General features: G+C 38.5%; 5 protein-coding genes across 10 annotated transcripts; 2 read left to right on the top strand and 3 right to left on the bottom strand.

Moving 5' to 3' along the window:
• The first annotated feature begins 45567 nt into the window (after positions 1-45567).
• On the top strand, positions 45568-46478 carry LOC139959778 (craniofacial development protein 2-like). The gene is made up of 2 exons (XM_071957622.1): positions 45568-45640; positions 45982-46478. The coding sequence occupies exons 1-2, from the start codon at positions 45568-45570 to the stop codon at positions 46476-46478; spliced, it is 570 nt and encodes a 189-aa protein (XP_071813723.1).
• Positions 46479-50763: 4285 nt separating this feature from the next.
• LOC139959645 (uncharacterized) lies at positions 50764-58454 on the bottom strand. The gene is made up of 4 exons (XM_071957435.1): positions 58304-58454; positions 57839-58180; positions 57170-57487; positions 50764-55136 (listed from the first exon to the last, which is right to left on the bottom strand). The coding sequence occupies exons 1-4, from the start codon at positions 58380-58382 to the stop codon at positions 54970-54972; spliced, it is 906 nt and encodes a 301-aa protein (XP_071813536.1). The 5' UTR covers positions 58383-58454; the 3' UTR covers positions 50764-54969.
• A 4918-nt stretch (positions 58455-63372) lies between these two features.
• On the bottom strand, positions 63373-69808 carry LOC139959642 (major facilitator superfamily domain-containing protein 6-like). 3 transcript variants are annotated; one of them, XM_071957431.1, is made up of 2 exons: positions 69428-69808; positions 63373-68118 (listed from the first exon to the last, which is right to left on the bottom strand). In XM_071957431.1, the coding sequence occupies exon 2, from the start codon at positions 68064-68066 to the stop codon at positions 66498-66500; it is 1569 nt and encodes a 522-aa protein (XP_071813532.1). In that variant the 5' UTR covers positions 68067-68118; positions 69428-69808; the 3' UTR covers positions 63373-66497. The 3 variants fall into 3 exon arrangements, with proteins under 3 accessions (XP_071813532.1, XP_071813533.1, XP_071813534.1); XM_071957432.1 differs by having other exon boundaries at positions 69613-69808; XM_071957433.1 differs by lacking the exon at positions 69428-69808 and adding an exon at positions 69293-69311.
• A 141-nt stretch (positions 69809-69949) lies between these two features.
• LOC139959641 (putative pyridoxal-dependent decarboxylase domain-containing protein 2) lies at positions 69950-113813 on the top strand. Of its 4 annotated transcripts, XM_071957428.1 has the most exons (22): positions 69950-70166; positions 72120-72196; positions 80553-80639; positions 84260-84343; positions 87164-87319; positions 88309-88498; positions 89304-89372; positions 90600-90763; positions 91121-91169; positions 91436-91507; positions 92260-92289; positions 93024-93149; positions 93969-94100; positions 94689-94856; positions 96057-96162; positions 96574-96632; positions 102339-102451; positions 103304-103544; positions 104175-104267; positions 105058-105160; positions 105882-106185; positions 108345-113813. In XM_071957428.1, the coding sequence occupies exons 1-22, from the start codon at positions 70041-70043 to the stop codon at positions 108439-108441; spliced, it is 2646 nt and encodes an 881-aa protein (XP_071813529.1). In that variant the 5' UTR covers positions 69950-70040; the 3' UTR covers positions 108442-113813. The 4 variants fall into 4 exon arrangements, with proteins under 4 accessions (XP_071813529.1, XP_071813531.1, XP_071813528.1 ...); XM_071957430.1 differs by lacking the exon at positions 80553-80639 and having other exon boundaries at positions 69973-70166; XM_071957427.1 differs by lacking the exons at positions 69950-70166; positions 72120-72196 and adding an exon at positions 76549-77807.
• Positions 113304-119957, bottom strand: LOC139959644 (small ribosomal subunit protein uS2-like). The gene is made up of 7 exons (XM_071957434.1): positions 119900-119957; positions 118461-118629; positions 118082-118200; positions 117002-117247; positions 116268-116396; positions 115223-115354; positions 113304-114296 (listed from the first exon to the last, which is right to left on the bottom strand). Exons 2-7 carry the CDS (start codon positions 118591-118593, stop codon positions 114048-114050), a joined length of 1008 nt encoding a protein of 335 aa, XP_071813535.1. The 5' UTR covers positions 118594-118629; positions 119900-119957; the 3' UTR covers positions 113304-114047.
• Positions 119958-129204: the final 9247 nt, after the last annotated feature.

Below are 129204 nucleotides of genomic sequence, written 5' to 3'. Positions count from 1 at the left end.
GGAGGAAATTCACCTAACTGGGAAATTTGGTCATCTTGTTGTGTGTGTTTAAAATGTCAGCGAACAATATGGAGAGTGAACACCTTCAGGAAAGGACTTCTTTGAAAACTTCCAGCAATTACAGCATGCCGTAATTTGGGGCCATTACAGACTACTTATGATGAGTATACGTATTTGAACTCAAAGCCCCTCACCCCACAATCAATTTCCCCTCCCTAAATCTATTACGCCTGATTGACTCTGCGATCAATTTCATATATAGGTCGATGATACCTGTACTTACTTTTAATTTAACATAATATGTTGATTACATATATCAACTGAAAATTATAGTGGGGGATCATAACGAGGAAGAAACTGTACCCATCAGCCTTAGATTAAAATTGTATACGTACGCTTATGAGTACGGAATTTCCGACTGTGGCACTCTATTTTTCATAAATTCTTGCTATTTGTGAGTGACCTACAATTTTCGGTCAAACTTGACCTTTAATCAGTCATATTTACCACGTTTTCCTTGTCATATTAAGAAATTGTATCTCGCGGTTCTTATACTCCACCTTACAAAACTTCGTGTGATTTTGAATACTCTAAAAGAAAAATGCCTAATAAACTCCTGTACAACGTATACAATTAAAACGCTCAATGTTATTCTACGGAAGCTTAAAATGGCCATCAACATAAGAAAAACTTTGCCCATAAAGTGAAATTTTTCAGTAAATTGTTAAAATAACAAGATAAAATCTTATCCAAAAAAAAACAGAAAAATGTTGGATTGCTTAGTTGCTTAAAGTGAGCAATTGAACAATTTTTGAAAAATGTTTTATTGACAACTTATCATATCTCGTGTATTGGACATTTTGCTGCAAATTGTTCACTTGTTCACTTCATTCCATCTGAGCAATGGAAAAATTTTCTGCAAAATGTTCAATTGACAACTTATCTTATCTCGTTAATTGGACATGTTTTTGGCAAAATGTTCAGTTGTTCACTTCATCCCAATTGAGCAATTGTAAAATTTTCTGCAAAATGTTTAATTGGCAACTTATCGTATCTCGTCAACTCAACATTTTTCTGCAAAATGTTTAACTGTTCACTTCATTCCCAATGCTCAGTTGGAATGAATTGAACAATTTAATTTTTTCATGTGAGTGATAAATAGCCCCCCCCCCAAGAAAATAATATTAAGCGCGCTAGGAAAAAGCACTGTATTTTGGGGTAGTTCACTATGTCGTCGAATATAATTTGTTGAAAAAGAAAAGTTTTCCCCTTTGTTACATTAACATAGCTTTTTTAGTTGGCAGTCTATGTAGCCTATCAAGCAGATAACTTATACTCATTGCTTACTCGCTAACCAGAGTGATTAATAAATTTTGTGAAGTGAGGGCCAGTGGTACAAATGTACCGAAAAAACAAAAGTGCAGTCGCGAAAGATGGAGTGTCTGACTGACTGAGAGACACTGACTGTATCGTTGACGAGTAGGGTGTGTGGGGGGGGGCTGCGGGTTACAAGGCAGCAGTCGGAATTTTCTGGCTCCAAATCCCATCCAGTTGGAATTTCAGCCACTACATCTCCCCCCCCCCCCCCTACGTACCCACTCTCAATCATCAGGCCTTAGCTACTTCCCTGTGTATAATACGTAAACGACGTTCATTACTGTTTAGTTTTAACGGAAATGTCGTAAATAATTTATATCGCTTGAGAAAATAAGCATGATGCCAAAAAATTGGCATATTCACGTGTGGTGTTTGTAAAAATCACGCACCTATATGCAAATATATATATAGCCTAGATTGTCCTGTGTCCGTTATATAATTCCATTAAAGAAATGCATACCTGAGACACGGAAGTATTATCCTGTGAGGGTACCGTAATACATTCATGCTTGAGACACATGCAAGTCTTAAATAAACAGAATAGCAAGTCCCAAACATATAGACCTTCCTTACCGGTTTCGAACCTCTGGACATACAATCAGCGTCCATATAGCCTAGTGGTTAGGGTGTCCGCGTACAGAGCGGGAGGCCCGTGGCTCGAATCCTTGTGGAGGCTGAAAGTTTGTTTCACTGTTCTTGATTTACAAACTCATTACGATTTTCATATATATATATATATATATATATATATATATATATATATATATATATATATATATATATATATATATATATATATATATATATATATATATATATATATATATAAATAAATAGTAAATAAACATACATAAGTGCCGTATTAAGGCAAAAATAGAGCGCCTATATTACAATACGTAGTACACACAGCGAAATCCATATGCATGTGCCGGATCAAGGTAATGGTTTTATTCTCCAATAGTTATATATATGAAACGAATTTTCCTGAAAGTTATTGCAAACTCCATCTCGATCAAGTAACGTCAAATACACAAGTGATATTTAATATGTTGAATGTCAAAAATGGAATGTAGCTATATCATTACGCTGTTGATATGGAACTGAATAAAATTAAAAATTAAATACTGCCGCATTTTGAAGAGTGTCAGAATTTCAAACCATTTAAAATGATAACTCGTGGGTCTCTGAAAAATATAGCAAGAATGTGTTTGTGATTACTGTCAAAAAGGCGTGATATACTGAATAACATGTGAATATCAAATGTTATTGTCACTGTGACACGCTTCACATTGTTTAATTGTTTATTGTAAGATTCCAGCTTCTATATGATCACTGAGTCAAAGCATGGTTAAATGATCGACAAACTGCTATATTCAGTTTCCTCCGACTTTAACATAAGTTCACGAGATCGTCAACAAGTTTTAGAAGCGGCAGTTCACGGCTTCCATACAGATTTGAATTTAGCTGCCTATTGTTGCTGGACCGTAGAATTCGGAAATATCAATGTTGGATGCTAACTACGGAGCTACAGAAGCGTAGAAAGGACATTGTACCATTGTATGATGGAGGTTTTTACCTCCATGATTGTACTAACAAATTTATGGACTAGTAGAACATAATGATAATATAATAATTGCAGTTTCCATGAACTGATATTGTGAAAAGAATCGCTTTGCGTTGAAGACTTTTCGAAGACAAGACAAAAAAAAAAAAAAGTATGGCTTGGAGGATTCACACTGAGTATAGCATCGCACAATTTTTGTCACTTGAAATCCAATCGAGTTTTCCCTTTGCTGTTTTCGCCAAGTTAGCTTCCGAGAACCCGCGACGTTTAAATGAGCATTTACAATAATTAGGGTACTTTAATTAGACCTCCTTTAACGCTATATTGGGGACCCAATGCAACCATGTGGTGCACCCCACCCACTCGCCCCCCCCCCCTCGTCGGGTTCCCCAATGTGTGGTAAACTTAACTGTTAATGCAAAGAATCGTTCTTAATTTTATTATGAACCTGTTTAATTGCATATGCCTTTGTTATAGAATGTAATCCGTCTATTTTAATTGGAAAGTTAAGTCGAGGAACACATTGACATCTCATGGATACAACATTTTCCCCGAAACTGATCCAGAATGGTCGTAGAATTCATCTAATTTTACAAATGAGTCATATTTTGGATATTTGTGGATGTCTCCTTCTATCCAACTATATGTACCCCCCGAGTTTAGTCCTGAGATAGAAATTAAAATATAATTAGCCGGTTCTTTGGTGATGCCGTTTTTGCGGCTTTAGAAATGGTCGGGTCCAGAATAGCTATTTAGGGCATTTATTTAAAAACGGGGACAGGGTGGGTGGGTGGGGGGGGGGCACAAGCCTCGGAACTGGGATATCGAACAATCGGTACTCAGTGTCAGGCTTCAAAAACCTCGGCTAAACTTTGTCGGTCATAGCGGCGCAAATCCATATTTGAGATTTAAGTAATTTTTGCTTAAATTTTGTGCGAAACTTTTTCCAACCTCCTACCACATGCCCCCCTGCCCCTCCCCCTCCCCTCCCTTCCTCCCGTTTTAAATGCTCCTCTCACGATTCCCATTGTCCATATCCTTTTTCATAGATTAGTCGAGATAGATTTCAACAGTCCGTTTTTTGCTCTGCCGATTTCTCTCAATATGCCGTCAAGTGATATTCGAAGAAGTATATTCAAGGCCTATATCATGCACGTAAAGCGATGAAACACACAAATACCCACCGCAATATATGTACGAAACAGAAAGTATACTGCTTACTTACTATAAATACCATTTCCAGATAAGCAAGTGAAATTTCCGGTCACATCACAATGATAAAGTTTACTGTCTGTCACTTCTGTTCACTGGTTGGCTACTCCAGTTGGTTAGTAACAATAACGTATTCAGTATAGTTAATTACGTCACAGCCTGGGCTTACTAGAAAGCGGGCAATTTGAAATCAGCAAAAGGCGGTATCACAAGTAGCAACACGTTGGTTTGATTCACACCGCACTTGATCCTCAATCGAGTTTTTGCAAAGAGCATTCAAAATGGACGATTCCGGTTTCCGTGGTTTATTGCAGAAGTAACAGAAAGCTCCGTGGAAGCAAGGTTGCCAGCTTATAAAAGTACACTTTCAATTCGATCCGTCGCTGGTTTTTAATGATGTTCCGCAGGAAAATGTCATACGTGTATAGGAAAAAGAAAAAACATTTAGAAGCAGCGACAGTTGGAACTACCGCGGCAGTATGCACATGTTGTGACAGAAAGCTCGGTGCAAACATTTGAAGGAAGAATTAAAGGCACTCCGAGCACTACTGGCTGAGAAGGAACAACTTCTTTCGAAAAAAAAACGAAAACGAAGTTCTCTGTGCTACTGGATTGTTCGGTACGTAACACTAGGCCAAGACTTATTAATGTAATTTTTCAATCACTAAAAGTCACCGTTATATAAACCCTAGACCTGTACAGGCATTCGCTCCTTTAAAAACGATAAATTAAAAGAGTTAAAATATGACAGTGAGAGAAATAATATAATAATCTCCTTTTAGATATCTGTAAAATGTTTCATGCACAATTTGCCAGGGTATACTGTTATTGATACATTCACGTTCTAACCTTGTGATGGTGAACGTCACCCGACTACGTACCCCCTACCTCCCCCAACCCATAAACAAATCTGCTTTGTAAACCGTTGAAACATACAGTGGCGTAGGAAGGTACATTTGAGTAGGGGGGTTGAAGACTGGCCTTAGATGCAATTTGGTGCTCCAAATGAGATTTTTTTGTTCTCATTTGGAAATGAAAAAGGGGTTTTTCTGACTTGCGAAGCGGGGGGGGGGGGAGGGGGCGGAATGATACTTCCGCACATTTTTCACTGGGGGGGCTGGAGATATTGACAGTTGGAGCTAGTATATTTTTCGACAAAAGTAAACTATATGCCAACTGATCTTTATATATGTCTAATTCATACTTATTCTTGTGTCTTTGTTTACAGAAACTTCAGTGTAGATTGAGCGCAATGAAGAACATAGACTGGTCAGAGGAGAGAAAAGACAGACTGTACAGTGATGTCAACTGAGTATATGTCATCCGAGGAATCTGACATGGAGAGCGAACGAGCTAGGGTACCGTAGTGCAGGAGTTCACTTGGGAGTCGGAAAGACTGAACAAAATGAGGCTGGACTCATTCTATAAGGACGTTCTCCTTAGCGAAAAGTCCAGAAAAAAGGATACCCACCGTTAGGAAAGGAGACGTATCTTTAAAATGCGTACCGACTGACGCCCCAACTTGGGCTGTTAATTAGGCTGAACAATAACAATGAAGGTATGACCCCCTCCAAATGGTGAAAATGGTCATTGTTTGATGTGCCGGATTAAGCTTGTGGGAGGCCCGTGGCAAACAGTTTATTTGAGCTCCCATAGAGATACATTGGTACCGGATAACGCCGGATGTATAGCTCACAAAGGACATCTATTTGCCCACGGTGGTTATGATACGTACATTAAAACATCACATAAAAACAGTCATTGATCAACAGCGTAAAGACTGCATATCGAAGTCCATTTCGTTTGACTTCTTTGAACTTTTTGTACCATATACAGCGTAGAATAATGTAACGTTATAACAATATTTCTTTGAATTTTTTACCGAACGTTTAAACTCGTGCCCCTGTTGCACGTGGATAATCCTGTCCTGAGCGTTTGTTGATTAATGATGCACCAGGAACAAACAGCAAACGCCGTTGTTTCGGATACAAACAAGTTGCAGTGGACGATTTTGTATAATAAAGAAGAGTTTTCTCTAATTTAACATTTGGTGTAATTACATGATACCTTTAAAACGAAATCCTGCCTGAGATAAATGCAACAAGGAAAAAAGAATATGCCAATAATAATAGATGTCAGATTAATTATTATTTTCTTGTTAGTCGTTTGCTTTAATGGAAGCCTTTTTTAAATTTCCCTTCACAGCTAATATATTCCATCAAGGGATTAAATGTTAAGGATTAAGTTATCCTTAAAATATTTTCAGGAAACAAAAGCCAAGAAAAAAGCATAATTCTATTAATTGTTAATGAATCATTTAGTAAATCATATTTTAAAATAAGACATAGCTATTGAGCATAGGCCTAATAACTTGTCGTCGAGATGTTGTTGTACTTGTACGTTTGTCTTTCATTATTCACGCATGGTTAATTCCAGACTTTCAGGGTAAAAAATTTAGAGATCTTGTTTGGGCTATCATTGCATTTTATATCAAAATATATATGTTAATTACAATAAAATTTAAAGCAGCAACAAAATATTAAGCGTGCTACGAAATGAGGCAGGAAGTGGTGTTCTGTGTCAAGTTCGTTCCACATAAAAGAGGCTGGTACCGTTTCCGGGCCTGGGTGGAGGGTGGGGGGGGGGGGGGGTCGAGGGGCCGATAACCATCATGGAAGAAGTGCCTAGGCGTTTATATCATCTGAGGATAAACACACCGAATTTTAAACATAAATTTGTTTGGTTCAATTTAACTGCTGATATGTTAAGTTACTTCAAGTGGCTAGCTGGTTTTCAGAGGTTTGGATTTGCAAACTAGTAACTAAAAATAGAAGCATTCCATATTTACTTGTTTTTTTCCTTCTTTCACCTGGCATTAAAATCGTTGCATGTGTATATAATTGCCACAATGTAAGTAGAGTAATATTTGGGCATCAAAAACATTCTCCGGACAATAATGCATGTTTTGAAATTTGAAAAGGAAAATGGCTTCTCGAGGTTTAAACTTTGTATTAAAAAAGCTGAATATTCAACACTATGATGTAAAGCAATATTGAGTTGCATTTAGATGTATTTACACATTAGAAGTGGTATTTCGTTCATTTACATAATTTTTGTATAAGTGTAAAAATAACAAATAAACGTTTACGATGCGATATGAGGTGCAAATATATAAATAAAAAAGTGGAAAATCAAACGAGTGTGATTTTATGTTTATTATTTTTAATTTTCTTTAAATCAAATGTAATATTTGATAGAGGTGGTCCGTGTATTTCTCAGCCTAATCAACCCGATTAAGACTCCCTAAACGTGGCGAATAAGCCCAGCCCCTGTATTGGTCGTAAGTAATGTGTTTACGATGACCACGTTTCACCGTATATATTGGTGTAATCATGGCGTTTACGATGATCAATGCGAGAAGTTTACTGCTGGATTCAAACGTAAACTACAGATTAACGGTCATGTTTAAAGTAGCGAATCTGTTGTAATTGTGACCGGAAACGTAAAGATTACCCTTCCCTGAAACCGCACGATTAAGTGAGCTTCACCGTATTTGGATGACACTTGGCGTTTACGGTCACCGCGTACTCGGTAAATAAGTCATCGCGAACGCGGAAAACTCACGCGTTTAAGTTGGGTCGTAAGCTAACCTTAATCACTAGTTTCAGGAGTGGAAACGTAACGGAAACAGGCTGGAACTCGGAATTTACGTCGCAATTACAGACTGAAAACGGCGATTTAAACGCGTGTTTTTTTCCCGTGCACATTGTCTACATAGGAATTTTCTCTGTAATAAAATGTATGGAAATGTCTGTAGTAAGTGGACCTGAAGTTTCCCACCAGGATGCTCAGTAGGCCCATAAGTTGAAAGAAACTTTTATTACACACATAGGCATACGTTTCTCATCAGAAACTACAAAGTTGTGCATATTGGTGAACTATGCAAATATTACAGCATGTTGGCATGGCTGAGCTCACAATGGATGATTTTGAGCACCTCTTGTAAAGCCAATGTGTCCATAAGCACCATTAGATGACTGGAAATAAACCCATATTTTCACTTGTAATCCATTTGTGCTTAACTTTGCAACTCACCACCCCAGATAAAGTTATCATGAACAATGTGCATCTTGTATAATGTTCTCCATAATTTCTCCCACTTATTATTTGCTATTCTGTGTTCCCCAGTTTTCCATTAAGGACATGCATTAGTCACTGAATCACATATATTATCTGTCTAATTTTTGTCCATTTTAGGGCACTGTACCACCCCAGAAGTGTTTAATGCTGAAACTGGTAATGGAACAATGGTGGACACAGCATACATAAAGCCTGTGGAGGAACATTACCTCAAAAAGTGCAGGTACTTTATGAATAATTGGATTCATATCCACATACTGTATAGTTTATGTTGTGCATAGTGAGTTTGTCTGTAAAACTTATGTAGAAGGTGAGTATGATGTCACATAGAATGGTATATCAAGGCAGTGTCCAGTAAAAAGGAGACTTCAACTGCAATAGCAATTGTCACTTGATAATTTATTAGAAAATGACAATATGTGTTAAGGGTAGGAATTTGGGACAGCATAATAAACACATAAATTGGTGTCACTGTTCCTGTGGCTATGTAAAGGTCTCTTGGAATTTCTTTAAATTCTTGCAAAGTTGCAAGGAAAATGTTTTGTGCAATACAGAGGCCCGGGTAAGAAAGTAGATATGCATTGAGAGGTTTTCAAGTAAATCACTAATTTCAGGTGGGGTTCCTCTTAAAGGTATGCTATATTGGCCCCAAATATGCTAGATATTCAAATATGGTCACCTTTGGTCAAAATTCTTAAACTGTTTTTATTACAAACTTCAAGGAAATTTCCTAACTGGGACATTTAGTCATCTTGTGTGTTCCTTAACAATTTCTGTGAACAGTTTGGAGAGTAAAGACCTCCAGGAAAGTACTTTTTGAAAACTTCTAGCAGTCATAGCATGCTATAATTTGGGGCCCATACTGACTACCTTTAAAGCCAAAGTTTGACTAATCTCTGTGCCAAAATACACCCAAAAGTATGGACAAGTATTGTTATCCTATAGTGGCTGACACTGGGAACCACCACCTGTCAGTCAGCACTTTGTAGTACTTTAGGGTGGAGATGGAGGGGGTATCTGACTAAAACTGAGAGGTGTTACCAATAAGAAGAATAAATACAGTATGTCTTCTGGGAAACAGTATTCTTGATAGGATTACAAGCAAATCACTTAAAACAAAGAAGAAATGGAAAAATAGAGACTTAACTTTCAACATGAAGGTAACCTATGGGTTTTAATTCCTGACCAATGCAGTAAGTACAAGGCACTTCGCAGTATGTTAAATGATTGTGTTTATGTCATGGTTTTTATTTGTCCTTTTTTAATTGACAACTAGCCAACCATCATAGCATCATCATAGCATATGAGTAAGATTATTAACTTCTAGAAATAATTAAAATTCATTGAATTCAATGCTTCCTACTCATGGTTTCGTGGGCATTGCAATGACTTTGTGTAATTCCCTGTAATACCCAGGACACCTTGAAGGAGGAGACATAACAAAGCATAAACATGAGAAATGATCTGCAGAAAGTTATGAGCAGTTGTTGATTTTTTTTTTTTTTTTTGTAACTTCCTGAAATCTACGAAATATATTGTATTGCTTTCTAACTATTCGTTTATTTTACTACATTTTATTCATGAAGGCACCAATTCAATGCAAAGTGTATAACTTGAAATGCCTCGACGATGGAAACAGTTGCTGACAACATCTGAAGTACAGTGGTTTGGAGCATTCAGTGTTTATGTGGTGGAAGCATGTTGCAGCATTTGCTGAGTGAAATAGAGAACCATGATAACTTGCACACATCCAGAAAAGCACAGGGGTGAGGTGGGGGAGGGTGGGTGGGTCGAGAGTTTCAGGTACACCAATCCATGGGCAACTTAATGTGTAAATGCCTTTTATTATTATTATTATTATTATTATTATTATTATTATTATTATTATTATTATTATTATTATTATTATTATTATTATTATTATTATTATTATTATTATTATTATTATTATTATTATTTATTATTATTATTATTATTATTCATCGTCATTCTTATTATTATTATTCATCGTCATTCTTATTGTTATTATTATTATTGTTGTTGTTGCTATTATTATCGTCATCATCATCATTCTTATTATTATTGTTGTTGTTACTATTATCATCGTCATCCTCATCTTTATCATGATTATTATTATTATTAGAAAGATCATCGTCTTCGTTGTCATCATTTTTACTATTATCAAGTCTTCGGAGAGGGTGGAGTGGTATAGGCAGCTGGGATTGTAATGACTTTTACAGTACATTTCAATCAAGTTTATTTCAAGCTCCTTATCACATCTTTTCTCTTACCCTATATATTCATAGTTTGTGTACCTCGTGTAATTTTTACATTTATACTATATTTTTGGTTTGAAATAAAAAGAATAAGAAAGAAAAGTTGGAGTCATTGTAATTCAGTTGCTGTAGTTTTCTGGGGCATTTCATCCAGAAACAGACCTCTTTTTGATTCCTTGCCAAAGGCTGAAGAAATCAATGCGATGGTGATTGTGTGGGTTTGTATGTGTGTGTGTGTATGTGACATTTTCTTGTAAACAAGATATCTCAATAATTGAAACATGGAATTAACTCATACACTACCTGTGGGTAACCCATATTAGGTAAAAGACTCCTATTGTTTTTGGTGGAGGTCAAAGGTCATTTGAGGTCACCAGAGGTCAAACTAAAACCTTTTAAACTGCTCGTAAACACGATATCTTATAAGAAGGGGTAACTTGGAGGGATTTCATACTTAGTATGTAGATGGCCCATATTGTGTAGAAGATCCCTATTATATTGGACGCGGGTAAACGGTCATTTGAGGTCAGCAGAGGTGAATGTCTAAAAATCTTGTAAAAAAATTACTCTAAAAGTGAAATTACGTTAATTTACAAACAAAGCACGTGAATTGCCTTTGGTGAGAACAAAATCGCTGTGGAATTTCATGCGTGTCAAATTTCCTTTGAAGTCAAGAGAAGTAGTTTTCAGAAAACCCATTCTACGGTACCCAGCATCGACCATACTGTCATCACAAACATGTTTCTGCCCTACGATCATGATGCACAAGCCTATATCATTTCATCGTCCGGATCAGGCATCCGTACAAAACTGTCGCAACGAAACCGGTGTACGCGCAGCATTTCGCGTAAGTTCCTGTATTTCTCTCTGTCCAGTGTCTTTATAGTAAGCGATAATATTTTGATATGTCAGATTTTAGCGTTACCATGACTAAAATTGATAAATTCATGCAAGCCACTGCAAGCACAGTTGTCAGATATGTTGAGCTAAGATCGTAGCTTTAACCGAAATAAGCGATACCCAAATGAACTGATCAAGCAAGTCCAAAGGTTACAGGCGTCTGCACTACTAGCCCGGCAGCCCCGTGCACCTTCATCAAACGAACGAGGTACCAATATCTGAGTATTGGAACATTTGTGGAAAAACCCAGTATATCCAAAAGTGGATGTCTGCCGTGGTCCCTCTGCTGCATGTGGCCCCTGGGGTCGGTTAAAGGGGGCCCAAAAATGCATCTGATCAAACGAATGAGGTAATCATCATGCCAGACAAATTTTCTGCTACAAAGGGCCCGCCAGACGCCTCAAAAGGGCCCCTAAAAATGCATTTGATCAAACGAACGAGGTACCACTTGAAACCAATGTCAACTTAATGCATGAATGCCACAAAGTACTGAATGGTCCATGCCAGACAAATTTTCTGCTGCAAAGGGCCCGCCAGACGCCCCAAAAGGGCCCCTAAAAATGCATCTGATCAAACGAACGAGGTACCACTTGAAACCAATGTCAACTTAATGCAAGAATGCCACAAAGTACTGAATGGCCCATGCCAGACAAATTTTCTGCTGCAAAGGGCCCGCCAGACGCCCCAAATATTGCCCAAATGCCCATTATCGTAGCATTGACCCAGATTAAATATGCAAGGTACCACTCAAAACCGGTTTGGAATGTTCGGGTTGATCTTACAGACTATGGAAATCATCATGCCAGACAAATTTTCTGCTACAAAGGGCCCGCCAGACGCCTCAAAAGGGCCCCTAAAAATGCGTTTGATCAAACGAACGAGGTACCACTTGAAACCAATGTCAACTTAATGCATGAATGCCACAAAGTACTGAATGGCCCATGCCAGACAAATTTTCTGCTGCTAAGGGCCCGCCAGACGCCCCAAATATGGCCCAAATACCCATTATCGTAGCATCGTAGCCCATTTGGGGGCCTTTTTTTAGTGTATCTGTTGGCCCCTTTGTAGCAGAAAATTTGTCTGGCATGATGATTTCCATAGTCTGTAAGATCAACCCGAACATTCCAAACCGGTTTTGAGTGGTACCTTGCATATTTAATTGGGTCAATTCTTCGATAATGGGCATGTACGTACAAACGTTTACTCAGTTTGGTGAAGGTCAAAACTCATTTTAGATCAATACAGCCCAAAATGTGAATGACCTACAAACACGATATATCCAAATCTCTCAAGTTGAAATCAAAGCCTTAACGAAATATCTCCAATGGGCAAGTGTAAATGAGCGATTGTAACGATAGGCGTATTCTTGTGTGGGCGAAAATGTATATAGTGTAGCTATGGTGCGCTTGTATCGACGCATCGCTGTTTAATTACGTAACAGAGGATTCAAACGTATCGGGCGCGGCACGCTGTTTGTGGTGCGTGCGTGTATGGTAGGCCATACGGGAAATAATTGCTGATTTAATGTCCATACGAATTAAAATTTTAACCGGTATTAATTCTATTTAATACCGGCATTAATTCTCAGCCAATCACCATGCAGCTTCATATGCCGGTATTAAATAGAATTAATATGGGCATTAAATAGAATTAATACGGGCATTAAATAGAATTAATACGGGTATTAAATAGAATTAATACGGGCATGTATTAGACCATGTTTGTTTAGTTGGCACTGCAACTTTAGTTGCGCTATACGTGTAATATACAATGTTATTAACAAGATTCCAGCTAGTGTGCCGGGCGGCGAATTTTTTTTCCCAAACAGGTTCTCAATTACGGAGTTTTCAGCCAATCAGATTGCTCGTGACGTCAGCATCAAACGCTTAGTTCGAAGACATACACTGAGTTACACACTGACACTTAATAAAGTCTTGTTACGCGGTTTCCCTGCAAACGCCCTAACTTTTACTTTTAATGCTTGGATAACATGTTGACCTTACTTATGATACATACGCTACATTCTATCGGTTTCGTGTTTACGCCATCCAAGATTCGTCAGCCGTTCTATTGAAATCGGAATTCGTTTCGTGGAATGGGTATAGGCCTACACCAAAATCAACTTCACGACGCGAGTTCAGCCTTGAATGAATATACGCAAAACAGTTTAGTGTATAGTCAAGGCTTCATAATTGACGCACCCTCGTAATTGACGCACCTTCAATTATTACTAGCAACGATAGAGCAGGCCACCTAAACTTTTTGCAGTCAAGCAGAATTACATATTTCATGAGTTTGAATCCATTTCAGCTATTTGATGACCAAATTGTGGAATTTTTAAGCTTTTAACACCCTTCCCCCCGGTTTTGTACGTTCATTTTTTGGGCATTTGGAAATCCCACCCTAAAAATAATCAACATTTCCTCAATATCATGGACAACACTACTCTCTGGGACCTGATCTGTCTAAGCTTAGAGTCTCAAAGTATAGCAAACAGCATCTAAAGTCAATGGATGTATTCTAAAGCCTTCACTACAGTTAGCTTATCGACGAATGTGTCAATTTAGGGGTATGAAAGAACTTGACACGGCAGAAATTTTGTGGTCAAGTTCTTGTCAATTGTACATTGCATATGCACAGAACAATATATATATTGAGATCATTACATTTCTGAGGAACCACACATATGAAAAACACATACAGTTGAGTGATTTTGATTTTTCCTTGATAGAAATCGTTGATCAAATCCTTAAGTGCGTCAATTATGAGCCCACCATGCTACAGTATATGTATTTCCGTCACTGCACTGTGTACACAGTTATAATACATATAGGCCTATATCGCATGTGTTATGTACCCCTGTACGAAACTTTCACTGTGCGATGTTATCGATAAATGCCTTCACAGAAATCTTCGATCAAAGTAGATCATCCAATACTAGTGTGCTCATTATGTCTAAACCAATTCCAAACACATCTACATATATTTACGAAAAGCTGCGGGTAATTTTGAACGGGTATATCTTCGTTGCAATGAATGGATGCAGACATTTTGATAACCTCGAAGTGAAGGGTTTATTGTTATGACGTAACTTTTCCGACCAATCATGAGCGACTATTTATACACAATTGAGAACCTGTTTGGGAAAAAAAAAATCGCTGCCGGGCGTGAAACTTCCCCCGTTAGTTCATCCAGAGACATTGATGCGAAATTGCACTCGTCTTCATTCAGGAGTCTTCCAAGCTTTGCATAGCGTAATGCTCTTCGAAAATTAACAAACCGGTTCAAAGCATTGCGAACTGGTAAAACATCGGATTGTGTGGGATTGGGAGTCAACATTTGTCAATAACCTACAAGTATCGTTCGCTTCTTGACGAAATCACGCAGATATTGTACTTTGTCTGTAATGCGTGCCATTGCGTTGTACTTTGCGATCTACACAGGGGGAGGAAGCTTCCAAAAAGTAGGGGCACTATCTCATTCCACAACCACCACTCGTTATGCTATAAACCGATACACACCGGCCATATCACTTAAATATATATGATGTGTTAGTATGCTTGCCAGTAGGGCACATTTGCTATTTTGGAAAAGAAATGGGGGGGCACGTTTCCCCAGAGGCCTCCGGCTCCCACCCCCTGTTCCTACAGCAGAAATAACTGCGCTGCTTTCACGCTACAGTAAGAGGGATTAACACTAGCTCAGAGCATTATAACAGCTTCAAAATTCGCTAATGTGATTGATCAATTTAATGCCGGTATTAACTCTATTTAATGCCCCTACTGATTTTATTTAATGCCCGTATTAATTCTATATAATGCCCGCATTAATTCTATTTAATGTCCGTATTAATTCTATTTAATACCGGCATATGAAGCTACATGGTGATTGGCTGAAAAATTAATGCCGGTATTAAATAGAATTAATACCGGTAATAATTTTAATTCGTATGGACATTATATCAGCAATTATTTCCCGTATGGCCTACCATATGCGTGCAACTGGTGTGAGTGTGTGCGTGTGGTGTGATAGAACTTTCTTGTGTTTGAAAACGTTTGGCAGAGCTTATGAATGAGGCGGTGAGTACGGATGGTTGACCGGCCAACACTTGTGAGCGAGTGAGTACGTTTGATTCATATATATGTGTAGTGAGATTGTGACTTGTAAGTAACTTATGTTTGATATTTTATATTTAGTTTGCTCCAGTTGAGTTGTTAATTTATTCAAGTAAGCCGTTGCTCCAGTTGAGTTATTAAATTATTCAAGTAAACCGTTAATCTTTTGTTTCTGTGTTATCTTTGCAACTTCTCTCCCATGAGTCATCATACTTTTGGGAGGGCACGCCAGTACGGAAAACCACTAAACTTACACAAGGAATCACTAAATCTTTGACTTTCTGGTTTCTTATTTGCTCATTACTAGGCTGCTCGTTGCCCTTTTGTAAATGATGTACTCATCCTTTAAGAAAAAGTGAATAATAAAGAAAAATACCCCAGCAGCACGGCTAATAAATGAGCAGTGATGTAAGATGTTTGAATAGCTAACTGCCGGACCAAAGTTCAGGAGGCTGATTCGAAATATAGCAATAACAGCTGAGAACAATTTGCGGAAGTAAGGAGTGCTCCCGCATCCAACTATCAACCCATATGAACCAGAGGTGTTCCATTTCTTTACGTGCGATTATGAAGTACTTATTTAACCCGATTTTGCTCTTAAAATCAGATGAAGTTGAAAAAACCTAGTCATTAACATAATACCGAATACCAAATTATACCACAAAAACATGCACACAAAATCTGAAAAGTTAACTTTTTCTGCTATATTTCCTGCATGAATATTAAAATAGCGTTTTTTACATAACGGCAAGAAAGATAGAGTAATATAACCCCCCCCCCCCCTTTTTATTGCCTTCATGGGGGGTGACGACGACGTGTAGATCTACCAGACCAGGTTCACTGTTCCCCCTGTATAATATCCTCCTGTATAATACACGGAATATGATTAGTATAGTATGCCCTTTTCGCACCTTTTGGGAGGTGGAGGTGGATTAGTTGGCGTCTAACGTGAATGATATTATTCGGTGCTGACAGCCCTATGAGAGGTGCGAACAATGCGCTCATTGCTTTTATTATAATTTTTTTTTTTAACTTTGCTTTATCCTATTTAAGTGTTAAAAAATAATAAAATAATAATAATAATAGCTTATTAAACTTCATGATTGTTAAAACAAAACAAAAACGCATGACTCTTGGTTGACCCCTATACACTTGGACATGTGGAAAACCCTATATTTTGAATACAATGTCATTTTAAAATGAAAAGAAAGCAATGTTTTACAGTTTTTTATTTATTTATTTATTTATTATTTTATTTAATGAATTTTTGTGCAACACCCCGTCAACCAATAAAGTACAAATAGTAATGTCTGGGCAGCGTCTGGCGGGCCCTTAGCAGTAGAAAATTTGTCTGGCATAGGCCATTCAGTACTTTGTGGCATTCATGCATTTAGTTGACATTGGTTTCAAGTGGTACCTCGTTCGTTTGATCAAATGAATTTTAGGGGCCCTTTTGGGGCGTCTGGCGGGCCCTTTGTAGCAGAAAATTTGTCTGGCATGATGATTTCCATAGTCTGTAAGATCAACCCGAACATTCCAAACCGGTTTTGAGTGGTACCTTGCATATTTAATCTGGGTCAGTGCTACGCTAATGGGCATTTGGGCCATATTTGGGCAGCGTCTGGCGGGCCCTTTGCAGCAGAAAATTTGTCTGGCATGGGCCATTCAGTACTATGTGGCATTCATGCATTAAGTTGACATTGGTTTCAAGTGGTACCTCGTTCGTTTGATCAGATGCATTTTTGGGCCCCCTTTAACCAGCCCCAGGGGCCACATGCAGCAGAGCGACCACGGCAGACATTCACTTTTGGATATACTGGGTTTTTCCACAAATGTTCCAATACTCAGATATTGGTACCTCGTTCGTTTGATCAAAGTGCACTGGGCTGCCGGGCTATATTGTTCGCACCTCTCATAGGGCTGTCAGCCCCGAATAATATCATTCACGAAGGACGCCCCCAATTAATCCATCTCATTCCACCTCCACTTCCACCTCCCAAAAAGGTGCGAAAAGGGCATACTATGCTACTATTATGATGCACAGTTTGATCAATGGATCTTATAAGGGTCACCTATATCTCACGTGCACAAAATAATTATATTAATTCTTTCGATTGTGATGCCTACATGTCACTATTTCAACTGACCAGTACTGCAGATATGTTCAAGAGTGATAGAAAAGGAATCCTTTAAACTCAGACTCCCGGAAAAGTTTTTAAAAAAGTGTTAGTAAAAAAAGAGGTTAAATGAGACATAATTGTAACTTTTAGGTACATAAAATACAGTAAGGCAATGTTGAGACCCTGTGACAAATGAGGGCCATTTCATGATACACGTACCTTCTATATGAACCTTCACCTGATCAGCTATACACAACAATGCACATGTTTTATAGCCTATATAGTCCAATACGCCTGTTTTCTCAAAGGTATTCGGTAAGAGTGGGGGAGGGGTTTCTTTGAAGGGGGTGGGGGGGTCCGAACTTCTAATTGTATGGCTTAGTGGGTCACTAGTTCCCAAACATATTCGAGACGGAAGCTCATACCACTTCCGGTTTAGAAGTTAAAAAGGGTTAAAGTGCTAAACTGGCCATATTTTTCAACCTGAGGCTAAAAATCGAAAGAAACTTGCAGGACTAATAGTTTCCATGGAAAACTTCCCCAACTTCCAAACGACTGTGATAACGTCACATAATCACAGGAGAATGGCATGTCCAAAATATTAAAGTCTTATTAAGAAAGTCAAAATCTTGTTTGGAACTAAAATTTCTATGTGCGGCATTAAGCGGAAAGGTTTTCTACTTCGATAAGAATTTCCAAACCATTATGGCGGCCGCTGGAAGTTATCCCTAACCCTATAGGTTTATACCATTAGGGTTAGCCTGATTAATTATGGTGTCTAAATGAAAAGGTCTAGGAAGCTGAACCTCCGAATGCATATTATGGCAGACCGTGATATCCATGTATTAGCTCAGTGAAAGTTGCTCTCCGTGTGAGGGCGCTTCATAAGAATACTTTCTAAGGCAACTTCCCCACAGTACAGGCTGGAAAGATCTGTGAACTTGAAACTTATAATTACCTCGAAAGAGCTCATTGCAAAGGTACGTTTTGTAAATTAAATCCCGATTTTCCCGTCTTTTAACTCCAAGCGGATGTGACGTAGTCAAACGCGTTCACGTTGATAAGTCGGAAATACATCATGCAATGGCATAATAATTTGTGGCGTTTATACAGCATGACACTTTCTCTTACTTTTTAAGTTTCATATCTTTCTTTTCTACTTGAATAAAAGGCGGCATGTTAAAAAAGGCATAAAAAAAATGTAAAAAAAAGATAAGAAAGTTACCAGAGGTCGGTGGCAATCGAAATGACATTGAAAGAATGAGCTTTGTCTGTATTATTTAAATATAGAATTTCAAGCCAGTCGGGCAAAGTTTACATTGGCGCCAAATACCGCTCCACAATATAACGTCATAAAAAATACTGTTTATAGTACAATTTGACTCGCTGGGTCCATTGATGCAATTATCAGGAAGATCTAATGTATTATTGTAGAGAGTGAGAAGGAGAATGAAAAGGTGGATAATTATGCATACCGAGTCTATATAGCTAGGGGAGGCCATGCAATGCCCCCACAAAAACAATTGCTTTGTTCTACAGTCTTGCCCCCACCCCCCCAAATGAAATCCGATGATGTATTCAAATACTTCTTTCTTACATTTTTCGAGTTCTAATCACAAGTATTCATACCTCAGGGCTCATGTTCATACTTCATATAAGGTCAGAACTTGGTACTCAGACCGAGATATTATACATTTTGAGCCTTCATCATACCCACATACGGAGACGGTTGATCAATATCGTCCTACAGAATAAGCGCCAATAATTTAGCCGGGTGTATCACCATTACAAACTAACGCTAGCAACCCATGTGCATTTTCAGCGACCAATGATGCCACTCGTGGAGAATGTTTACTGCACGTATAGGCCCAATAGGCCTAGTGAAACTTGTTTGGGTGGAAATCTGGGCATGTTGTAAATTAGAGTAGCTAATTTATTCATTGTATCCTTTTCATAATGTGCGGAATTATGCAGAAACCACGACGACTGTCTCTACAATAGATGTAAATTAAGTGAAAGTGTGTCATGTTCTACTGAACCATTGGATGTGTATTTGTGCAGACGAGGTGCCCATTTATAGATATATTTCTTGGTAATTCCTACCATCAATCATCACTGGTTGCCCCCCCCCCTTAAGCAAAATCTTGGCCCCCTAACAATAGAATGTTGGCTACGCCACTGGGGAGGTCACGTTGTCTTGGAACTTCTGTTGTTGGTACAAGACCACAGATGGGACTCACTATTGCTTATAGTCTTTGCCCGATTTGAGGATCTCAAGTGGATAAAATGGCATGCAAATGTGGCCAACTTACAAATGAATATTAGCAGAGGGCGCTCTTTTTAGCTTACATTTAGAGTTTCTTTATGCTCTACTTACATGCAGAGCCATGTAAGCCTCTTTGTTTGCATTAATGTAAGATACATAACCTGGCATTTTTCAAAGCTCGAAGCCTTAACGTGTTGAGATGTTTCATCCTATCAGACCAACTTATGAGAGGTTATTGAGCCCCCTCCCCCCCCCCCCTTGGCAGTAGTATACTGCATGATGTTGGTGCGAAGAAGAGTTTTGCCGGACCATTGCCTTTTTCCAAACTTAAATGATTGGGCTGTTGTTTAGCATTAGGAGGGCTGTTGTAGGTGAAACTTACCGAGATTTTCCTACGAAAACACTTGGGTATGGGGGATGGGGCAAAGTGGAAATGTTATACATAAATCACCCTCCCTAGAGAGATAGTAATGTTTTTTGTGGTAACATTAAACATGGACCCTTACACTTGCAAAGTCATTCACACCCAGTGTGAGGGTATGACAGAGAGGTTGAGGGGGGGGGGGGAGATATACCCATAATTTTCGGCTCAGTATGTGCAGTAGACACGCTGACGGAGTTACAGTGTGAAGGCTGGTTGCAGTGGAACCCCCCCCCCCCCCTCCCAGTGGTAACACTTCAACGATCAATAGGTAAGTTTTCTTTTCATTCACAAAAATAGTAAAATACAACTTTTCCTGCATCACACCTAGTCTTCGACTTTTCTTGTTTCATGCCGTGGCATCTATCCCCTTAATCCAATTTGTCACTCCAAACAAATCAATCGGGAGTTAAGATTGTAGCAGACTAAATTGTTTGTCACCTTATCTGAATATTCAATGTGACAGCATCATGGGTTGCGAGTGGCCGTGTCCAAAGAATGCAATAGCTTAGTGACATCAAATGATGTTATAGTATCACAGGCAATTGGGTTTATCTAATAATTTTGAAATATTTTATGCTAGAGAGCAGCATGACAAGATTTCAGTCTCTTCTCTAATAATGAAAATGTCAAGAATATGGATTTTCATCCATCTGTCAGTAATAGTTAACGAAATAAACAATCAAATACCATTATTAATTGCGACTTGAGTTTATTGAAAGCACCAAGTACCGTCCTCTTGTTGCAATGTCACCAGATTAAAGTATTGCATTTATTCACCACAAATATACTAATGTGGAGACTCGTACAAAAGGAGACAAAAAATAATTTATCTTCCGTCTCTCTGTTAGGGTTCCAGATCACTGGGTTTAATGGCCAGTGAGTTCAAAGAAATCAGTGTAAAGCATAAACCAGGCGCGTATCCAGGATTTTCTAACCCGGGGGGCGCGAACTACTATCTAAGCGGAGCGCCACCATCGGTTGGCGCGGATCGTACAAGAAATTTTCTGGTTTTGATACCCCCCAGATTACCGGAAAAGGCACTTCTCGGGCTTGAAAATGAGCAACCAGATGTACACTTTTGCCTAAGCACCAAGTATTTCCCAAAAGTTTTTTTTCCATCCATAACCTTTTTGAAGATTGTCACCAGTCACACATCATGTTCGACCTCATTGCATGTCCTATGGATCATTGCTTTTGTAGGTTATTCTACGTCACGGCCCACAATATCCGAAAGCCCCACTTTTCAAGGTTTTAAGCCCATTATTTGTTGAGAATTTGAAAATTCACATTTCTCGTGAATAAAATCACTTAAAAGCATACCCATAATGTTGCACAAAATTCAATCTATGGACAACCAATATAGAAAAACCTCCTGCAACCCCTAACAGACAGGTCAAAATTGCAAGAGTAGAGGAAAGTGTGATGAAGAATGTTGGTGAGGAAATTTTCGAAAATTCAGACACAGTTTATTTATTGGTGTAGAAATATTGCAACCTCTTATAATGGCTATTATAAAACTTCGTTGAAGGAACGGAAATATACCAGATATTTCCTATATCAGGTATATCGAAAGCGAACACTCCACACATAGGCGTAGGTCCCATAGGAGGCGGGGGCTGCATCCCCCCCCCCCCGCAACCAAATTATTTCCCATTTTTTCACGCACCTACTGAAAGAAAAATAAATAGCAACAATAGCTTACAAATGATCTCCTTGGTAATTAAAATAAAGTTCTAAGCTTGGCCGACATTACTACTGTAAAAGAGAGTATTGACATAAATGGATCTGTATGCTTTTTCTACATAAGACATTTGGTTGTTTACATTAGCATCCGGCAGTATACTGTGCAACTTTCACGGACCGTGCGGTACACGATGCCATGCAATATAATGACCGATGCTTGCCTATATGATATTGGCATCGATATGTTGAACGCGCGCAAAGCGCACGAAAAATTTTAACTTTTTTCCGGGCAAGTCATTACAGCCCCCAAATCCAATTTGGCTCTTACGCCTTTGACTACACACATAGACAGTTTTTGAGGCTGTTCATCGTGGAACATGCATTTCAATGCTCACTGATATGATGTTATATCTGCTCTTTGGCCGAAAATGCCTCCCAGATCGCTGGAAATGACACTTCCCAGGCCTTGTAAGTTGCATCTAAGCATTGTCTATTTTGAAATTACTAGCGATGTCATAAAGAAAATTTGTTCGGGGGGGGGGGGGGGGCGGTCGCCCATTCCCGAAATGCGTCATGTTCATCGACGAGTCGGTCGAGTTCAAGACCAGCCACAGTTGGTTCCATATAGCACAATTGTACAATTGTTTAAGGCGTCCACACACACACGCGTTATGATAAACCATACATAGTATTTATATAGATACATTAGTGAGAGAGGAAAAATGGAAACGTCAAAAATGGAGTTGTCGGTGTAAGGGGTAGGGTGAGGCGCACACCCCCTCCGTGATCCTTGATCTGTCACTGGCTACCCTGTGTATATAATAGGGATCAGCGCTTTAACTATGACTGTTCCTCTTTCTCTTCCCGAGGTCTTGGCTATCTTCTACTCCCTCTTATCTCCTTTTTCTCTCTTTTTTTCTTTTTCTTTTCCCTTCCTTCCTCTCCTCCTTTTCCTTTTTCCCCCCTCCTTTTCCCTTTTTTCTTCTCTTTTTTCTTTCCTCTTTTCCTTACCGGGGGGCGCGCGCCCCCAACGCCCCCCCCTGGATACGCACCTGTAAACATAAGGTAAAGGTACAGTAAAGGGCGGTGGGGCAAACAGCAACAGTGTGAAACGATGTTCACTCTAAACGAAAATAGGAAAACATTTATAAATAGGATGCAACATGAAATATGTCAATACATTCAAAAGGATTATCATATCAGGTTTTTAGTAAAATACTGAATGAAACTGAAATTCAAGGAAATATGCAACAAGGTAGAGATATTTAAGAGTTCAAACCAAATCCAAAAAGTTCCTAGAAATAATTCCTCAATGACCGAGTAACATCATCATTCCTCAATGACCGATTAACATCATCATTCCTCAATTATCAAATAACAGTTGCATGGTAGTTACCATTCCAACAAGATTAGTTTATTATAGCCTAGCTTTTACGCGATGAAGGCGGCCATTTCGAGAAGAAGGCGCCCAGACTAAATACTTATATCTCTACTTCATTACGAACCTAATGCAGAAACTGTACTGAGCTAATGGTGTACACATACATAGCATAATAAACACTGTACTAAACTTAGATAGGCCTTACGAGCGATCATGACTGAGAATTAACTTAATGAAATATCAACTTAAAGTTAATTACAAGTTTGCAAAAAGTGATTAAGAATGAAGAGAAATATTCACCTCACATCTCGATGGCTATTTCATCTCGAAACACTACTTAGATCTCAGTTAAAATTGCGATAAAACAGCGAGGATATTCAAATGGACCTTTCCTGTCTGCAGATTTGATAGCAAGTGGCGTGCATTTGTGGTAAAAGTAATGAAAGTTACGCAATAAAGTTACGCAAGAGGTAGAACACTACCACTAGGCATGATTTGTAAACAATGGACACCTTTCATTTACCAAGGCAGTACATGCATGGCAACAAGCTATGAAATCATGAATATGCAAGAAGGGTGAAAGTCAAGACTTTCGTAAAACAAAGGAAATCATTTAAATGATCCATCACACTATGATATCACTAAAATGACAAAACAAATCGCTGCTTTTCCCAGCAACTAGATTGCAAGTAGAAATAAGCAAGCACAAAGCACACATACTTATTTACATATGAAACACAACCAGATATAATATTTCCAAGATACATTTTGGGATGGCAATTAGGTACTGTCAACCAAAATGAAAACATTTCACAGGGTTCTTTGCTGCTGCTCATTGATTAACAAGGAACACTCGTAGTATGTAATGATGAAGCAAGATCAATAATTGCCTTACAAACAAAGCCACACCTCCTCATAAATACACACGTTGTTAATTGCAACACACATCGCCATGTGTAGGCTACCTATCAATAACACGCTCACCTTTGATGAAACTGTGACTTATGATTGTCTACTGTAGTTATTGTAATCTGAAGACTGAGGTTTAACCCTGTGACCTCATTAATATTCATGATATGAGCACCAAAATAAATATGGTTTATCAACTTATTATGGTATGGACCAACCACCCACCCACCAAATATGTCATTGATCAATCATTCCCTTGTTGAGTTATCGTGCATACAAACTTAAGTGTCACACATACACATATACACACCTACCTGACTACAAAGGTTCCTCAGCAAGGAACCAAAACTACAAAATGCCATACACGAAACGCACATAAATTGTAAGTGTGCTGTTGTATTTGATCCAGGCACAATGCAATATGATATTTCTTGTTAATTAAACAAAGAGGTATTAACATACTCACTTGACAGCAAGGAAATGTTAATTGACTGTCAAGACTGACTGAAACCACAGAATGTTTGACATACAATGGGTGAGTTCATTTACTGCAATGTTCAGAAAATAACATAATATGAACCCTACTGAAGGATAACTATTTCATGCCACAACAAATACCTTTGCACAAGCGTGAAGGAGCATAGAAATAGAGAAATGGCGAGCGGTCGATTTAGGCGCTTTGGAAGTGACAAAGAAGTCCGAATTTCGATATAGCATACCTATTACTAGTAGTAGGCCTAATAACTAGTTCTACTACTACTGAGTACTAGTATTACTACACTCACCGTAACTGTATGTTAGGAATGTAACTGTGTTAGCCTTACTTAGGCCTGAAAACTGTACTGCCAGTGTCATGCACGGCCATTCACTCTGGTATTTTAATACTTATTACTACCCTAGGGCCTAGGAGTAATACTTAGTTTTGTACTGTTGGATCCAAGGGGGAGGGGGGTCGTGCTTATCCAAAGGCGATTCACAATATATGTCTAATGCCCCATTGTTTGTCCTATGTACACTGTACAACAATATGTAGCATATTGTCTGCAACTTTGAAAAATATTACCAAATACTCATTCCACATGTTATTCAGCACTTAGGCTACATGTATTTTAAATTGGAAGCCCTTCTAGTTTGTGGCCATTTCAAAATCATAGCTAAAACCTAAAGGTGTATGACACTACAATTGAAAACAGAATTTAGTTAATTAAGGGTGACCAAAGATCATTAATAATGAAGTAGTCAAGATTTGTCAGTCCAATGACTATCCAGTCTGGCCTTAATCTTTCAAAAGATGGTTTACTTACAACACGCCCAGGCAGTAAATTTTAATGATAGTTAACATGCTGATAAAAAAGGATAGTACTGGCAGTAGAAGCACAACCAAAAACATTGGAAAGGAAAGTAAAGCTGCACTCAAAGACACACGAAATATTTTACATGGTCCCATGACTGGTCTATGGAAGTTGCCATCATACTATATAACAGTATGTCCATGATGCATGCCTCGTATGAATGAAGACTCTGGAGCAAAATGTTATTATTCCATATTTAATGGAATGGCACCTGGTCAATGGAGAGCAACCACAGTATATGTCAAATGCCGGTGTAAGTTTGAGCAACTGGATATTCGAAAGACTCCCATATTGGAATGTAACTCTTAGCTCAAACCAGCTATGCCACTTGAACTATTGTGACTCAGAATCTTCACTCTGTCAATCCATCCAGCTGTTATCCATTTGTTATCCATCTTTCTACAGTACCTTTTTGAAGTACAGTAACCACTGAATGGGCGGTGTGAAAAACCCTCATAGCACTGCAACTGTATGACAGCCTTTGGCTTGGCCATCCTTTACCAACTTTAAACCCTGCAGTCCTGTGTTTGAGGCAAGTGGGTTTGCTTGACAAAAGATTGAACTATAAGGTTTATGTAGACAGCTCAAACTTAGCAAATTACATAAAGCTTCCCTACTTATATTAATATGTAATAGATTAACATCAAGGTGGTAAGTTTGTTCACCATACATGTATCCGTGCTAGGAGCCTAGGATGTCATCATTTACAGTTTGTATTAAGGAATTCTATAAAATTATGTCTTTTTCTTTCAGCTTGACACATGATGTGGTTGAGTACTTATTTATGAATAAATTAGAGCCTTGTTTACATGAAACCTGCAGCATTTCATACAACATGCCAGTTTCAGGGTTTTCAAATCACTCAATCTTTTGGTATACTGTATAAGACCAGTTTACAGTGGTAACTTACTGTATCAGTAGTATTAAAAAAGCTATGTAAATTTTTGGGTTAAAATTTCACAACTTGAGTGTGGTTTTAATGGATTAGCTGTATTACATTTATCTATGGTTATTTAAGTGCTCTGGAAACTCTTTTTGTGATGGATTTTTGTGAAAGTTGGATGCAATTTCCTCTGCAAGGTCACAATTGCAACCACAAGCATTTCAAAAAAGCACAACCAAAAACATTGGAAAGGAAAGTAAAGCTGCACTCAAAGACACACAAAATATTTTGCATGGTCAATCTTTTGAAATGTTCAAAAGAATATCTAGAATAAAATTGTTCTAGAAATGTTCATCCTCTCAGTTTAGTCACTGGGCCGGTGTTCATTCAATCATCGGCAAAATTTTCAGACATTATATGAGAAGAAATTCAATTATTCCACCTATGCAGTGAGAAAAACTTTTCCCAAAAGTTTGCAAAACTGGCAAATACTTCACACAAAGTACCCGACATCACACTCATATTTTCATGCATATTGTGTTGAAACTTTTTATCTTTTCATTCTATTTATGTCAAGAGACATGTTCAAGGGCATAAGAAGCCTCATAGAGAAAGTTTCATGAGTGCAGTAGTAGCAGAAAACATGACAGTAATCACATGGGGCTGGACATACCAACTGTGAAAATGATAATTTCCACTAGTTTTATCAATTTTTATGTCTTTCACCAGCCATGATTGCTAATAATAAAGGCATACTGCACATACCTGAAAAGGCAATGGGTTGGGAGGAGGCATATTTCATGGTCTTGCAGGCTTATGTGTATGTAGTTGTTTAAAGCTGCAGTATGGTATATTGCAGTTGAACCAATACTCAAATTGTGATAAATTAATACTGTCCATGGATTCAGTTAGAATTTTACCTATTCAGACAGTCTTAGATGTTTACTCATTTAGGTACTGTAAAACTTCATAGGATCAAGCAAATGATCCCAATAACTATAAATAGCAACTCAATGTTATTATTGATCACAATTCAAGTCAATTGAGAAAGCACTATATGCAAGCAGAATAGCAATTGAAATGGTTGTTCAATGATGATAAAAAAGGGGTGTGGCAGAAAGGTTTGTAGATATATTTGCTCATGTGACTATCATAATTATCATATTTCTGCCACCTTATCATACAGTTAATCAAGAAGAATTTTATACTAGTGACTAATAATTAGTAAATAATGTTAAAATAAATAAAGCTTAACAATAAAACGCTATAGAAATATGCCCTTCGCAAATCACAGGTGCCATATTTTCTGTACATTTAATGACAGATCTATATAGTATAAAAAGGTTTTTTTTTTCACTGTGAAAAGTATTTCTTGTGGCATGAAATTGTTATCCTTCAGCAGGGTTCATATTATGCTATTTTCTGAACATTGCAGTAAATGAACTCACCCATTGTATGTCAAACATTCTGTGGTTTCAGTCAGTCTTGACAGTCAATTAACATTTCCTTGCTGTCAAGTGAGTATGCAAATACCTCTTTGTTTAATTAACAAAAATATGATGTTCCATTGTGCCTGGATCAAATACAACAGCAATCTTAAATTGATGTGCACTTCGTGTATGGCATTTTGTAGTTTTGTTCCTTTCTGAAAGCCAAGGAACCTTTGTAGTCAGGTTGGTGTGCGTATGTGTATATGTGCATCTGTATGACGCTTTATTTTGTATGCACAATAACTCAACAAGGGAATGATTGATCAATGCCATACTTGGTGGGTGGGTGGTCAATAATGAGTTGATAAACCATATTGATTTTGGTGCTCATAACATGAATATTAATGAGGTCACAGGGTTAAACCTCAACTTCAGATTGCAATAACTAGACAATCATAAGTCACAGTTTCATCAAAGGTGAGTGTATGTGTTAATGATAGGTAGCCTACACATGGCGATGTGTGTTGCAATTGATAACGTATATTTATGAGGAGGTGTTGGGCTTTGTTTGTAAGGCAATTATTGATCTTGCTTCATCATTACGTACTTGGAGTGTTCCCTGTTTATCAAATCAATGAGCAGCAGCAAGGAACCATGCAATGTTTTCATTCTGGTTGACAGTGCCTTGCTATGCCAAATGTATCTTGGAAATATCATAGCTGGTTGTGTTTCATAATGTAATTAAGTATGTGTGCTTTGTGCTTGCTTATTTCTACTTGCAATCTAGTTGCTGGGAAAAGCAGCGATTTGTTTTGTCATTTTAGTGATATCATAGTGTGATGGATCATGTAAATTATTTCCTTTGTTTTACGAAAGTAAAAAAAAGTAAAAAGTACCTCTTGCGTAACTTTATTTGTAACTTTCATTTGGTAGTACGAGTGGGGTAGAATAAATTTTTGAAATCCTAAAAAAATAAAATAAAGGGCGGTGGATGCAATGACGACGACGATGATCAAGGTATTGAAGCAACAACAGTTGGGGACTGGCTAGCAACCCATGCTAATACCCTTCAGTTGGCATACCGAAAAGAAGGGGAGCAACTAGCCAAAGTTACTGGTCATCCACAAGGAGTTCATGCGATTGCTGCAGAAAAACCACTAGCTATATGTACAAGGGTGTACTTGAGAAATCACCTGCAAGCCAGGCTGGATTTCCCGCGAGCATGGCAGAATTCCCGAGTACCTGGTTTGGAAGGTTCGCAATGTTTTCCAGTCCTGCAATTGTGATCAATCCTACATCTGACCCACCCAGCTCCGTTGATGATCCAGTTTCCGATTCAACATCTGCGGAGGAGCCTAGATTTCGTTGTTCTTTTCGACCGACCAAGGGCGTGTATTCCAACCCATTTCGTGAACCACGTTCAGCCTTGTTGTCTTTTATTTTGTGCTGCTGAATGGAGTGATGGTGACAATTTGGAAGTTTTAAGAGATTGTAGTAGAGATTTGCTAAGTAGATCGACTGGCAACAGGACTATCTTTTGGTAATGTTCTTGTGTTTTGTATCCAGGGTCAAGTTTCTACTCTTGTTTTCTTTGATAGTCGATTATTGATGTTTAGTTTGTTGTTGTTTATTAACCAGGTGAAGTTACCTTGTTTTAGTTGTGGCCAAAGGTTATTATCCTCAACGTTTTGTGTATAGATGTACATATGTCTTTTTTATTGTTATTTGATTTCACCTCTTTCGACTCTATTTCAGTTTCATTGTAAGTTTGTGGAAAAATTTTAGCAGGGGGGGGGTGATGGATGATGTAAATTATTTCCTTTGTTTTACGAAAGTCTTGACTTTTACCCTTCTTGCATATTCATGATTTCATAGCTTGTTGCCATGCATGTACTGCCTTGGTAAATGAAAGGTGTACATTGTTTACAAATCATGCCTAGTGGTAGTGTTCTACCTCTTGCGTAACTTGATTGCGTAACTTTCATTACTTTTGCCACAAATGCACGCCACTTGCTATCAAATCTGCAGGCAGGAAAGGGCCATTTGAATATCCTCGCTGTTTTATCGTAATTTTAACTGAGATCTAAGTAGTGTTTCGAGATGAAATAGCCATCGAGATGTGAGGTGAATATTTCTCTTCATTCTTAATCACTTTTTGCAAACTTGTAATTAACTTTAAGTTGATATTTCATTAAGTTAATTCTCAGTCATGATCGCTCGTAAGGCCTATCTAAGTTTAGTACAGTGTTTATTATGCTATGTATGTGTACACCATTAGCTCAGTACAGTTTCTGCATTAGGTTCGTAATGAAGTAGAGATTTAAGTTTTTAGTCTGGGCGCTTTCTTCTCGAAATGGCCGCCTTCATCGCGTAAAAGCTAGGCTATAATAAACTAATCTTGTTGGAATGGTAACTACCATGCAACTGTTATTTGATAATTGAGGAATGATGATGTTAATCGGTCATTGAGGAATGATGATGTTACTCGGTCATTGAGGAATTATTTCTAGGAACTTTTTGGATTTGGTTTGAGCTCTTAAATATCTCTACCTTTTTGCATATTTCCTTGAATTTCAGTTTCATTCAGTATTTTACTAAAAACCTGATATGATAATCCTTTTGAATGTATTGACATATTTCATGTTGCATCCTATTTATAAATGTTTTCCTGTTTTCGTTTAGAGTGAACACCGTTTCACACTGTTGCTGTTTGCTCCACCGCCCTTTACTGTACCTATACTTTATGTTTATGCTTTACACTGATTTCTTTGAACTCACTGGACATTAAACCCAGTGATCTAACAGAGAGACGGAAGATATGTTTTTTTTTTTGTCTCATTTTGTACGAGTCTCCACATTAGCATATTTGTGGTGAATAAATGCAATACTTTAATCTGGTGACATTGCAACAAGAGGACTGTACTTGGTGCTTTCAATAAACTCAAGTCGCAATTAATAATGGTATTTGATTGTTTATTTCATTAAATATTATTCACAGATGGATGAAAATCCCCATTCTTGACATGTTCATTATTAGAGAAGAGACTGAAATCTTGTCATGGTGCTCTCGAGCATAAAATATTTCAAAATTATTTGATGAACCCAATTGCCTGTAATGCTATAACATCATTTGATGTTGTGACAACTCTGTCACAAAGCTATTGCATTCTTTGGACACGGTCACTAGCAAACCATGATGCTGTTACATTGAATATCCAGATAAGGTGACAAACAATTCAGTCTGCTACAATCCAAACTCCCGATTGATTTGTTTGGAGTGCTTATTGGATTAATGGGATAGATGTCACGGAAGGAAACAAGGAAAGTCGAAGACTAGGTGTGATGAAGAAAAAGTTGTACCTTACTATTTTTGTGAATAAAAAGAAAACTTACCTATTGATCTTTGAAGTTTTACCCCACTGGGAGGGGGGTCCATTGCAACTAGCCATTACACTTTAACTCTGTCAGCATGTCTACTGCACATACTGATCGGAAAATTTTGGGTATGTCTTCCCCCCCCCCCTTCCCCCTCTCTCTCACACCCTTACACTGGATATGAATTACTTTGCAAGTGTAAGGATATCACATGATATTCAATGTACAATGGATATGTGTGAGGTTCCACGTTTATTGTAAACACAATAAACATGACACTCTCTCTAGGAAGGGTGATCAGTTTGAAAACATTGCCACTTGAGCACTTAAACCCTTTTTTAATTCTAAACCGGAAGTTGTATGAGCTTCCGTCTCGAATATGTTTGGGAACTAGTGACCCACTAAGCCATAAAATTAAATGATCGGAAACCCCTCCCCCTTCAAAGCCTGCCACCCCCCCCCCCCACCTCCTCCCCCGCTCTTACCGAATACCTTTGAGAAAACATTAAGCGTATTGGACTATATAGGCTACAAAACATGTGCATTATTGTGTATACATAGCTGATCAGGTGAAGGCTTATATAGAAAGTACGTGTGTCATGAAATGGCACTAATTTGTCACAGGGTCTCAATATTGCCTTACTGTATTTTATGTACCTAAAAGTTACTATTATGTCTCATTTAACTTTTTTTTACTAACACTTTTTTCAAAACTTTTCCAGAAGTCTGAGTTTAAAGGATTCCTTTTCTCTCACTCTGGCACATATCTGCAGTACTGGTCAGTTGAAATGGTGACAAGTAGGCATCAACAACACAATCGAAAGAATTAATATAATTATTTTGTGCGCGTGAGATATGGGTGACCCTGATAAGATCCATTGATCAAAGTGTGCATCATATTCCGGGGATTATACAGGAGGACAAAGGGATACAGTGAACCTGGTCTGGTAGATCTACACTTCGTCGTCATCCCCACAGGCCAACAAAGGGGGAGGGGCGTATATTACTCTACCGTTCATGCCGTTATGTAATAGAAACCCTATTTTTATATTCATGCAGGAAATGTAACAGAAAAAGTTTACTTTTCTGAATTTGTGTGTTTGCTTTTGTGATATTGGAATAATTTGGTATTCGGTATAATGTCAATGACTAGGTTTTGTCAACTTCATTAATTTTGATTTTAAGCCCAAAACCGGGTTAATTAAGTACTTCATAATCGCACGTAAAGAAATGCAACACTTCTGGTTCATTGGGGTTGAGAGTGGATGCGGGAGCACTCCCTCCTTCCGCAGATTTTTCTCTGTTATTGTTATATTTCGAAACAGCCTCCTGAACTTTGGTCCGGTAGTTAGCTATACAAACATCTAACATCACTGCTGATTTATTAGCCGTGCTGCTGGGGTATTTTTCTTAAAGGATGAATACATCATTTACATAAGGGCATGAGCAGCCTAGTATTGAGCAAATAAGAAACCAGAAAGTCAAAGAGTTACACTCTAAAAACTAAAGTGCTGATTTCAGCACTTAAAGACCTATTTCATAGCACTTTGTAAGAGCCCTATTAGGGACAGCACCCCAAGTGCTAAACACAGCACTGACAAAGTGCTATCTCTCCCAGCACCTCATAAAGTGCTAGTTTCTGCACCCAATAAGGTGCTGGTTTCTGCACCCGCTAAGAGCTATACCCAACACTTTAAAGTGCTTAAACTATTATATTCAGAGGATCTTCGCCATTGCTTCAAATAGCCCACAACCCCATAAACAAGTGTCTTCTTTGATGTCAAACAACAAATTGATGGAAGCTGAGGATACCATTCTTCAAGACATTCCTCACTTTTTTGACACATTTTGGGCATACTAAATCAACAAGAATAAAGGAAAACAGAGAAACTTATAAGATTTACTTTTTTATTTCATGAAACAAAGAAAAATATCAAACACAAAGTGAGAATGAAGTGATGAGATTTCAGATCGTTAACAAAAATTTCTGATTTTCTTATATATTTTTACCCTAACATTTGTTTTGAACCACTGACTTAATTAAAAATGAGTAAACCATGAATTTTGCATCACATTTTGGCCTTCTAATTCATTTACAAGGAAGTATGAATGTACCTAATAGTTTGTAAGATATCACACAACAGCTCAGAAAAATTGGGTCCCATAGATGAATCTCTATCAAAGCAAGCAATATCATGTTTGCATGTGTTGTTTTTTCAGCTGTGATTTTATGATGCCACATTTCTCTCAGATTCTCTTGTTTTTTATATTACAAAACACAAACACTAGAGCATAATTAGGAAATTCAAAAGATAGGAAACATTAAAACTGATAATTTATGTTGATTTACACTGGTTAGCATCATCAACAAGCATTGACCCATGATAGTTTGCAGTAAAGAAATATTTAGGTCTTTGTAACCAACATAAACATATCAATATTTTTGCCATGGTTCTTAAGAAAGATGAATAGCTGTATGTTATCACAATCAAATAGTAAAATCATTCAAAAAGACTTTTCTATCAGCTGATTAATAATGCTGTCAATTCTCACTCTACTTCAATACTTGCACTTGAACCTGTACTGCATTTGCAATTATCATATAAGAAAATGAATTGAACACCCCCCCCCCCTCCCTCCCTTTTAGACTCTGCACTTGTTTGGAGTAAAAGGAAAGATGCAAGTTTTATAGTTAAGTTATAGTAAAACCTTTAATATTTTGTTGCGGATCTCAGATATAACCACCAGCTTAATAGTAACATAATTATGAAGCAAATTCAGTGATTCAAAGATATATCACTTATCCAACTTTTCACTTAAAGGTAGTCTGTATTGGCCCCAAATTGCATGCTAAACTTAATAGAAGTTTTCAAAAACTACTTTCCTGGAGATCTTTACTTTCCAAATTGACATTCTACATGAGCACTCAGGATAACTGAAATGTTCCAGAGAGGTAAATTTCCTCCAGGGTGTTAATAAGAAAAGTTTAAGAATTTTGACCAAATGTGACCATATTTTAAAATCTAGCATATTTGGGGCCAATACAACCTTTAAGATATCTAAACTCATAACCATATAATGTAGACAGATTAGCTTAAGTATCTCACCTAAGCCCTTTGGTTACTATAAAAAATTAAGGCTGTAGACCAGAAGTGCTAGAGTATATCCATGCATAGTGTTCTAGCCTAACTTTATGTTTACATTTAGCCATGGATGTTACAATGTTCAAACATGATATTAATTTACTGTATTAGTACTGAGTGATATTGACAGGAGATGGGACTATGCACCCCTAAAATCCAGTAAAATCCAGATTCCAACTGGATAGGATCTCAGATTGGACAAAAATTAAATTAAAAAAACAAAAACAGTTTTGACCACCCAATGAGGCTTTGTTCCCATGGTTCCTTATTTTGGAAAACATCTTCAAACCTATTCACTCCACTCTTTCCATGAAGTCAAAAATAAACTGAAACATAACACTGAATAACATCTAACAGTCGGAATGAATGTTTTAAAACATGATAAAAGGCAAATGTAACAGTGACAACACCCAATCAAGACTAGGTTAGGCAAACCTACGCTACCAAAGGGTGAGCAAGTACTTGACAAATTGTGAGTCGTTAATTATTAATGAGTAATTTGTGTGAGTGGCTGAGATCTGGTGCAAGCAGTATCCCTCCCATGTTTATAAGCCCAAACTTAAATCATCAACTGTACAACCTGAATAACTGGTCAAAACTTGATTTATCCATCACAACCAGGTTCATCTGGAGATGATTTTAGAGATATATGTGGGTCTGAGTTGTGTAGTGGTCAGTTTTGTATTTGTTTACCCTGTTTTGTAGGCCTTATAATTCTGTTCATGTCAAAAATCCAACTACACTTTAGATAATAGGTACATACTGAGCTCTAAAGGATTACTAGAATTGAAACACTGATCCCAAAGTAAAAACATACGGCATGTTTTTCTACTTCAAAATGGCCATTGCAACTTAAGAAACGTTAAGAGAAATCTTGAAGAGATTAATGGTAGTAATTAAAAAGAATACATTTTAAGACATGCTTGCAACTACTCCACATTTTGCAAAGCAATCCTTATCTCCTTAACACGATTACTTATCTTTTGACCTGATGGAGGTATGCCATACAACACAGTTTGGATAAAGGTGTAGAAATCTGTGAGCTGCACTGCATATGCTACATTAAAAACATAATGAACTTTCATTACAATATCTGTAGCTGCTACAATTCCACATGCTTGCCTGGAAACAGGTAGGGCAACTCCATCCAGAACTACAAAAAATGCTGCAAGTCAGTCACATTGCTTCCAATGGCCAGGAGGTGTGGCTGTTTTCTGCTGAGTTGGCTTTTCTTTGCATATTCTTCCACATTTGTTCCGATCTAAGAAGAAAATAAATTAAGCATGCATTAATTTCCAAAATAGTGCCAATTTCTCTAGTAATCTCTGAAAAATTCAACTAGTCCAGGTGACAATCAGTTCACATCCTGCTTGCATCACTAACCGTACTATTATTTATCTTGCCTGAACTGCTGCCTGGCTCGTGCCATATTTTAACCAAATATAAAATCCATATTAATATCTAACCAGCTAAAAAGATATGCAGATGTAACTTGATATATAATGAAGGATTATCTGGCTCAGGTACAGAATAGTCTACATTGACCCACATCTTTATCAGATAGTTTTATGTGGTTGACTCTTATCTCCTGAAGGAAAGACACATTTAATAAGGGCACCTATCTGGACTGCCCAGAGCAGATTGAGCCAAGGGGGCTGAGGTCTAGAGGACAGTATGTCAGCACCAATATCCCACTAGGCTCAAATGGTTAAAGATTGATCACTCTGTATGAATTTTGGCAGATCTTTCCCACTCAACACACAAAACAACTTACTGGTTGCCAGACGATGAAGTAACGGATATTGTCATCTCGACTGCATTTTCCACTTTTCCTTGTGTTGAAAGACAGCAATAGGTGAACCAATGCAAACAGACTGTACATGGATGCATGTTCTAAAGAAGAAAATAAAAAGTTTCTTAATAATGAAAAACACAAAAACAGATTACATATCTCAACAAAACAGATGCATATGTCAACAAAATAGTGTGACGTGTCAGTTAGTAATTGTTCGTTCCTACTATTTGCTCTAGAAATTGCAATATACAAATTACACATAGGCACTGCATGCCAAAATAAAACAAGAAAGAATTTCTGGGACACTACTCTATAATTGAAATTGGTTTGGCCAGGAAATTAATACTTTTGCTTATTGAATACACTCTTGGATGGAGGAAACTAGGGCATCAAGTGGTACAGTAACTTGTATCAATGAAGGAACCAAGCAAGTGGCTATACAGTTACAACCCTACACCACCAGACCTACAACATTGGTTCTACAATGTTTCTAGAATAATAACACACCCCTCCACCCACAGCGCTTTAACAGTACGTGGCTCAAGAAACAAATTTCCTTCAGTTGACCCTCACTCCACAGCTGGAATTAAAGCAATAGTGAACAGGATTGCCAGCTTAGTCAATTTTAGTGCATGGGCCTAAGAACTGGCTACAAATTTAGCCCCAATAGTTATAATCTTTGATTTGAAATCTGGATACAAGTTTAAATCCACTGATTTCAACAATTTGCGAGCAATCTGATAATGATCTGGCTATTTTAGATTCACACGCTGCAGCCTGAATTGACACCTAAATGATCTTTGACATCAAGTTTTGTATACATTGGTGATGGGTCCCCTCCCATGGATCTGCTTAGCCAAGTTAGCTTCAGTACTTGAAAATCAAAAGAAGACTGCTGGAGATAATACCACTAAATGAACTATCGTTAGACTGATAGACAGGTACAGTAGATGCCCACCAATGACATAAGCTCCCACCAGCTTCGATGGTGTCAGAACTTAAGTCTTCTTCAAAATCTAGATTGGAATGTAATTCAGTTTCAGTTTAATCACTTTCATTCATATCTTCCATGTATATTTAAAGAAAGTTGGGTACCATATACAAACTGTTAACAGCATTGCCACTTTTCTGTACATGATTTTACCTATAGCAGTCTTTCATAGAGCTAACATACCAAATATTCACTACAGAAAACTTGACTGCACTTGCACAATGAGAGTCACATGACTACAAAATGTTAGCACTTCTTTGAAACATACCCTCAGACTTTTCTGTTTCTTCAAATTCAAACTGAAGGTCCCGCAGAGCTGAGTTGGTACTACTGTTGGAAACGGGAATGTTCCCCCCATTTCATCAAAAAGTTATTGGCGACCTGATCTCCATACATCTGCTCAAAGTCTTGCAAAATCTACAAGTACAAGAATAGAACAAGAAAACATGCAATGAATCCCAAAACATGTCAGGTTTCTTTCATTTTTCTGCAAAAGCTTGAGTCTATAAACAGATTCGATCAAAAAAAAGCATGTTTAAATTTTCACCGAAATTTGTTTCAAATTAATTGGCAAATTTAGCCTACCTATAGTCTTTCACTTTTTATGACAGAACATCTTAAATGAAGCATATTTACATTGGGAGTCATCATTTCAAAAGAAAAACATACTTATAGTAGGCCTTCCTTGATAGGTGCAAACAAGGCAAACATTAGGGTACACAAAATTAAGCGATGCACGAAATAAGGGAAACACTATGAAGGTCAAATAAGAATAAGATGTATACGATTACTCTGATCATTATTTTATGTTTACATTAACTTTAATTTTTCTTTAAACCTGAATAATGTATGACTGTGAAGTATGGTTTGTACTTGTACTTTGTAGGCTACTTCATTTTGTAGTCGGCAATCACACACAGACCTTACACTGCAAAGTAACATTAACAACACCAACGTTAGGCCTGTTACCACAATACTGTTAGGCCTAGGCTAGGCTACCACAAATTCAAAGCGTAATATGGGTTGGCAGGCCTTCCAAAACGTTTTCTTGTGGACGTCTAGCGGCCATCGGCTCGTATTCTTTAGGCATTGGCATATAAACCAATACCAATACTTATTGCATTGAGCCTGCCTCTCTTATACGTTAAGACTCTGTGATGGCCACTTGTGCAAACATAGGAGACGGTAGTACCAGTAGCACACCTCAATCGAATAACCATTGGCGGCCATAAAGTTAGGCCTTATAAATGTTACAATAAGGAGGTAGGCTAGGCCTATAATTTATAAACGCCCAATCATAAACTTGGCATAGCCTAATGTTATATCAGAGCGCATTTGGCATCTACATACGTGAATAGACCTATGAAATCAGTGGTAGGCTACCATCACTAAGACGTCGACAGAGCTATTATTTCAAGGGAATTCCCGACGTCATCAGCGAAGCTAGGTTATTGAAAACATGAATGATCACTCAAATTTCATAAAAGGTCGCCATATCAGCTTTCAAATATTCCTTACTCTGGAGAATATTCACAGATTTCAATTCAGAAACTTACGTCTGCCGGTGAAACGTTCGTCAGTTGTCACGTCTAGCGATGCGATATGCAACTATTTGGTTACAACCAATAGCGTTGTTGCATGTTACTGACGTCACGCCTTCAGCCAATCAAAAGTTAATACGAAACTTTCAGCACTTAATAAGTGCAGTGCATCACAACTACGGCGATAGCACTTTGGTATGGTGCAAGTTATTTAACACTTGGAAGGTTTAGATACTAGCTCTTAAAGTGCTAATTGTTGACTAGCACCGTGTTGGTGCTACTAAATTAGCACTTCAGTTTTTAGAGTGTAGTGATTACTTGCCCATAGGAGATATTTTGTTAGGGCTTTGATTTCAAATTGAGAGTTTTGGATGTATCATATGTTTGAAGGTTATTCACAGTTTGGGCTGTATTGACCCCAAATGAGGTTTGACCTTCACCAAAAACAATAGGGTTCTTTTATTGATTGGATCATCGAGGCTACCAAGTACAAGCTCCCTGAATGTTATTTATTCTTTAATAACCAAAATCCCATACATACACACCGACCGTCACCTCAGCATAAATTTGTTTTGCAGCGGGGGGGGGGGGTGGAGGAGGAGGGGCCATTTCTGACTATTTAGGTTAACAATTATCCACGCCCGTCAATATCTAGTAGAACTGAGCAAACTGGTACTTTTGGGCTTGCTTGATTAGTTCCTTTGGGTATCGCTTGTTAAAGCTTTGATCTTAGCTCAACAGATCTGCCAACTGTGCTTGCATGAATTTATCAATGTTCGTCCCCGAAACGCTAAAATCTGGCTAACGTGTTCACGCGGGTTTTCGTAGGAACGTACTGGACATACTAAAACCTTCGTGCTTACTACAAATACACTGGTCAGAGAGAGCTAGAGAACTCAGCAACGTGGGATGCAGCGCGTACACCGGTTTCGTTGCAACAGTTTTTTTTTACGGATGCATGCTCCGGAAGATGAAATGATATAGATTTGTGCATCATGATCGTAGTGTAGAAACATGTATGTGATGACAGTATATGTCCATGTAAGTTACCGTAGAATGGGTTTTCAGAAAACTACCTCTCTTGACTTCAAGGAAATTTGACTAGTATGAAATTCCACAGCGATTTGGTTCTCACCAAGGGCAATCTACATGATAAGTTTGTACATCAACAAAAGTTCACTTTTCGAGTTATTTTTTTACAAGATTTTCAGACTTTCACATCTGCTGACGTCAAATGACCTTTGAAATGCGTCCAATATCACAGGGATCTTCTACACAATAAGAAATCCCTCCAAATTACCCTTCCGAAGAGATGTCGTGTTTACAAGCAGTTAACAGGGTTTACAATTTGACGTCTAGGGACCTGAAATGACCTTTTGACGTCCACCCAAAAAAATAGGAGTCTTCTACCTAATATGGGTTACTCACATATTAAGTATGACTTTAATCCAAGTTTCAATTATTGAGATATCGTGTTTACAAGAAAGCGTCACACACGCACTCACACACGCTCGTATTTACAAGAAAGCGCCACACACACGCACATTCCTTTACCATCGCATCGATGCCTTCTGCGTTCGGCAAGGGATCAAAAATTATGAAATATTGCCCAATACGGAAATCTTGCACTTCCGAAGGTACCGTATGTACTATTTTAATGGCCTAATGCGGACAGTGGCGTACCTATAATAGTTGGCGCCCGGGACGGATCCTTCTTTGTCACACCGTGCAGGGGATGCCGTCGTTGGGGAGGAGGGTAAAGGGAGGGGGTAACTACTTTTTTGTTTAGGTAAAGTGGCTTAGCTTTGGCAGAGCTGTGAACTGATAATATTTTGCTTTGGCAGAGCTGGTGAACTGATAATATTTTTAGGAATTTTCATGATTTTTTCCTAATATTTGTTCCAAATATACATTTGGGGGGAAGGCCTGTGGCATGGCACCCCCTATGAATGCTACCCGCGGCGGACCGCCCACAGCCCCGACCCCCCCCCCCCCACCCCTCTCGGCCCGACCGACATTTAGTACGCCACTGAATACGGTAACCTTACAGTTCAGAAAATACGTACGTTTTGAATGCCCACCACCACTTTTCAGCAATCGTTTCTGTTTGTGTCAAAATTAAACTTAACGAGTAGTTTCAAGTTATTTTTTCAAAACTTACACAAAATACGTTTTAATTTATTCTTAGTTGATGGAAAACAAAACAATCAAAATGATGAAGTATGATCTCATACGGAAACCTTACAGTTCTGAATATACATAGCCTACTGTTTTGATGTTTACCATCATCTTGCTTTCAGTATCGCCGAAGAAATGCTTGTTCAAAGGCGACTGCTAAGACAAACTTCAGCAAAAAACTTCCAAATATACATCGAGAGATGTTCCAGGCAACACTAAATAGATACATGAAAGTGTTCGGCAGCACACAGAGCTTGCAACACGCAATTTCCAGCAGTTCCCGGCTTATTTTCGCGCCATGTCGTGTTTTGACACTTCTGATTTCGCCGCGTTTCTTGAAAGTTATATAACGCAGACAAATTGGTATCAGCGGTGGGATAGGCTGTTAAATTCAGAAGTTACGAAGATAACACAGGCAGAGTGCCGGGTACTGAAGAGCTAGTAATAATATACCACATAAATGGACGAACCACTACGATGTGAGCAGTGCGATGGGACCGAAAGTTGACAACTTTTCCCCTTGTGGCGCTGTTGGTTTCACTGGGACAACGGGCATTTCTTGGTACAGTGTGAGATGATTCCATCGGTGACTCCATCGGCGGATCGGGACTAATCCCAGAACACCTAGACGTGTTTTACGGAAAGTGCATGGCAAGACTGGAAGGTGCCCAACAATACGTGGTTAGGGAATTACTGTGCAAGTGGCAAGGGGTTCGTCACGAGTGCTGCTGACCTAGGAAAGACAACTGCTAACAGACACAGGATCACTACCAGGGCACACGCTCCAATCAAGTAGGCGGTTAGGCGACAACCGTTCCACAAACAAGAAGAGGGTAGTAAGGAACTAAAGGGATGCTTTCAAACGGAGTGATAGAACCTTCGTGCAGCTCTTGGTCTTCTCTCATCGTCCTGGTGAAGAAGAAAGATGGGACATTACGGTTTTGTGTGGATTATCGGAAAATGAATGCGGTAACGGTGAAAGACTCGTACGCACTCCATCGAATAGTTCCACGCTAGAAAGGCTGAACGGAGCTTTGTGGTTGCCAACCCTAGAATTATCAGGTGGATATTGGCAGATAGAAATGGACCACCGAGATAGACATGGGAAAACGTTCGAAAAACATGGTCAGAGGTTTGAGGAAGTAATAGGATGGCTAGCCAAGGCGGGATTAATTTATCGTAATTGTATATGTAAATGTACTTTGTTCAGGCGTCGGGTTGCCTTCTTGGGACACGTGGTCAGCGAAGAACGACCTGGAAATGATACGAGTAGTAGTAGAGTGCCCGACGCCCAAAACCGAGCGGACGTATTTTGTCACCAGAAAGGAACTACGTTCGATTGTACATGGTGTAAAGTAGTTTCATCACTTTGTCTTCGGCACGTTGGCTAGAGACCATGAGAACGTATGACTTTGAAGTGGAACACCGGCCTGGAAGAATCCATGGCATGCAGACGGTCTTTCACGAAGATCATGCAGTGAGTGACAACATTGCAATTCCGAAGAGATGATGGAAGGGACATTAATTCTGCGGAACAGGATCAGAACTGGGTGGCAGACTGCTGGCATGTCACCGCTAACAACCAGGAACCAGAAATGGGCGTTACAGGAACTACAACGTGCAGAGGTGGATATGAGCGTGCTCATCACGGCCAATGAAAATGAAGAATGCCGCCCCCCCCCCCTTAGGAAGCCGTGTCTGGAGAAAGCAGAAGTCTTCATATTTATTGGTCGCAATGGGACTGCCTATTCCCGAAAGGAAGGGGTTCCCCATGAATGCTTCGAGACACCCAACGGGAAAAGGATGATTTGGCAGTTGCTGGTACCTAAACCCCTGAGGAAAGAAGTATGCGAAGCCAGTGGCTCACGCAAATCCCCACATTTAATGGCAAAGAAGACGTCTGCGATAATTAAAAACAGCGCATATTGAAGTGGAATGAGCTGTGACGTCGAAAAGTTCTGTAAGCAATGCCTCGTGTCCATAAATAAAAAGGAAGGTCGCTCAAGACCGAAGCAAAGATAAAGAAATACCGTTCCGGAGATCCATTGCAGAGAATTGCTTTGGATATCCTTGGCGACTACTTATGGGCGGAAGCATCACCTCTACTTAACCAGGAAGCTGTTGGCGTTGCCAAAACTCTGGTGGAGGAGTTTATATGCCCTATCGGCATCCCGGATGGGGTCCACTCCGACCAGGATAGGCAGTTTGAATAAGATATGGTTAAAGAGATGTGTGGACTACTAATGATATACAAAACGAGGACAACAGCCTAGAACCCTCAATCAGACGAAATGATGAAGCGCTTCAACCACACTCTGAAGGATATGCTCTCTTAGGTGAAAGGCACCCACAAGAATTGGAACGCTTGGCTACTGTACCTTTGTAGTGCCTATAACTCGGCACCTCATTAATCTACAAAGTTTTCTCCAGCGGAACTAATGTGATGCTACAACCAAATTCAGGCCTGTGCAGGCAACATTACTACACTGGTTTCTAAAGTCCCTGGAGGAGAAGATTGTTGGCATCCACCGAGAGGCAAGACAACATCTAACAATAAGCAGTGATCGACAGGCAACAGGGGTATATCGGTTAGCTTCTATCAGTTCGTACAAGAAAGGCGACTTTGTGATTGTCTACTGCCCAGCAATCAAAAGTGGCACGACTAAAAAGTTACACAGACCTTGTTCTGGACCTAGCGTCGTGTTGACAAGATCAACGACGTGCTATTCCGGGTTACCTTGGTTGCTAAGAAAAGGCAGAAACTAATTTACAACTATCGCTTAAAGAGATATGAAGGCAAATCCCCGGAGTGGATGAGAATGACGATGGATTCGGTGAAAGAACCGAGGTTGGCAGTAACTCTGGTTTCCCAACGTGTAAGACGTGAAGCCGAACCCGGCTATGAAACGCTTCGAATTAAACATGCGGGCGATGCTAGGAATGGGTTGGATGCAGAAGTGTACACGAATGTGGAAAGAAGGGACATACGCAACGCACTAGTGGAAAGGCAGACCTGAACACGCACAGCACCAAAAAGATAGAGCGGGGACGTTTTCTTGACTTCTCAATTAATACAGATGATGGAACACTACTGAAAGTTGTCCAGAGTTTTTTTTTGTGCTTCCTTCAAATCTCTAATGGTATAGATGGCCGAAGCACCAACTTATCACCGTAACTTCTTTTTGTACCCACAGAAATGTAGGACTGCTCTGTTGAGGATACGTGCTAAGGGTGCAGGCGGGGTGCCCTTCGATGGGAGAACTGCGGGTGCATGTGCAGATGCGCAATCTGCTCAGTACCACCTCTTGCAAATGTACCAAGACTTACAGAAGCAAGAAGCAAACAGATGTGAAGAAGCATGAACAATGTTGTGTGCATAAGAAGAAAAGTAAAGAGAAAGACGAGAGGCCAAAGATGTCAACTGATCGAGAGACGCTTGGGGAGTAGACGAAAGGGGCACCAAGGCCCGCAAAGCGGCTGGTTGAGAAGGGAGCGCACTTACAAGGTGGTGATGGCAAAGGAAGTTGCTGTAGCAATGGTAAGAAACAGGAAAGTGGAGAGGCGTCGAAATTACCCAGTCCACCGAAGTTGCAGAGGCTACCGAACGTGCAGGAGCTTCTAGACATTGAGTCGCCTCTTGAAGGAGTTAGTGAAGATGGTGATAAGGAAGAATATGTGCAGGTAGCTAAAGCTGAAAGCGGCATGAAAAGGGGAAGAGTTCTGAAACAGGAGAAGGAAGAACGACGATGTAAGCAGACTATTGGACATTCCATAAAGAAGACCGTGAAAGGAGTATACTGTCCGGATGCAAGAGTCTTTGAGGTAGTGGAGAGGAAAACAAAGACTAGCTAAAAAAGGAAACTGCAGCGTATTCTACAGGAGTTCAAATATATTTTATCGTTGTGTGTTTTCGTCTCGTATTATTTTGCGGGTAATGCGGAACCCATGACCTGAGGTGGGGGTGATGTAACGCTGTCAAATCTTTTTCTGTGGGTCGTTGAGTGTACATGACGTCTATATTGGAAAAGCGCCACCATTTGCAGTTTTCGGAGCAGTGCCGGAGGACGTTCCCTGAAGACTCAGCTGCTATCATGTGCGGGCGGCCTGGTGAAAGACGAGTACGGTAGCTGGGCTTGAAACGAGCCTTAGGAGGGATACAAGGGATTTGTCGCTCTAGTTTAGCACCCGTTGCTGTAGTAAAACAGCGCTTTGCCTTACCAAAGTCAGAAATAGAGACCAAATGACAGGGGTCGGGGTGTAAAAAGCCAGTCAGTCGCAGCCAGTCGGTTCGAAAGAAAGCAGCTCCTTCTGAAGTTGCCGACGATTTTTACGCTTGTGGAGAGTCTATAAGGGCAACGAGATCTTATCGGGCGTCAATGTTATTGCAAATCAACTACCGGCTGCTGTTACATTGTAAGAGCTATTTATGTTATTTGCATACACACAAGGGACGAGAGAGACTTCCTACTGCATTTGGATACGCGTTAGTATTATTCCTATGTAGATGTGACTATGTGCCCTGCTTTAGATTTCTTTCTCTCAGAGGCGAGGATGAACTCCGCAGTCGCACCTACTCGCCACGAACGTGAGTGTTCTTGCTGCTTTTAGCAGGACATGGGGCAGAGTGGGGGTGGTACTTTTATCACAGCTAAAGCGGCGTGGGAGCGTGTAGCCAGCGCTATACAAGATTAGTCTAGGTCTCTCTTTTCAAGGGGATCACAGGCTAGACTGGCTTGAATGGGCTGGGGAGCCTTAAAACCCCATAGGAGAGGGAAACTCTGATTCCAAACCAGGGCAGGCAGAGCTTGTTAGCGTTGGCACGCAGTTGTCTAGGGGAAGGTACCATAAGAGAAAACCCGGTCCTCCAGAGTGGGGGTAAGGCAGTCGGCTGATAACCGCCTCCTGGATAAAAACCATTTATCACAGAAATCAATGATGCTCAGGGTCCTAATGAAGGACCACAAAACCTTTTTGGATTAACTGCAGTAGCAGACAGTTTTATAACTGGACGCAGGATGACGCCGTTGGGCCAAAGCCTTCGGGAAGCCCAACGACCGATAGGAACTGTGGTGACGCCAAAGCACAGCCTATTCTTAGGCACATGGAACGTGAGGACGATGTATGCAACAGGAGTTGCATCCATTGTGGCAAGAGAAAGAGAGAGATACAGCATTGACATTCTATGCCTCAGTGAGGTCAGATGGACAGGTGCAGGGAAAGTGAGACTTGCTTCAGGTGATACTCTGTTGTATGTGGGCAACGACAACACACATGTACAAGGTGTTGGTATCATGTTGAGTGAGAGAATTGTAAAAACTCTCATTGAATGGACACCAGTCAGTAGTAGACTAATTACAGCAAGGTTTTATGGTAAACACAAGAAGGTCACAATCATACAAGTATATGCTCCGACTCTCAGCTGAATTGTTAAAAGCTGATGTAAATGCTACAGTGGAAAGACTAACAGACCTCTATAATATAATATGGTCAGAGGAGTCAACCCCAAAAAGATGGAACAAGGGGTTAAGTGTTAAAATCCCCAAAAAGGGGGACCTCACAGATTGCAGCAACTGGAGAGGCGTGACATTGCTGCCAGTTATGAGCAAGATCTTCGGAAGAGTGCTCATCAACAGATTAAAGGACGGAGTGGACAAGGTTTTGAGGCAAGAACAAGCTGGTTTTCGCCCAAACAGGAGTACAACAGAGCAGATATTTACACTGCGTAACATCCTGGAGCAGTCAAATGAATGGAACTCACCTCTGTATGTGCATTTTATTGATTTTGAGAAAGCTTTCGACTCTCTACACCGCAACAGCTTGTGGAATATATTGAAAGAGTATCAGATACCAGACAAGATAATTAGAATTGTGAAGGCTTTATATGACAACGTTGAATGCGCAGTTGTGGATGAAGGTGAAACAACTGAGTGGTTGCACGTAACATCTGGGGTGAAACAAGGATGTGTCATGAGCGGGTTCCTGTTTTTGTTAGCAATAGATTGGATGATGAAGACAGTACTTGCAGGAGAAAGAAGAGGCATCAGATGGAGATTTATCACGCAGCTGGAGGATCTGGATTTTGCGGACGATATTGCCTTGTTATCGGCAAAGCATGACCACATCCAGAATAAGACAGAGAAAGTAGAAGAGATGGTAGGAAGAATCGGTTTGAATATGAATGTGAAGAAATGTAAGCACATGAGAATGAATAACAAAGTAGATGCGCCACTGAAAATCAACAACATAGAAATGGAAGATGTAGAAGAGTTTGTATATCTGAGGGCCAAAGTCCGTAAAGATGGAGGAGGTACAGAAGACATCAAAAGCAGATTAGGAAAGGCACGTGGTGCATTTAGAAACCTAAGAAGAATATGGACAAATGGTGCGATAGACAAAAGACAAAACTAACACTATTCAAAACGCTAGTAAGATCAGTGCTGTTATATGGAAGTGAAGCATGGAAAGTGACAAAGAGAGAGGAGCAAAAGTTGGATGCTTTTCAGTTCAAGTGCATACGAAGAATATTGAAGATACCTTGGACAAAACTAGTTAGCAATGACAGAATTATGCAGCAAACAGGCATAAACAGAATAAGTGTAGAGATACGGAGACGCAGATGGAACTGGATTGGTCATACTATGAAGAAGGAGACAGGAAATCATGCAAGAGTAGCAATGGAATGGGCACCAGAAGGAATGAGGAAGGTTGGCAGACCCAAGACGACTTGGAGAAGGACAGCAACTAAAGAGAGAGACAAGAATGGCTGGAGAAGCTGGTCCGATGTGAGAAGAGCTGCAGAAGATCGACAGGGGTGGAAAGAGAGCATCTTGCCCTTATGTAACAGACGTTACGGAGAAGATTAAGAGATGTGACTATGTATAGCGATGGCCAGTCAGTTACATACCGTTGGCGCATACAGTGTACATATACAAGCTTTAAGGAGAGGGACCTTCATATTGCGTGTTAGTGCTATCCGTATTGAGAGGTGACTGTATGTAACTACCTGCCTCGGGGATACCTAATGACGCGTGTGTTGAACATATACCAACACGAGGGAAAGACTTACACTTCCTGTGAAATAAGTGTACGCGCTAATGCTGTTCGTTTGGAGAAGAAATCGTATATCGGCAGCGCTTACATTGTAGGCCCACAAATACAGGGGAAGATGAACTTCGTATATCTAAATACTGTACGCAAAGCCCGGGTCACATCTGCGCGATTCAACACGCGATTCAACTCGCAATACAATTGAAGGTTGAATCGCGTAGTTAGACACGGGTATCGACTTGTTGCGCAATAAAAGTTGCGCCGTCGATTTGGGTTGATTTGCAATAGTAGAGCAATGTCCTAATCAGCGCAACTTCTCAAAAGCAACTTTTCTGATTCGCGTGATTTTAGTTGCGAGTTGAATCGCGTGTTGAATCGCGCAGATGTGACCCGGACTTTAGTGCAACTCGTATGTAGTTGAAACTTTGTATCAACGACTAGCAGCAGAGATACATTTGGCCTGTGTGAGCACCGCTAAGGTGGACTGCCCATTGAGATTCTGTTCGTAGTAGTGTAGCGGCGTAATTTGACACCACTATACTTTTTCCGTCTATTGATGGCGCCCTCAATTACCTTTGTAGTATCGCTAGTTCGAAATTACACCACTTCGACCGCTCAACACGACGAGCTACCAACTACGTTAATCGCCTACATTAGTATTTTCGATCGGATAATTCTCATTGAGTTGGAAAACGTTCCTATCCGACAGCTATCGATTTATTTCATTGGAAACGCATTCCTTTATTTCGTTATATAAACTTTTCGTATTTGTTGAAAGATCTCAACATACTTGTAATAATAATATGGATGGATCCGGTATTTTCTATTTAGGTCATTCAAAACGGACCAACGCAGCGGGCCTGGGTTTATTATTGCTGTGCTAGACGAACTGGTGAGTAATAATTTCGGTCTAATTTTTTTATCGCCAAACTGGTGACCCCGACGTGATGAGCCTGTATTAAATCTCTCTTTGAATTCACATGACGCCAACGATTAGCTAACTCATTTCGCATTTCGTTTGTTGAAAAAAATTGACTTTCGTCCAACTATCTTATACACGCTAAGGTTTATACTTGTTCTATTTTTTGATTTATTCACAATGGATAATGGTAACACAGCGCCAGAACCTGAAGTTCATATAGCGTCGGTCAGTTTGAAGCTACTGCGCTCTGGTATTGATAAGTTGAAGCTCAGTTCACGACCCGTGGGATAAAGAACCAACAAACAAAGTATGCTAACGTTATATTGTCCCTTCAATCGGAGATAGCAATAGAAGTTCGTAACTTTCTATTACAACGACCCGAACCACACCCGTACTATACAATTAAGAGAGAACTAATCAGACGTACGTCAGAATCGGAGCAGAAATTCCTCCAACTCTTAACTGCCGAGGAAATGGGGGACCGCAAACCATCCAAGTTGCTTCGAAGATTTCGGCAGCTTCTGGGTGATCGGACTCTGGAGGTCAGTATCCTACGTCAGTTATTTCTACAACGCTTACACGTTAACGCACAATTAATCCTGGCATCAACAAGTGAAATCGACCAGTTGGCGTTTAAAGCAGACAAAATTTTGGAGGTCAACCGGAGTTTATCGCCAATTTCGGCAATCGAACCAGCGCCACATGAAACCACTGAGATACAACAATTACGTGGGCTGATCCAATTCCAACGTTTGGTCAGCGTTCATTGGCGCTTGACATATGTCTCAGGAGACGATTCCGGTGGGTTATATAGCAAACGTAAAAACTGCTATCTTAGGCTGTGAATTCTTCCGTAATTTTAGCCAACTCCCGGTTGAGGAGTCGGATATTAGCAAAACGGGAATAACAACACATTTCGGCCTGTTCGAATTCAAACGTATGCCATTCGGTCTCAAAAATGAGGCGCAAACATTCCAGCTCTTCATGGATGAGGTAACTCTTGGACTGGAATTTTTTATGTCAACATCGATGGTATACTCATTGCTAGTCAATCAAACAGCGAACATATGGATCATTTGAGACAACTGTTTAACCGAATTCAAGACTACGAGTTGAATTTGAATTGAATTTGAATTTCTTCGACACACAGTTGATTCCACAGGAATCCACCCACTACCGGCGAAGGTCAAAGCTATTAATAATTTCCCTCAACCAACGACCTAACACAAACTTCGCGAAGGCGTCGGTTTAATGATTTTTTACCAACTATTTATACCGAAATGTGCTGAACTTCTTCGCCATCTCGCGGATTTAATTGCGGGTAACAACCGAAATGCAGCACCCTTGACTTGGACAGAGGAAGCCTCTGAAGCTGTTACAGCTAGCAAAACCGCGCCTGCGCAAGCTACTCTACTTACACATACAGATCCCAATTTACCACTTTCCGTCATGGTGGATGCCTCGGATCTGGCCGTCGGAGGCGTACTTCAGCACTACCGAGATGGATCTTGGCAACCGTTGTCTTTCGTCTCTAAAAAGCTAGGTAGTACTGAGTCTAGATACGGTGCATTTGGAATCGAACTGCTTGCCATTTATCCAACGCTTAAAAATTTCCGCTACACACTAGAGGGACGACAATTCACGATTTTCACAGACCACAAACCCCTTACTTATACATTAGAATCGCGGTCGATAGCGTAACTCTTCTAATAATCAACAAACTGTAGGAAACGCGATAAACGACCCGCCAGGCATGTGTCGGTATCATCAAATGTGCTGCACTGCTGCAAAAATCTCCAGACCACTGTGCAATTTTTCTAGCACGTCTAATAATTCGGAAAACGCTCAGGCTAACGCATAGTGGCGGCAAACGTTGGTCAGGACACAAGTCGCCTGTTTTACGCAGGAGATCAAATCAATAACACACGTTTTCTCATAGACACTGGGGCGGTAGTCAGCTATGACTCCTGCGCGCACAGATCTCCAAAATTGCGACAAAAGACCAACGCTTCAAGCTGTAAACAGCACAATTCCAACGTTTGGCCAACGTTCATTGGCGCTTGACATAATGTCTCAGGAGACGATTCCCGTAGATCTTTGGTATAGCAAACTAAAAAACTGTTAGTTTAGGCTGTGATATCGTGCTCAATTTTGGCTTGTTAGTAAATGTTAAGCACAACAAACTTATTGACACAACCACAAATCTGTTCATCAAAGGAACTAACGCGCCGCTAAAAACACTTTGCCTAACTTCCGCTACTACGCTACTACGCAAAGCGACTCTGGTTACAGCGCGCTTCTTGCGGAATTCCCCAGCCTTTTTCGTGTCAATTTCGAAGAATCTGCTGTCAAACACGCAGCAAACTCAAAACTGTGCGTCAAGAATTCAAAAACATGATGCAGCTGGGCATAGTGCGCCCGTCGGATAGCCGATGGGCATTCCCTTTCACATGATTTGAAAGAAAAACGATGGAAGGAGACCATATGGGGATTATCGTGAATTAAATAACGTGACCATTCCCATACCGCATCTAAAAGACTTTTCTGTGTCACTTAATGGCGCAAACGTTTTTTGCAAAGATAGACCTAGTGCTCGCATATCACCAAATCCCGGTTGAGGAGTTGGACATTAGCAAAACGCCAATAACAACACATTTCGGTCTGTTCGAATTCAAACTCCACAGGAATCCACCCACTACCGGCGAAGGTCAAAGCTATTGATAATTTCCCTCAACCAACGTCCTAACGCTAACTTTTCGAAGACGTCCGTTTAATGAATTTTTACCACCTATTTATACCGCAATGTGCTGAACTTCTTCGCCATCTCGCGGATTTAATTGCGGGTAACAACCGAAATGCAGCACCCTTGACTTGGACAGATGAAGCCTCTGAAGCTGTTACAGCTAGCAAAACCGCGCCTGCGCAAGCTACTCTACTTACACATACAGATCCCAATTTACCACTTTCCGTCATGGTGGATGCCTCGGATCTGGCCGTCGGAGGCGTACTTCAGCACTACCGAGATGGATCTTGGCAACCGTTGTCTTTCTTCTCTCAAAAGCTAGGTAGTACTGAGTCTAGATACGGTGCATTTGGAATCGAACTGCTTGCCATTTATCTAACGCTTAAACATTTCCGCTCCACATTAGAGGGACGACAATTCACGATTTTCACAGACCACAAACCCCTTACTTATACATTGAGCACGAACTCTGATAAGTATTCGCCTAAAGAAATTAGAATCGCGGTCGATAGCGTAACACTTCTACTAATCAACAAACTGTAGGAAACGCGATAAACGGCCCGCCAGGCATGTGTTGGTATCATCAAATGTGCTGCACTGCTGCAAAAATCTCCAGACCACTGTGCAATTTTTCTAGCACGTCTAATAATTCGGAAAACGCTCAGGCTAACGCATAGTGGCGGCAAACGTTGGTCAGGTCACAAGTGGCCTGTTTTACGCGCGAGATCGAATCAATAACACACGTTTTCTCATAGAAACTGGGCGGTAGTCAGTGTTATATCTCCTGCGCGCACAGATCTTCGAAATTGCGACAAAGGACCAACGCTTCAAGCTGTAAACAGCACAATTCCAACGTTTGGCCAACGTTCATTGGCGCTTGACATAATGTCTCAGGACACGATTCCCGTAGATTTTTGGTATATAGCAAACTAAAAAACTGTTTAGTTTAGGCTGTGATATCGTGCTCAATTTTGGCTTGTAAGTAGATGTTAAGCACAACAAACTTATTGACACAACCACAAATCTGTTCATCAAAGGAACTAACGCGCCGCTAAAAACACTTTGCCTAACTTCCGCTACTACGCAAAGCGACTCTGGTTACAGCGCGCTTCTTGCGGAATTCCCCAGCCTTTTTCGTGTCAATTTCGAAGAATCTGCTGTCAAACACGCAGCAAACTCAAAACTGTGCGTCAAGAATTCAAAAACATGATGCAGCTGGGCATAGTGCGCCCGTCGGATAGCCGATGGGCATTCCCTTTCACATGATTTGAAAGAATAACGATGAAAGGAGACCATATGGGGATTATCGTGAAATAAATAACGTGACCATTCCCATACCGCATCTAAAAGACTTTTCTGCGTCACTTAATGGCGCAAACGTTTTTTTTTTCAAAGATAGACCTAGTGCTCGCATATCACCAAATCCCGGTTGAGGAGTTGGACATTAGCAAAACGCCAATAACAACACATTTCGGTCTGTTCGAATTCAAACGCATGCCATTTGGTCTCAAACATTCCAGCGCTTCAGGGATGAGGTAACTCGTTGACTGGAATTGTGTCAACATCGATGATATACTCATTGCTAGTAAATCAAAAAGGGAACATATGGAGCATTTGAGACAACTGTTTAACCGACTTCAAGACTACGATTTGTCATTAACCCAAGTAAAAGTCAGTTTGGAGTTCCTATACTTGAATTTCTTGGACACACAGTTGATTCCACAGGAACCCACCCACTACCGGCGAAGGTCAAAGCTATTGATAATTTCCCCCAACCAACGTCCTAACGCAAACTTCGCGAAGACGTCGGTTTAATGAATTTTTACCAGAAATTAGACATCTAGATTTTGCGTCCCAATTTACCACGGACATACGTCACGTCAGTGGTAAAAACCATGTTGTCGCAGACGCGTTGTCTCGCGTGGAAATATATTCTTTTACAAAGGCTCCTATCTCTACTCCATTGGACTACGCGCAATTTGCGCAAGCTCAAAAGGACGACCCCGAACTTCACTCCTGGAATCTTCATCACTCGTATTCCAGAAAATTTCTTTACCTTAATCTGATGGAACAATACTCTGTGATGTATAAACCGGACCACCGTGACCTAACGTTCCGAAAACTTGCGGCGTACTGTTTTTAGCGCCATACATGGTTGATCGTATCTTGGCATACGCGCGACTCAACGCTTAGTAACGGATCGAATTGTGTGGACCAATATTAACAAAGATGTGAGACACTGGGTTGAATCTTGTCTAGACTGCCAACGGTCAAAAGTGCATAGAAACACCGTTACACAACTTGGTACTTTCGGTTGCCCAGGTGCGCGCTATAATCATGTACACATTGCCACCATCAAATGGATATGGGTACTTAATGAATATTGTAGATCGATTCACAAGATGACCTGAAGCCATTTTCATCCCCAATATCACCACCGAAACTGTCGCAAAAGCCTTTCTCTCTCGATGGATATCACGTTTGGCACACCAGCTACGATCAGAGGCGGGGAATTTGAACTATCCTGCTGTTAGGAAGCAAACGCATTCGTACCACGGTATACCATAAGGAATCCAATGGTTTAGTAGAACGCTACCACCGGCAATTAAAGGTTGTCATCAAGCGCAACATGACCATACGCATTGGAGTGACTTATTACCATTTGTCTTACTTGGTATCCGATCGGCGCTCAAAGAAGACATCGGCTGTAGCACCGCTGGACTGGTTTATGGTACAACCTTGATATTACATTGTGACTTGGTCAGTCAATATGAGCCTAAACGCACCCCGACCTTACCGTTATGTTGAACGCCTGTCGGACACAAATGTCTCAGCTAAGCCCCACCGGAACTAGAGCTCACGTTCGAAAGCCACAACTTCACACAGATATGAACCGTTGCACGCATGTGTGGGTCCGCGATGATACCGTCAAAAGGCCGTTTCAACCGCCATATCGCGGTCCGTGCCGAGTAATCTCCCGAGGAGACAGCTATTTTGTGGTCGACATAAATTCTAAGCACGACACAGTGTCGCTTGACCGGCATAAAGTAGCGTGGACTGATCAGGATGAAAATAAGCACTCTCCGTAGCTTACACTCACCGACGGTTATATTATCATACCGCCAGCTACATCGTCTACCGTCAGAGCTACTTCTACAGGCACTTCCTATCATCGCAGACCCACACACGCGTGCAATGCTCTTTATCTGTGGGAAGTTGTGGATTTCGAACCAGTACTGTAGCCGAGTGGATAAAGGCGGTGGCATTTGAAACAATGAGTCTTAGTATTCGGGAGGTTCCGGGTTCGAGACCTGGCCGGGTCATAGTAAGGTGGGTTTTTCATCCAAGAGCAATCGACGGTTTTCCAATCTGAATATGACGTTTTAAATAGAAAAGATTCCAAATTTGAGTTACAATAATATTAAAAATAATAAATGAACTTATAAAGCGCTAAAATCTACAAAGTATTCAATAGCGCTGTACAACCCTAATAGAACGCCAACTTGAAAAAAATGAGTCTTCAAGCAAGACTTGAACTGACTGAGAGTGGGAGATATGGAGAGCACAGATATGGGCAGACCATTCCAGAGCTTGGGCCCGGCTGATGGAAAGGCACGGTCGCCATAGGTTTTCAGTTTAGTTCTGGGAACAGTGAGAGTGAGTGTATTGCTAGAACGCTAGGTATAACGAGTATTGACCTGGAAGGACAGATCGTCCGGTGCTATTCCATGAATGCACTTATACACCAGGAGAGTGAACTTAATTCTGAATTCAACAGGCAACCAGTGCAAAGAATGTGAATTGGAAGCCACCTGACGTGTAAGTTGTAACCCATAAACCCTTGCGGCTTCTCTCACATTTGTGGTTGCTTGAGCGTCGTAAAAATAATAATAGATGAGGGGCTTTCTTTATTTGTTTTATATTCATTTTGTGTTATCGATCACTCCAACTTTTCTTTTTTGTATCTTTTTAACGGTAAAAAAAACTTCCAGCCTCCACCGGGACTCGAACCCGTGCCTCCCACTCTATATGCAGACACTCTAACCATTAGGCTTTGGACGCTGATTGTATGTCCAGAGGTTCGAAACCGGGTAAAGACGGTCGTAATTCCACTGTAGGCGTTAGTCGCCTGTGTCGAACAATACTAGTTCTGTTTTTTGTGACATATTTGCCCTACTCTAGAGATCAAACATGATGCTAACTAACTCGAAATTATTTGTGATTCCTAAAGCCGGATCTCAAATGAGATACTTTGAACAGACTTAATGTTAATGAAATGGAGTTAAACGACGAAGGCAAATGAATATATACATAATTGAAAACGTAATGAGTAGAAACTCCAGAACAGTGAAAAAACTTCCAGCCTCCACTAGGGTTCAAACCCGTGCCTCCCGCTGTATATGCGGACACTCTAACCACTAGACTATGGACGCTGATTGTATGTCCAGAGGTTCGAAATCGATAAGGAAGGTCGTAATTCCACTGTAGGCGTTAGTCACCTGTATCGAACAATACTAGTTCTGTTTTCGGTGACATATTTGCCCCTACTCTAGAGATCAAACATGATGCTAACTAACTCGAAATTATTTGTGATTCCTAAAGCCGGATCTCGAATGAGATACTTTGAACAGACTTAATGTGAATGAAATGGAGTTAAACGACGAAGGCAAATGAAAATATATATATATATATATATATATATATATATATATATATATATATATATATATATATATATATATATATATATATATATATATGTATATGAAAACGTAATGAGTTAGAAAATCTAGAACAGTGAAAAATCTTCCAGCCTCTACCAGGATTCGAACCCGTTCCTCCCGCTGTATATGCAGACACTCTAACCACTAGGCTATGGACGCTGATTGTATGTCCAGAGGTTCGCAACCGGCTAGGAAGGTCGTAATTCCACTGTAGGCGTTAGTCACCTGTATCGAACAATACTAGTTCTGTTTTTGGTGACATATTTGCCCTACTCTAGAGATCAAACATGATGCTAACCAACTCGAAAATCAATTGTGATTCCTAAAGCCGGATCTCGAAAGAGATGTAATGAGAAATGAGTTGTAAATCAAGAACAGTGTAAAAACTTTCACACTCCACCGGGATTCGAACCAGGGCCTCCCGCTTTATATGCGGACACCCTATACTGTATATATATATATATATATATATATATATATATATATATATATACATAACCTTATCACTGTCTGTCGCCTGGCTACACTGTTACATTTTGTACAACGGTTTCGCCTTTTGTAGGCCGAAGCGTTTATAATAAGGTTAATATGTAAGTTTTTGTCTAGTTCGTAAATAAGAAACACCGCTTGATTCATATAGGCCTAAGCCAAGTTGTTTTCCTAGTTTATATTACTTACTTTCTGTTTCCACAAGAAATCCTTGGTCTTGTGTGTGCTTGGTAAAGATGTTATCAGCGAAACATCTTAATCTGTCAAATGTCGCACTTGTCAAGTTATAAACAAAATACCATGTTGTTTGGTTCCCCTCCAGCTTTATTCGTGGAACTAAGTCTGTGTTCATCCATGGCTTGTTTGAGTTATCAGTATACTTTTGTAATGTTACATTAACAGGTGGATATCCTTCAGAAATACATGTTATGTTGACACAAGTATAACGTTCTACAATAATTGATGTAGTTGACGGGCTTGGAGGTTTCCACATTACAGTAGTTGTACCTGCAATAACAACGATAAGAAATATAATGGATATCTTTTGTTTCACATACAGCATCACTTAAATTTATGCTGTGACAATTTGTTCTTCTTCTCACCAACCGATAAGAACATGTTAACAATATCTTAACAGATTTTGCTAGCCATGCAAGTTGGTTTGAATATAAAGTGTGCCTTATTTATAGTATTTTAGAAACTATTTTATGGTACGGGTTACATGCTACGTCGATGTGTTGACAAGACTACAAGTGTGTAAAAGTAAGAGGGCCTGACGTTTCGATCCTAACAGGATCTTCTACAGAGGCTGAAGACTACAAATGTTTAGTTTAGAAATATGAAAGCAGTGCGACATACCTTGAACAATTATTACCCAACTGCATACCTCCGAATTTCCTGCTACCCTGGGAGTTTTTTTACAGACGTAATCACCAGCATCATTGAAAGTAACATTCTTAATGTGCAGCGTTGCAGTTCGCTTCAGGGGTGTTATGGTGTAGAATCGTTGTCCCTGGGTATCAGACACATGTAAAGATTCTTGTGGATCGTAAAACTTTATTATGTTCCCATCTTTCTTCCAAGTTAGTACATACTCACTGGAAGATGAATTAAAGGAACATGTAATGTTGGTGGAGAAGCCAACTGTTGCCAACCTTGTATTCACTGCCTGCCTTTTGGTGATGCGTCCATGTGAAGAAACTAGAAGAGAAATTATTTCGGTAGAAACTCGTTAACATCGACATAATACAGACTCGTTCCAACACGCTCACTATACATTACATAACTCAAAAAGATATTATGAACACAAATATTTTTGCTTACCCGATGCCTCTGTTGGCTGTAAGGCAAGTGTTCCGATAAAGAACAATATGCCCGCCATGATAAATGTACCAAAAATCATCGTTGCACTAGCGACGTGTTTTGTTTTAGCCTTCTGTATACGGTAAGTGCTAACACCCCTCTTTATTTAGGTTCTTGCATGCGCAATTAATTAAAGACTTTGCTTTGTGAGCTGAAAACTACTTTCAATATTCTACGGAGTCTCGTAAGCATCTGAAAAAAATTCGATCAAAAGTTGTTTTCAACTTTCCGAAGTCTTCACTTGTGTCGGTGTTAGTCTAATTGGGGTGTTTGTTATTTCCATATAAACATTATGTGCGTAGCTGAAAGGGGAAAAACCTTTTCTATGTGACAACAAGGAATGCGGCTGACAGACTTTATGTGCACCAACTTTGATTTATATATTTTAAGTATATCAAACATAATGTCAGCCAACTGGGGTCTGTATAATTCCCAAATATGCTTCCATCGTTAGATAGTGAAAGCTCTTGGTCGTCCGGGAATAACATCTAACAGTTGTTTATCCAAGGATTTATTTTTGGCCAAATCACAGTTCGAAAATGAAACATGTTTTCGACACATATTCTTATGTGATTTAGCAATAAAGATAACCCCATATATGACATGATTGTATTAAAACAAAGAATTCCTTTCCCTTTCACTTCCTCCATTGCGTCAGCAAAAGATGCACCTTTCAATTTCGCTCTTTCAATGAATCCTTTCAGTGAAATTACATGAACAAATTACTCATTTTGCAAATTTGGTTTGGATTAATTATGCTGCTTTGCTCATTAAATAGGCTACCGTGAGTTTACATCAGTAAAAACGAAATTACCCTTTCCCCCTTCAGGTTACAAGCAAATCATGACAGATTTCTTGAACCGCATACTTCAATATGACATTACATTGTTGTTTTGCCATTTGCTGATATGGATTTGACAATTTCTGACATCTGGTGACATGAGTTGCCCTAGTAGACAAGAGAACCAGAGAGATATAGACTATTCTGCGGAACATTGGCTTATGTTGTTTCGTATAGCACGCAGAGTGTTATAACATGAACCATGCGCGGATAAAGGGCGTGTGTAGGGTCACCGATAGCCCAGTCAACCTCACACAAAAATGCAAAAGTACTAGTTATTACCAATTTACCACAACCATACAGCGACGTAGCCAGGAATTTGCAATTGGGGAGGGGCACATTCTGCGATTGATATGGGGAGGGGTGAAAGGGTGTCCCCCTTCCCCTTTAGGAATTTTTGAACAATTGAAGGTCCTTAGATGCGATCTGGTGCAATGTTTGTCAGTTTCATCTTTATAATATGATATCATATTTTCAGCAGATTTTCCTGTTTGTATTCTTTACATATTTTTTTACATATTATACAGAAAGGCAAACATAGTGCTTATTTACAAGTTTAATATTTTTATATAAATATATATATATATATATATATATATATATATATATATATATATATATATATATATATATATATATATATTTATCTTTCGAGATCCGGCTTTAGGATTCACAAATGATTTCGAGTTGGTTAGCATCATGTTTGATCTCTACAGTAAGGCAAAATATGTCACTAAAAACAGAACTAGTATGTTCGATACAGGTGACAAACGCCTACAGTGGAATTGCGACCTTCCTTACCGGTTTCGAACCTCTGGACATACAATCAACGTCCATAGCCTAGTGGTTAGGGTGTCCGCGTACAGAGCGGAAGGCCCGGGCTCGAATCCCGGTGGAGGCTGGAAGCTTTTCACTGTTCTTGATTTTCCAATATATATATATATATATATATATATATATACATATACATATACATACTAGTTCTGTTTTTGGTGACATATTTTGCCTTACTCTAGAGATCAAACATGATGCTAACCAACTCGAAATCCAAGATGGCCGCCAGAAAAAAGGAAATGTCATATATCTGGCTGTAAAAATCGGAGATGAACAGATGAGGGGTCAATAAAGGTGTTTCCGGGGTCACTGAAACAGATGATGGCCATGGCATGTTGCTTGGGTAACCCACTTCTAAGATGGCGGCCAGAATCCAAGATGGCCGTCTGGAAAAAGGATATTTCATATATATTCATTCCCCAGACCCCCTTTGCCCTTTACTGATCGGGACCATCAAACCTTCCGTCCTCAAACGTGTAAATGAAACAGGGCTAGTACCCTGACTATATGTTATGGCTGGTATTCTAATTGTGTAACTTTGGCTCAGGAAGCCACTTAGGACCTATTGGGGAACTTTGAGGTGTGATCGACCGTGAATAGACACTGTCGCAAAGCCCGTTATTATATGGGAGTTACGATTGTCATGTAAGACTGATTACATTGAGTCAACTATATAATAGGGTAACTTGAGAGAAAACCGACCAGATGTGAATACCTACTCATGGGGAGATTGTGTACGATTGTGCACCCTTCATAAACACAACGTCAATTCTGCTAACAACACACGCTAAGTCAGGTCACTAGTCATCTGAATTATTTAGGTCGTTCTTTTCGCACTTGTACTCCAGGGCTGCTAGCTGTTAGCGAGGACCTCCAGTAAGACTTGTTGTCTGGTATAGACAAGGCCCCCCCCCCCCCCCCTCAGAGTAAAAACGATAGCTTGGGTTCGAATCTCTTCGTTGGTGAGCTCTGGACAGCGGTAGCAGCAATGAAGAAGGGAAAGTCCCCCGGTTCCGATGGCCTCCCTGCTGAGTTCTATAGGACCTTCTGGGAGGTTCTAGGTGGGGACTTGAGAGACGTGTTCGCTACCTCTTTCCAGTTGAATTACATGAGCCAAACACAGCGGGTTGGAAATATTGTTCTCCTCCCAAAGTCGGGAGACCATTTGGACCCTAATAGGCGTCCAATAACGCTGTTAAATGTGGACTACAAAATCCTGGCCAAAGCATTAGGAAATCGCTTAGCGAATGTTAATGCCGGATATTGTAGGTCCTCTCCGGACTTGTGCTGTGGGAGGCAAGTGTATTCAACATAACCTGTGGTTGATAAGAGACTTTATCGAGTTTCTTAAAGTTCGTGATTTGCCATGTGAACTGGTCTCCTTGGACCAGGAAAAGGCCTTTGACATGGTAGATCACGACTTTCTGTTCAGAACCTTAGAATCCTTCGGATTGAACTTAGTGTTTATTCGTTGGGTCTCGTTACTAAATAAGGACGTCACGAGCATGGTCACTGTTAACGGATTAACTTCTGGTCCCTTCCCGGTTCGAAGGGGAGTCCGTCAGGGTTGTCCCCTCTCTCCGTTTGTTTTATTTCTATTCAGCAAAACGCTTAGTACCTCCCTGGACAGATGCTTAGGTTTACGACCCTTCAACGTACCGGGTGGGGCTAGAGTTGCAAGCGTGCAATATGCCGATGACGTCACTTGTATTTTGTCTGACCTCGCCTCCTTCAAGCCTTTATCGAAGGTTTTGGCCACCTTCCAAGAGGCTACTGGTGCCAGACTTAACAAGTCCAAGACCAAAGGGCTGCGTTTAGGAGGTTGGCGCGGCCAATCCCTCCCAATCGATGCTACTTGGTCAGATGTCATGATCAGGGTAAATGGCATCTGGCTAGGTTATAGTGCCCCGGAGGCCACCACTTGGGCCGAGAAGGCTGATCAGGTGGAGGCAAGGCTCGACACATTCAGTCGGAGGTGGCTCTCCCTCCCTGGGAAGGTTACAGTTGTTAATCGTTTTATTGTTCCTCTCCTTTAGTATCCTGGTACGGAGATCGCTACACGAGATCATGTCTTGGTGCGATTGGAGAGGATCATTTTTTTTTTATTTGGGGAAAGCGCAAACCAAACCTTGTCAAAAGGACCGTTCTGTAAAAGACCCCCTTGAGCGGTGGGCATGGTTTGGTCCACCTACCATCTAAACTGCGCTTTCTCCTTTTGAAAGGTTTTTCCGTTGCGTTTCGCCACCACTGGCCCGGATCCTTTTCCAATAACCGGCCAAAGGCGACAAGCCCTTCGGGGCTTTATACTCAGATTGGTGAATGTCGCTATTGAGTTTACACAGTAATTGCTGATTTTTCGTTCCTCCATAGGTGAAAAGTTCAAATTATTTTTTTCTTCAAAATCGATGAATACTTGCATCTATATATTCTCCAAAATTCTGTAACTTTTCATTCAAATCAGATTCGCCATTCTAAAGTGGCAGAGTTTGAAAATGTAAATTTTGCATTATCCTTTGCTTCCCCCTTGACGTCACAAAAACATTACGTAATAGTAAATCTGTCTAATTTTCACACTGCATCGACTAAAGTCAGTCTGGTGGTTGGATTTTCAATACTCATCAGAAGGAATCAGAATCTTCAAAGTCAAGTCTACACTCACACTGACATTAAACAGTGACAACAAGTGTATTTTCTGTTATTTTGGCCGCTATCTTGGTAATAGGTGACCCAAGCAACGTGTCATGACCATCATCTGTTTCAGTGACCCCGGAAACACCTGAATTGACCCCTCATTTGTTCATTTCTGATTTTTACAGCCAGATATATGACATTTCCTTTTTTCTGGCGGCCATCTTGGATTTTGGCCGCCATTTTGGTAGTGGGTTACTCAAGCAACATGCCATGACCATCATGTTTCAGTGACCTCGGAAACACCTCATATGTTCATCTCTGATTTTTACAGCCAGATATTTGACATTTCCTTTTTTCTAGCGGCCATCTTGGATTTTGCCCGCCATCTTGGAAAATCGTAGCCGATCAAGTGGGTTCCACGGATAAAATCAATAGATAGGTCAAAAAGAAACTCCATGCCAAATTTGGTACTTTTGTCCAGCCGGTAACGTTAAGCCTAAAATTTGTTGCTAAGCCACCTGACTAGTATGGTAACCCATGCCCCAGTCAACCTCAAGCAAAAATGCAAGTACTGATAATCACAACATTATGTAACTTTACACCTAATTACAGAAATCATGTGTCTGAAAATGTCTTAGAATGCATCATTCAACGTCGTAAAATTTAATGTGTCTCTATGAAAAGTTCTTTCCCAAATTCTCGACCTATAAGAGTCAACTTTAACTACATCACAGACCCGTCCCCTCCTTTATAAAATCCTGGATCTCCTCCTTTGGACAATCCAATTAAGTCAGCTTAATGCTATATGTGAATGCTTTCACATATTCCAGTCCGAAAATGTTAAACCTATATAAGGAACTTACCAGATAACAGAATAAGTATATATTTTCGATAAAGTTTCATTTTTTGTGGAAAAATTTATTATAAACTTTAGTAGAAATAATTCATTTGCATAGAATTACATGAATAATTGTTGACTATTTTAATTTATGTAGTTATACCACAAGCTTTGAGCTTTCCTCCGGTTTCAGTGATGGTTTGTTTACCTGTTACCTGGTTTCAGTGATGGTTTGTTTTACTGAAACATTACAAATATACAAACATATACTACTCATAATTTGAAAATTATTATAAATCAGTGTAAAAGAACATTTCAAAGACAAAAAATGCCACATACATTGGCTAAATATTGCTAAATACCACAGTAGTCTCTATAAACTTTGAAACATTACCAATATAATTAAATCAAAATAATCAATAAATGATCAAATTTCAAACAATATTAAAAAACAATAAATTTCTATCAAACATGCATAATTTGTAAATAACGCAAATCGTACGAAACAGAAAACATCAGGAAGGAAAGACAATAAATTGAAAGACCAAAAATTTATATAAAATGGATTAAGAATAAAATTGTTCATACTGTGTCATTAATTGCAATTATTCATTAATGTTAAAATAATAGGATTTAAAATGAAGAATATGGCGCCTCTTTATAGGTTACCTCCCCTTCAATTATGCTAGAAAATGACAAAACCAGTCACTATTAATTAAATTTCAATTTACTGCCATTCTCTGAGCATATTATTATTTCCTTAAAAATTGTTAAATTACCTGGTAACAATATATGAGAATTCTTTATTTAGTTGGAAACTCCTGAAAAAGTATTATAAAACTTTAAGTAAAATTACCTTTACAAACTTTGTAACCAATAGTTGACCATTGCAAAATTGTTATTGAAGACAGTGCAACAATACCTTTTGAAATATCTTTTCGTTTTGATTTTATTTTGACCGCAAAGATACAAATCCACCTTTAAGTGGCCCTTTTGTCTCACTATTAAATATGATAAATTGCACCCATCAGACCTTCACTGTATATTTATACTAAAAAACTGTACTTCACAGATTTTACTGATAATAGTTATTAATCTTCCACAGACAAACCAAATACTTAATAAGGGTGCTCAAGGCACATCACAATATTACCCTGGTCAACGATAACCTGTCACACATAGAGACAGTCCCTCCAGGCTGGAGAAAGGGGAAGGACATTGCCCCTGCCATCCTCCTGTTGACTACCGTGCCACCACCTCCCCCTCACTTTTGCCACCACCATGTGTACAAAAGGAAACCTCCACAATTTACTAGACACAAGTACTGTGCTTCTCCTTAAACTGTCAGTGTTCAATAACTCCAACCCAGAACTCCTGGCTACAGGGCTTCTGTGGGTTCTCTGTCCACGCTGTTGGTTAGTACATAATTGAATGTGATGATATTGTAGAAACACACTTGTACCCTCTTCAACATGAATATCAAGGTTAATGTTGCATAGATTTTTTTGCTAATCATTAAGGAGAAAAATTCTTACAAAAATTCATTATGCATGTATACATAACAGTGATATTTTTTTTAATATGTCATTACTTTCTTTCATCACAGCAACTATACTCTCATTAAATACAAATATAAATTTACTGGAAGTGACAAATTTCATATCAAACTAGACATGTGATATGATGTATAATTAGTTTGCAATATCAGTTACAATTACCTGTAGCACCATTTAAAACAACTAATAGATTAAGCACCAAAAAGTATGCCACGATGCAAACTTAAATTTTTACCCTGTTAAAAACATATTCAAAATCCATTTATTAAATTGAAACATGTTTTGAAAAACATTGATTTACATATAAGAATACATTATTCTTGATTCCATTTTTATTTGGCCACCAATTGATCCCCAGTCTCGGTGCTGTCACCCCATCCAACCCCCTCTTCTTTCGACAGGCCTGAATACAAAACACACCTATTTGGATTCCTGAGACCATCAACCATACAAGTTGACCAGCAATTGGAAACTATCATGTTTTTCAATCTTCACAGTTATTTTTTAACTTCATGTTTATTTTCCTTTTTTCCTCTTCAATAACTTGAATACTGGAAGATGTAAGTTCCTGTTAACTACAATCCACTTTCACGGTTCACCATAATCTTTACAGAAATACCATTTACACCCTGCACATACAGTGACAACAAAGCTAAAACAGAAATCTGCCAGCAATACTATGTGACATTAAGAAGGATGAGAAAGATATATCTTCTATACAGTACATTGCTGGTTGAAAAAGACCCAAGCTTAAGAAATTATTCTTAACACTAGATGTGTTTTTTTAATTGTAACCAATTTTTACCAAAACAAGATTTCCTTACTGCCAAAAATTGAATCAGTACCGTGGATGATTTGTAAAGACGCCTGGCAAATGTGCATCTATGTGCTTTACTTTCTTATTACAATGTCGACTTATCTTTCAAATGCGACACATTTGAAACTTTTGCTTTAGCTTTTAATATTTCTCTTTGTTAAGATAGTAATCAAATATGCATATATCCTTTGTAAAAATATCATTTCCTCATTGTATAAATAACTATAATAAAATTTAAAAGACCCCAAAAAATAAAAAACAGACTTTTTCAGCTGAGTGAACATGATGACATCACTGTCTCTGCAGTCACCTGATGTGTTGATAAAATTTCACCAAATTTCGAAATTTTGAATTTTTCCACCATACAAAATACTACTTATAAACTCAAACATGCAGAAAATTTTGAGCAATTTCGGTTCAACAATAAACTTCAGCACACACAAGAATATCCCTGTATTCACAAACAACATACTTTCAAATTACAGACAAAATAATTGACTGTGTATGCTACAACACCTTGACTGCTAAAGCTGAGAGGTTTAAAATTTAGTTAAATAAAGAGACCCCTACATCCAAGTGACTTTATTTCATCTGTGGAGGTCCACATCCATGGTAGATTAACCACACCCAGCTTATTCTCAAAACTCCTCATCCTCATCCAATGCTTTCTCTAACCAGTCTTCTGATGTAGAGTCATCATCCCCTGAATCCCCTTCAGATCTGAACAGCTGGGCATATTGAATCGTTTCCTTCTTTGGAAAATAATGCATCATGACCAGAGAAACCGCACCCCAAGATGCAGCAAAGATACCAAATACTACAAACACTATCTTAAATCGGATGATCCTCCCCAACAAGCCACTGGTTATGTAACCAAGGACGGCACCAAGTGCCGAAAAGGATTCAGAATGAACGAACAGAGGATGAAATAGACCAGGAGGAGCAGTTCGCTCTAAAAATGATGAAATTGCTTGCCAGAATAACGTATGGGTGAATCCAGCGATGGGTGTTATCAATAAGGCCATCCAAGAGTTTGATATCATGCCAAGAAACAGATATGTCAAGGACAGACATATAAAGCTTATACCGAACAAACCAAATAGACCAATCTTTGGTATGCACCAGTGACTGTTGAAGCGGACGACACTATGTGAAATGGATTCCATGAAAAGATAGAAGCCCATTGAGAACTCTGTACCCCCTAAATCCTGGAGATGCCAAAATAAGAAACCTTTACCTAACGACAGCAATAGACCGAGGACGAAACAGCTCAACGCCAGAAAGATGTGATGAAGATCTGAGAGTAAGAAACGGCCGGCTTGCACGACTCGGTTAGCGGAATTCAGGAGAGACCGCGACTGAAAAATCGGTAAGAATATGGACAGTGCTGTAGCAAGTAGTAGGAAGAATGCTGAGGATGCAAACTGGACGACCATGGAACTTTTATTTTCAAAGATTATGCAAGGAATTTGATCGATGGCACCTGAGACTGCAACCGCTGAGATTCCATAACTGAGAGAGCAAATGGTTACAGCCACTGGGAAAAAGCTGAGGTTATCTGTGTCATCAAGATGGTGATACAGGGAGGCTCTAACCACGTGGACTGAACTGGAAGCAAACATCTCCCCAAACAAAACCACAATAAATGTTATAAAAAATATGCTTGATGATGATGATGATATAGAATCATTTGTTTTGGAGTCAATATTGTCATCATTTCGTCTTTGCCTGTGTAGTTTGACATTTGACATTTCAGGATGATGGAGCGACCTGCTTAGGAACTCAGCATCCAAACTACCAGAACGAGCAATCGGTGGGTTGTCAAAACTTGTTGTGGAATGGTTCTGTTTTGCTTGAGAAGAGGAATGGTTACTATCTGCACAATACTCGAGGAGAAATTCTGAAGAAACCGGTGGTATAAATGAAAGTGCGACGCGAAATAGAATTGCTGCAAAGACTGAACAAACCAGCAAGACCTTTAACTTGTTAAACTTTCTGGCAAAGTGGCGCCAAAATAAGCAGAAGAAAGTTCTGGTTAAGATCCGTATGCCTAAAAGAAATCCGATTTTTGATGACGAGAGACCCAGTTGCCGAAAATATATCGCTATGAAAGGGGTGAAACAGCCTTCTGCAGCAGCATGGAGAGACATAAAGGCAGTACTCCATTTGGTAAGAAAAGAACAACCAGCTTGATTCACTTTCATCATGGTGAAGAGAAAATTTCATCTAGAACTTTCTAAGAGACTCAGTTGGCAGGTCCTGTGGAGGCAAAGACAAACATGTCTAATTTTTAAATTTAAAATCACCAAAATATTTTCATCAACAGTATTTTACATGCCATGAAATGCCCCTTACAGAAATTGACACAAAATTGTGCAGCCTTGCATCTAATGATAATCGTATGAGTCAACAAGCCAGTGTGACTTAGAATTTCCTGCCTATAAGTCTTATCTGTCTAAGAAGATTATCTTTCTTTGGAACAGTACAAGTACTCTGTAAAGAAGTCAACTCTGAAGTCATTCAAGCTTAATAAACAGTGGTCTTGCCTGGCCATGTTGTTTGTGTACACAAGATCTAGTGATAAGCATCCACCTCTACAGCTGGAGGTGCGAACTCTAGTATAAACTTTCTGCTGAAAACCCACCTGTGGCCCATATATCAGGAATTCAAGAGTGTTCTGATCTGTAAGGGGCACTTTCATAGCAGGCAGCATAGCTGAATGTTTGCTTGAAAATTTTTGTTAGATACATGAGTTTAGCTAAGATATAGTAGGATTCCACTTGGTTTCTTTTGCAATTGATATGAAACTTAACACATTTGTATGTCCCTGAAGGTCACAATGTGATAACATGAGATGGGATTGTAAGTTGACACATAATTACTGATACTGCAAGTGCTCATAAAATAGCATGTGTCATTCAATTCCTTCTTCATATATTATTTACTGTAGAAGTGAAGTGTGCATCATTAAATTGTTCAACCTATATACAGTATTATATCGAAAAAAATGTATAACAATGCTAACATGAGAAGAGCCAACAAGGACTGAGGGTGCACTTATGAGTAAATGATGTTCAAGACACAGCTCTGTATATAGACTGCAGGTGAGAAATCATTGAAAATTGAACAAATTAACCAACAGTAGACTGGCTTAAGTTTGTGCTTAACAGTTTCACTTCTATGTTACTTGATGCTACGACATGTAGACATGTAGAATATCACTCCCTCCCAGTGATAAATACAGGCTTGCAGATCAGATTCTTGGAAAGAGTTCTACTTCTAATATATGCACATGTATACAAAATCATAGGCATTGCCTATTATTTACTCAAATCCAGGCTACAGTGCCCTTCTTTACCCAATACTGGTATGAACACCAGTATGAAATACCGGCATTTAATGCCAATTTATCACTGCAAGTTTTTACACTAACTTTCAGTCACTTTCCTTTTGACCCCTAGCTTGAGCCACAGTAGGTTGCCCACCCAGTAAACTAGAAATGTGGGCATGTGCCTTACACCTGTTTACGATAGTCGTGCTAACATTGTGCTGACATTGTGTAACTTACACGTGAACAACTTTAGGTATATTGCATTGCTAATGGTCCTAACGATAATTCTGTTGTTTGTTCGTCCTCCATGTATCCAGGTAAAAATATCGAAACAGGCGCAATCATTTAGCGGCCAACCTTACTCAGTCGCTGTTCCTTCCACTGGGTAATGACATGACAACCATAATCCCAATTTTACTTACTTCACAAAACATAGTCGCCGTTTATCCACTAGGCATAATGCACCTTGGCACTGCAGTGATGGTAGTACTCAGACATATGTGCCACACAAGTTCAATTCAGGGGCTCAGTAAATTGACACTCTAGCTATGAAGTTAAATGATGCTACCGGAACGATACAAAATTTTATTCAAAGTTCGTCCTCCGTTTGACAAAGTCCACAGTAAATGCTAATTCTCACCCAATAAATTCAAACAAATATTCCTATTTATTCATAATGAGCTCATGTTTGGTTGTTCAAAGATTTTTGATCATCAAATATGTTATGCTGCATGTTTTTTCGTGGAACTAGTTACACCAACTCTAGGCTTATTTGATTCCTTTTTCCTTGGCTAGAAGGGATTTTTCAAGGCAAGTGAATATTGCCAGCGTGGATAAGTGTACGTACTCGATGATGGCAACAACACACACTCTAGGAGAAAATTTTCCTGTGACACCGGTTTCCAAAGAAAAAGATATCATGGCGGCTACCGGTCCTAAGAAAAAGTCCACTGGCGCAGACGATGGTTTCCAGAAGGTATGCGCGAAATGTAAAAATGTAGTTTCCGATTACTTCTAAAATGGATTAACTGTTCCAGATAGACCAACTAACACTGTAGTATAAGCTACAGTTACACACAAACTGCAAGAAAATCGATTTGGCTTAAACGTTAGGCTATACAAAATCTTCAAGTAGCTTTTATTAGTTTATCCAGTATTATTATTACATCGGTTAACGGTTATTATCGGGTTTTCCCCTCTCAGGGAAGAACAATTGGCGTTGATGATATGTTCACATTAAATCACAAATATTCCCTTTCCGCTAGGGAGGAGAGGGGAGAAAGAACATACTTTCGCAATCCTTGCACAGTTTTGTTTTGTATAGGCTGTCTGTGGCTAAGCCATATGTATCGTATTTACACCTAGCCTAGCATACAATAGTGATAAAGAAAATATGCTAAACCAAAATAAACAGCATCAAAGAGATTACAGCAGCTCAATACCATTTCAAAATGTTTCTGTGTTTCTTATCATTAGCGAACAAGTTACTGACGGCTGTTTACCTTTTTGTGTGGGGTGGGGGAGTAGAATAGTACTAGTAGAGGGGAGAGATTTCATTACATCAGATTGCATTCCATATTTCCAAGTCAATTTGATAACAATGAGACAATTTCTTAGCTTGAAATGCCTTGAATGCACCTATAATAATTTTCGGACTTGATCAGTTAAAGTGAAAGCTACAATTGGCATCCTCTGAACTCTGACTTATTAAGATAATTACTGTTTTTGTTGTTTTCTTATCAGACTTTGGATTTCAGAAACCTGTGATCAGAATCATATAATCATGAGTTTGTCCTATGGTTAGGACTGTGTGACAACACAGATATATTCAGTAGTATAGACCGTGCTTACTATACAGTCCAGTCATTTTAATTTTTATTGCTTTGTTTTCTTCCTTTCCTTCATGGGAGTGTTCTACATTGTTAACAATAAGACTGCCTTCCCGTAGAACACTAACCTTTCACAACTATGTCGTACTACTTTATCATGAAGATAACAACAAATAAATGAAATCAAATTAATGAAAACTATGCTTCATGTACACAAAGCCAAAACAAAAAAAGGTAGTAGCATTCAGTCCATCAATTGTTCAAACATAAACATTCAGTTCTCAATATTGGTTAAGTTTCTTTATTGTAATTATTACATGATTGACTATGCAATTTACATAAAATTTATAAAAGATTTGAAATATATTCTCATAAGTTTACTCACAATCTTCACCTGCTGATGTTTCTTACATTTTCTGCTTTTTACATATAAAAGAAGAGATATATTTCTCAATAAAATTTATATTCAGATTAGATCTGCAAATATTTAAAGTAAGTACTTGGTGACCCCCTGTTAACCATAGTGTAGTAGTGACTTATTCTGTTGGAATTCCTTTAATAAAAAAGGAGAAGAAGATACAAGCACCAAAAAAGACAGAAGGTGGGACATAAGTCATAGACATAAGTCTTGGTTTCTTAGTTCACAACATTGAGTCATAGACCAACAATGTATCCAAGACTGAGAAATATTCTATTGCTGGTTCCATAAATGATTTCCAATTTTCTACTTGAAGTATTTTTAACAATTTTATAATGGGCAATAGAACGTGACAAAATTGATGACATCCAGGGATGCTGAGTTGTCACTGTTAGGTGATGCTTTACAAAGGTATTTGTTCCGTATTTTGTCTTAAGTTTGGGGTCAGGAGAGTAGTGTGGCACATGGCTACAAACTTGAATTTGATTGGTCTTAGATCATTTGCTGTAATCCATTCGATCATGTATACCTGTAGGACCCTGGTGCAACAATCTGAGTAGTGAACAATTGCAGTGATTCTCAGTACTCTTTATGTGATGGTTGTTGTCTAGTTTTTAATACTTGCAAATACAATTTCAATTCTTCCTACTGAACAACTTCTTCTTTTTCTTCTTTTTTCCAGATGTTTATTGAACCAAGTTTGAAGCAATTATCAGAAGGATTGGAAGATGTCATGAAACAAATGGATGAATACTCAAAGTAAGAAAATTGCTATATACAGTAGCACCTCATCTGCAAATTATGAACAGACTTGCAGAGCTCTATTATTAGGCCGAACATTCCCTAATGCCTCACTAAACTCAGGATGAATTATGAACGTTGCTATGGTTACGTACCATTTACAGGGTATTTGTAATAATGGTCACATTACTATATACACTAAAATATGGTTTATCTGAATAGTTTTTTAAACTAAATAATTTCACCAAAAAGAGACTGTGTAACTGTATGTGGCATGCAAAACTAGTTGCTACCACTAGAGCTTCAAGGTGCAAGCTTTCATATGAGCTGTTTCTAAGGAACTTTAAGGAAAATATAATACAACATAACTGTATACAGATGTGAAGCATTTGACAGTACTCAGTGACAATGGTTCTCTCTGTGTCACAATGTCTATCTGAACATTTAGGTGCCTTAAGAATAAGGAAAGGTTCGATGGTTTCCTGTTCCCAGAGGTTGGTATGATTAGAGACACCCTATCTAAGCCAGCAAGGCATTCTTGCAGGGCATGTAGCCAAGTAGTGCTGTTTGTGAACAGGAAAGGCTCAAGTACAATACAGTATGGTACATAATGTGCATAAAAGATAATACTGTACATACATACTGTATATACTTTGGTTTAAATGATTACAGTACAAGCCTCACTCAGACAATTTTTCCACCCACATATAAACATGCACATACTTAGTGCAGCATTATGGAAACTGGGTGGTAAAACATATTCTGCAATTGATATTAATATTTACTGCAAATCAGGAATATACTGTTAAAACTGTAGGTTTACCCCTTAGGTTAGCATCTTTAATTACCTTTGCACTAAAAACTTGTTAGCTGCAAATTTCTGTCAGAAATACCGTTGGACCATAGTTTGATTTGCTTATATTGTAGTACTTTTAGCTCCACATTGTTCAGCATTGTGCAAATACTGTACAACTATTCTGACACTTTAAACTTTGAAACAGTCAGAGGCTATGACTGTAACAGGGCTCGCAATAACCCACTGCACCGAAGTACCCTTGGCAATGGCTTGAAAATTGACGTTCAGCGACAGCAAAAACTGCCCTTTTATGGATAGCTTTCGGTGCCCTTATCGCGTAAACTAAATAATGCACAATAAAATATTTGAGAATGTTCAAACACAAAAAGATTTGATATTTCCAACTCCGTAAAAGGTCAAACTCAATCCCACTGTTAATTTATCCATGGAAATAGCGTGACTGCACCAGTTAGGCAAAACTTTGTGAGATCATTCTTCGAAGAACGTTGCTTCAACAATCTTTTCACTTTCACACAGTAAGTCAGTGACACTTCTCCATTGAGTTAACTGTGTGCGAAGGGAATCACACAGTAAAATCCCATTGACATGTTCGGAAACTTTGTACAGTACTTGCGCTTGTAAATAATGATCAATAAAGATAATGAATGATGAAAAGAAGCTTCCTGTTTTCAAAAGTTTCGGAGCACAAATCTATGACTTTGTGACAGTTACTCAAGTGTTTAATGTGACACAGTGTTTAAAATATAAATAACTATTGGTGCCCTTTTTCAATTGAGTTTTGGCCGTGGTGCCCTTATAAATGGCTATGGTGCCCTTTAAAATTAACAAAAACTGAAAGCCATTTGGCTGTACCCCTTTTGAATATATTGCAAGCCCTGCTGTAACATGACAGGTATAACAACTGAAATGTATACCCTCAAGTGTCATAATTAAATTATTTATTTCACCCAGGCTTACTGGTTTACTCCCTTTATATTAAAACAACTACTCATGTCAGGTTGACTACGTACTGTATACATGTGCAAGATTTAGATAAGATTTAGCATAAAACACTGAGAGGAAAACCTGTCTGTAGTACTTTATCTTAAGCATTATAAAATCTGTCACAGGCACCTACAGTAATTGCACTACTGTAAGTATGTTTAGTACTGTATCTACTGTATGTGTAGTATTCTACTACAGGTGCATTGCCTTCTGTATTGAACTTTCGAATAAGTTTAAATGTGGTGATTAGTGTCGAAAATATGGAAACTTGGATTTTGGTAGGTCTACAGAATGGTGATGACAAATTTAAATTTCTTTCTAGTACATTTTCTCCTACTGTAAGAATAAATTTTTTGTAAATGTAATGTTTTTTTTCTAAGATATGTGACCTCACTCATATCTAAAAGATCACAAAGAACATCAGTGAATGCTGTCATGAACCTAGTCTCAACCTTCCTTTTTTGCCGCTAGGATGCCACAAGAAAGAGATAGTCAATGCTAGAAGCTGTGCTAATTATTTGTGAATACAATGGCTATATCTGCTGTACCTAAGTGTACATTACTGCATGCAGTATTAACATACAGTAGCATCTTACCGGTCTCCACCAGAAATAGATGGCTATGGTCTCCTCACAAACCTACTGTGTTTAATGAGACAGTTATCCTTAAAGCATTGCCACCCCCCCCCCCCCCGGCCTCCTCTGCCCCTTTGCTTCTCTCCATTGGGATTACCAACAGCTTCCAATATATATTCCACATTCCTTTTTTGTTCTATCCTTAAAAATATCTGGACCAGCAGTGCTCAATACCTAAAGGTGGTACATGAAAGGTTTTGATTTTTGAAGAAAAACCATGAACTTTCTGCAGTGCTGCAATAATCTGGTATATATATGAACTTCAAGGGCCTATCCAATGCTATCCTACTGTACTAGATGCACATTAATCAATGGCACATAGTGAGATTTTCATTGTCTGTCCAGACAGTAGAGTTTCAAACCAGTTTCTAGGGACTGTCTTTAAACATACTGTACAGTGGGAAGATTCTAATTAGTTTTAAATTTTCATCCTCAATATTTTAAAGCACTTTGTCTTTAAATCCCAATAAGTATCCTTCAATATGGATATGAGTATTTCTCTGTGTCCTCTGTCTCCCATAAGGCCCTGTTTTCTCTATTTGCATATATTCACTGAGCTGTTTTGGATCCAAAATAATTTGTGAAAACCTTTGGAGGTAATTGATTGGCCTTTTTCCTACTAGTTGCTAAGCTGTTCCAACTAGTTCGTCAGATCCTTTTCGGCATTGTTAAATTATAAGACTGACCTGTTCCTTGAGTTCAGTTTTGACTGCATTCTGTAAATGTGTGATGATACAGTTGGTCCCCCCCCCCCCTGTATTGTAAATTGGAATTTGTAAACCTCTCATGGAAAGGAGGAGGTAAACTGTTCTGTCAGGAATGGAGAGAAGGCTGTTTTGTGTCTCCCTTAAAAGTCCCAAGAACAGCATACGGGTGTATCTACTTTACGTTGTTCTATTTCCATTCAAACAACTTTATGCACCCCTATCTACTGTACCTACGGTATGACTACAAAATGTAATATACATTCTAGCACTGCGCCCCCACTGACCCATCTTTGAGCCAATGCACACATAGAATATACTGTAACTACAGTATATATATCTACTGTACTATTCTGAAGGCTAGGATTCTAGGAATTGTACAGTGTGTAAGCCTGGTGTGTTCGTTTGGTGAAAACAGAGCCAATAATAATAACGATGAGCATTTCGTACCCTGTTTCGCATACTGTTGAATGTCAACAAAGTACTATATCACGGTCCAAATCATTAAATTACTGATTTGCAACTGGTGTTTTTATCACAAATAATATCTTTTAAGCAGTCTCCTAGGTTTAAGTTACAGACAACAAATTAAATTTTATTGCCGTTCAAAATTTAAAGGATGTAGAACAATTTTAAGGGGATATAGATTTTTCTAAAATATTCGTCACTACGTAAAAAAGAATACAAAATAATATGCATATTCGTCAGTACGCAAAACCAGGGACGATTTGTAATGAGCCCGTTTTCGTCAGCAACAAAATGTAAATCATATTTTGTGAAACATACTGTAGAGCTCCGTATTTGCTATAAACTCAAGATATTTTGCCATCGCTGAGGTGCTGTTAATTCAGTTCACTTACTGTGGTGCCAATGCAAACTACAGTACTCGTCAGTACCATAACACTATCAGCCAAATTTTCAGCCTTTGTAAATTTTTGTGAAATCAACCTGTTTCTGTCAGTAGTTGAAGCTGTTAAATAACTGACAAATTAGATTTTCATAGTCGAATATTGACTCACAAGGAATTGATTAAATTTCAAATTGGTTACGTACACACCAGGTGCGACTCAGTTCCGTTGCTTTGTATTTTATACCATCAAATTCAACCAGCCGCTGTACGAATTGTGGTTGTTTACAGCATGTACAGTAGATAAGCCGGATACTATTTGTTTTCCTTTGTTCTGCATATTGAACAGATTGTTTGAATTTATTAAACAAAATTTGTTCGAGTCTATAAAATGGAACAATGCATCAGCGTGCATTCTGTGTGAATGTCTACAGACATTTAAAACTAATGGAAGTAAACATAAAGTTGATTTAGATTGGTTAGTTCTGGAATCTCAGTCATTGGTGGTTTAGATACAGTACAGACTGGAGCCATTGGGACATGCACAGCTCATAGCTGTTAGTAGTGGAAACTTCATCCAGGGCACGTAAAGGTTAAACAGCCGCAGGGGAACGAGAGGTTGACTGGAAATAAATAGACTGCAATAGACGGCTGCAAAGAGGATGTTTGTGTTTGAATTTTTTGGTACTTTATGGAAATTTCAAGAGGAACAGCAGACAATTGACAGCAGTACCCTCATGAATGCATGTTGCAGTCTTGTGCTTTTATAGTATTGTTTTGTGTTTGTAGTACAGTAACTGCTCATTGTGGATGAATTGCTTGCAACATCTTACAATCAGTGACTTTTAGTGGTCTTTAGTTTTCAAAGTTTTGAATCTGAGCCTTAAGGAGCTGGTTTAACAATGGGGCTAATCATGAAGCCACACAGCTAATAAAAGATCAGACGCATGGCCGCATGGTGGTCGCATAATCAGTATATATTTATGCAGCCAGGACCTTGTATGAGAGGACTAAGAGAGTTGGAAACACAGCATAATATCCAGCCTGGTCTTTTTGTGAAAATGAGGTGTTTTTGCAATGAAACATCTTAAGTTCTTAGAGATTTTTGGTTTTTATAGATATTGTAATTTAACTGTTTAATTCAAATCTGATAGATGATTAGGCTGATGAACTGGACCCGTAGAAGTTTAGTTGTTAAGGATAGGTTGACTTGGATCAAGTAGTAAAGTACCACCCAATTAATATTCAAGCTTGTGAACGGTAAAAGAACGTTTCCAGTAGTCTACGTAGGAGCAACTGTTATAATACCCAGTTCGTACAATTCAGTCAGTGCGCATGATGTAACGATCAACGGAACGCTTACAGTAGTACTACAAACATCGATAATGTTCTCTTTACTTGGCTTGGTGACCGGGGAGCCGGAGCTGGATTTGTACAATTTAGGTGCAGAAGCTGAAGATCTCAGTTCCCAGGGTAGTTTGAGCTCCTGCAGCTCGGACTATTCCAGCTCACTGATCTCAGATCTGGAAGGATTTAGTCTAGGACATTACAAGGTAGAGTCCATATTTGGTGATTCGGCAGAAGAATCAAACAGTAGTAGTGAATCTGTGGATGGAGAGCCTGTAGTTTATCATGTCTGCAGGTGAGTGGTTTACCAGAAAATAATCAGGAAGAAGTAATTAAAGGGAATCTCTAATATTTGAATTGGTCATCTCAGAGTATGGTCAAAGTTTTTTATATAGCTTAAAGGACTTTCATTTTTAAAACTTGTATTGCATCCAGAACACAGTCTTCACTAAAACACTGTTGTGTTGACTACTGTACAGTACAGTGTTTCTTAATTAACAGTATAATTAAGTTAATTAATTGAGTTAATTAATTAAGTTAATGTAATTAACTTAAACTTAATTAACAGTATAATTAAAAGTGGAAATCATTATGTGATAGAGACCAAAAGAAATTTGCCATAGATGGTCAAACCATTAACAGTTTATAGTACAGTACAACAGACATGCAGCATTTAGAATATTTTCGTCTCTGATTCATGAATTTAATAATTTATTGTATTATTCTTTAACTTTAGGCTATCCTTCTGTACAGGTAATGTCTGGTAATAATTTGAAAGTTCTGAGTACCATGAATGTACAGTACAGTACTTTTTGTGAATTCCTGTTGTACAAGTTTCTACCAACTGTTGTAAAAAATTAGGTGGGGAGGGGTTGAGATGTGGTGGGGGTGGGAGATGGAGATTGGCCAGAACACAGGAATCATCATGAGGATAGGGGAAGGGAACAGGGAATAGGGAGCAGTAGGGGAGAAGGAAGGAAGGGATGGGTAGATGGGGAGGGGAAGAGGCAGTGAGGGAAGGAGGCAGGAAAACAGATGGGAATAAAATATAACCCCTAATTCCAAAAGCTGATGCCGCACTGTACTGTATGTTTTGAATTAGTGCAATAGCTGTTATCAAATGTACTGTAACTACTCTTGATGCACTCTTGATTAATTAAAGCAAGGATACTCAGCTACTGCCCAAATCAGGTATATAATCAGTCATAAAAGAGAAGTACTGTATTAAAACATTCAATTAAGATCAGTGATGGCAATGAGTACAGCTACAGTACTGCATTCATGTTCAGCTCAAGCTGTTTAGTATGCAAAATTGCCTGGAGATTAAATGTTAAACAGTATACATATACTGTAGGCCTGTGGTGACAACAAAACCAATGTCAAGAAAAAATAGACTTTGTGCTTGTATTGATATTTTGGTAAATTTATGATTTTCCATTATTTGCAAAAAGGGGATTGGAGTGATTACTTTGTAAAATGTAAATTCTCAGCAAACATTATCAGACACACAGACAGGTGCATGTTTTTACTGTATATTGTATTCCATAATGAGTCATGAATGTTTACAGTCGGTGTACGTTTCTAGACATTCAGCTGTAAAAATATGTTCTTTAATTAGCTCTTTTAATATTGTCGTTTCAGTATCTTTTACGTCACTCATATGTTAAAGTACAGTAGCTGTGGACTAATAGTCACTGACTGTACCAATTTCAAACTACAGGTAGCAATGCCCAGTAGTAATATACAGTATATTGCCATTCTATCCTTTTCCCATCCTAAACATCAACACAAAATTTTAAAACCAAATGAAAAAAAAATTGCAGCAGGAAAGTTTGGCCACATTGAAGCCAACCTATAATCTGTACCTAATATTACATTGCCCTAATATAATAAATTTATAGCCATATTTGGCCATTCTTTCCATTAAAACCGGCTACAGTATAAGTGCTTGCTGCTTTGTCATAGGCTATAAGTCTATACTGTACATTTGTCTCCATTACTTCCAATGCAATAATGCTACTAGTTTGCGTCCGAGGGACACAAGTCCCCCCCCCCCAAAAAAAAAAAAGTTTGCATCCCTTTTAAAAGTAAAACTTGTGTCCTGATTGAACACTATGACTTATTTTGATTCCTTGCAAATGCAGAAGGAATCTATGGGATGGTAATGGCGTGTGTGTACAATGTGTGACACTTGCTGGTAAACGCTTTTACTTCAGAAGGATACAGGGGTACATTTCATATCGATATGTAGGTTCCCCTTAGGTGGAAGTGGTTTGGGATTTTTGTTAGTATGAGTCAAAAGGTCATTTGAGGTCAGCACGGGTCAAATTCTGAAAGCATTGGTCACACAATATCTGGTTAATTTGTTAGATTTTATATACTGTACAGTAGTCCAGTTACTTTTATTTGATGAATTTCAGTTGTTTAAAGGGTCAATTCTCAAATATCAAAGGAGTTAAAGAATACAACCTGGACTAATAGTTGTGTTTGTTTTTTTTAATTAATATTGGAAACTAAACGCATTGTTTAAATTGAATCACAGTCATATACATTATTTACTTCACTCCTCTAACCTACAGTCTTCACACAAGTCCGGCAATTTTCCTTCTACCTTACCTGACAAAATTGGTATCAGTTTAGCCCTTGCACCCATCGCATCCCCCACTCCATCTGACCCACTTCCTTGTTAAATCTCGGTTCTGACATGAAGGAACAAGCTACCAATTTATTCATCCTAGGATGCAAAGATGACCAACTGCATACAGCTCTCAATGCCGCTCATACGAATTTGCTATAACTTAATAAGTTCTGTAGATCTGCAATACACATTCCACTTTTTCTGGCCAATTTGCATTTCACATCAATTTACGGTTTTTCTTTGTGTTTCTTAATTTTTGTTGTTTGCTAACATCTGTTTCATTGCACTCTGTCTTCATATTGTACATGTAACAGGTATGCATGTGTGTTGTATTTCACTTGCTTTCTGCTCTTCTGGCTCAGCATCCTACCAAACTTCCCTAACTAATCTTTTGCGTTGCAGGCAGTTGGATCGTGAGAGAGATGAAGCTTTGAATGCCTGGCATAAAAAGGTCTCAGCCAGGGATCTCCCGGGCCCCATCGCAGACAGGTAGATCCCATATTAAACCTGCTTTTCAATTTAAAAGGAACCCGTAAGAGTTTATGGAAATACACAAAGTTTTCAAAAGCTCTTTCCCCAAATATTACCTTTGTTTCCTACAGAAAGTACAGTAGCTAAAGTACAGTACTATACATACTGGCTCCGGGGGGGGGGGGGGGGAGAGGCCTTTAAAGAAACCATTGTGTAGAAACAAAGAGGAATCTGCATATAATCAAGAGTAGATAATAAGTAACATTTACTTCATTCCTTGCTTACCTGTCTCCCCACAAGGCCCACAACCTTAGTACTCCTATTGACCGTGCCTATAATATAGGTAATTTCTTAGTACTGTAAATACTGTTCTGTATTCAGAATATTGCAAAGCTCTTCTTGACTATGATAATATTGTATATCAATTATTGTTTTTACTGAAGCCCAGGTTGTACATTTTCCTAGTATTATAATTATATTAATATAGACTTATATCAAAACAACATACTGTACAGTAATCAAATGGCACAGTCACCACTGTATGTATATATATATATACTGTACTGTACACTAGTCTTATACGTATACATTTGCAGTTTTAACACTTTGTCGTTTTTATTAACTGCTCAACTCCTTTTTTCATTAATAAGGCTGGCGCATAGCTTTCATGCTCTTTACAAAAGCTTTTCATATCATTCATACAAGGACCCTTTATATTCCATTTACAGTAATCATCGATTGGGGCTTGAATTACATATCCTCTGCAGTGTTATATGTGGTTTTGACAAATTGCAAGATTTTCTTCTGTATCCGTCATACCATGGAGGTCTGTTTTTACCTCCATGGTCATACCTAAATTTGCTCTGTTCAACCCATATTTCCTGTTCCTGTCAAAACTTGGAATTCCTGTAAATTATGTACAGAAACATGGAAAGCATATTCCTTAACCAGAATGATCACAGAAAGCATGCCACCTACATTCACACCTACAGTACAGTATACTGTACATCATGCGCTGACAGTTTACAGGGTCCCTGAGCACTTTGCCTTCCCTAGTTTCTACCTTTGAAGTTGACTAACTTTTAAAGGACTAAATTTCGAAAATATTGGTGGTAAATGGGAATGATTTCATTGGAGCCACTTCTGGTTACGGTATCCCTTCTGATTTTACTTTCTGACTACTTTCTTGCTGTATTTCACTACCGTTTTTAATTCCTCATTGAGGGTAGCTTCAAAAAAAATATACTGCTGATGAGACTAAGTTAGTGAGAAATAAGTGAAGCGTTTTATTTTTTTCAGCCCTGTAGAGACGTACTGTATCTTCATCTTCATCTTATCAACTTTCGAACTATTAGGATGTTTTAAAACGTTTTTGTCAATACTGATGAACTGCCGCGCTCTGACACATACGGTACAGTACACACTACCGTGAGCTTCGTATTCACAAAAGTTACCATCAGAATGTCATGTTCATTTATATTTCTCAAAATTTTAAGGGGAAAATTTGTAACATTGACCTTGAAAGGGTGTTTGATACTGTACCATTTATAACTAACCATTTTCCAGCCAGTGAGCATAATGCTGTCAAAGGACCCCACACACTCAAAGTACTGTAGCGTGACAAATATTTACATATAGCAGGCTTATATATGTTCCCAACATGTACAGTACTGTATATCAGTACATCATATATCTGTATGTTGTTGGGGGCATAGTGACAGTACAGCAGATCATTTATGAACAAATAACATAGATTTTGCTTTGTTGTTTTTTTTTTAAATAAAAAGAAATTGCATATCGATTGGTTGAGTTTTCACAGTGAGCAGGGCATGCTCTCCACATATTAATTTTGTTTTTGTTATTTTTTTTGCTTTCTCTCCATCCATTCTGTATATATTCAAATCACATAATTGTGCATTTAGTCCTTCTGGTGTTAATATACATATTACACTACATACAACACTGTACAAAATCTTCCTTTGTGTACTGTTTGTATCATTTTGGTCAAACTTTTGATTTACATTACTCCTCTCTTACCTGTCTCCTCAATCTACGTACCTCTTAACCAATCTACTGTACCCTAGCCTATTAACTGGTAACATTCTTGCACTGCGCCCCCAATGACCCCGTCTTAGGTCACCCTCTTTCTTTCAAATCCACCATTTCAACAGCCTTAGACACGTTTAATTTTGGTCAAATAGTTGGTTCATTGAAACTTATCAGACAATTTAAACTTTTAACTAAATTGTTGACAGTTTCGATAGTTTATTCAGCTGCAACTCGGGCAAAAATTTGTGATATAAATAGTACTCACTACTCCCCTATTTAAATACTGTTACTGCTGACAATTTGCCAGATTTCTTTGATTATTGCGGTGTTCATGTTGTCTAAGAAAAAAAGTTGTTTGCAGAAATTCAAGAGTACAGTACAAAATCATTAAGTAGAATTTGATATTGGGCAAACAAAATCTCAATGTTGGACACTGGTTTTTACAGTTTTCTTTTCCCCTTTTGTTTTTTGCCTGTTCTTTTCTTTATCGTTCTGTTAATAACAGTACTCGCTTGTAGTTGAATTTCCTTATCTTTATAATTCATAAAATTGAAGCAAATTTTGGCTGCAAGTACAACAAAAATTTGCTATTAATTAAAAACAAAAATAAAGGTAATTATTCACTGTTTAAGCTTGTGTCACTTGGAAGAAACTGATTTCAAAAGTTTGGACATTTTGTTATGTATACATTATACTATGATGCTGGTAAAAGTATAAAATACTATAGAACTGAACAACCGACCATCACAAGTTAAAAAGCAGCGGAAGCAGTGAGAGAACAAGGGATTCGTCAGGATATGTTGAATGGATTCAGATTCAGTCGATGGGATTAGATTTGTTGATGTACTTCAGTCAGACTGCCTTACCTGTCCACTCTACGAATATGCACTCTGATTGACGTAGTTTTGGGGATTTTGGTAGAAAAGAATATTGTGTGAGAAAATTTAAATCAAGTCTTATAATAATTAGTCATGGATCGAGTCGTGTAACAAGTCATGGATCAAGTCCCCGCTCATTCCGCAAAGTAAAGAGACTCAGAGAGGAGGTTTTCGACATTACTTGATAGAGATAAATGTTACAGTATTCAAGATAAAACAGTGAGTCATGAGAATTACACAACTTGAAAATGACATGACTTGTAACAACTCTGCACATAACTGATGAATGGGGAAAATATTTGGCATTAAAATTGACAGAGTGATAAAGATATATTTTCTGATGGAAGCATCCCATTGTTTAGTAAATCACTACCCACTCTTGGTTTTCTTTCAGTGTTTTTTTGAAAGGGGGAAGGGGGCTGGGGAAGGGGGCTGGGGAAGGGGGCTGGGGAAGGGGGCTGGGGAAGGGGGTGGGGAAAGGGGCTGGGGAAGGGGGTGGGGAAGGGTGGGTTATAGTTTGAGTTTTATTTGTTCATCTGGTTGGTTTTCTTCGTGGTCAGTCAGACAGTGTATGTGTCTGCTAGGCTGGCATCATTGTTCAGTAAAGTCTAGTAATACATAGTTACTTCCTTGATTCATTCCTAAGTGTGATAGTCATAATGTGATCTTGTATATATTGTACAGTATTTTTCTGTCTGGTTTTCTTTTCAGTGGTCAAAAACTGGAAGATATTATCCAGCAGCTGGAGAAGATTATTGTACAAGGAGATGAACAAACCTCAACGGAGTTTCCAAGGTGGGTAGTAGTTTTGTTTTAATTTATTTGTTATTGTCTTCACACAACTGCAAAACTTAGATGTTGGGTAAACTTGATCTACTTCATTTCTCTCTCACCTGTATATTCTGTAACATGTGCTCACTACTGTACTGTACCTACAGTGTAACCCACAATTATTGGTAATGCTGTAGCACTACTTCTCAATTGACCCACTTCTGGGTCAGTACCCACTTAGTCTGCCTATCGAGTGGAAGTGATGGTGAGAAGAAGAAGAACGGTGAAGTACAGTGAAACTAAAAGTGAAACTGGTAATCAGCATGTTAATCTTCTGTTTCCAAACTGCTTATCCACTAAAGAGCCTGTGTAAGAGAATATGTAAAAGTAAGTGGGCCTGACGTTTCGATCCTAGCAGGATCTGAAGCCTGTGAAGCCTCTGAGGAAGATCCTGCTAGGATCAAAACGTCAGGCCCATTTACTTTTACACATCTTACTTTTACACATCTTACTTTTACACATCCTTTACAACGTAACGTCTGGCGCAGAAATGCTGTAAACTTTGACACAGAATCATGTGGCATCTGCATTAAGTTTCAAACCTTACATGAAGAGCTGCTTCCCCTATGAACATGAACACAAAAATTTCATTCCAGATATTGCTAGCATACTATAGCATACTGCATAAGAAACAGTTTGATTGAGTTTGGAGTGTGATACTGTCATATACTACTGACTGTACAAGTTAACATGCTAACGGAAGCATTGTCTGGAAGAGTAACTAAATGCTAGCATTAGATTAACTGTACTTTGCTGCCTTGCTCACCTACCTGCTCGCAACATAAGTACTCTCACTCTACTGTTGCGATGCTTCTGTATGAGCCGTAATGTTGCTATAATGTAAGGTTTACGTTGCCATGAAGTAAGTAGTCAAAATTAGGAGAGCGCTAACAGAAGTTTGATCTTGGAAAGTAGATGCTTTGATAAATTACAGGTTTTGAACTTGTTTGAAGCCGGAAAAAATCATGTACAGTATGGTATAGACTTCAAAAATAATGTTTTAACCATCGCCTAACCCCTGAGGAGAGACCATTCACTACAAAGAATTGGAAGACTGGGTTTAGAAAATGCTTGGCTCTGCTTTGCCATGATGAAAACAGAAGGATTTACTTCACTTCACTCTTACCTGTCTCTCTTCTACTTTTGCACTTGATCTACCTAGCCTACAACAGCTTGAAATTCTGTTAAGTTTAGTATAGGGTAAAAATGTTTAAGAAATATGGTGAAATAAATAAAAATTAAACCTGCCTGGTAGTACTAGTTATCAGGATTTTGTTTTTGTTTTTCCAATAGGGCTATTACTTAGATGATAAGTGATGTTGTTGTTACCATGATCACATTATTCAAAAGATGCTATGGAATGTCAATGCCATTCATGACACTGTTTCATCCACCAACTTAATCCTTTATTCATAAATGCCTAAACCAACTTTCTGTATACTGGACCAGTCTCGAATGCGATTCGAGACTGGTCGAGTGTATAGAGAGGAGAATTGCTTCAGGATCGAAATGTTAGACAAACACTGGTTTGTTGCCGTGGCAATCATGAAGTCATAATTAAAAGAAATGAAGACATGCCATGAGTATATGCAAATATGTTTATGGGCAGAGAAATTTTCCAAATTGCATAGAACACTGTACAGTATATATAGCCTACTTTCAATCAGTTACAGCAGTAGTACTGTATATGTTTTCACACACACAGTCTCAATACACACTGTACGTACTTCTTAAATCATCCAGCGAAATACTTCGAGTAACATGAATGACTTAGGGATTAATTTTGAGCTTAATTTTAGGCTAGAGTCAATAGCACCCTTATCGAGGTGCTTCAACGAAGAACCGAAGCGTAAAGCGTCCAATGTTGACACTAGTAACAGTAGAAACCTTGTTGCTAAGCCTAACAATAACGTTAGCACTACTACTACTACTACTAGCAGTAACGACATGACTGACCAGGGACTAGGCCTAGCGATCTTTCAGACTCGCAATAACACTGCGGTTACTACAAGAACACCTGTCGAACAATGGAGCTCGGAACCTCTTCAAAAACTGCTCATTCTCAGGCCCAGTAAACGTTTATTTGAACGGTTCATCTACCGACCAGGGATAGACGAGTTCTACTCAAAAGAATGTTAGCAACAAGCAACGTTGCTGTCCTAACTATGTTGTAGCGTTTACGGACTTTCCAGAACACACACAACTCAGCATCTGTTTATTGCGCAATTTGACCTGGTAGGTCAAAAAAACGTTGTAAAATGTTATCTTTAGAAATTTGTTCATCTGTACTTATTTACTTTGCATTTGCCTCCATATTTTAGTGTTTGAATTGATTAAATTACAAAAATTTAAGACCAAACGACACTGCTTCATTCGTATTTTTTCACTCTTAATGTTCGTTGGAAGAAAATGCTGTTTTACAATGAGGTTACTATTACGTCATTCTGGAAAAAGATCAAGGGAGGCATTAGGAGAATTAAATACAGATCAAGAAAAATTAGCGAAAAAATGCCGTTTTCTAACATTTGTGAGGGTCATTTATGAATGGGGATAAAAACGAGGGTACTCGGTCTTAAATTTGATTTGAGACCTCTGATGACGTCATCGAGAAGGGCAGCGGACCTCGGCTATCGCCTCGGTCCGCTCAGCCTCCTCGATGACGTCATCATCAGTCTCAAATCAAATTTAAGACCGGTTCCCCTCGTATTTATCCCCTAATCATAGATGTAAACTACTGAATCTACTGTATATTGTCATTTATCTCTGCAATTTTCCTTCCAACAGACCTCCATTGATGCAAAACTTAGACAGAACAGCTCATCTGGCAATGCTTGGACAGAGCATCATAGCTTATCTTTCAATTTTAGATTCCAATCACGTTCGGAGACTAACAACACGTATAATATCAGACACAACCCTGTGGCTTTCAAGACTATTTAGGTAAGAGAAAAGAAAAGTAAAAAAATGATGGTGGCTTCCTTACATACATATGTATACCCTGGTCTTTAACGTTACTCCTGACTCTTCCCTAGTGGGCCCAAATCAGGGGCTTCATACAAGCCCTGAACCACCTGTGATTGGCGTCATATATAAATCAAGAATTAAATGGTGTCCTCTATTGTAGTCAAGTTTCTGGGTCCCACATTAAGATGCTGCCTATTTATTTTCAGTGTAGTCAGCATTTACCTTGTCTAAGAAAGAACTCTAGTCAGTATAGATTTGGGCAAGTTGTTGTGACGTATCTTAATGTTTGATTTTACATTTTTTTTTTTCAAACCATTGCCTAAATTTTTCTTCCATGAGGTTTGATAATGCTATCAGATTTGAAATTCACTGCATTTCTATCTTAGCCTGAAAATCCCTGAATAATTAAAGATATTTTTTTACCAAAAGGTAATGTTGCATGTATTAGTAGTCATTCATGATGTCTCATGTACTTTGGCCAAAATTGTGTGTTAAAGCAATGTCTGCCATCAGCTAAAATCATGGCATGATTTCTGATGAAATGAATATTCATTATCTGTGATTATTTTCCGTTAATTTGAATATAAATTGTGTGATGATGACTGTCAATATTAATTTTGATTGTGGATCAATTTTGAGTAGTTAACCCAATTATTAATTTTAATGATTCTAGCAACGTCAGTATTTACTTCCCTCCTCGCATACTGTACCTGTCTGCATTCTATATGCACTGGAATTATAGGTTGTAAGCCTTGGTTCGCAGATGAACAATTGTTAACTGAGATATTGTTTGTTATTTCTATAAATTTCAATATTGATCATGTGATGATTCTTTTCATCTTGGATATTCATGATATATCTTAACACCACTGACAGGTTTGATGACTCATCGGCCTACTAATTGATCATGTGATGATACTTATCATCTTGAATATTCATGATATATATCTTAACATCTCTGACAGGTTTGATGACTCATCAGCCTACTACCACATGGATGACAGGGAAGGATTGGTCAGGGTCTGTAGACTTGCTCTTAACAGTAAATACGATAAGTTTAATTCCGATGGATTCAACGCACTTTATGCCAAACCACCCATTTTATACATCAGTGCAGCCTCCCGGCCAGGATTGGGGCAATTTGTGTGTGCACAGGTAAAGACAACATCTATGAAAATACAAAACTTACATATTTTTTAAGAAATGCTACTATACCAAATTTATTAGTAATTTTTTGCGGGTGGGGGGGGGTTGGGTTTGTTATTGATTCCATCAAAACATGGAATTTTTTTATAGCCATTTATACTTTGTTTTAGTAATTAATGTGTTCATGAGCTTGCTATATATATTATATTTGGGGATATATATGTGAAGATTTGCATTTTCCATGTGTTGTCTATCTTTTTAAATGCAATTATTACAACATCAATTTTATTGCCATAACTGATTTCTGGGTAGAACATTGCATCATATCAGTGGCGGAGCGTCCATACAGTCAGGGGGGGGGGGGCAGATGCGCCCCCTGACGGACTCAAATGGACTGCTGGTGCCCTTTTCAGCTTTTTACTACTGTTTACTTATTCGTGATTATTGAATTTTTTATTGCGCTTTCATTTACCTATTGACATTTGTCACATTATCTACAAATTAGCAAGGCCCAGAAAGGGTCATTTCCGGTGATCTTGGGAGTATCTTTACTCAAAAAATTTCTGTACGTGCCACGCCAACCTGTGGTGGCGCTCCGCTTAGATAGTGTCGAAAGCGCCCCTACAGACCATTCTCGCCCCCCCTGACCCTAACCCTTAGCTCCGCCACTGCATCATATGCCATAAGAGGTTATGACAACTTATGAACTGTTCATTATGCATGCAAAGACTCTCTATATATATGTACCTCTCATCTGAAGAGATATATGTTTCCTGAAACTGTCAATGTTACTTTCATTTTGTACAATTTTCAGCTTGGACTTCCTCTTTCTAGTCTGTGCACAGTACCGTGTAATACAATGTTTGGCTCTCAACACACAATGGTAAGTGAAAACAGATCACGATTACAAGAGTCATATATAATATTATAACATGACCTTTATTTCTTCCCCTATCCAATGCAAATTTATAAAACATTTTTTAATAAAGTTAGAATAGGAATCATTGGTTTGAAGTAGCCTGAAGGCTCACATTTAGTGATACTTTTTGGAGAAAAATTTTCGGCATTCAGAAAGTTAAGCAAAATTATTGAAACAAGAAGAGATTTCTGGTATTACAGAGTGCCACTAGATTCTCAACATCTGTTCTGGCAAAAAAAGTGGACCTGATAAGGGCTTTATTTTATAATATTTTTCATACAAAAACAGACATCTGTAGTAAAGTAACAGATGCCAAGGAGGGTTGTTAGATTAGATCGTAGACATAATGCAGGAAAACTACAGATCACCGTGGGAAACATCAAAACTCTTAAGTCCTGCTTAAATAAATAAAATGAATGAAGAAAAATAATAATGTGATTTAATCTCCACAAATTGAAGCTATTGTCAATTTGAATCAAGTAATTATAACAACTAAATTGACCGCTTCTGATGGCAATCCTGTTTGAGGTATTTGCTTTTGTCAGTTCTATGAATGGAAGAGCTCTATCGTAGTCCTTGTGCAGTTGTCTTCATCGACACAGTATGCATCGAACAGTTTACAGGCTGATAAGAATATTTATGCTTGAATGATTTGGAGATACACGTAGGTGTTTCAGCATACAGGCATATTTCAATATATACAGTATAGATTGGGGGTAAATATGTTCAATACTGCCACGTAAGCTTTGTGTAGGAGAAGCAAGTTGATAGTGTCCTTTGGCTTTATAGCAGTCCACAATGATCTCTCTCTCTCTCTCTTACATTGTCCTAGATTGTTCTCTTGATCCCAAACATCGTTACCATAGTTCTACCTCATACTCTTCCTGGAACATCCCAGAGTCCCACCCAATCTTTTGATTAATGCTACAGTTAGTGAGCTTTGTGTAATGTCAACTCAATTATCATCAGCCATGTAGCCTAATGTTTACTCATCAAGAATACTGTTAAAATTACTGTTAAACATATGAATCATTCAGACATCGACCCACCCCTATATGCCTGTCCCCCTCATGCCCAAGTCCACCCCTTTTGCCTCATACATAGTCATCTGTAATGTAAATCTGGTGGAAATTTGATACATTTATTTCAATCATATTTTATTTTATTTTTTTTACTTCCACATCATATTAGGACATTGCTTCATTAGAGAGACTAATAAAAGATGACATAGCTTCCAGTAAAACTCCCCTCCTGGTGGTGGCCAACGTAGGTACACCAATGGCAGGTCACACAGATAACCTTGGCAGGCTGCGATCAATATGTGATGAGAATGAACTATGGCTTCATGTCAATGGGTGAGTAATCAGTTGGCTAAGTTTATTTTATTTTATTTTTTGTATTTCTGACAGTCTACCAAGGTCAAACATTTCAAAAAATTGTGGTAGGGTTTCCTTGGGACTATCAGAAATGGTGTTTTTATTTTATGGCAGTCCAAACTTTTTTTGTATCACTTAGTGCATGGTGTTGGCAGCATGGTTTGGCATCTTCAACCACCAGAAATATCCTGCTTGTCAGGGCTGCACTAAATTATAGGACAACTACCAACAGTCAGTTAAAGAATCTGAATGAAAGGCTAGGCAAATCATTTTTTTCTCATATAAAATTTGCTGCAGTGAATTGTTGTTTAATATTCCCATTTTCTATCTCTTCAGTCACAACCTAGCGACTTTGTCACTTAGCACGGTGCCTTCTTCAGTACTAGTAAGTAAACATCCTCGCATCCATTTATTCCATTTTTCATCATCGTTCATTTTATCGTACCAAGTTTTAGATGAATAGTCAGGACAGACAAACCAAAAAAGGGAAATTTAGAATGAATGTGTTGAGTTAAATAAAAATTATAATTTTTTTGTTAAATGACTTTCCATGATATGATATTTTCATTAATAAAGAGTAAGAGAAGTGGAATATGACATCAACTTGGTAATTTATTCTAATCCTAATTTTGAACTCTCTCTTCTCAACAGGCTGCAAAGCGAGTGAACAGTATGACCTTACATCCAGGGACTTGGCTCGGACTTCCTGGTTCTCCTGCTGTTGTATCCTTCGTTCTAGTAATCTGGAAAATTTTATGACATTTTTGTTCTATTTCCATAAGTCACCCAATAAATTTATGACTTGAATGTTTCCAAAAAGGCCACCATATGTACGCCCTCCATTAATCTGCAGTTGAATGGTTAAAATAGTCAAATATGCCAGCTTAAGTTGGCCCATTTTTTGGAGAAAATGAGAAAATAAATAATAATAATAATAAATTACACTTATATAGCGCTCAATACAGTGTTTCAAAGCGCTTTACAAAGTAGGAAAGAGACAAAGGAAACCAAGGAAAATAGGAACTAGGAATTAAACAGAAATGTTTTTAGCTGTCTCTTGAATATACAAAGGGAGGGAGAGTCACGATTGCATTATATGCAAAATTGCATCATAAGCAAAGTACTACGCAAGAAATCTATACTTGTGGAACAACTTTGACTTTTTTTTTCCCTTGCTGAAGACAGAAGGAGTATATGCACTTGTAATTGCTTGTGTGTGTAGGTGTGACACTTCAGAAGGATAATTGGGGTACATTTCATTTTTGGTATGTAGGTGCTTGTTTGGGATTGTTGTTGGTTCTTTGGCCCTGTTTGCTGCAGAATACCAGGTAAGTGGTTTCCTGTCTACAACTCCATGCTATGGAGTGCAGCTATATGCTGGCCGACAACTCAAATGGATCCACGTATGCAGTATTTAAATTTTTACATCTAGCTTTATTCAATTTGATCCTTAATTTGGGGCAACAATGTAACAGACTCTGTACAAGACAGCCGATCCTGCTCTGGTGAGTTCAATCAGAAACTTTCGGACATCGTATTTTTTCTACTATTCGATCTTGTTTCCTCCGTTATGATTATCTACCCTTCCAACATCCTCCACTGGGCTCACCAGATTCACTCAGGTTACCTGGGCAGTGTTTTCTTTAGAGTCTTCTTTTTAATCCCCAAACAGTTACATTTAAATCAATTTTAGCTTTAGATGTTAACATCAAAAAGTGACTCCAGGGAATTGGATATGCAAAAGCAGACCGGTCTTGGTTCTTTTTGGGTATGAACGTCAATGTTTGCATCCGTAAACAACAGACTGAGTAAAGATGTGACTTGTCTGTTGTTATATCAGAGCAGCTAAATGTAAAATTATGTTGAAATGCAGACACTTGAGGAGATGGCTCAATCAGTCTGTTAACTTCCCAGGGAGGAAAAATGTCCTAAATATGACAGAAAAAATGTTTTCTTTAAAATTTAAACATAAGTTAACATTTTGTGACTTACTTAGATATTTTGGGGTAAGACATCATCTGCCCTGCCGATATACTCCATATAACTTGTTGCTTGTATTTCGGAAGAGTGCACATTTTCTTCCACATCTTCTAGTTAACTTTAACTCTACTTCGAAGTAATTCTCATTGTATAGCAATGGTTATTTTATGGCTCCTCTCTTTACCGCTTTACCTTTACCAATATGAAATAATATTCTCTGTTGATTTTGGAATTTTGATTTACTTCTTTTCATGTACAGAGTTTAGCAGCAGGCCTGATGTCCTCACAACCTCAGGAAAGGTTATGTGCATTGCCCATCTGGTTAGGAGTTCAAAGTCTGGGCTACAACGGTATCGTCAACCGGTTAACCCATGCTGCATCTCTTGTAAGCTTTTTTGGTGTGCCTCTAATGACATATTTATGATAACAAACAAGTTGCTTCAAATATGACTGCTTTTATTTGTTACATCAATTGTACCCTTTCCCTTTCCAAGAGGTACAGAAAACAGGGCAGAATGTTTAGTATGACTATTTAAGACCTGTGCTGGAAACTAAAAACCTAAAAATTTAATTCACATTGGTATTTTCTCAGAAAATCCTTGAATGCGAATCATCAATAGTAGACTGATGGTGTTGTTGGGTGGTATTGCTACTACCATTCAATATGCTGATGGTGTTGTTGGTGGGATTGCTACTACCATTCAATATGCTGATGGTGTTTTTGGTGGGATTGCTACTACCATTCAATATGCTGATGGTGTTTTTGGTGGGATTGCTACTACCACTAAATATGTTGAAATGACCAAGTTGGTTTGTGTCCTCCCTGCATCGGTGAAGTTCCTTGTCTGTATTCTCTGATGTTACTGTTTTATATTTATGTTTACTTCATCTTTTACCCTTGTATTTCCTGCTTTCTCTAGGAGGACTTATAAACCATCAGTTTTATTTTTAGACTTACCCAAAAATCTCCACAGGCGATTATCTCAGTGTCTCCCCGCTACTTTTCTATGTGAATTTTTTTTAAATTATTTCTTAATCTCACTCTTTTGTAACTCTCTTTGTACTTGAAGATGATTCATTGAAGTTGAATAGAATGAAAATTTGAAGGAAAGAAGGTAACAATTGATTGATTCTTTTTCCATTTTTCCATGATAACTTTGACAATAAAATGACATTATTTTGGTTAATCCGATAATTTCCTCAGAGTCAACATCTCTCTCAGAGATTGAATTCTTTGGGTGCTATTAATCTGACTGACAAGAAAGAAGCACCGAAGAAGGAACTCAAACTGGAGGGCTCTTTGAAAGATATGTTTATTCAAGCTATACAAGTATTTGTAAGTATATAAAAATGAGTTCAAACATCTTCAGCGTGTATGTATGAACTGAACTGCCCCTCATACACCCCCATCACACATGCCTACCTTATTCATTTTCAGTTTTCAGTTGTAACTTTATCGGTTCTGCCCACAATAAGACCACCTGATGGGGCTGCACCTTGTGCAGCTCGAGCAGGCATTATATCCACTACAAATCTAACACTCCTTAGTACATCTTTTCAATTCCTTTATGGTGATTTTCTGATCCAGTGATTCTCCTATCTTTGTGCCCGCATATGCCCCCACCCCCCCCCCTTAATTCTCATCTTACACGTCATCATATCTGGTAGGTTCCTAAGATAACTAATTTATAATGTGTGTAAAAGTAAGTTGGCCTGACATTTCGATCCTAGCAGGATCTTCAGGCTACCAAAAAACAAAAAAAAATTGTAGCCTCAGAAGAAGATCCTGCTAGGATCGAAACGTCAGGCCATCTTACTTTTACACATTCTATTACACAGGCTCTCTAGTGAATAAGCAGTTTGCTAACAGTTTTATTTTATTTTAATTTATAATGTGTTACAAGTATTCATTGATATTCTGCAGGCCCAGACTGATACTGTGTCACCCGTGGTAGTGTTTAAATTTGATGATGCTAGGGAAGGTCTTGGGAAGGAGTTTGCTGCGTACTCAGAAGGGAATACAGAGGTTGATGGTGAAGAGGAGGACTCTGATAGACTGCCAAAAGATTTACTTAATTCCTTTAATAAATGGGTGAGTAATTAAACAGTCATCAAACTTGTTCTTTTCCATGGTACAAATAAACAACTCAAACTCAACTCAGACAAGTCTATAACTTCAAAACCCACATTCACCAGACATTTGAAAAAGGAATTTATTAACTCGTACTAGTATTATTTAATCTTCTTCACGTATCCATCTCAGCATCATAAGGATATTATTACTGTATATTTAATCCTTATGTATATACTGTATTATATATATTTGTACATTTTTCTTTTCTTTTCTCCCAGGGAACCTCCTACCTTGTTAAGTCTTTTTAAGACTTTATAGGAGACTTCCTTGCCCATTGTACACAATTGGCAATAAAACAAATTAATTAATTAATTAAAAAACTAACAAATCTAGCATTGCTACTCACCATACAAATACCCTCATTCTTTTACTAAGGTCAATAAATGATAGTTTCCATAGGAATGCTCTGAAATATTTTTGGGTTGATTTTTTTCAAAAAATGAGCTATTAGCATAATTTCTCTCTGACAATACAACATTCGTCCCAAATCATATATGTCAATTAGGCTTGACAATGCTTTGTATCTATTGTGATAAGTGTTATAGCTGTTGGTTAAGTTTGTGATTATTTATTATGAAAAGAATAAACTTGGAATAAATCAATCCAACTTACTTTCTTGAATTTAGGGATACATGTTATATGACAGTTGCACAACAGATAAGTCTTGTGTTTTGTGCCCAAGTTCTGGGGAGTTAGTAATGCTAAAATTGCTAGCTGGAGTATGAATATTTAATAAGCTGATAGGGTTACCATCATTTCATCAAAGTGGAGGATTATATATCAACTGTTCCTTTTCTGATTAACAAATATAGAAACATACATTTTTGCAGTTGTGTGGCTCTCCGTTACTGTGTATTCTATGCATATCTACGCAATGGCACAAGCTGTGAAAACTGGGAGTTTTACTAATGATTTTGTTTAATGTTCTCTGTATTATTTACATATGTACATATATATATATATATATATATATATATATATATATATATATACATATATATATATATATATATATATATATATATATATATATATATATAAATGAAAATCGTAATGAGTTGGAAATATATATATATATATACATATACATATATACATTTCGTAGACTGCAGCCTTCGTTATTCCTTTTTAATGTGAAGAATTATTATTTTCCTGCAGCTGGGTGCTGAACTCAATAGAAGAGTGGCAAAGGTTTCCTTGGAGCTTGTAGAAGGAGAACAAGAGGGAGTTTGTCTGAAATTCAGTCCTATGCAGAGTGCACCCTGTGAGTATAATCTAGTAGAGAGGTGTGCGAACAATGGGGCGTAACCAAAACAAAAGTGGGTCACGAAAAATCTGCAGTGGGTCGGTCACAGGATTATTCTCCACGATCCAAGAAAGAGTTACCTACAATTTGTGGAGCTTGCCCAAGGAAATCGATGAATTTATGAAATTAAAATTAAATTATAAAATTTTTAAATCAAATTAATTCCATAGTCCCAGCTAGCTTTCATGTATTCTGAGCATGAATTATGGTTGGTCGAGCAGTCTACCTGGCTTGAGGTATGCACACTTAGGCTTTTGTTATGACTGCCTGACAGCGTATTGATCAAGTCAGTGATGAACCACTTTATCTTTCATGAACCCCTCCCCTATGCCCTCAGTTAACAACTGTTTAATAACCATTCATTAACAGATCATGGGACCACATCTGAAGATATTGACCATCTTATTGAGGAGCTTAAAGAAGTATTGGTGAGTAGAATGTTCAAACCTCGAGTAGACGATGTAATCTTATTTCATTGAAGTTCACCATTTGTACGCAGCTTGATATAACAGGATAGAACATATTAAAGTGTGGTATGTCCTTTTATCATTAAAGCAGATAGTTTGTTATGAGACTTTGTATCAAAGTTTTATGAAAGGTATGTGAGGGGCATCGTCTCTGTGTTATTTAGCTCTAACCAAAAGCTTTCATCCATCAACCAAACTATTGTCACCATTTAAGTGTCCACTGTTCTGACAGATTACCCAAAAGTGAGATGTTCTGCAAACAATAGACAGGGTATCAGGTATTTCACATTTCATTATGACTTAGTTTAGTTTAAGTTTAGTAGAAAAAAAGGATCAGGAGGGACACTCAAGTCCCCATCAAGGACCCTATATAGACCGGCAGCCCAGAGCACTTTGATCAAACGAACGAGGTACCAATATCTGAGTATTGGAACATTTGTGGAAAAACCCAGTATATCCAAAAGTGGACGTCTGCCGTGGTCGCTCTGCTGCATGTGGCCCATGGGGCCGGTTAAAGGGGGCCAACAAATGCATCTGATCAAACGAACGAGGTACCACTTGAAACCAATGTCAACTTAATGCATGAATGCCACATAGTACTGAATGGCCCATGACAGACAAATTTTCTGCTGCAAAGGGCCCGCCAGACGCCCCAAAAGGGCCCCTAAAAATGCATCTGATCAAACGAACGAGGTACCACTTGAAACCAATGTCAACTTAATGCATGAATGCCACAAAGTAATGAATGGCCCAATATTAAATGCAAAGGTACTTTCCACAGAGTAAAGAACTGCCAATGCAAGACAAATTTTCTTCTGCATAGGTCCCACCAGATAGAAAGAATAGGTTGCCCAATGCGGCCCTATATGGGCCTAATGGATTGTATATTGATGCAGAATATATGTGCCTTGTGACATGACATTTGTAACATTCCACAGAGTAAAGAAATGCCAATGCAATACAAATTTTCTTCTGCAAAAGGCCCTCCACATGTAAAAGAAATATGCAGTTTAAATAGTTAAGATGCCACAAGAAACCAATCTATAACAATCAAGAACATCCTGAATTATTCAAATTCCTTCCCGCTACATAGGCCAATGGAATAATGAGATTAGTATACTAGTAGGTGTATCAATTACTGAACATTTCATTGAGCAAAACAAAAATGACGCGAACTCAGTCTTTGAGGGAGATCCTGACAGTTATAATGCATTCTCAAATCCATTCTTGTTCCTTTTATCTATTCTTTTTCCTTTTATCCAGTCAGTACTTTGTATCGTGAGCAGTGTTTAACTTGACAGTTACTTTGTTTCGCTGGAAAGACTGGAGCAGATTAAAATCAGTTTATGTATTGTAAATAAGAAACCAAAAATCATTTTGTATCTTAAAACACTGTGTTTACGTTAGCATTGTAAATCTACAAAGTTTAAAATCTTGAGAAAGAACGCTCAAGTGTCATCTTAAGACATACATGTAGTCGAACAAAAGAGATTGTTTTGTTTCTTAAGCTCAGACAAAGAAACAATTATCAAACAATGGTGAAAATGCTCTATAACGTGTACTTAACGATAAAGGTTTGGGTTGAAAGTAATGCTTCAATTATGTATCTTTTAAAAACCATATTGGACAGTTTCAAGTTGAAACTGTCCAATATGGTTTTTAAAAGATACATAATTGAAGCATAGAAATGTATATGTACCTTTATGCTAGGTACACTCTTTAAAGGACTTAAAATGCTAAGATTGAACAAACAAATACTGATATCACCACGTATGACTCCATTCCCTGATACAAAATATAAAATGAGTAATTGGCGTATATTACTCCATCTTGGTCTTTTAGAACTTCCATCATTACACTAATTCAATTCGAATAGCTTGTAACAAGTCCAACAAATAGATGTGGCATCCATTTTTCAGAAATATGAATGCTAGATGAGGGTTTTTGTTTTCATCTATGAAGGGATCTTTTACCTTTGAAGAAAGTCATCTTGCTAGTTTAAAATGTACTAAAATCATAATTGGCAAAGATAGTAACAAAAGATCATTATGTGATTACTCTGAACATGACACATGTTAGGTTCGAAGTATAAGAACTGAGAATTCATGTCTCTTGACAGTGATTAAACACTGGAGTGTGTGCATTGTAAAAAGACACTGCATTTGCCATTCAGACAGATCTCTAAGTTTATGAAAATTAAGTATTCCCATGAACTTGATTCTAAAAAGACAATGGAAGCTCAAATCAATGTTTCATTGTCGGAGTCATCACTCCAAGATGGTTCAGTACTTGAATCATCGCCATCAAACTCGGAAGCCACGTCTGGTCGGCTACTTTGAAAATCTTCGCTCAGTTCCCCCTCTTGGAATAGATGATCTGGGAGAGCCAGTCCCTCAAACCAGTCAGGGCTGTAGCACCCATTCTTGCTCTTCCAACCGTAGTTCTGTGGATCCAAGCCAGGCAAGACTCTTCCTCAGAGTGTTAGAATTATAATGTGGGGAACTGTAATTTTTGCCCAGGCCAGCAAATCCCAAAATATTTAGAGGCTTAGGTGAAAGTGTTATCTTTACTTTGCTTAGAGCAGCGAATAGCTAAATAAGATAAAACACTGGTCTTGTGTACAGTAACTCCAATTTATGCTGGAAACAATATAATCATGAGCTTGAAATGTCATGTTACAAGGCACATATATCCAATTCTTTAGACCCATATATAGGGCCACATTGGGCCACCTATTCTTTCTATCTGGTGGGACCTATGCAGAAGAAAATTTGTCTTGCATTGGCAGTTCTTTACTCTGTGGAAAGTACCTTTGCATTTAATATTGTTTTTGTGTGGATCCAAACCGGTTTTGAGTGGTATCTTGCATATTTAATCTGGGTCAATGCTACGATAATGGGCATTTTGGGCCATATTTGGGGGCGTCTGGCGGGCCCTTAGCAGTAGAAAATTTGTCTGGCATGGGCCATTCAGTACTTTGTGGCATTCATGCATTAAGTTGACATTGGTTTCAAGTGGTACCTCGTTCGTTTGATCAAATGCATTTTTATGGGCCCTTTTGGGGCGTCTGGCGGGCCCTTTGTAGCAGAAAATTTGTCTGGCATGATGATTTCCATAGTCTGTAAGATCAACCCGAACATTCCAAACCGATTTTGAGTGGTACCTTGCATATTTAATCTGGGTCAATGCTACGCTAATGGGCATTTGGGCCATATTTGGGGGCGTCTGGCGGGCCCTTAGCAGTAGAAAATTTGTCTGGCATGGGCCATTCAGTACTTTGTGGCATTCATGCATTAAGTTGACATTGGTTTCAAGTGGTACCTCGTTCGTTTGATCAGATGCATTTTTAGGGGCCCTTTTGGGGCGTCTGGCGGCCCTTTGTAGCAGAAAATTTGTCTGGCATGAGGATTTCCATAGTCTGTAAGGTCAACCCGAACATTTCAAACCGGTTTTGAGTGGTACCTTGCATATTTAATCTGGGTCAATGCTACGATAATGGGCATTTGGGCCATATTTGGGGGCGTCTGGCGGGCCCTTAGCAGCAGAAAATTTGTCTGGCATGGGCCATTCATTACTTTGTGGCATTCATGCATTAAGTTGACATTGGTTTCAAGTGGTACCTCGTTCGTTTGATCAGATGCATTTTTAGGGGCCCTTTTGGGGCGTCTGGCGGGCCCTTTGCAGCAGAAAATTTGTCTGTCATGGGCCATTCAGTACTATGTGGCATTCATGCATTAAGTTGACATTGGTTTCAAGTGGTACCTCGTTCGTTTGATCAAATGCATTTTTATGGGCCCTTTTGGGGCGTCTGGCGGGCCCTTTGTAGCAGAAAATTTGTCTGGCATGATGATTTCCATAGTCTGTAAGATCAACCCGAACATTTCAAACCGATTTTGAGTGGTACCTTGCATATTTAATCTGGGTCAATGCTACGCTAATGGGCATTTGGGCCATATTTGGGGGCGTCTGGCGGGCCCTTAGCAGCAGAAAATTTGTCTGGCATGGGCCATTCATTACTTTGTGGCATTCATGCATTAAGTTGACATTGGTTTCAAGTGGTACCTCGTTCGTTTGATCAGATGCATTTTTAGGGGCCCTTTTGGGGCGTCTGGCGGGCCCTTTGCAGCAGAAAATTTGTCTGTCATGGGCCATTCAGTACTATGTGGCATTCATGCATTAAGTTGACATTGGTTTCAAGTGGTACCTCGTTCGTTTGATCAAATGCATTTTTATGGGCCCTTTTGGGGCGTCTGGCGGGCCCTTTGTAGCAGAAAATTTGTCTGGCATGATGATTTCCATAGTCTGTAAGATCAACCCGAACATTCCAAACCGATTTTGAGTGGTACCTTGCATATTTAATCTGGGTCAATGCTACGCTAATGGGCATTTGGGCCATATTTGGGGGCGTCTGGCGGGCCCTTAGCAGTAGAAAATTTGTCTGGCATGGGCCATTCAGTACTTTGTGGCATTCATGCATTAAGTTGACATTGGTTTCAAGTGGTACCTCGTTCGTTTGATCAGATGCATTTTTAGGGGCCCTTTTGGGGCGTCTGGCGGCCCTTTGTAGCAGAAAATTTGTCTGGCATGAGGATTTCCATAGTCTGTAAGGTCAACCCGAACATTTCAAACCGGTTTTGAGTGGTACCTTGCATATTTAATCTGGGTCAATGCTACGATAATGGGCATTTGGGCCATATTTGGGGGCGTCTGGCGGGCCCTTAGCAGCAGAAAATTTGTCTGGCATGGGCCATTCATTACTTTGTGGCATTCATGCATTAAGTTGACATTGGTTTCAAGTGGTACCTCGTTCGTTTGATCAGATGCATTTTTAGGGGCCCTTTTGGGGCGTCTGGCGGGCCCTTTGCAGCAGAAAATTTGTCTGTCATGGGCCATTCAGTACTATGTGGCATTCATGCATTAAGTTGACATTGGTTTCAAGTGGTACCTCGTTCGTTTGATCAGATGCATTTTTTGGCCCCCTTTAACCGGCCCCATGGGCCACATGCAGCAGAGCGACCACGGCAGATGTCCACTTTTGGATATACTGGGTTTTTCCACAAATGTTCCAATACTCAGATATTGGTACCTCGTTCGTTTGATCAAAGTGCTCTGGGCTGCCGGTCTAATAGGAGAGGGGGAAAAAAACTGAAGATACAAACACTCAGACCCGATTACAATGCTTAAAGTGCTTGTCCAAAGCATTCTTAAACCCATTCACACTACTTGCAAGTACAGTTTTCTCAGGCAAACGGTTCCAATCATTCACAACCCTATTAGAAAAAAAGTGATGCCGAATATTAATCCTACTTTGTGACTTTTGGAGTTTAAGACAATGACCTCTGGTACAACTGCTATTAGCAAACAGTAGTTGGTCTTTGTAATGAGTGATAGTCAGGGACTCTGAAGAGGCAGTAATTATTTTAGAGTAGACTTTCGTCAGTATTTCTTTATCATTTAGAAGCTTAGCCTGGACCAAGTTGAGCGTAGGAAGTTATGCAAGAGATTCAAGGGTATAATTAACTCATCAAAAGAAAACTGTCGTAATGATGAAGTTTTGGAAAGAGCAAAAGAATTAACTGGTCAGAATGGGTTAGGAATCAGTGACCGCAGGATTGAAAGGAATTAATTATGGATAATGTCTTGTCTCTTATATCTCCATGGATACAGAACGACCTTGACTACACGATAAAGCAGAGGTCAACCTTTAAGAGTTTGGTAGAGGACCGGGAGAACCTGATCTATATAGAGGATGCCAGTCATGCGGGACTAGGTGCAGTGCAGTAAGTGTCCATGTTATTGGAAAAGTCTGTGTAGGGATTTTTGGATCTTGATTTAACACTTTAACTGATAATGTAACTTATAAATTACTTATGTAACTGGTGAACAGAATTCCATACATGTTTTATGAAGTATTGCTGGGCATCCAAACAGATTCAGTTTAGCTTGCTGTGAGCCTATTTACCTAATGACAATGATAATATCTCTTCCCATGAGCCATATTTTTTGCCAATTGGAGCTAGGCCCATTTATGTTTGCACTCTGAATGTGTGGTAGGCTGCCATAAGGGTATAATTCTGTAGACATTTATCTGCTGTTTAACACAGTTAAAAATAAGGCATCTAAACTCAACAGAGCCATAAAGATTCAGCTTCTAGTAATACACTCGAGCAATGGCTTTTCAACAATGCTGTGGATTAGTTATATGAAGAAATAAGCTTTGTTACTTAGCATAAATCAATTGCTTTTTGGAGATATCATTTTGTAACTAACCAGTCATCTTGAAGAATCCACACTATTGTTGTTTATGAAGTTATTTTGGTTGATACTCTTGCCTGGCACAAGATTTTACTTTCATTGTATCAAGATTCAAACCAAAGAAGATATACTATCCATCTGACAGCAAACATGTTTGGATTTCATCAACCCAAGCAAAATATTTCTACCAAAGTCGTAACTTAAAACGAAGCAGAATTGCCGTTATCGTTATTGTAAATGAAAAGAGATGTTGTTTTTCTCCCAGCCATGAGTGTATTACTGTGCTCACCAAACGCCTTTTAAACCAGAGAGCTACTTCTTCCTCAGACACTTAAATGTAAACATTTTTAACTAACTTATTTTTTGCTGTAAAATAGATTTATTCCAGACTACCTGAAGAAGGAAGATTCAGAGGCTGGTAGGAAGGAACTCATCTCTGTCAACTCTGACATCATCCAGAGGTTGGAGATCGGTGAGGAGAAACTCCCCCTGATAGCCCTGCCGGCCGACAGGGACACGATAGCCGTGGGGGTAGGGGTCGTCAAGCCCGGCACAAACATCGAAGAGATCGTGGAAGGTGCCTGGGCTATTGGCAAAGAGCTGGAAGATTCATCCAAGGTAAATTGTAGTACTAGCTGCTGGACTGCCCACTTTTAATCTTTCAAACTTCTAATCCTCCATCTTATTTCTTATTTGTTCATTCTTTCATTATTGTACATTTTACGTCTTTTATGTATCATTAGTTTGTGTCCTATTTATAAATTTTGTAATTTATACTGGAATAAAGAAATTGAATTGAAAATTTACAGTACAGATTTTGAGATTTGACTTGATAACATCATCAACGATATGGCTTTGTGAAAAGTCACATCCAAATAATAAACTTCTTGTTGATGAAGCTGTAAGTTTTTATAATATATCTGGGTTTTAAGGACAAGTCAACTTCTTCCTCTTTGTAAATTTGCTGACGGAGTTACAAACCTTCCCTGTGAAATTATTCCAAAAGGACGAAGAATCCTCCCTTCCTTTTTGAATTTAGTCGTGAAGTGTAGATATGTAAAAGTCCCATGGATTTACACTAAGGATTGTAGTAGATTGAGGAAGGACGTATTTTGTAGCAGCGGTGATGATGGGGGTGGGGGGTTGAGGTTGTGGGAGAGGGGCGACAGACCAAAGACGGGGGAATTGTCCCTTTATAGTTTCTGATGTTCGCTGAATTATCCTATGCTTGTATTATTTTTCTTTCAGTTTTTGGAGAGTATGTCTGAAATCATCAGAAAAGGAATTGAAGAAGCAGTGAAGGAATTGGAGAAGGAGAATGAAAATAAATTAATGGAAGAGGTAAGGTTTGAGAAAGAGTGCATCTCACAGAGTCACTGATATAATGTATGTATGTATTTAAGATCCTCCTGCAAGCAGGAAGTCACGAAGAACCATCATTGGCTTATCAAAGCCGCAAGCTGACCGAAGTCCGTTTCTTACATTCATATTTAACGTCCATGATTATGAATTGTTAATTGTCAACAACTCTGTAACTGAATGACATACATTAATCTTGGAGTGACTCGAACCGGGGACCTTATGAATGGAACGCACCGGCGTTAACCACTGATCTAACACTCCTAGATCATTCCATCCTTATCATTCCTTCATAGTGGAGTGATGCACAGAGCTGAAAATCTATCCTGTCATCTTGCATGTACTATTTTGTGTACTTCAGTGCATGTCAACTTAACATACCAAAACAAGGAATATAGTATAAAAAAATTCTCCTTAATGCACAACCTAGATTATACCACAGAAGGTATGATATCAATGCCAAACACTGATCATTTAATAAAAATAAAAATACCAACAAAATGATTGAAAATACTGCCGAGTGGATAAATATTCTTTTGCCTTGAGTAGCTTTAAAAGTGACAGAGGTTTTTGTGGGGGCAGGAAAACAAACCACCTAATATTACTGCTCTGTTATAACCTGCTTTAATGGACTTATGATAGAGTTTCTGACAGACCTTTAGAGATGATAGACTGGGTTCACACAAAGAAAAGTTTCTAACTTGGGCTTTTTTAAGATGTCTCCTTTTAATCAGTGATTCATTTCTGAATTCACTCTTGTCTTTTCTTCCAGGGTGTTCTGAGACAGATACCACTGATGAGCGCTTTCGTCAATTGGTGGTCTCCTCCCCCCAAGGATGCAGTCATCAAGGGTCGTACACTCAACCTCTCCTCAGGTGAGATCAACCAGACATTCACTATTTGACGAAGAGTCAAGTGTAGTAAATCCCACTCAATTTGTAGTTAGATTTCTCAAACTAAATATAAATGAAGCAAAGGGCTTTAAAGTAAAGATAGATTCTGTCCGCATATTGTTAATGGCTCAGACATATGCTCAATTCTCATACAATATCAAGTTGTATGTAAAGTGGCTGTGCAATATTAAGTTTTCTTAAGTGGTCGCACATCAATTAACCCTTGTTTCGAAAAGAATAGTCCGAGAGGATTTTAATATTAATGATAGATAACCTGAAATATTACAGAAGAACCCTTGAACAAAGCATATATAGATATATAGGTTGCAACATTTTTTGATCTATCAAAAAAGTTGAAGTCTATAACTTCAAAACCCACATTCACCAGACATTTGAAAAAAGGAATTTATTAACTCGTTCTAGTATCATATAACCTATTCACGTATCCATCTCAGCATCATTAGGATATTATTACTGTATATTTAATCCTTATGTATATAATGCATGATATATAATTGTACATTTTTCTTTTCTCCCAGGGAGTCTCCTACCTTGTTAAGTCTTTTTAAGACTTTTATAGGAGACTTCCTTTCCCATTGTACACAATTGGCGATAAAACAGATAAATGAATTAACATCACAGATTCACTTTTGTAGTCTCAACCCCGAATTAACACTCTTGTACTATTGCCTCATTTTGACAGGACAACTGGCTAGTACAGAGGCAACCTACAACCTGAAGATGCAGCTATTCAAAGATGATGACGGAAAAACTCCTCCTCAAACGCCTGAGCCGACGCCAGTGACCAGCGGTGACGAAGATGGAGGCCAAGAGACGGAGACACCATCGGAGGAGGAGGTCAAGGAGGAAACTCCGGCTGCCACCCCCAACGGACCGATACCCGGCGATCCACCAAAATCCATCCTGAAGAAGAAAGATTTGGAAGGAGAGGAGAGCCAGGAAGTTCAAGGGAAGCAGATCATGGAGGATGGTGCTGAGAGCCAACAGTGAGTATTGGGAACTGTTTGGAAGAGAATGATGGGAGAGAAGGCTATGTGATGTGGGGTTTCTCTCAGGTCTGTCTCTTAACTGTATTTGAGGTAGCTTTTACGGTATTTTCCTCATGTTTATTATCGTCATCCATTGTGTTTAACTTATTTTAGAAGGGATGAGTAACTTCTAAAAAGGTTTGTCTTGGGTGGCGGGGGGAGGGGGGGGTTACATTCGTAAGGTTCTTACAAATGATGAAAGTGATAGAAGATGAGGAAATAAGGTAGGAAGGAATACCAAGGGGTACATGACATCCATTCCAAATATTTGGTACTTTAATATCATTTAGCATGGAACCTATTAATGGACCAAGAGGTGATCAATGGGGCAGGATTGGGATAAGAGGGACTGTAATGGTATAATAACTGAGAAGGGTAAGCGGCTCAGGGAGGCTTCAAAAGGGACTGGGAATAAATTGGAGGTACTGAGTGGGGGTTGGGGTTATTGGGACTTGTAAGGGATGAAAGGGACTTGGATGGAATAAAAGAGACTGGGAAGATTTTCAAGGACTGAAAAGGTGTAAAGGTGCCTGGGAAGGGAAAAGGGGTACTAGGAGGAGGGTAAAAAGGACTGGGAGAGGAAAGGGGTTTGTCTTATTATTATAAAACTTTGGGTGCTTTTGTAAAGGCATCTTTTGAGTATCCAGTTTCTTAGTAATGTTATGAATCATGTGTAATAGGATCTGAGACTAGTATCTGTGGAGGGGATTGGTTAATATCTCGCCATTCATCTGTTTATTCAGCGCAATCTATCAGGGCGATACCCTGGCGGACTTGTTAGCCGGAGGGCGCCACCTCTCCTCCCGAAACCACCACTCAGAGAGTGATAACGATAGTGTCTTCCTGGACTGAGGGTGATAATGTCTATGTGTTTGCGCTCGTGGTGACATATTTTTGAAAAACTGTTGCAGCTTTGCAAACTTTAGCTCCATTTGAATCCCTGACACCCCGGCTTCACTCCCCGTTGTCAAGCGGCATTTGAGTTGCTACGTGTATAGTCCTCTGCACCACCCACCTACCCCTTCTAGGTGTTTACCCCACCCACTCCTATCTTCCTCTGTTAAAGTCCTTTGCTTTATGTGGCTTCACTGTTAGAGAGGTCCAGCTGTGTGTTAATATGCCTGCTATGTTTCCTTATAGAATAGTGTTGTGGCATACCAGCAGTCTACAATGATGGAAGAAACATGAAGATTTTTTTTTTTTTTTTTTGGGGGGGGGGCTGTTTGTGGAATTATTCTTCCTATGGACCTCTCCCTCACCTATGTAGATAAGATCATGGTGGCTAGATTCACTTCTCAATTTACTCAGTATTTATGTGATATATATTTTTTTTAAATTTAAAGAATCCTTTAAATCATGAAATATTAGAGACAGTGATTTAATCATTTCTATCATATTGTCACAGCTCACTTTTGTTATGTCTATACAATGACATCATGTAATGACATGGGAGCATGACGAAGATCAAACAGTCTTCTGGTAACGTAATAGTACTAGATGTGGGCATAATTATTATATAGCCACACACACACACAAATTGTGCCCATTATTGTTTATTTATTAATTAGGTTGATTTAAATGAAATGTTTGGAATTATAAAAGGCAATTTCTGCCATGTCTGTTGCAAACTGTCCAAATGCCCCAGTTACACCGGCTTTTAGCCATTGTGCGTACCCATGTTTAATATAGTACTGCACATCACATGACTAAAACACCATAGATTCAAATTGAAGTGTTTTAACATACATATCGCAATTGTTGTATCAGCCTTTACTTAAATCCACCACTATTTATCACTGCATTAAAAAATGTTCACAGAGATCAAATATTATCACTCTATTAATAATAGAAAGTGCCATTACTATTGTCAAAATTCTGTTGTTAAATCCAACAGTAACATTATTGTCTTGAAGTGGCCGGATAGCCAAATCACCTTTGAGAAAGTCTTTCCACCGGTTTTGAATCTTGTGGGAACTACCTAAATATCGAGACATTAAAATCCCAATGGGATAGTAACTCACCTAATGTAGGAGAAAAATGGAAGTGCAGCGAAAAACCGGACATATGAAAACATAATTTACTTCATATTAATTGTAAATACCTGTTTTGCCCTACAGGGAGGAGGTAATTTCGAACACACCAGCAACTGCAGAAGAGGCAGTTGACTCATCCAAGGAAGCAGAAGGAACTGCAGATGACAGTGATTTGAAATGAAGAAACAGATAGTAACCATGGTTACCAGGCTCTCCATCATCACTCATCACTTCCATGGAGAGTCCCAGAAGCGGATTCATGAAAACAGAAAGTGTTCAGAAATGATTTTTTTTTTTCTAAATTATAAAACGCCAAATAATTTTGGTCTGATATTTATTTTTATCTTCAGTCATTCCCAAGTGGTGATTTTTTTTCTAAACAAAAATTGACATATTTCACTATAAGGATGTTGTTTATCCTCTGGATATTGTTTTTTTTTTTCCTTTCTATTTGTCTTGAAAAATAGTATACTTCTATAAATTTATGCATTTCTATCTATACTGGGATTATAAAGCTTAAATATTGTTATTTTTAATATCTCACAATTTTGTGACTACTTTGTAAAATCGACGACAAGTTGTCAACATTTTTTTGTTTTATTTTTACTGTTGGCATTTAATTAGTAGTATTATATAAAGATATGAGAACATAAATGGGTGGGGATATGGTTATTGGTTTATTTGTTGAAAAAGGAATTGTTTTGAAAGGGATTAGTACACCTTCTTACATCATTCACAGCTTCTTAGTTAAAAATACAGAATAGAATGTAAGTTATTAGTATATTTGATAATTTTATCAGAAATTTATTCTATTCTTGTTTAGATATGGTTCAGTTTCAAACAGACTTGCTTCCCTCCCTGGCAATTAGATACCATCACTGGCATGTCATTCAACTCCCTTGCTCCTCTTACGCCCCCCTCATCCCACTTTGCATTAGAAAGTTAGCATTTTCATTCAATAATTCGTAGTCTCGTTGATAAGTATTTTACTCTATTCAGTTCACTTTTCCCAAAACCGTCATTGTTCCAATATTGTTATTACAGTTAAAAGAACAAGTGTTTTGGCATGGATTAGTCATGATGTCATTAATGAAGTCGTCTGAAGTTGGAGGCTAAGTCACATTCTGAAGAGAGCAAAATTGGTTGCTAATTGATAGACCCTTGACTTGATTTCTGTTCTTGCCAACTTTTTCTCTTTTTTTTGTATCGGGAAGAATAAAATTCAGATAACGTAATTTGAAGAGGAAACAAGCAGACTCATTGATGACATATATGGAGTGTTATATGTAAACAAGAACCAACATGTAAAAGACCGTACAACTCTTGATTTGTATTCATTTTCCTTTTTGTATTAACACTGGACTAGAGGTGTTAGTTAAAGGCATTGCAGACTCACCCCAAACGCCGTGCGGCAATCTGAAAAAGTTTACTTTCTGTTGCTTGCAAGTGATATTTTGTTTGTGTCGCTACAAAATGCAAACAGTAATGAAACGTGATAGCCAAGTTGTTATCTTTAGCTGGACCTGAGATGCCCATCGCTGTATCGTTTATACACTGTGCTGTGCGTATTGACCGTAGCTGTATGTACTGACTGTACACTAGTGTCTAATTACCGACGGTAGCAAGCTGTGTATGTATTTTCTGGGATCGATGGTGGTGTCTAACACTTCAGTTACACCTCAGTCGAAACTAGGTCAGATTACCGGCATGAGATGTTTCTTTTTGCGCGAGTCTTCACTCCCTTTAAATACTGTTAGTTAAATATATGTTTGTAGGACGGAACTGAAGGAGAGACAACCACTATCCCCATATTAAAGTATTGTATATTTTATATTTGACATACAGCAAAGCTGCTCTTTTAATTTTTTTTTTTTATGATGATTATTATTATTGTTATGTCCATCTTTTGATACTTGTTTTCATTGTAGAACCTGTCATTGTATTGTTTTTTGTGTTTTTTCCATTCAAGTTTCTCAGTTATGTTTTACAAGAAACAAAACATTTAGTCTGAAATTCTTTCCTTTTTTTACAGTTTCATATCATGTCTTTTATATACCCTATTAAGGTCTCATCTCATGGGTCTTTCTATTTGAGAAAGGTAGATTCATAAACCCAATGTTTGAATGCTTGCTGACCCGACATGAAATACAAAGTAATTGAATGGATGACTGACAATTTCTTTCATTAAAATACAGATTCACTTTGTGAGCTTGACATTGTTCATCTTGTAATGCTACTTAAATGCTGTCGGTACAATGGGCATGAAAATTGAAGAGCCACCATATTGAAATTAAGTTTTGCATACTCAGAAATATTTGGGTCAACTCAAAATTTGTCTTAATAATAAGTACTTCCAGTGCTGAAAACAGCGGTTGCTACAAATTGTGAAATTGTTAGAATAAATGACAGATTGCAGACTGATCAAGCTTTGATTAAAATCTGTTGAAATATAAATTTTTCACCTCCTCTTTAGCAGTTTTAGTTAAGCATATCCATGGAAATTTTCATGATGTGGCAGGCACTCTCAATATATCTTTATGTAAACTTTGAGCATGAATTGATGCATTACGCCTTGTTCAACTTTCTGTACCTGCCAGATTAAACTGTTTTCGTCGTCAATGATTTTCTACGTTTACATTTTTGTTTTGGAACAGAATATGATACATTGATTAAAAGTAGCATTCCAACTTTAATGTGACAGGGAGGGATGGAAGAGAGGTGGGACAAGGAGATTGAAAAGTCATTTCATTTAAAAAAAAATAATAATTAATAAATAAATCACAGCTTTCGGCCAAAATTCTGGTTGCTGGTCGACTGTCATGGACATACAGTAATCCATTTCTCACCAGATTTAGTGAAGATATTTCATATTTATCTGTGAAAGTTCGAAGAAACTAGCGAAAGGATCTACTTCCTTGGAAGGAATCACTCATTCTTCAGTTACTGCAAAATCACTTTTTTTGTTGTTGTAGAGCTTGTTTTTTCCAGTGAACCTCTAAACGATTCACCAGAATATATATTGTAATTTTCTGCATTAGTATCAATGATATATCTTAATTACATTTATTACCAAGGTTTGCTTCAGGTATTTTCTCCACTGCCAGCCAAAAGAAAATTTGTCGGGTAAAGGTTAAACCCTTATAGTTTCTGAGAGCGAGCTAACCCCACAAGATCATTAGTGTGTTTTTTGGAGAGTCAAAGCTACACTGTGTTGAACTGTTTCATTGTGAATGAATGCTCTTGTGTGAGCATGATGTTGTACATGTTTGACATGGGGAAATGCCAGGTTCTCCAATAAGCATTTTTCTTTCTTTGTTGGTTAAAGTGCGTTTTCCTAACCTACAGGATAGGCCTGGGGTGGGCAACCTACGACTCGCGGGCCACATGCAGCCAGTCAGTGATTTTTTTGCGGCCCGTGAGATGTCTCAAGGAAAAAAAATATATCAATCTATTTACATCATCACAAAAAACGAGCTAGCTGCTTCGAATTTATCGGCACTAATGATGCTGTCAGGTAGGCCTATTATCCCCATTAATAATCAACTGTACTGATTGACATTGTTTTTGTGAACTTGAAAGTCCTCGGAATCAAAGGTTTGAAATCAACAGCAGGTCGTTGGTTAGGTGCGGCCCAGTCAATTTTTCACTTCGTATATCTGGCCCATTCATTCAAAAAAGGTTGCCCACCCCTGGGATGGGGGTTTATGACTGATGTAATTATTTAAACTTTTCCATGCAGTTGCCATAGCGTTTTTAGCCATTTATGAGAAACGTAACAAAGCCCCAAATGTTTGATATTTTGACGGTATTTTGTAATGGACTGCTATCTGTAGCAATATTGTTATATACCAGTGCTTGCCTCAAGCCCTCCCCCAACATTACTTTCTATAATCCCCACCCCAAACTTCATACAAACTACAGAAGTTATCAGTAAGGTCACAGGTAAATTCACCCATCAAGTTCAAATTGTGTCCTCCAGGGTGGTCATAAAATGCAAATTTTGCACACCTTTCCCCAGCAAACAACAAAATCCTGGGGTGCATATTCTGAAGTCCTATTTCTTGCAGCTAAATGTTACAAATATCATATATAAAGGTAATCTTTTCTTCAATGGCGATTGCATTCATGAAGAGAGTATCTGATTTAGTTGCTCTTTACAATAGAGGTATTAGTTCTTTTACTCTTTGTCATCTTTAATATGTTTTTATTCATCTCAATGTTAATTTTAAACTTACTGAGAAATTATTTAATTTTACGCAGATAATTATACTCTGTTTAATAGATACACCTCTATTTTTTTTTTTTTTTTTTGCAGTTTTCTAGGACTCATTTTGTGATAGACAATGCCATTCTCATCATTGGTGAAGAGTCAGAACTGAATAAAGGGAAAATAACTTTCTATAAAATAAATATGCCTCAATGTATGTTCATTCTTTGTCCTTTTGGAGAGATTGGGGAGGCAAGGCTTGATATGTGAGAAAGGAAGAGTTATGTGAGAAAAGAATAGTTGATTTTGCACCGAGTGTTTTTTCCTGCACATGGTCTGGCCAATGTCTTTGACATTCCAAAGGTTCCTTGAAGCCCACCCCAATTCCAGTAAACATTCCTTTCTTCTTTTGGCCCACCAGTGCACTTGTAATGATGCTATTAAGTGCTGAACAGTGGGTATGACCTTGGGTATGGTCAAAAGTGAAAAATATCATTTAATGGGATGTAGTGGGACTGGGGTTCAGAGTGGATTAAGTTGCTGGTTTTTGTGCCTAGGGTACATCTTGGGTGACTTTTCTTTGAAGTATTCTGGTCCCACCTTAGACCCCAACTACAAGCAGGCTGATTTTCACCTTGGTCCTGCCCCACCACCCTCACCCCCCCCCCCCACCCAACTGGCCACCTCTTCTGTTTTAAAACCATTTCTGCACGAATGTGCAGCTTCACACTTTGGACTTCACCTTGAATATATTTGAACTTGATATCACAAGTTCCAGTCTGTTTCCCAAACACCTTTCATCACAAACTCAAGGAGAACAAGCACAAAACTTCAAGTTGGCATGTCTATGTCATTTTATTATCGATTATTGGCTTCTAGGAAGCTTCATGAGATTTAACAGACAGAACTACTGATCCACTTTCAATCACAAAGTAACCACACGTTTCAAATACACAATTAATTTACCATCATCATACACATAGTCCACCAGGGTGTGCATTGGGGGGAGGGGAGGGTGGAGGAACGAACACAAAAAGAAAAAGATGCCTCCACAAAAATGAGGCCATAAAAAGAGCAGCACTTTAACATTAATGTAACAGCTCACTTAATGAAACCACTGCCACAAATCGGCTACTTTTCTTTCCATATACTTTCGTCTCTCTTAATCTTAATGAAAAAAGCCTTGTCGCTGCTTGACGGAAAAAAAACTCAGGTTTATTTTTTTTTTGCCTTTTTGTTACTGAAATAATTTTTCAGACATATAAGCTATGCTACTGCACCGCCTACCATGTCTAGTCATCATCGTCATCATCATCATCATCTATTCCTCCACCCTTCCTCATCTTTTCTCAATAAGTTCATCATTCTCCATGAACAATACCACTTAATGTCAAACAACCCTACAACACCAGGGGTTCCAAAACACACACACACACACACCTGGCAGACTATGTCAAGTTTGCAATTTTGTGATCCTTTCTTAATGCTTCCCTATCCCAAGTGTCATAAAGACTTCAAAGCCTGGAAGCCCTGTTCAATTAAATCTCTTGCAACCACAGCCCTCCCTCTCTGGGATTGATTTATGCCCAGTCCTGGGTTCCGCCACCCCATTCGGCTGGTTCGGCAGACCAATCCTTGGATGGTTCTGCTGCCCACTCAGTGGCTTGGAAGGTCTGCATGCCTCCGGCTGCTGGGGTTGGATTGGCCACCTCAGCGGCAGTGGGCGGCGGTGGTGCTGCTGCGGCTGCTGCTGCCGATGTTGGTGGGGCAGCGGCTGGGACGGCAGTTGGTACTAATCCAGCACCTGAAGACAAGGTGGGATCAGCCCACTGTAGAGAGAGACAGAAAGTACAATCATTATATCTACACTTTGTCTTTCTATTCCCCCTTCCTCTTTAACTTTTTGCAAACTATTAAAGACAGAACCAACAATAGTGACAAGAAATATATCCACACAGAAAAGAAAAAAAGCAAGGAACACAAGAAGTTGTCTACCTTTGAAATATCCCATAGTTGGAAAAGCAATGTATGAAATCAATCCAATCTTTGTTTCTTGAGATATATCTCATTTCTTATACAAAAGTGTTCACATCTTGACCTTTCACCTCCACCAAAAAGAATAGGCTTCTAGAGCTCAATATGTGACATTCATATTCAAGTTTTGGGATCCATCCGAGTGTTGCTTCTTACGAGAGATAGTGTCTGCAAGCAAGGTGTCACACGCACACACATATACACACCGTCATGACCTCGACAGTATTATTTACATCAAACTAGAAAATGGACATTTATGCATGTCCATGAGCATTGGTGAAGACTTGGTCAAAGAAACTAGGAAGATATTCTACATGGAGAGGAGAGTTGTCATTTGCTATTGTCAATGTGTACTTCAACTTTCATGCTAATTTAGGTTGGTTTGGACAGATTAGAACAGGGTGTATCAAACGTTACCTTTAGAAATGAGCAATAGGCTGCAATATCTTTATTAATTGTGCCAAAGCCTCTCATCCCATGAAATTTGTGATCATCTGAGGTCATAAACTGACGTTACAAACTCTTAGTCTCACAACTTACTACTTCTTAAGTGTTCCTGTGTTAGACAAGAGCACTTTGTGGCATGGGGTGCAACTATACAGTGATGCAACTACTTTTACACATTCTCTTACACAGACTCTCTAGTGGATAAGCAGTGTGCTAACAGTTTTATTTTAACTTCCCAAGTATTTTACAGAGAGAGATATTGATCTCAACTTACATCTGCCACCTCTGGGGGTTTAGTTCCTGGTACTCCCATTACATCTGCTCCCCATTGGTCCACGTATGGAGCTGCCTGGGGCTCATCCTTCTGAGCGGCACGTTCACGAGCCTCCTGCTCATCCTTCTCCACCTATCATTAAAACAACAACAAGGATATTGTTATGTAAATTGCCTTTTAATCGCCTAAAATAGCTTGGTTTTTAACGTTTCTGTCTGTATATGTCTGTTACATATTCATACATGTCGGCGTAGTTATGTAAAGCAGGGGTTAAAATGTTAAGTACGAGCTTGTAAAATAAGTAATCGAGCAAATGTACATTTCTAATTGATCATGGTTATTGTGTAGTTTTGTGCATTCCACAAGTCTGTATGCGGTTATTGTTGTTGTTTTTACTTGACTGGAAGGGATTGTACTAAATAGTTCATGTAAACATCCACTAAATAGCTGAGAGAGATACTACATCATTCAATTTAAACCTTCATCATATCTGTAGCATTTTAATTGACGATGTAACCCGATAGTGGATGTGATCGGGTAAAAGGAATTTCTGTGTAATGCTCTTCCATTAATACAAGGCCAGCAACCTCTGAAGAGTTGACCCTAAGAAGCACCCTGCAGTGTGGGAAACTTCTGAAAGAGCCTTGCAGTGAAAGAGTCCTTCATCCAGATACTTTCTCACTGAACTTGTACAGCCACGATTGAAGCTCGGGAAGACAACAATTACTCCTACATCTTAAATGAAGACTTTGTATTGCAGCAATGGTTTGGAATAGAGAAAAGATATGATAATTTACTCCCATGAACTCTACATCCTTGGGTCAGACAAAAAAAAATTTGTCCTATGCGTTCTTGAGAAATATTTCACTGCAACTTTGATCTATCAAAGAATTCAACCTGAATAAATGTTCCAAGTAAAGTTTTCCAAGATGTCAGCAGAGTGCTGCTTTGGGGTTTCAGCGCCACAAAACATAAAATGAGGAATGAACAAATTATTGCCATGGAATTTTGCAAAGAGAAGATATTAAAGAGAAAGTAGACTGACCTCCTGTGGGTCACGATAGAAGTAGAGATCGGGCATCACATCCCAGGGAACCTCACGGCTGATGGCACCTCTGAGACGGAGCACCTCCCGGGAGAGGAGCCACCACATCAATCCAATAGAGGGAATACCCTACACCAGGCAAGCAAACAAATAAGTCATAAAAACATGTGAACACAGTGTTACAATGAACCTCTAAAGGCATTTTAGTTGGGTGTAGCAGCAACAGTTTATTATTGTACAACTACCCAAGCATTTATATATATATCTGAATTAATAAAGAGTTGTCTCTAGGTTATATGCCTTGCACTTTCATCTAACAGAGAATCAGTATCAGGAGAATCAAGAGTCATTGACAGAATGGCTTTGTGAGGAATATATATAAAATTTAAAACAAATCGTTTAAGCTAAGCTTAATACACCTACCTGTTCTACAATTGAAAATCAAACATCTCACTTATGAGGGAATAATTTATCCAGTATTGCAGAGAAAAATGTGCTATGCAAAATGGTCAATTTACAATTTGCTATACAAGTTCAAAGATGTTTGGCTCTTGTTTACACATGAACCCTACACTTCACAAGCGACAACAAATTCAGAGCTGCTCTGCAAGATGTGAACACTTATTTATTCCCTGACTATGAAAATACAGTTTACTCAATTCGGCAAGATAAATGTCTGAGTCATACTGCTTCATAAATGTGATGAACTGACTCCTCATCAAGAGGACTCCTACCTTGTTGTTACAGGGGATAGCCACATCCACAAAGCGTAGCGGAGAGTCGGTGTTGCAGAATGCAATGACAGGAATGTTCACATAGGAGGCCTCCTTGATTGGCTGGTGGTCAGATCGGGGATCGGTGGCAACCAAGAGTCGGGGCTCACGGTAGGCAGCCTGGATCTGATTGGTGAAAGTTCCGGGAGTGAACCTGCCGGCAATGGGACTCGCACCAGTGTGGCTGGCGAACTTCAGCACTGCCCTCTGTTTGCAATAACAAAATTTGTTTAGAAAGCATGAAAAACTAGAAAGATCTTGTATTTTTTGAAAACAAAAACCATGGAGGTTTTGATTTGTCTATCAATCTGGATATAAAGTTGAAAGTTAATTTGACTCCTTTACACACTTTTATGTGTTATTGTTTGGTCAAAACTAGTGATAGATGTTGCCTCAACTGTTGGCCTGGTCTCAAACACTAACTGCTGCAGTTTACCGATAAAGAATACACAAGATTCAAAAATCGTATCAATTTGTTACTTGTACTTGATAACTCCTGTTTGGTATTACTAGACAATGGTAGTGCCAGGGTTGGAAAGACCACAGTTTTTAACAAAAATTTGCATAACTGAGACAAAATCATCAGCTCATGTTGTAATAAGCTCTTTAAATTAGCCACGGTGTTTACACAAACACCGAATTAATTGGATAGTAAACTGTCGCTGCCCAATCACTAATACTGTTATAATACTGTTATGTAAGGAATCAATGCAATTATCATAAAAGAAAGTAAAGCTGCATTCAGTTTCCATGGTAGCTAAGCTGCTTTAAAGAAATCATTCATTTGCTCCTTTTTTCCCATTGGTTTGAGAGGTTTGAGTGTTGCCTACAACTGATCCAATGTACCTGATAAGGAAAATGGTAAAAATCTTACCAAAACAATTTATCGACCAATGAAACTTTGCGCTGGTTTTTCTGAGGCTAAATATCATATGACCATGACTTCACATGATGTTTCCTACCACCATTTAAGTCTCAAACATTTAAGTCTCAAAGATGTGTTATTTTGCAAGTTCTGTACAATGATAAACTTAATCATACCTGTCCATAGGGCTTGGCAGAGATCACACAGATGTCAGCTGGGTTCTCGATTGTTACCAAGATCCTGGCAGCGAGAAGCAGTTTCTCCCATGTTTTCCTCAGGTTGATAATGTGGACTCCTAAATGTCAGAACATAACGCTTCATATAACATACACTAACATGACAACTTTAGATTAATTAAAATAAAGTAAGATCTAAGATAAATGTCTGAAAACTCTGTGAACTAACCGACATTTCATTCGTCATCTGAAGAAAACCTGACCTGACAAAAACGGGACTTGACAGCTTAATTCCTTAGAATCAAATGTTACCACCAAAATAATATAACCAGCCGTAATTCAAAGTTTACATGAAAACGATTTGCACGATGACACTCACCGTCAGTCTTGCGCTTATAGACATACTGTAACATCTGATAGTCAACGCTGGTGGACCCAAGGTGAGTACCTGCGGCTAAAAACTTAGACACATCCTCCTCCCGAAGGGCCAAAACATCTAATCCTCCGGACATTGCGAATGTTGATCTGTGCAACGATGGTGATCAACCCTGCAATAGGCAAATAGCAGACAAATTCAAATCATATTACTTTCTAGGCTTAGGCCATTCCTAAAGTCTTGGGTGTTTGAGTAGGTCCCACCCATCTGCTGGGAATTGTGACGATTCTATGGTCACTCAATATGACAAAATAAAGAATATAAAAAAAATTGAAAGTATATACTCTGTTGGTTCATGCAGCACTAAGGGCTACAGAAACGGTGCAGTGTAATAAGAGTAGAGTACTTTCCACACTTCATCACAAAACTTCCTTAGTAATGTCAGATAAAGAAGACATCAGAATAGAGACTTTAAACTGAGTCATGAATGACGTTGTTGTAGCATGTTTCACTGTACACAACATGGGTTACACAAGACACAGGTACCAATACAACAAACTGTTGCATAGCAACAGAGGGAGCCATTATAGAATACTCCTCCACGTGAAAACACCCTCAAATCAAGTGACTATGTCGAGATTACCAAAGCATTCCACTTGAACACTCATGCATTATTATAATGAAAAAGGCCCATCATTGACCCCCAATCTTTCTTTCTTTTTTTTAGGCCGTGGCTATTCTTATGACTAGTCGTAACAATTATTTATAAACTATTCTTAAGGCATCGGCGAATTCAAGCGCAGTAAAGTAAATAAAGCAACTGCGCATGTAGCCTAGTAGGGGTAACCCTAACTCTAACCTTAACCCTAACCGGAAATTATTGTTCTCCTAGTCATAAAAATTGTACTCCTAGTCGTAAAAATGGCCACGTTAAAGCAACTACACATGCGTATTTATAAACTATTCTTACGACTAGTCGTAAGAATGGCCACTTTTTTTTTTTTAATGTTAAGAGAGTTTGAAAATATTTATGTGCAAAGTTTTCTATAATAACTCCTTTATCTCGTCACCTAACGTCGGTCAGATTGATTAGAAATACCGTCCATAATGCTAGTAAGTTTAAATAGCAAACCACATACTCGACTCCTACTGAGTACTGGTAACACTACGAAAGGTTACGTTGTAACACCAGCCACATGGGGCACATTAGTGATAAACACTGGACGTTAGGCGACATGCTTTAGGGTCCTAGTGTTATGGCGCATGATCTTATATAAAGCTGTCCCGATTGAGACACCAAATGGTACATTGTTTCGATTTTATACATCATAACATTACACCTACTTTTTAAAGTACGACATTAAACACAGAGAAATGGTATTTTAGGACTTGGGATACAGTGGAAGTCGTGTTTTGGGCGTCTATTTGGAGCATATACTTACGGGGTACAAAGCCAAATGGAGCTTAGATTTGAAGAGGGCGCTCGACTTACATTACGGCCAGAGCCGTATATTTAGAGAGTTCGGCCAACTGGCAATTTGTGACGTCATATGTTTACAATGGACGCCATGATAGTTCCTTAACAGTTGCGCGAAATCGTGCAGAAACAGTGCAACAGTACAACATCTATACAAGAACTATACAGCTAGCCCACTATTGGTAGGCTAGTAGCGTTTACTTATATGGGAGAAATGCATTTATTGTAGCACCACGTTCGAAGAAAATTTCAACGTAATTAAAATCATAAATAATTCAATTTACTTTAACCGTTCGTCACGAAACGAGAGGTTATTCTTATGATGAAGGTCTACGACAAGGTAAGTGAAATATCCATGCGAAGTAGCCTACAGTAGTAAGTCAATAGGCTAGTATTACTATTTAGTAATAAACAGACAGGGTGAACTGCTAATGCTCATGGCTCTAAATCATGTGAGCTGTATCTTTGTAGGGATACAGTTGAACATTACAGTTGTGTAGGACTCGGGAGCTTCTCATGCCCACAGGCACTCGTAGCTTTATGTATGTGTATAGTACAAACCTATAATACATACTGTACACCTAGTTAACTTTATATAAGTACCTAGGCCTAGCCTACATCATCATGGTAAGGCAATGGTTAGGGTTTATCACTACAGTCTATCGGATTACTATTGATTTTCAGTAGGCCTATCAGTTGTTGGCTGATATAAATGATAAAAGAAAGTAGACAGGTCTTTAATTGAAATTCGAAATAATTTTATTCATATCACATACAGTATGTACAATCATATCGATTTGATCAGGGAATATTAACTAATGATCTACACTTAGATGACATGTGTACATTAGAACTGTCAAATAGTAAGGCTATAACTTTCAAAGTACTTCTCTTACATTCTGAATATATTGGCTATAGCTGGCTGGAATATTCTGTCAAAATTGCAGTAGGCTATACCCAAGTGTTCTTTTTAAATTGAGTTAGCCTAAATAACTGAATTATATGAAAATCTTGAAAAGGGTTAATAATGGCTTAGAAAATCTGCTTTTGGCAGATTTCTATAAGAAAATTATCTTTATCTGCCACTATACGTACAGTACTTTCAGCATACACAAGTTACCACAAATGGGTCTGTTCACATTAAAGCGCCCAATTTGGTTGCCTGAGGTACCAAATTTTCAAAATACAGTAAAGAACTTCTATTCTAAGTAAATAACATAACTAATATCTGCAATTTATAAATCAGAATTGATCAGAGCTTTAACTATTCTGGAAATTATATTCAAGATGGTTGAAAGTGTGACAATCTATAAATTTTCCAAAATTTGTTCTTTTTCAATGGTGGTGTGTAATTCCATTGCTCCTACATTTGGGAATTCTGTTGTTAATTTCTTTATTAACACAAAATTTGCTATTGTAAGACAAGTTTTCAATGATATTGATGATGTTTTTAAAAAAAACATTAGAGTATCGTTAGCAAAAATTAAATTTTCCTGAAATAAAGTTAAAAAACTTTTTCTTTAAAGAACAAAATTGAAATTAATAGTAACAATTATACCATAAAATTAAACCACAACATAAGCACATATATTAACCAAAAGCTGAAAATTCTGGGTCATGTCCTCTCAGAATTTTTTTTTACTTGACTGTTGTTTCAGACATCACTCCTCCAAAAAGATCTTGTTTCGGACATCACCCAACAATGTTTACCTAATATAACCTAATATTTAGTAATAAAACAAATGATGTTCATTGAAAGGCAATAATAATGAATAGAAAAGCATTTTAGTAAACTGATAACTGTACTAAAACAGATATATGAACCCTTCCTTGGTTCCAAGTTCAAAAAAAAAAAAAAGGGATACAAGTGATCAACAAGACAATTAAACGAAGGCCATGCTTGTTAATACTTAACAATATGTATATCAGTTCATCACGATATGTGATGTTAACAAACAACATCAAATTCATTTGAAATAATGAAAAATGCAAACACTTGTTTCATAGATTTGAATAAGACTGTCTTGGACTATGTTTCGGACATCACCACAACTGTATTAGGACATCACTGTAATGTTTTCTACACAAAGCATATCATATCAAAAGTTACATTTGTTACATAGGTGTCTTTGTTGTTGTCAAGCTACCTACAAGGTATAATGTCAGTTTTGAACTTATTATAGTTCAATACCTCAGTGCTCATTGAAAGTTACTTAAAGAGCATATCGGACATCACTGAATGTTTCGGACATCACCTTGGAAAAATGTTCACATAGCTGCATAACAATAATACATATTTCAGCAGGTAACAACAATATGAAGTAATAATTTTTGCTATTCAAACATGTTCAAGAAACAAAAGTCTGCTTCAAAATATACACAACAGTCAGACAATAGCAGATTTACACTAGATATTATGAATTTTTGAGGGAATGTTTACTTACTAAAACACCATAGACTGGGGAATCAACAAAGTGTACTGAAAAATAATGGCACTGGAAATTCTTGGGAAAACAAATGCCCTGAGGCACATATTTTCAAATTAAACATCTGGACAAAGTTGATAGGGTCAATGTCCAATGTTTGGTACTATCCAGCCATGGACATAGAAAATTCACTTTGCAAGAAACATTATTTGAATATAATTATATTCCAGTAATACTATCATTATCAATAACACCGAATGGTACCGTACCAACAACAGTAACAACACTAAGATTACTGTTTACAGCTCCGTTATGTGAGATTCAATATCATTAATGATCAAGTTGCTTCATCTGTAAATAGACTGAACGATCTCCTCGGGTTGTGATAGCTAGATATGGGATTACAAACATTAACATGATAAAATCAGTCCATGAGATACATACAGTATGTCTGTGTTGTTTGGCCATAAGAAATATACATGGTTCACTTTATCTATGCCATATACTGAAAATATGGTTATAGAATCCTTTTTAACTTTTACGGTTTCCACATATGGGCAGGTCCAAGCTATTTGCACTGTGACGTACGGGACATTTCAGAGACTTAAATTTGTCTAAAAGTTATATAAAATCTATTTTTCCAGAAACTTTTTCAGGTTTTCATATTTGTTATTGCTGCTGCTTTATTACAAACTCATGAAGATTTCCTACACTTGCTTTAATTAGGTCCCATCTTAATTAATGTACAGTGTGAAGTACGGGACCAGAGAATTTTGTGTTTTTTTTACTAAAGAGCAAAGCTGAAACCCCTCTGAAATTAGGAGGGCAGTGATCAAGCTGTTATAACTAGTGAATAGCCTAACCTTCCAAGGGCTAAGCTGTAACATATTAGAAAAAAATATGAAGCCATTCCAGTACAGTGGTTACACAAATTAAAATTGTCCTGTGATGTACGGGACATGTGACGTACGGGACAATTTGCCTATACAAATTGGCTATGAAAACTCATATTTTTATTCCTGAATATACCATAACAAGCTGATTTCTACATAAAAACATTAATTTGGATATGCCAGAACAATGTCATTGGTAATTTCATGCCATATTTCCTTCTTTCTGGGATACGGAACAGAGCAGTGACCGTACTTGTGAGATCATTCCACGTAAAACATGGAATGCGTAAAGTATTAATCTACTCTACACATACATCAAATACTCATACCATCAATTCTAGCTTTTTTAGACTACAAATGATTCAAGATGCAAAGTTTTGGTGCAAAACTGTGTTGGTATGTATACTGTACAACACTGTATCATACTCCCCACTAATGACCCTGAAGTTGAAATATGATCCATCCCATTCAAAATATACCAAAATGTCCACAGTAATGCCACATAATGTCCATATATGAAACTAGTACAACAAAGAAAACTCTATAGATCTAATACTGGTTATTGAACAAACTCATGGAGGTTTCATCACACAGTAAATCTGCATACCAGTCATAGAGGTCATGTACTGTACTGTAATGTGTTCCAGGGTGGTACTGATTATCTGATATACTGCATTACTCGCCACATTGCCCATTGTGATTTACTTATTAGTAAATGTATATATGTGGGCTTAGAACAGCAGAAAACACACGGTTACCTAGCAATGTATGCACCTTAACATTATAGTTATAGTCGTTGACCAACATTTATAGCCTACTGTAGTTAATGCCAAATCATTGAAGTACAATTACAGCAAGGGTATTGAACAGGCAGAACAGAATACTGAAAATGAAGCTATTTGGGTTTAAAATACTATGACAAACTTACGGTATGTCCTTCAAGTCTGATTTATTTACTTGATTTTATTAACCACATGCCTCATTGCCATGCTTTTACTACCTAACTCTCCACCTGACTTTTTACGCTGAATTTCTGTCTTATTTTCAGCCCTTAACTTTTTACAAAAGATGTGGAGACGGACATTCAGGTATCTTGACAGCAGTTTCCCTTTGATGTTGTGACACTCTGGAAATTGGCAGGTTGCAGTTGAATCAATAGCCAAGGTCAACTGTTTCTTGGCATTCCCCATGTTGATGAGGTCATCACTTCTATACTTCCTGAAGGTCATTTCGGCGGTCTTGAGGTATTGGAAAGCCTTTTGATTTGGATAAACGAGGTTACCTTCAGTGTACTCCTTATAGCTTGTTAATGTAGCCAAAATGGAAGATGATGGGGAAGTGGATTGAATGCTGTCCAAACAGCTTGAGCAGTGCTTATCATTTCGTTTCAGTCTAGATATGCAATAACCACTGAGGTAGTATAAGCTGTTTTCTTCATCTGTGGTCATCGGGTCAGGTGTTTGTCTCAGATGAATGTTCACCTCAGGAATGTCATGTGATGTTGGACGGTCTAGCGTTTCAAAACTGAAATCGGCGAGGAAGTTGTTCTCATCGTTTTGATAGTTTCCAGCATTTGGTGTCTTCAAGAACTGGGAGACGGTTATTATTCGCAGGGCATACTTGAATTCAACTGGGGAAGGGATTGGGTTTTTTGAGCGGACACTGCTGAATAGATTCTCCAAGCAATCTTGGGTGAAACGTGATGTCAGGAGGAACTTATTTTCCCTTGCCAGCAGTTCTTCTTGAAGGTCCAAAATTGACTGTGTTGACAGAATAATGCCTGTTTGGACTGGCTTCCAAGAACCTTTGGTTCCTATTTTGATGGACTTGAACATCTTTATCATGTTAGATAGAGTTGTAATAGCCGCTTGATATTGTCCTGGATTCACCTTACTCAGGGCCATAACAGGATGTCGGCTTGACATCAGGTCAAACCACCGGTTGCATTCATCAAGAAACCATGCAGTGGTAAGCACATCTGGTGAGTGACCCTCACATTTAACAAGGAATCGTAATGCTGCAGCAACAGAATGACTAAAAAAGTTCACTGCATGTGATACTTTCATTTTCTGGAAATGAGAAGGATTCAGTGTTGCTTCTGTTAATTTTGGGGCCAATTTCAAATCTTTGTTCTGCTGGAAACTAAAGAGATCTTGGACAGGTGTTACACTCACTTTATTACTTGGCAATTTGTTAGCTGCAGATATATCCATTGGGATGGTGATGATTTTGTGTGTAATCAATGCTGCCTTCAGGTTCTTGAGCACATGCGGCACATCTGCCAAGAAGTGAAGATAGCGATGAGGCTGACAAGGGTGTGGAATTTTATTAACAGTTACGCATTCTTTTCCACAGATGATGCCAAAACTTCGCCAGGTTGCTCGATTCATGCTTCCCATGTCACTGGTAACTGCAGCCACATGGAGACCTATCTTGTGCGCCTCTTGAATTATTTCTATTATTAATGGCTTCACAACAGCACCGTCATAGGAAGAGCCTGTGTAGTGGTAGGCCACCACTTGTTTCCACCGAGTGGTAATCCCACTCAACATGAACACTAGGCCATGAGAAGCATTGCCAACATGTCCTGGAAGTGTAACATTGCCAAGGACTTTACCACTTCCAATGTCATACTCAACACTTGGGGTTATTGACATCTCGTCAAGTGTCAAGCAACAATCTCGCTCTTGCTCCTTCATTGCTCCTACCTTTATGGCCAACTTCTGGAACACCTCATGCAGAACACCTGGCTCAAATCTAACTGCTTCCATCTTCCTTCGCAGTGTTCGTAATGATGGCAGTGGTTGATTTTGTGAAAGGAGTAGTTCGTACCCAGTTGTTCCACAAGCAAAGCGCAGTTGGAGAGCTTTCTTCACGGTAGCACTGCCCCATTTGTGTCCCCTGGTACTCTCTCTACCTATGGCTTTGATCTGGTCAGGAGCAAACAAACCTGCAAACACACTTTCCTGCCTCTTTTTGCTTTTAGCAATAGCTGCCTTCTCTTTCCTAATTTTCCTTAGTTCTCTCTGGGCACAAAGCAGACGATACCTTAGAGAACCTTCAGACTTTGATGGTTGATTACTTTGGCCTTTGTTACTTTGCTGATTTGGTGTGACTGATGATGTTGCATTTCCAATGTCACGATCTTGAATAGAATGCAAAGTCAAAATAAACACATAAGATACTGCAATATGATTTTTATTATATAAAATGTTAGTACACAGAGGAATAAAACCATTCCCCAGGACTGGAAGTAGGGAAAGATCATAAGACTTGCAAATTTGAAAACAAAATTAACAGAATTTTTTTTTTTGGCTCAAATAAAATGATTGTTTCTGCAAAACTATTATATGCAGCGTATTATCACGGATCATTTCTGGGTCTTATTTGTTTTAATATGATCATTACCCTTCCTTCCAGTTTTGGTCCCTTTCTTGGTTATTTGTGAGACCAGTTTTGTGCCCGGGACCTTCTGTAAACTTGCTACTTTATATTATGTTACAAATTTACAGAAAAGCTAAAGCTTTCATCAGCTGGGTGGCACAAAATATTTGTCTCAACTGCATGAATAGTTGTAAGCCTGATTAGTAATGTTTTTAAAGCATGATGTTAGAATTCGACAGATTAATTTGAAATTTGCATGATGAAGAGATTTGGAAGAAGAATGAATAGATTGATGTAAATGATGAAGGGTTTACTTAATACGAAATGAGTGAGAATTAAGCAGATAAATTTCTAGATTAGTGTGGAGGGAACAGGAATGAAATGACAAGTTCAGAAGCATGATGAAAGGAGTTGGAAGAAGAATGAATACTGTAGATTGAGTAAATAATGAAGAGTTGACTTAAGAAGTGAGTACCACAGCCAGTTGGAACACTGGACCTGTTTTCAATAATCATTTGCTTGAACAATTTTAATAAAGTATGATTGCCCTTTTCCAAGGTTAATTGATATTTTCCATCAAAAGTGAAATAAACATTAAATACTTACCAAGTTTATCATTAAACTGTAGTTGCAGTTCTTCATTTGGTGACCAAGAATAGTTGTGGTCAACTAATACATTTCGTTGCACTGGTGGCACAGAACCTCGCTTAAGTACTCTCCTTCTTTTGGGATGATTCCTATGCTGAAATAGTGTGGGGATGGCATCTTTCTTAAGCTTCCGCTTGCCTTCACTAAGACACCTTTCGAATTGGCTATCTTCAAAGTGAGCCTTTAAAATGAAAGTAAAGTTTTTTAAGAAGAAAGTAATTAAGTAATATTTAAAGTCCCATTCTTCATGAAAATAACATAAATTAGGGTGGTGCCAGGATTTCCCTGCTGGGCTCCCAGTTCCCAGTGACAAAATTAATCTTCTGAAGAGCCAAAGCAGACCTGCCGACCTAAAAACTTTTGAACCTGGAGATTGCAGTGAGAATTTGACAATTAACTACAAGAGTTGACAGGCACAAGGAGGCCTAGCCAGGTATTTTTGTCTTTTGTAGGATAAGTTAGCTGGAGATGGACTGGGCCTTTTCTAGGCTAAAACCTAACGTTAAGCCTGTAGGCCAAAGGGTAGGCCTGATGGAGTTTTCGACTGAAACTGTAAGGCCTAGCTAATTTAGTGATAAGTCTGTTAACAATTCTTCATTCAAAACGCTATTGCATAGCCAGCTAAGTGCTTATCCAAAGCCTATGTCAGGCGAAATATAGCCCTAGTATTGTGATGCCCTCCGTAATTAGACTATGTGGCCTAGGTTAGTACTTCTTTTGCCCAAAGCTCAAGTCGTATGATCGAGTGACGCAGCTAATTGTCTGCATAAAAGTAAGTTAGGCCTTAATCAGGCCTGCTGCAGTCAGACTTAAGGCCTAGCTTAAGTAGGCTAGCATTGGTGTAACTCTTAGACTAGCATTGGCCTAATTCTAACTAAGCTAGGCCAGGCTTTTTATAACTCAGTCTTAGCCCCGAATTAGCAAGGCGTATGCTTGTTCGTTTTGATCTAAAATGGAAGTAAACAGGAAATTCTGGCTTTTTATAACCAAAACATAACGATCTAGTCTTCGATAATGAGGCCTAGGCTATATATGCCTATCCTCACCTCACACAGCTTCGTACTATTTCCTTTAGACCGCCAGCCTGCCCGACCAACTTTTGATTCCCAAATCTTTCGTCTTTGGACGTTGGTTGGGAAACCAAAAAAACGAACTTGATCTTCACTTCGCTGGCTACATCCCCAGGCCGCACAGCAAGGCATAGTTGTATAATGGGCGGTTTTCTGTTTTTTAAACAATATAAATTTATTTTTACGCAAGTATTGTACTAAGTATGTATTGTATTGTTATTGTCGTCTGCTCATCGCAAAAAGTTTTTGATTTGGAACTATCATGGCGCCCTATGAGGGTGTGTCACCTCTCGACCAATCAAAATCGGTCCCCCATTGGCCAAACTCTCTAAATATACGGCTCTGATTACGGCTCTGATATTACGGACATTTCAACACAATTCCACGTAGCGGTGTTTCGCACAGGTAAAATTGATTTTGTATTTGAGGCCCAAGTTATGTCTGAGAATGAGGTTGCCATATGGGGATCACATGCTACAGGTTTTGGTCGGCCCACAAATTGACGTTTGTGGTCGATTTAGGCCAATATGACGCAACATCGATGTGTTTTCATCTTGACTTAGGATTCCTTTTTATTCCTTCATTTGTTCAATAATCTTTTTACATGACTACGTAGTTGTATGCATTTATATTGGCTATACTAGATAGTGACTTCTGTTCAAGCGCAACCCAAACAAGCGATTTTCCGCTTCCATACAATTAGGGGAGTCACCATGGGTGTGGCAACCCCCTCCCCTGGCCCACACTCCTCTCTTCCAGGAATAATTCGCCACCGGACCAGACGGACAGTTGTCGGGTAAATATTACGGTCTTCGGGAAAATTGTTGTCAGTGGAGCCGTAAAATTTTA

Source organism: Apostichopus japonicus, chromosome 19 (assembly GCF_037975245.1).
Source record: "Apostichopus japonicus isolate 1M-3 chromosome 19, ASM3797524v1, whole genome shotgun sequence".
NCBI lineage: Eukaryota > Metazoa > Echinodermata > Holothuroidea > Aspidochirotida > Stichopodidae > Apostichopus > Apostichopus japonicus.
The sequence above is the reverse complement of the archived record's forward strand: the minus strand, read 5'-3'. Positions and strand labels throughout refer to the sequence as shown.

Excerpts from the sequence above, each read along its gene's own strand:
- LOC139959778 (XM_071957622.1), top strand. The coding sequence starts at position 45,568 with ATGTGCCCTGCTTTAGATTTCTTTCTCTCAGAGGCGAGGATGAACTCC. Across the intron at positions 45,641-45,981 it reads CGCACCTACTCGCCACGAAC|AAATCAATGATGCTCAGGGT; the intron begins GTGAGTGTTCTT and ends CATTTATCACAG.
- LOC139959645 (XM_071957435.1), bottom strand. The coding sequence starts at position 58,382 with ATGATTTTTGGTACATTTATCATGGCGGGCATATTGTTCTTTATCGGA. Across the intron at positions 58,181-58,303 it reads ACAGCCAACAGAGGCATCGG|TTTCTTCACATGGACGCATC; the intron begins GTAAGCAAAAAT and ends TTTCTCTTCTAG. Across the intron at positions 57,488-57,838 it reads TTGGGTAATAATTGTTCAAG|GTACAACTACTGTAATGTGG; the intron begins GTATGTCGCACT and ends TTGTTATTGCAG.
- LOC139959642 (XM_071957431.1), bottom strand. The coding sequence starts at position 68,066 with ATGATGAAAGTGAATCAAGCTGGTTGTTCTTTTCTTACCAAATGGAGT.
- LOC139959641 (XM_071957427.1), top strand. The coding sequence starts at position 77,551 with ATGTTCTCTTTACTTGGCTTGGTGACCGGGGAGCCGGAGCTGGATTTG. Across the intron at positions 77,808-80,552 it reads GTAGTTTATCATGTCTGCAG|GCAGTTGGATCGTGAGAGAG; the intron begins GTGAGTGGTTTA and ends TTTGCGTTGCAG. Across the intron at positions 102,452-103,303 it reads GCGGGACTAGGTGCAGTGCA|ATTTATTCCAGACTACCTGA; the intron begins GTAAGTGTCCAT and ends GCTGTAAAATAG.
- LOC139959644 (XM_071957434.1), bottom strand. The coding sequence starts at position 118,593 with ATGTCCGGAGGATTAGATGTTTTGGCCCTTCGGGAGGAGGATGTGTCT. Across the intron at positions 118,201-118,460 it reads CTATAAGCGCAAGACTGACG|GAGTCCACATTATCAACCTG; the intron begins GTGAGTGTCATC and ends TCTGACATTTAG. Across the intron at positions 115,355-116,267 it reads TCTATCGTGACCCACAGGAG|GTGGAGAAGGATGAGCAGGA; the intron begins GTCAGTCTACTT and ends TTTTAATGATAG.